At 42.2% G+C, this 118,105-nt stretch overlaps 6 protein-coding genes across 11 annotated transcripts; 3 read left to right on the forward strand and 3 right to left on the reverse strand.

The window, feature by feature from the left end:
- Positions 1-34,408: 34,408 nt before the first annotated feature.
- Positions 34,409-83,804, forward strand: unc5b (unc-5 netrin receptor B). Of its 3 annotated transcripts, none has more exons than XM_044213310.1 (17): positions 34,409-35,192; positions 67,750-67,980; positions 68,260-68,403; positions 68,789-68,892; positions 69,921-70,101; positions 70,628-70,795; positions 71,352-71,516; positions 73,519-73,551; positions 76,251-76,445; positions 76,876-77,244; positions 77,378-77,465; positions 77,802-77,976; positions 78,063-78,302; positions 79,242-79,391; positions 79,941-80,105; positions 80,229-80,407; positions 80,962-83,804. In XM_044213310.1, the coding sequence occupies exons 1-17, from the start codon at positions 35,105-35,107 to the stop codon at positions 81,125-81,127; spliced, it is 2,841 nt and encodes a 946-aa protein (XP_044069245.1). In that variant the 5' UTR covers positions 34,409-35,104; the 3' UTR covers positions 81,128-83,804. The 3 variants fall into 3 exon arrangements, with proteins under 3 accessions (XP_044069245.1, XP_044069246.1, XP_044069247.1); XM_044213311.1 differs by having other exon boundaries at positions 76,903-77,244; XM_044213312.1 differs by lacking the exon at positions 73,519-73,551.
- A 1,917-nt stretch (positions 83,805-85,721) lies between these two features.
- slc29a3 (solute carrier family 29 member 3) lies at positions 85,722-97,172 on the forward strand. Of its 2 annotated transcripts, none has more exons than XM_044213319.1 (7): positions 85,722-85,887; positions 86,983-87,071; positions 87,164-87,582; positions 88,392-88,474; positions 90,119-90,345; positions 91,165-91,327; positions 95,311-97,172. In XM_044213319.1, the coding sequence occupies exons 3-7, from the start codon at positions 87,259-87,261 to the stop codon at positions 95,945-95,947; spliced, it is 1,434 nt and encodes a 477-aa protein (XP_044069254.1). In that variant the 5' UTR covers positions 85,722-85,887; positions 86,983-87,071; positions 87,164-87,258; the 3' UTR covers positions 95,948-97,172. The 2 variants fall into 2 exon arrangements, with proteins under 2 accessions (XP_044069254.1, XP_044069255.1); XM_044213320.1 differs by having other exon boundaries at positions 87,267-87,582.
- LOC122884027 (zinc finger protein 618-like) lies at positions 91,679-94,629 on the reverse strand. The gene is made up of 2 exons (XM_044213315.1): positions 92,770-94,629; positions 91,679-92,423 (listed from the first exon to the last, which is right to left on the reverse strand). Exons 1-2 carry the CDS (start codon positions 94,367-94,369, stop codon positions 92,074-92,076), a joined length of 1,950 nt encoding a protein of 649 aa, XP_044069250.1. The 5' UTR covers positions 94,370-94,629; the 3' UTR covers positions 91,679-92,073.
- LOC122884028 (prosaposin) lies at positions 96,740-106,805 on the reverse strand. Of its 2 annotated transcripts, XM_044213316.1 has the most exons (15): positions 106,643-106,805; positions 102,476-102,609; positions 102,175-102,249; positions 101,916-102,041; positions 100,973-101,173; positions 100,728-100,871; positions 100,556-100,612; positions 100,172-100,177; positions 99,409-99,576; positions 99,216-99,308; positions 98,907-99,090; positions 98,223-98,386; positions 98,055-98,135; positions 97,725-97,832; positions 96,740-97,494 (listed from the first exon to the last, which is right to left on the reverse strand). In XM_044213316.1, the coding sequence occupies exons 1-15, from the start codon at positions 106,674-106,676 to the stop codon at positions 97,459-97,461; spliced, it is 1,611 nt and encodes a 536-aa protein (XP_044069251.1). In that variant the 5' UTR covers positions 106,677-106,805; the 3' UTR covers positions 96,740-97,458. The 2 variants fall into 2 exon arrangements, with proteins under 2 accessions (XP_044069251.1, XP_044069252.1); XM_044213317.1 differs by lacking the exon at positions 100,172-100,177.
- A 784-nt stretch (positions 106,806-107,589) lies between these two features.
- Positions 107,590-109,508, reverse strand: mrps6 (mitochondrial ribosomal protein S6). Its single transcript, XM_044213321.1, has 2 exons — positions 109,020-109,508; positions 107,590-107,708 (listed from the first exon to the last, which is right to left on the reverse strand). Exon 1 carries the CDS (start codon positions 109,356-109,358, stop codon positions 109,026-109,028), a length of 333 nt encoding a protein of 110 aa, XP_044069256.1. The 5' UTR covers positions 109,359-109,508; the 3' UTR covers positions 107,590-107,708; positions 109,020-109,025.
- Positions 109,509-109,882: 374 nt separating this feature from the next.
- Positions 109,883-117,722, forward strand: nolc1 (nucleolar and coiled-body phosphoprotein 1). 2 transcript variants are annotated; one of them, XM_044213314.1, is made up of 14 exons: positions 109,883-110,081; positions 110,427-110,482; positions 111,381-111,541; positions 111,656-111,774; positions 111,885-111,969; positions 112,094-112,218; positions 112,423-112,534; positions 113,125-113,253; positions 113,332-113,421; positions 113,520-113,849; positions 114,517-115,878; positions 116,132-116,259; positions 116,411-116,494; positions 116,601-117,722. In XM_044213314.1, the coding sequence occupies exons 1-14, from the start codon at positions 109,899-109,901 to the stop codon at positions 116,757-116,759; spliced, it is 3,123 nt and encodes a 1,040-aa protein (XP_044069249.1). In that variant the 5' UTR covers positions 109,883-109,898; the 3' UTR covers positions 116,760-117,722. The 2 variants fall into 2 exon arrangements, with proteins under 2 accessions (XP_044069249.1, XP_044069248.1); XM_044213313.1 differs by having other exon boundaries at positions 109,884-110,081; positions 111,653-111,774.
- Positions 117,723-118,105: the final 383 nt, after the last annotated feature.

Here is a 118,105-nt window from a genome sequence, read left to right on the forward strand (position 1 = left end):
TGACTGAGAAAGTCATACATGTGTCTGGTGAATGAGCATGAAAGGTGAACCAATCAAGGGGAACATCACTGTGTTTTCTACTGTAGGTGTGTGTTGAGGTGGCAGATGGGCTGTGCCTGGGACAGCAGGGCAGTGCGTGGGGTGTGGCACAAAGGAAGATGCATGTACTTCCTATTCCTCCTCCTACCGACACACAGCTGCAGTCCATGACAGTGACCCATGGCATGAAACATTAGGCAGATACATCTGCAAGTTCAGTTAATCTGCAATTCAAAAAACATCCAAATCAAATGATTCTGCAAATACTAATGACAAATATTTGTTTGTTTAGTTAGAGATTTTTGCATTTGTCTTTAGGCTGAATGAAAAGAATCATTATTATGTCCCTATTTAGCATTTTCAGCCAGTGCAGTTTTGTTTTTCTGTATTTGCATACCAATATTGTCTTGTCCTGCCTGGGCACAATTTTTGGTAATCAAAGCCAAATATTACTTAATTCCTGAAATAAATGCGTGCAGTCTAATGTATTCCAGCTGACTTCATTTGGATATCAAAACACAGCAGACAAATGCAGCTGAATATAGTGTTAGCTGACAGAAATTTACATAGAGCGCACATGTTTCTTAGATGCAAACATGGAGGTTTGGAACATTTCCAAGCTAATATTACAAGACCAAATCACATAGGTATTCTTTGTTTCTTTCTGCGCCTGCCTTTTTTCCCTCTCTTCCTGTACACACACACACTCTGAATACACCTAAAACACATGCCCTTTTAAACATGCATTAACACATGCAATCACACATTCAAAGTTGCCTCTTCCTCTCTGCCTGTATCTCTCTTTCACACACATGCACACACACTTACCCTTACTTTTCTCCGAGTCACTTTGGTTCAGGACTTTGTTGTTCCATTGATTGAACAAGGCCATCAATAGCTTTCAAATACAGCTACCTGTCTGAAGAGGAGCTATGGAGCATGAACAGCGGCACCTCAAAAGATTCCCTGCTAATGCTCTCCTTCCCAGGGTACCGAAGGCGCCCTGCTATTATTTCCAGCCTTTTGCTTTTGGCGATTTCTCTCTGTGCTGAGGTGAGAGGGCTTTGTCGCCACACGAACACAGAGCCACCAAGACACCTCGCAAAGTCAAGGTAGAAATGTTTCCATGGTACCCAGCTCAAGGTCATCTGGACAACAATATAAAATTAGCCCTCCTGGGACAGAACCTCCTCTGACACCTCTGCTTACGAGTCCCACTTTGCCCCCCCACCACACACACACACACACACACACACACACACACACACACACACACACAGAGGAGGATGGGGTTGACTGGATGGATTTTTTCAGTGTGCTCCAGTGGGATCTGGCTGAGCAGAAGAGTTGGCACCTGCAGGGGGAAGAGAAGAGAAGAGGAGGGGTTGGTGGTGGCTGAGGTGGGCAGAGTAGTCTGAAGCTTGAAGGAGAGCAGCTTGGCAGTGGTGGCTGCACAGGTCTCCCAGGTTTGGTCTAATGGCCCCACTTGGCCCAACCTACTGCTGGTGGTCAGATGGGCTGCTCCACTACGAGGCGACAAGGCCAGGGGCACGCTTTCACATTCACTTCAGCCCGTCTTTGTCAAAGACTCTCAATGACTTTCCAAAAAGAGACAAGTGGGAATTCAACAGAGGGGGAGCAGAGTGTGCAACAGAGGGAAGAAGGGTGAAATAAAAGCCAGTCTGATGTGCAGAGGTGCGAGGGAGCAGCATATGTTGTTTTAATGCTCTCATTACAGACCCTCTTTTCTCTCCCCAATGCCCTCAGAAGGGTCCTTCAATTTACAACAGGCTCCAAAATGACAAAGAGGCCTGCTTTTGTGTGGGCGGCAAAAGGGAGCGTTTACCTACAACACTTTCAACAGCAGCATCAGTGACTGGCGTTGTGGCCAAGGATGCAGAATGAAACAAAAGGAGATAAGCAGCAGGGTATTCTTAAGCTAGTCACATGAAACAAAATAGTCAATGCCATGTCTCAAACTGTGCTTTTTAACAGTGCATTTGAGACATCTGATGTTTTGTAATTCATTTGCCTGGCAGGCACTGTTTATCTCAATGTGACAGACCAGTGTTCAAGATGGAGACATTACCCTCGTGACAACCAATGTCTGGCTGCCCCCTCCTCTGCCTCAGGACTCTGTCCCCCATCCCTGGAGTACAAGGCTGACAATTGTTAGAATTCCCAGCAGGCAATGGTGGTGGTTTAATCTAGTGTGGATGTAATCCTTATGCCCTATCTGGTACAAAAAGGCCCTCACCACACCTGCAGCACCCCAAAGCTTTCGCAAAGAACCTCAGGAGGGAGATGGCTTTCAAGTAAGACGGGAGTGGAAATCCACTTTGTGCGCACATGAGTTTGAGTGACCGAACAAGGGAAAAAGAGAGAAATATGGTGATAAATGTAGTCATAACAGAAAAAGGAGGCGCTGGTGATATGTGGAATTGCTGGAAATGAGGATACATATTTTGCCTAAGGCTATGGGAGATGGGATGTGACCTGTGTTAACTCCATATTCCAGCCGGCTTAGAGCCAAGCCTCCCCAGGCTCTGCCCTAAGGGCTGGATAAATGTTGGCTTTTGTGGGCTCAGTGGATAGAATTATTTTAGGTATCACTAGATAATGAATGACTTGTTAGAAAAGCTGCAATTTTTCTATTTCAAATATTCTGCACTTTTTGTGTGTGTGTTACAGTGCAGGACGCAGCACTGTGTGGATAAATTGACTGCTGGCATGGAAATCACACAGGCTTCACTTGGATATACATGCATACGCAGTCACCTCAATCAGCGTGTCTGTTTCCGTCTGCCGTCACATGTAGTTAGCGTTAACAAGCATGAGGGAACACATTTCCACTCCCCTTAAGCTCCTTCTACAACAGAACAAGATATTCATTTAAATGGCCGGGTTTTCACAGGCCACAATTTGCTATCTGTTACAACCTGTTTTTCTTGTTGACCTTCAAATCTCCTGTGGAGACCCTGCACTATCATTGTGTCTGTGTGGGCAGGCATTAGTTGGACTCTTTCCTGGATCCTGCTTTTCTAATGAGGGATATCAGCACTTTGGCACAGCTTACTGGCAGCATGCATAAAAATGGATAGGGATGGGGTGAAGCGCAACAGAACTGTCCCACAGTCTTGGTCCAAGAAAATGGTGCCCAGAAGGATTGGGTTGCATTATCAAATTTTAAAATATGCCCATTATTTTCACAGTTATATTTAATCCAAAAGCACCTTCGGGATTCTGGCTATTTGTAGATAATGGGGGCCACATTGTTTGCAGAGAGGTATTTTTTTTCAATGTCATGGTATGCTGTAGGTATCATTTTCTGTTAATTTTCTTTCTCCCCCCTGTGTTAGTCGGTACAGCATATTCACAAATAGCCTCTCTTGGTTTTGGACATCCTCATATAAAATAGAGGTGCCTTTAAATTGACATCTGGTGACATTGTTCACAGTGAATCTTAAGAAAGAATACAGTAACACTCCTTCACAGAAAAGATACACAGGAATAATAACCCTTGGGAATATTTTCAGGGGTGCTATAGACTCATTATCTTGTCAAGTATCATAAAAAAGACAGCAAAGGCCGGCATCATTGGGGCCTCTGTGAGTTTTTGTCCATACTCCCCTGGCTCTTCCTCAGCCAGACCCGGCAGCAGCCTCCCTCTACGCGCATAACGAGCGAGGGCTGTAGCCGCACACCTTGGTGAGCAGTATCGATTGTCTCCCCAGCATCTTCTGCTGAGAGGTCTCATTCTGTCTGTCACACTCCCACACAGGTGAGGTGCACACACGCACACAAACAAACTTGCACTTACACAGGCACACATAGTCAAACACACACTTGCACACACATAACTTAGACAACATATGCCACCCTGGAGGGATCTACTGTTTGACATCTCACTCACCGGGCGCTCAATTAAAGTGTGAAAGTGTGGCATTAATGCCTTGAACCATTAACAACACTAGATTCTGTCAGTGAAGGATCACTCTGCAAACCCCCACTCTCTGTCCTGCATGACTTTGTGACTTTCTAGCAGGCCTCTCTGGTGCCCAATCTATGTCAACACTGAGCTGGGAGGCTGTAAAACATTGTGGCTTTACTGGTCTCTGCCACTCAGAGCGAGCACAAAACATACCCCCGTTAAATAGGAAAGAATGGAGATGATGGAAAGTTTACCACCCATTTTCTCTCACTCGCATTTCATTGGTCATGGATCTGTGCATATGCGTAGGGGTGCTCTCAACTAATGACAACTGAATCACTGGGAATATTTTTTTTATTAAATCCTCATTTCACCATTGAGCTTTCTTATAGCTTTCAGTCGGCAACAGTGTAAACTCTCAAATTAAGCTTTCACTGCTTTTGTAGCCTCATTATTCCAAAGCACGTCATATTGAATAAGTATGTAACACACACTGCTCCCCTTGTCTGATATACTAATATTCTGCCATGTGATTTGCATTTCACTGATGTACGCTCACTAAAACATGCAAAAGAAGAAATTAACACCTTTCTGAACCACTATATAAAGGTACAACATAAACATGTACATGCAGATCCAAACACGTGTGGGGGGAAAAAGTGTTAATTGACCAACCTGCCAGGCAATTATTGTCGGTTGACCTCATAACCAAAATGTGTTTCTGATTATCATGCTTCAGAGGGTCTGTTGTCAAGTAAGCCATGTTTTAAACTGTTTAGACAGCACCTTCCACAGTCCACAGGGGACTGTTCTCAATCAGGCGAAAATGTAATCTAAGCTACAAACTAATGAAAAATGAATATTTTTTATGCTTTTTTAGTACTTGAATTTCATTACAGAATTCTAATTATATAAATCTTTGGAAATGAAAAGATGATTTGCATGTAACCACAATTTGCACAGCGGATCGCAGGCCTCTCCAGGATTCAGAGATATCATATCAAGACTCTTATGCAGAACATTTCCCCAACTGTGAACTGATTATTGAATTTTTCACAAGTCTGTGTAAATGTCTAAACAACGGCGTGATAAAAGTGAATGAGATACGACTCAATCAAGAAATGAAACTGATGGCTCTGTCTTTATATTTTCAGAGGTAATTTATTCCCAGTGTGAAGGTTTTTTTGGGGCAGTGGCTCCGCAGCATGAGCAGAAATGTCAGCGGCCAGACAGGCAGGGGTTGAGCTTTGTGAGATGAAGATAGCTCTGGCAGAGTAGGGGGGTGAGGTTACACTGTGTTTGTCCAGGAGATTATTATCCACACACACACACACACTGCCCAGGGATAAACACAGCCGTGACAGCGTTCTAATAATGTTTTACCTTTATCAGGACGCACAAATGTGCACTTTGTGTCAGTTTGCTTTCCGAAGCACAAGTCATACCACAAACGAAGACAAACATCAAGTGGTGCAGTAAATTGGAAATTCTTTTTTTTCCTGTATCTAAATCCTTTGAATTCTCCAGGTCCCCAAAGTAATTAGAGTCTCAGGCGAGTGGGGCTCATAGGGGTGCCAGAAGTCCCTCTACTCAAATAGAGGGAATGCCCTATGCCTGGCCATAAGAAAATGATGTCCCAGCCCTTCTCCATCAATTACCCCCTCACAACTCAAATTTACATTAGGTGCTACTCGCTGCAGCAAAAATTTGCAGTCCTGCCCTTGCTTTTCAACCACCTCAACAAAATGCATGGTTGTATATTTTAAGATTAGCCTCACTTTGCACATAGTTTTTATTTCCAGAAATATTACCGTCTTCTGGGTTCATGCTGATGATAAGCCTCATACAGCTGTAGGCTCAGTGCAGGTGATCTGTCCAGACTGGGAAGACGGTAGCAAAAACCAGGATGCCCGCAGGGTGAGTGTTATCTGCTGGTTGGTAGGCGGGTGTTTAACACGAGCCTGTCCTCACCTGGCCTGAGGCACAGTATCAAACTCCCTGTCAAAGGAAGATGAAGTCAACACAGGCAGTCTGGCTTGGGTTAATAGCACTAAAAGTAAGGGTCAGGACTTCTATTATGGACTAGTGCCTTATCAAACTCAAACTAGTCACCTGTCAATCACCTGACTTACCTGCTATCCATCTGACCGAGTCTTCAATTAAGAATGACACATGTGTACAAAGGAACACTATATCTGTGAAGTGCAGCTGGTAATGTTTCACTTTTTTTGACAATCATACAGATGCAGCGGTGCAGAGCAAAGCTGACAGATGAAATGGACAAATGTCTATCAGGAAGAGAAGTTTGACCAACCTTGTCCAAATGATGAAAATAACAATAAAAGTAAAAATAAAGATTTTGCCCCTTTTTATAGCACCATTTTATGGTGAGTCAATGTTCGCTACTCGGCCCCAGCCACTTCACCCCTCTCTTCAGCCCATTGTTTCTCCATATATCACCCTATTACTAACTTATTGTTACCTTTTGGCCCCTTACACCCTTATTATGTCTCTTATTATCCTCAGCTGCTTTTCTTTCTATAAGAAATAGCTCAATGTGCATTCAAGTGGACCATGAGCATATTTGCTTTCTTCCACCTCTTTCATCCCTCCTCCAGTCTCTACCCACCCCTACCTCCTTTGCCTCTTTGTTCTTGTTTTCAATTCTTCCCTGGCCCCATCCCTCTTTTCCTATTTTTCCTGTCAATGGACTGATTCCTTTTTATCCAGGAGCGCAGCAGATTAACAGATATTGTATCATGGCCAAGACAGGCAAAGCCCCTCTCTGTCCCTGACATCTAATTAATGGTAATCCTTTAATCTGCTGCTTGTAGTGCAGACCCCTTGGTCGCTGTCCCAATTGCAGCAACAGAAGCGAGTCTGAAGAAGGGACAGAGATAGAGTGGGGAGAGAGTGGGTTTGCTCACTCAGCAGGTTGAACTACTGGCTGCTCTGGACAAAGACACATGAAACACAATGAGAGACAATGTCTTTTTCATTTCAAGGGATTACACATATTTCATTTGTACTGTATAATTCACTAACTGGCTGTATCAGTTGCTGTTGTGTGAGAAGAGAGAAATGTTGCATTATATACCATGCTATGTTTGTTTTTGTTGCACCATGTACTGGTGACGTTGATATTTAAACCTGTGCTTGCATATACATATGCATACTAACAAACACATGCAAACACATGCTGATTTTAATCTCTAACATTGGCTGTGCACAAATGACATCTGTATTTACGGCATCAACCTTGCGCTGTAGACACAGATGTAATTAACAACAGGGGAAGCAAATCCTCCCATCTTAATTAACTTAATTAATAGATATAAATAATCACCTTCAGCCTGTCTTCATTTGTTAAGCAATAAAACCAGGTATTAAAACCTCATCTTGGCTCTGTCATAAACAATATGCAGCCTCTCTCTCTGACAGTGACACCACAGATGGTGTTTGGATGTCAACTAACAAATTTGTAGCGTAGCCTTAATGCGGCGGTGCTGTCTTGGACTTCCAAAAAAGATGCTGCAGCTCCTAACAGCCAAGTTCATGTGACAAACTTATGTATAACCAGACTGTAATGAGTAATCGGCTGCAGAAAAGTCTCTTACCAAAATAAATATATATCACTTGTACCATCTGCATTGTATTATTCATTTGCTGAGCAGACAGGGCCCTTCCAAGATGGAGCACAGTTTTCAGTTCTTGGTGTTCGTTCATTATCAGCCAGGTTTGATTAATCAATTACCACCAAAAATGATCAGTAGGAGAACAGCTTCTTGTATTTATGCCAAGTCCAAGCACAGTGTCTTTTACTGGCAGAGCCACAAAGGTGGTGGACCATATCCAAGGGCAAACACAGAAAGGACAGTAGCACCTTCTCCATACACGCTGCAGCCATTTCCCTAACAAATACACACACGTACCCAGATCAGTCTGTAGGTGTGTCTGTGTGCACAAACACACACACATTGAGGCATGCATAAGAGGCATGCTTCCACACATAGTCTGCGGGATAGATCCTGCAGACAGTGGCTGTGATTAATGCATCAGGCACGGGGCCCTGCTGTAGTAGGTGTCGGTGTCTTAATCACTCTCCCAGTGTTTCATTAGCTCCTGATGGTCTCTGATGAATGGACTTGCCCTGGGTGTCCCGGCGTCTCTGGTGGTGCTGTCACCCAACAGGGTCCACTTTGGAGGTGCCGATTGATTTCCACCCACCCCCACCCCCACCCCCACCACCCACAGATTGGCAGGTGTGTCTGTCAGGTTGTTAAAGATATGATGCCCATGAGCACAGCCTGCTCCTGAATTCATTAACCTACATTTGAAGGATAATTCAGGCACCAGTCGCGGGCCATATGTGCTTTGATTGCTGGATTCTTTCCCACTGTTGGGATTTAGTGCAAGACGATGGGCAGTTTAATAACACATGCAGATGGCCTCTGGTGTTTCTTCATTCTTACTACTAGTCTCTTATCTTCATCTCATCTGGGAACGCTGAACTGATATCGCACTCTTAAGTTGCTGCACTTGCATCTTTAATATACTATAAATCCCTATGAACATGGCACCAGTTATTCTAATGAAGCCATGCTTGCAATTATACAGCACATCTTTGAATCCTCCACAGTTCCTGCCCATTATGTTGTTATGTAATAGGAGTAAAACACGATTGCTAATCTGCTTGATGTGCGTAACGTGTAAAGATGATCATTTTGAGGGGAGAAATGCACGTATTTTATAACATTTCATTCCACCTGAGAAGGCTGCATCCTTGTATATTATCTCCTTCCTTTCTCCTTGACTTACTTGACTGTTAACATGGCACCTGAGGGCTGTGGAGGCTGTGTCAGCTAAAACACATATGGACCTGAGGGCAGTACTCTAGCAGCAAAGATCTAGCTGGATCCTTAGCCGCTGAATGACTTAATGTATTTTCAAATCTGGAAAAAGACAGAAAAAGATGTCGATCTGTTGCTGTTTCATTCAAATTTGCCTACATTGTCTGAATAAATGCAGCGTCAGGGTATGTTTTGGGCTATTACCTCCTGTTCTAAAAGCTGTTGCATAGATTGTTGCTGAGGCATGCAGTGCAGTGTCGGGGCTTGGCATTGGCACATGGGCAGCAGAGTATGCCAACTCTTTCTCTTTTACCGCTCTCTCAGTGCATCGTGGGGATGTGAGCAGCCAGAGCAGGGATGGAGGAGAGGGGACGCTGCCAGCTGGGGCTACAGGAGGCTGTCTGGACTCTGATGCTTCCAACATGTTTCAAATTAACCCTGTGCTGCACCCAGCTCCACCCTCACCCCCTCCAACCAGAAAAGAGCACTGCCTTACACACTACCACCCTTCATAACTCTAGGCTGGGACAAAATCACACAAAAGTAAACACACAACTGTAGTGTGGTATGTATTTGCAGTTCTATCAATCCCCACGCCACCCCCCAAAAAATGTTTTCTTGGATGATGACATGAAGGATAGAGTAAACAAATCAATCTATAAGGAGAGACTGTGAATATTTTGTGAAAATTGGTGTCTAGATTTCTTGTTTGTTAACTTGTCATAGCAAGTTAGAAGACAAGGTGTCTGATTCCAGAGTTTTTAGGGTCTTTATGGTCATTATGGAGACCTTGGTCAGGCAGGCACACACCCGATTAATTGCTGTCCACTTGACCTCTGCTGGGACATCCTGGTCATTATCAGATATATTTGTTATATATAGCATATAGCATTCTTGTTGAGTCAGTAGTTAAACAAGCTGATCTAGCAGCAAGAAATCAGGAAGTGTGAGATGCCCACTTGTTGTCTAGTGGGTACCTAACATTACCTGATTGTACTTTTTTGTCTTGATGCTAGTCAGAGTCGTTATTGGAGATCTAAACTGGAACTGGCTACAACCAGTATCTGATGGTTTTAAAACCAATGTACCTCATAAATACACAGCTGCTTCTGTATTCGCAAATTACGTTAGTGACCACTGTGTTGTTGCCACAGTTAGAAAAACAAAAATTCCCAAAACCAAGCCACGCATCATTATAAAGCGTGACATGAAACATTTTATGCAAGGGTTAGGGTTCTGTCATGATCTGTTTTATTTTGACTGGGAGAAAATTATTCTGATTACTGATGTTGAAAATACCTGGAAATTCATTAATGATGCTTTTAATGAAATGACAAGCATGCTCCTCTCAGAAAGCACAGAGTAAAAGGCCGTAACAATGCATGGTTCACTTCAGAATTATCCAACTTACTTCATGAGCGCAATATGGCATGGGCAAAAGCCAGGAGAACAAATCTTGACTCAGACCAGCTGCTCTTCAGGCGACTGCACAATGCTTTCACAGTTGCAATTAGAAAAGCCAAAGCTGATCATTTCATCACTGAAACTTCAAACAATCTGAACAGTCCCTTGCAATTTTGGAAGTCTATTAAATCCTTATCTGGAAATAAAAATAATACAGAGTAATCCACATAGAATCTCTGATAAGGTGAAATGTTTGCTTGTTTTAATGAGCATTTCATTGCCTCTGGTTCCTTGTTTGACTCGTTCAACATTACCCAGGAAAATTCTCCTATTGTTTGTTCTGACGGTCATTCTACGCTAAGTCAATCATTTAGTTTTAATCTGGTTACAGTCTCGGAGGTGCATAAAGCCCTCAAACTTTTAGACACTAAAAGATCGTTAGGTCCTGCTAACTTGGAGCCTTACTTTTTAAAACTAGCAGCTGATTTTATCCCCCCACCTTTGATATACCTCTTTAATCTCTCCCTGGAAACAAGCGAAATTCCCCTTAAATGGAAATCTGCTTTTGTTCTCCCCCTGTTGAAAGGGGGTAACCCTACTGTCCCAAATAATTACAGGCCCATCTCCAAAATTAGAATCCCTTGTGAGTGAACAAATTAATGAGTTCATATCTATTAATAATATTTTCATTTTCAATCAGGCTTTAGGAAAAAGCACAGCACAACTACAGCAGCCTGGCCAAAGGTAGTAATAGATTTTATCGAATCCTTAGACAATAAGCAACATTGTGCAGCCCTCTTCATGGACTTATCTAAGGCTTTTGATACTGTGGACCATGCAATATTGAAGCAAAGACTTAGTATAGTATCAGTATAGTTGGTTTGAAAATGAACTATCAGGCAGATCTCAGTGTGTGCAGGCAGAAGGTATCATTACTAGCTCCCGTGGGTGCATCAAATGGTGTGCCCCAGGGATTGATCCTGGGACCACTACTAGTGATTGTACATATCAACAGTCTCGATCAAAATGTTTCAAATACAAATTTCCACTTTTATGCCAGTACAAGTATCTTGGAATTATAATCGATGATTCTCTCTCTTTTAAGCCTCAAATTCAGCAATTGCGGAAAAAAATGAAGTTGAAACTTAGTTTTTATTTTAGAAAGAAGTCTTGCTTTTCCTTCAAAGCCAAAAGGAGACTTGTTGCAGCCACCTTTATGTCTGTGCTGGACTATGATGATGTTTTATACATGCATGCATCTTCAGAATGCCTACACCTGCTGGACACAGTCTACCATGGAGCACTGAGATTTGTTACAAACCTCAAAGCTCGTGCTCACCATTGCTCTCTGTATGATCGTGTTGGATGGTCTGACTTGGTTACCCGTAGGCTTAATCATTGGCATATTCTTATTTATAAGGCAATTGTTGGACCGCTCCCCTCTTTCCTACAGATCTACATCCTAAAATAAAGTGTGGGAAGTTATTGTCTTTGCTCCCAGGACTTATTTCTACTGACCGTCCGTTATGAAAAGGGGAAAAAGGTGTTTAAAGTATGCTGCTCCCTTGGGTTGGAATCAGTTGCATAATCACTTAAATCTTTGGGAGCTTGTCTCATTAGACATGTTTAAAGCAATTCTAAATGCCTGGGAAGCAGATACATCTGGCTGTAGATGTTTTGAATGTTGAAGATTATTTCTATATCTTGTAATTCTGTCATTTGTTCTTTGTTTTCATTGTAAATTGTTTTTATGTTTGTCTTCTGTCTGAAACCGTGTTTTGCGTTGCTGCCTGTCTTGGCCAGGACACTTTTTAATTTCAGTGAGTTTTTTATTTCTGGTTAAATTAAGGTCAAGGTCAAGACACCAGCAGTCCAGTATCTCTATAAATTGCATTCATATTGGACGATTCTGCACCTAACAATTTACATGCAATGCCAAAGTTCAGTTCCAATGCAGGATGTAGTGTGTCCTTTATTTGGAAGGTGGTGGAGGTTGGTGGTGTGTAGCAGATGACTGCGTAGTGTGTCTAACTTCCATGCAGGAGAGCAGAGTTTGTGTCCCGTCACAGACATGCAATTAATAGCTATTTCTATAATCATAACATAAGGTTAAAATAGCTTAAGTTGTCATGACAGAACCTCAGGAAAACAAAATACAAGGTACTCACACATTCCAATTTTAGAGTAAAGGCACCATACAAGCTAGCAACGACTGACATCAGTAATTGCTGAACAATCAAAAAAGTTGAAAGACAAAGGTTATTTGTTCATGTGAATGATGATCCAGCATCAAAATGTGCTTTAATTTAATTTTCAAACATCCAGAGCTTGAAATCATGGCTGTTTTTGGCTCTGTCCTTCTTTCTGAATACAAGTGAAAACTATCAATTTTGCAACTGACCTAATAATTATTTCAGACTAAAATTTAATGCAATTGATTTCAGTGCCATCAAAATCTAAAATGATTCTTTAATGAAACAACAAATAACCATTAAACAGTAATCTTGTTTATGAGACAGAGCAATAGTAGATAGTAGTGTTTTATATCAGAGCACATCTATACATAGCAAGGGAGGATAGTCATGTAAAATGCTCTAACACCACCACCTCCATGTGTCGCATCCATCTTCTCACCTCTCCCCATGCATTTCATGTTCTCCCCTACTTTTTTTCAGCCCCATCCTCTCTGCTCATTTGCTTTCTCCTTCTCTTCTTCCCCTCCCCTCCCCTTGTGCTCTCTGCTTCTTGGAGTCTTACCAATCCCTCGTGTTGTTTCACACCAAACTGTGTAGAAAAGACTAAAAATATATGTTTGCCATATATATTGGCCCTGGCCGTCCCAAAAGGCAACTTTATAGAGAACAAAGGAGATAGCAGGGCAGCTCAAATAACTCATGAAGAGAGAGAGGATGCTGCTCTTGGGGCTCTGTTGCCCCACTGAAGAACGTTATTACTGGATTATTGATTTACAGCACAAAATGGATGGAACATAAGTAGCATTAAGCTCATTAATCCCTCTCCCGCCTCTTTTATGAAAATGGACTTGTTATTAGTGATTATTTTAATGGATTGTTACGATCGAACACTTACTGTGCTGTATGCCGGCTGTCTTAGCAAAAACACAGAGCACAGGGACAGCAGAGGTGAGGTTTGGGAACGTTCAGATAGGATGAAAGAGGCACGGCTAAGGCAAAGAACAGAGGTATCTGCGAAAATGAATGCAACAAAATAAAAGCTCGAAACACAGATAGTGGAATTGCTGACATTCTGGTGACATTTGGTGCGTCAGTGGCATTTCGCAAGACATACAAGGAGGTAGCTCAGTTCACATCACTCCTAGCATGGGATGGGACCACACACTCTAAAATATTCAAACTGCCACACAGAAGTGCTCATTGACATATCTAAAATGACTTTTTTACTTCATTCATACTGTTTGTACGTCAAAATTATCTTCTTTATGTATTGTTTTGATATGACCTTTTTTCTTATGAAGCTCATCGAGTAGTTTAATTTACAGTAATGAAAACTGTACAACACCCCAACCTCAATCTTTGTCTTCCCGACTCTCCCTGCCTCCCTCTCGCTCACTCTCCTCTCCCGGCTCCATGTACATCCATCAGGGAGTGCTCCAATGGAGCGCGGCGGGCCCGACAATTGTCCTCATAAATTGTGTGTGTGTCGGGGTGCAGAGGGGCTAAGTGAGCAGTAAATAACAAAGGGTCCTGCCGCCATCCGCTCACCATCGCAACGTTTCCGGCCACGCAAGATTACCCAGGATGCCTCTGGAGGAGTGTCTTCTTCCTCTGTGTGATGAATGGACAAGAGGAGGGAGGAACATGCCTTCAACACCCAGCGTCTGACAGAGAAAAGGTGATGTCCAGAAACCCTGCCGATTTAAATTGATGAGTGTCTTTTTTTCGTTGTAAAAAAAAAGAAAGCTGTTTGTCTCCCTCTTTCTGTAATAACAGATCACTTGGCATATATCTTTAACTGCCTCCATTTTTCACTGTCAGCCCCTTTTCTCTCTATCCCACTCACTTTCTCTTGCTCTCTTGTGCCCTTTTCGATTTTTCCTCTCCTTCCTATTCTCTGCCTCTCTATTGACTGTGCCTTCATAACTGCCTCTGGTCACTTATTTCTACTCTGCGTCCCTGTACCTTTCTGCGTACCCACACTATTTTCCATTCCTGCTACCTCCTGTGATGTTCCTCTTAACTGTTCCTCTTTCTGCTATAATGGTCCAAAAGGCTATCAAAAACGCATCAAACCTGAGAGTGCCAATCACGGTTTTCTTATTCATCATTCATGGTTCTATGGATAAAACTCCTCATTTTTCACCTTTGATTGATGCAATTACATCTCAGGTTCCATTTTTGTATATTTTTGTTCTCACCCATTATCATGAAGCAAAATTTTATCCCAAGTAATAACACTTTATTCTGGTACATTTGTAACCACCAGCTGACTTTTTCTGGCACCTGATTCTTGACTTTTTACCTTGCCTTGCATTTTCCATGCGGTACCATTCACCTTGATACTCAATATCACTCCATCCATCTATCTTGGTCACCCTTTCCTCACCCGCTCCCCTTTCTCTTCCACTTGCCAGATTTACACCTGGCAAATTAAAATCTCCATCCTCAACAACACCTGCTTTTGTCTTTTAATTTCCCATATCCCTACTAATGCAGATTGTGACAGGTTTATTGTACATTCTGTGATTTTGGTGCAGCTGCTCTGTTTAGTTGAATGACATGCGGTTGGCATGTGAAAAAAAAGTTAATGTTAGGTTTTGAGATAGTTGGGTTTGATGAGAGAGATGCTGTAGGACTGTCTCAGTCTCTCAGCTAGAGGAGTTTTCTCTCCAAACGTTGACAGCTGTAAGAAAGAAGATGAATAGGTTCAAAATGGGATGTTGAGCCTGTTTTCTGAGATATTCTTAACATAGCTTATGTAAGGGCTGAGTTATAGGTAGCCCCGTTAAATGTTGTCTTCCCTCTATGTTTTTGTATGGGAGAGAACATCATGTCAAACTGCGTGCCGGAAACGTTAAACTGTCAAATTTTGGCATTGAGTTTGACAGGATGTTCTCAAAAGAGAAAACGGCAGTTATCAAGGCATGTGGCCAACTGAATGAGAATTGTTTACCTCTCTCCCACATCTACTTTGCTATGTGATACTGTAAGAAATCAAAATAATGAGAGATATTTCTTACTTCTGTGCCATAGGACAGGAATAACGTATCTGTAGATGTATATATAAGCACTACATATTGCATATGGATCAATAAAGTATTTAATAGTTTGATGTGTAACCTTTTTAAGAATATCGATTTGTGCAGTGTTCTGCAGGAGGGCTCAATTTGGAGTGTATTGACTGTGGAGTTGTTGTGATATGGTGAGGGAGGGCCACAGGCTCCGGGCAGACGCTCTCAACGCCACAGTTATTGACCCTCTTGACCTTCTCCCTACAAAGACAATATAGGTATGTCTATATGGTCCCAGTATATTATATAACACTGCAGTGATATAAACAGAATGAGTTGGTCTACACTTATTAGAACCAAGAATAGTACTTAAAATGTTTCCACTCAAATAGTGTTCCCAATAGAGCTGTGTGTCAAACCACAATACTTTTTGAATTATGATATTCTGTTCCTGTAACCAGGTATCAAAAACTCTCAAGTAAGTACCATTTAACAGAATGTTTGGTCAGTTTCTTCTTTCTTATTGTTTACATATTCTTTGACCAGTACAGCCTGATTTATATGAATCATGGCTTCATTGTCTCAATTAATGTATGCTGTATTTCATTTAGTTAAAGTGCTTGTTGGTTATAAAGGCACAAATCCATAATACAAATGCAAACCAAAGGGTCATTCCACACCCAACACAACACAACAGGTTAAAACTTGCTATCACTTTCTAATTATCACTCAATTATCAGTCACACATTTCTTAACACAGTGACTAACATTACAGACAGCTTTTAAATCTTTAAAAAGGAAGGAAAAAATTGAGAGACAGATTGGATTTCTCATTAGATTTTTGATTTCCATCTCTGAAATTATGAACACCATTTCACCACCTTCATGCAGCAAGAAAAAATATCGATTAGGGTAGTAAAAGAATAGTTTACAGTTTTGGGAAACATGGTTATTCACTTTGTTGCCAAGAGTTAGATGAGAAGATTGTCACCACTCTCATGTCTGTCCGTTAAGAATGAAGCTAGAGGCAGGGGAGACGATTAGCTTAGTTTAGCATTACGACTGGAAGGGGGGACCATTATAACCTGCAAGGGTCACGTGACAGACAGGGGTAACAGAGCTAGCACTACCACTAGCAAGCTAATCTGCTAGCATGTTACCTGTCAGCTGACCAGTATTATTTGTGTGAGCTGTTACTGAATATTCACATCTATAAAATATAAGAAAATGACATGTTTTTTAGTGAGCTTTAAAGGTGTTGGTATGTGGGCTGGTATGATTTTTTAAACTTTGGCCAGAGTCAGGCTAGCTGTTTTCCCCTGCTTCCAGTCTTTATGCTGAGCTAAGATAATCATCGACGTCTCCTGCGACGTTTCTATCTTCACTCTTAAAGGACAGATATGAGAGTGGTATTGATCTTCTAATGTAGCGCTTGGCAAGAAACAAACAATATCCCAAAACATCAAACTGTTCCTTTAAAAACTGATGCATTCAAGTTTTGCTCATGTTGCTGAATATAATAAATGTTTTTGTAGAAAAACATGTTTATACATAGCTAAGTTGTTGAAAAAAGTTTTGGTATCATGTATCTCAGGTATTTAGGCTTATTATATATAGGTCTACCCAACGCCCAGTTCCAAATATTTCCCTTTAATTTCCCCTCAAGAAGCTTTGAAGCTAGATTTAAAGAAAATCCACACTGTCTGATGACATCACATATTGTGTTTCTGCATGTTCCAACACTTCATTGAAGTCGTATTACACTATTGTGCATATTGAGTGAAATTTTCCGACTAAAATTGACATTTTTATTACGCCGCTATTATAGGAAATGGAAAACTGGAGATGTTTTGTATGTTATTAGAGACAGATTTTTCTGTAATTCAACCTGACATTTTTGATATCTTTAGAGACCTCGACTTCTTCCCTACAATTTAAAACAAAGTTCTGTGTGTTTCAATATCGCTTGTCCACACAACTTAAGGTTATAATAATGGACCCACCAAGAGGTCTTTGTGGTTAAAAAGGCATATTTCTACTTTTAGTTCACCAGCATACCCTATTTAAACTGTACAGCTGTGAAACCACATAACAATTACTTTTAAGAGATGACCAGCTGGAAACCCCCCCACCCCTACTGCTGACTTGGGCATCAGTGCAGAGGAAAGCAGCCTCCCTTGGCTAGAGGTGACCCCTGGACCCTATTAACATCACACACTCTGAGTGTCCAGAACACACTCCTTAAATGAACTCTCCTCTCCCTCTCAGCCACCGTCGTTGCCAGAGCCCACCGCTGGGTGAATTAGATTGCAGGCTTTTTAATACGGCTCTTAATGGTTTATAAATTGCTCGTAATGATTCCTCCTTTCCTCTCTCTTGCGGTGCTTTTTATGGCCCCTCGGCTTTCCAAGGGAGTGGGTGGGATTTAATATATGGTGGAGGAGGCAGAATGAGGAGGTGAAACTAGCCCTGCACGGCTTTCTGCCTGCCCTTAACGCTTCCCCTGGCTACGGAGAAGGGAGTCTCGGAAATAATGCTGGACACTGATACTATCTGGGTGTAGCATGTAATGGCTGGGACATGACAGTACTGGATGACAAAATGGTCACCAGAGAAGTGCAAATAATCAGGAGTTGTCTTTGGTGGAAGGCACAGAGTGTGATGAGAGGTGCGATTTGTGGGAGAGGCCACACCTTAGGGATAGACAAAAATATGCACATCCCAACCAGGTGTAGAACCAAACTATGAACAAGGAAGGAGTACCACACTCAGAATATCACCCAAGTGTAAATGTATTTTTACACCTTGCCAGTGCAGCCCAGACATTGCACCTTAAGCCTGAATAAAGTCATCCAGTGGTACAAACTCATCGTTCTTTGTGTACTTTCTTTTCAGTAATGTAACCAGCCAATCTGAACTCCCTCTTGTACTGAGATGGGACAGTGGACGAGCTCCAGCTATTTTCTTTGCTGTTTAATATTTTTCTATTGCAGCATTTGAAAGGTCACTGAGGAATGATGGCATATGCACCTAAAGCTCGTGAAGCTTGAAGAGATAAGAAACATTAAAAACGGCAACACAAAATACAGTGATCACGGCGCACTGTATGAACAGGTTGTGATAAATTTACATTAATCAAATATTGATCACATTAAAATAGACAGCTTCTTCTAATTGTAAATTCAGCCCAACATTTCTTTCCTTCTCTAGCCAACACTGTGACTCCCAAACTGTCTAGAGACTGGTAATTACAGCAGTGTGGGAGGTTTTCAATTCCTAATCGGGCACAATATGAACAGCGGCCAGCATAAATCCAGTGCCTTACTTGATGGTTTGTTGGCACTAAGTGAAATTCCAATTAACTGACCCAAATGTCTGCAGGGAGTGTTTGTCTGAGAGTGTGGTGAAAATTCAATTATGTTTTCCATCCTTTACTTCGTCATAATGACCGGGAGCTTGTAGTGGCTCCACGTGTTGTAAAGGTGGTTTTGTAAAGCTTTACCTTTCACTTCTCCACTCTGCCACTGCAGAAGCATAAAATGTGGCCTATTATGTGTTTCCAGTGGTCCACTGGACAGCGGAAGAGAGGAATCATTTACACTGTGTGCAGTGAAGCCCTTAAGGTAGAATGGCCCAGCTAGACTCCCACAGCCATTGTCATATTGAGGTGTAACGTTGGTAACAATGTATTCTATCCACCTAAGAGTCTCTTAGGAAACAAGACCACACGGGTAGTGATGAAAAAAATACCTGCTACCAAACTCCTCTATCATAACTAAGAACAGGTGGAGAAGCAATACTCTGTAACTGCCCCACGCTGTGCTTTAAAGAACAGTTCAAACAATTTAGTTTGTCAAAGAGGGACTCCTGCCCTACTTTCCCCAGCTTTCTGTGAATCTTCAGCTATTCTAGCTGCCTCCAGACAGTTGCTGAGATGTGAACAGCTCCAGAGACAGAAATCTGTCTATATAAATAAATACCTCTGTGTTTAAATACCCTGTTGGTTCGCTGATGAGGTTAAAAAAGACATGAATTGAATGTGAGTCTCATTCTTTCACTATGGGTACCACTTGTACAGGCATGGCAGAAATGTGAAAAAATCGAAAGGAGGGAGAGGAAGAGGAGACGGATAAAGCAATGGCAAAAGGGGATGTGGTTTCCTAAGGGCAGACAGAGTGGGGAAAGGTTAGGGAAAATAAGAAAGACGTAAACACACACAGGTACACACACACATACACACACACACACACACACACACACAACACAAAGAGATAAGGCGTGGTGAAAGAAAACGCTGATCCTTGGTCCCTGTCTGGGAAGGCAAAAACAGAACATTGATTCTGTAAGATCCACAAATGAAAAATCCATGGGGGTAAGGAGCTCTTTGGCCCTGCGGCAGAGACAGGGCACTGGCGGTCAGGCTTTCGCATCACAACTGACACCGAGCCCGGGCCTCTCACTGGGTGGCAGTGGGCAGTGCTGGATCAGCTGGACGAGGGCCAAAACCAACCTACCCAGCAGGAAGCTCGCTGAGAACAAGATAGAAAGGAGAACATTTTGGCTTAGAAAAAAAACAAGAGCAAGCTTTTTTTTTGGGGGGGGGATACAATTATCACATGATACAGGCAAAATACAACTAAAGCCACAGAAAAGTTTGAGTCTGTTATTTTCTATTCCTGTTTTGGTTGCCTGGCACTTTAATCGCATTAATCCCTAACTGTGCATCTGACCATTGTGCCTAAAATTGAGGAAACATGGTCACTCCCTCTACCTGTGAAGAGCAGATAAAGAGGTCCCGCATCTCTATCTGTGGTTCCATTTGAACTCCCTCTATTAAAACCAGGGGATGGGATTCGGGCTGGGGGAGGGAGGTCCTTTTTTCTCATTACCACCCTCTGTCAGTACATGTACAAACCGCAGTAGCACTAATCTGTACCCCTGATATGCTAATCTCTCTGCACCCCCCCCCCCCCCAACTCCCTTTAGATGGCTGCCACACCTAAATGCAGAGAGGGGAAGGCGAGAGGAAGTCATTAAAGCATGCCCTGCAGGAGCCTGCCTGGGCCTGGGCTGGATGAGATGGGATGGCAGCGGCACTTTGGGTGTGTATACACTGGGGGAACAGAAAAGGGGTGTCTAGGGAGAGGTAGATCGGTTTAGTCACTGGCTCTACTCTGGTCCCCCCTGGGGTAGCCCCGGTCCCCAGCAGACAGGATAGCAATCAGACATGCAGGGTGTGGAGCAGAAAAAATATTGTTGTGCCAGTGGTGGTGGGAGTATTTGTGTGTGTGCATGTGGATTTGGGAGATTAAAGGTGACAGTCATCGCTTTGCTTAGACCTGCTCACCTGCCACAATCTGTCAGTAACCAAAGCTGCTCAGTGAAGCGTACTGCACCTGTCATCAGTGAGTGTGTGTCACGGCGTGCGCGTGCATGTCATTTCATCTGCATTTGTATTGATAGATATATATTCTCAAAAGAGGTACTTGTGGTGTTTCTATGCAGCTTTTGGAAGCACAATCCTCCATCAGGTGTGCTGGTATTACTACAGTAAAAGCCATCATGTGCATGTGTGAATTCCAGCATTATCATTTCAATTGATGTTGTGTTTTGTTGCACTTCAAAACCTACAGATTAACATGCTTTTGAAAAACATGTTCTGACTGGTTATATATGTGTGTGTGTGTGTGTGTGTGTGTGTGTGTGTGTGTGTGTGTGTGTGTGTGTGTGTGTGTGTTTTTTGCACACACACAGACACACAGACATTTGTATTAACATTTATGTGGAGAACAACTGATGATATTGTTTGCCGTTTTCTTTCCTCCCAACTTCAAAAACTGCAGATTAACATAATTCAAAATCTATAAATATATCTATCTTCTGTGTTAATGACAGATTAAGAGAAGAAAAGGAAGGGGAAATAGACAGAAACAGACAGACAGCATTTCTCTGCCTGAAGCACCTTAACTGATCATATATGTCTCCTATCAAAAGCTATGAGCTGTTTAATAGTTTGAATATAACCTCTTCATTTGTCACAGGCAATAATCACATTGTAACTCAGCTTTAATGGCGATGTGGAAAACCATAATGTGAAATCATACTGATTACTGTGTGTGCTTGTGTGCTTGTGTGCTTGGATGCGTGGGTGGGTGGATTTCTGTGAGACAAGGACCTCTGCACATCCCTTATTAAAGTTGGATATTATGACAACTCAGTTTTTTGACGCATATTAAAGACGGTATCTCATCTTTAGAGCCCCCCCGTGTTTTTGGCTGTTTTTTCCTGGAACAAAGCTACTGTTTCTTGCAATCTTAACCTAAAAGAGGATCCTGGGAGGTTCAAAATTGCAGTCATGAAGACAAAAAGAAAAAAAATGCTGAGCTATATGCAATACATTCTAATGAGCTAACAGGAGATGAGCATTGCATTTATATGCCCACTGCATTCACATCCGTACCTCATAACTGCATTCGTTGTAAATAAATATGAGCAATCAGCTAAGAACGGCAATAAAAGGCCCATAAAGAGCTGCAAACAGTGAGATGGCAGGAAATTGCATTTCTACACAGACAGACAGGCAGACAGGGAGAAAGACAGACAAACAGAGAAGAAGGCTAAAAAGATAAAAAAAATACAAAAGATGAGAGCTACCATCTTTTTCTTTGACCTCCATATCTAAAGACTGGGTGGAAGGTCAGGAAAAAAGAAAAAGTTCATGGTATTTAGACCATTTGAGCACAACCCCGGTAACAAAGAGCTAACAGGCAGCAGCAGTGGTCCTGGAAACAGAGAAAAAGCGAGCCAGAGAGAGGTTAAAAAGAAGTGTTGTATCCTCGGCTCCCTCAGCCCCGCGGCGTGGGGTCACCTCGGAGACTGGAGACTGAATTACCCAGCAGCCCCGGCCGCTCGCAGGATCAGGCAGACAAGGGGAGAGGACGAGAGGAGTTAATGAAGGGAAGAGACAGTTCAGGTCCCTGAGGGCCTCTAGGCACCTGGCTCGCGAGCTCCCACCGCCCAACTTGCTCTGATTGGCTAATTATCAACATGGATTTAGCCCAGAGACAAATCACTGATTGATTGGAGTATTTTAAATCTGTCTTTGGTCTCTCGCTGCCTCTCCTCCCTCTCTCGCTCTCTCTTTGTGGAAACTCTTGGTCTCTGGAGTCCTGCTGTGGGGACTCACGCGGCACAGTGACAGCACAGCAGCAGGTGACCGGTCTTTCTGCACAAATGTGGACGCACAGCCTCAACTGTGGTGATTTTGTCTCTCAGCGGACATATAATTTGTTTGTTAAGTGCTCAAAAAGAAATTATTTGAACAGATAATTACTAATTATAGCCTAATAGGAGACAGAACATTTTTCATATAGGAGCAATGGAAGAAAGGTCATATTGGGTCAACATAATTCCAGTAATAGATGTTATTTGTCATGACCATGGAGGCTGTGGAGGTGTGATTAAATAAGTGTTGCTATGTTTGCTTATATTCATTCATCAGTGATTAAGTAGCTCCTGGTCCAGTAGGAATCTCATGCCTGGTTCATTAGACTTTGCATTAAAAGCCAAAGGGAATAAATGCTGTGCAGCTTATGACTGTTAGCATTAGTCATGACTGTTAATATGACTGCTGTTTCTCTGTAAAATCCTTTTTTCTTTCGCACCGATCCAAGGGCACTTGCTGGATTCAGCTCACTCATTCTATAGCTAATATGGCTTACAGCATGTTAGAATTAAAAGTCATTAATTCCTGCAACATAAGCTGACATAGCTGATATCAAAGCAGTCTAGAAAAAGCGCAAAATAGAGTTTTAAATTTGGTTTTGCTGGATATTCAAGGAGTATTTAAATACGGCACTATGTGGGAGTGCATAAGAAAAGCTTCCCTTTTGTTTCGTTATCTGCCTCCAGTTCAAACTGAGTGCATAAGACGTCGTGTTACTCCACTGAAAGAACAGGAGATGAGGAAGCAGCGAAAACAGGCTGAGCACATGTTGCTTGTAAAAGTATGCAAGTAGGTACGTCTCCCTATTTTTCCATGCGTCAGATCAGTCAGAATCCATTCTCTTTGCTGTGGGGGAAACACCAGGGGTGCAGGCGCTGGATGTTTCTCACAGTGGGATGGAAATACTTTGCCTGTACACAACCCCAACTGAGAGCTTTACTGGGAAGTTAGAATCCTGAATCCCAACCTACATTAGTGAAAAGAAGGAGAATGAAGCAAGGTCTCTTAAGAGAGCAGATTTAGCTCCATGGTTACAGTCCGCACAACTGTTCAGGATGTCTCCTTCTATTTTGCTGCAGTGCATCCTGGGACAGGACATCTATAGCAGTCCCGGGAAGCCCCTGGGGAGGCTGGGGGATTAGCACTGGCCTATCTCTTTAGAGCTGGGAATTAATTAAGTAATTATGAAAGCCAGGCAGGGGGGATGAAATATGCATGAGCCCTGATTGGGACGTTTGTGATTGTGTAATCTAATTTCAACCGAGCGGCCCATCACTGTCAGCCAGGTAGAACACACACCACAGAGCCACACACACACGTGCATGTACACACACAACAATAATGCTTTCAGGGTACACAAAACATAACTAAAGATCACACTCACTGTTGGCAGAATGGATATTTTGAGTATCTCATTATGATAATTAAAATGAGGTAATCAGTGTGAATTAATCACCATAGTAATGAGGATTGAACAGCAGATTATGTCTTCTTACCTAATCCATATAATTGTATTTGTAGAAGCATGAGATTAATATGCTAGTATCCAGTTAATGATAAAATGATTGATTAAGTACGTGTCTCACTTTGGAATCCTTTCGGAGTGCGAAAAGTGGATTTTTGCTTGTGTCTCTAACATCGTCTTTGTTGTTGTAGGTGTTTGTGGATTCCACTGGGGTTTTCTGCATCTCTGCTGTTTCTCTACTGGTCTCTCTTCCTGTGTATTGATGGACTTAAAGGCCTGTTTGCAGCTCTTGTTCTCCTCAAAAATACTTCCTGTAGAAGACTCAAACAGAGTTGATACCAGATCAGTAGCCATGAGATATGCCATAAGACAGACATTCTCAGTACACGTGTAGTACATGCAATCTAGGTCTTAAGTGTAACCACAAACACACACATGATGTAAACACACACATGGTGAGGTGAGCAAAAGCCTAAGCATTTTATGTTTCACTATATGCTCTAGTTCACTGGAGCACTGCACTGGGAACCGCCAGAATTTAAACTGGTCCCCAGTGTTTGAACTCTGCTCAGAAAGCAGAACATAAAGCAGAGAGATGAGAGGATAGATACAGAGAGGGGAGCAGAGATGAAAGGCTGCGGTGTGTCCTCCAAAGGGAACGTGGGAGCCCGGGAGCACGCTTACTCACAGTGTCTGATTGTTCCTTTGTCTCTTTTAGTCGCAGAAGGAGCTGTTTTAAAGCCTGAACACAGGAAATGTGACAGGAGAAGGACTGCAACTCTGATGTTTCAAGTTCACATCCTTGCTTCTCTACACATCGTGGGTCTACTTCTTATAGGCATCTTTGAACTTTGTAAGATCGCACTACAAAGGAGGTCAGAATTCATAGAGATGGAGTTTTTGTCCAACTAACACCCACCGCCGTGTGATTCTTCAAATAACAATCGTGCAGTAGATGAGAGGAGCAGGTGTGTTTCCGGCACCAGCTGTGCACCTTTTCAACCCCTGTCTGTTCCCTATAAGCAAGTGCGATACTTGCTCATTAATTCCATCTCAGGTTATGACCCACCTGACAGTAGTGGTGCCCTATTTGTTCTCTTGTCTGTCTCCAACACCATTTATTTTTTTCTTTTAAGGTAGAAAAAAAGACATAAAACTAAAATTTAAAGATCAATATTAATTTTAATGAGATCATCATCATCATCATGCCACACTTATTTTGCTACAGCTTCTTCTTCTGTTTGTGGTGTGAGACGTGGCTCATATTTCATACTTTTGTTTTGATGTTAAATTGTCAGTAAAATGTTGTGCTATCTGCACTGTGTGGTTTTAACCAATTAGTTTAAAAGTCTACTTTGTTGTTCCTTTGTCATTTACATCAGCTACTGTAAAAGAAACATTCTGCGTCCATGTTTTTTTCCCCTCTGGTTGTTTATAACTTATCATCACAACAATATGACCTTATTCCATGCAGCATAAGCTCCGCTTCTTGATTTGAGGCTTCTGTGCATTCAATCTCAACTGACTGCTTTGCATGGATTTGACTGGTAACGAGATTTGCATCCCTTGAAAAGAGAAAGCACCTCAACTGCCAGAGCACAAAGGTTAGAGATGAAAACTTATACATGGAAATAAGATAAACTCATGATTGTTCTTCTAGCCTCGGGTTACTCCAACAACCTGCCAATAATATTGATTTTCCCCATTTACAGATGTCCAATGGAATTAGGCCACTGTGCTCAGATTGCACTATTATTATGGAGAACTTCTATTCAAAGCTATGGAATTTATGTATATTTCATTTCATTTAATAACAAACATGACATGTATTATCATTGTTGAGCGTAATCATATTCATGAGATGTTACACACAGTCATAGTGCTGGAAAAGCTCCCCTCTAAATATTTCCCATCCCTTTCCCTCCTCTGCACTTTACCTCTCTCCCCGTCTCCCCCTCCCCGAAACCTCCAGAAATGAGGTGATATTGGTATGACAGGAGACCATGTCCAGGCAAACAAAGTGCACCCACACCAGAGCTTTTTATAGGCTAATAAGATGGCCGCTGGCTGGCTGTACTGTGGGGTCAGTTCCTGTGTTATCCATTCTTTGTCTGCAGAAAGCCAACCTATTATTATCAACTTGATTGGCCATCTAGTCTGACATCTAATAATAGTGTCCATTCAGCCTGCGTGAGGAATGCGGAAAATTTGTCACTCGGCTCTATTGACTTTTCTGTCTATATTCCTGGAAAGGTAAATTGTAATAATAAAACCTTTTGACTGGCTGATGTTGTGCTGTAAGCCATGGTGCTACCCTGCTGTGCTGTGTGGAATCATGGGATGCCACTGAGTCTTGTCAAAGCTAGCCACACACATGGTGAATCAAATAATTCATCATGCATTTGGTAGAAAAATATTAAGAATTCATTGCTGTGATATTTGAGCAGAGTTTTTGTCACCACGTCTTGCAGTTTATTCAAAAGTGTGAAGCACCACTTTTGTTTTGTTTTGTATAGCTGCTGGGAAACCACTCAAATATTTCATTTTAAATTCACTGTGATAGCTTTATGAATCTGAATGTTACTGAAAGCAGACATATACTGTTAGGCAGTCCTTACTCCTGCTATATTGAAAATGTATTTTCAAATGTATTGATATGTTACACCAGTGTAACATATCAATTAAAAAACTATCATTTTGGAAAATCTCACACCTCTAAATATTGAACAGTTCTTATGTAGCATTCTGCTCTGTCTCAATAACAATAATCTGTTTGTGCAATTATGTTAATCACAAATAACACAAATATCAAGCCTATTTTGTTTTTAGGGGATTGTTTTACCTCAGTCTCCACCCATTCTCTGTGGCAAGCAGAAGTGCAGTGGCGGCAACTCTTGAGTATTATTTCCATCTAGAGCTGTCAGCGTTTCCCACCAGATCAAGGCTGTGATTAATAAAATGGGCCTCCTGGTCCCCTCAAGCCTATTCATACCTTCTCCTTTTACACTACCTTTGCAACACATGCTTGTCTCCTAGTGTCTGCACCTCTGTCAATTTCTCTCCTTCTTCTTATTCTCTCCTTCTGGATTTCACTGTTACTCCCTTTCAGCCTTCCCACCTGCATGTATAGAGAATTTCTTTTCTTTTGCTCCCCTTTCCCTCTTTACTTCTCTCTCTTCCTGCCTCTCTGGAGCTCCTGGTAAATGATGCTTGGTAGACTCACAGCCGCTGAGCAATCATTAGTGAGGTGGCACAGGTGAACGGGAGCGACGGATGATGAAGCGAGGGAGGGATGGAGGGAGTAACAGAGGACAGCAAAAGTCATGTTTCCACCCCGAGGCGTTTCCCTATCGTCACAAAACTAGAAGTTGTTTGTGTAAAACGCTAGTCGGTGACATTTCTTATGCCAGTGGTCATTAATCTAGACACATAAACACACACACACACGAGTACATACAGAAATGAAGCCATAATGTTGCTCTCACAGATGAAACCCTGACTTACAGTGTCCTAAAGCCCTATGCTACCATAAAAAACAAGTCTGGACTGGACTAGCATAGCGAATGTGCTGAGCAGCTAATATTATGAACTGTACATAATGCTTCCCTCATGAAATATCATCACTCAACAATGCCCTGACGCCCCTCATCATAAACAAAATTTGGGTTTATAGTTCATATCAGGACTAATAAACTTGAGACATTACCTGACAAAGGCCCACGGTGGGTAAGAAACTCACATGTGAAGCTTACTGGAGGCAAGATTCAGCATTCAGGATATGTTTTTTCCCCTCCGATCAATCAACTAAATGTATTTTGTCTGATATAAAATGACAGTAACAATGTGGTTTCTAACAGCTGATGGTTTGATTGTCATCTTCATAGCTGCCAGTGTCTCGTCTTCCAACAGATGTTATGTTTAATTAGTGCTCACACCCACTCTTCACTGCAGCTCTGATTCTCACTACCTCATTTATTTACACGCATCTTTCTCTGTTTCTTACAGCTCATACTGTATCAACACTTACAGTATTTCAAACACTTTTTTTTCCTTTTTGCGTGTCTCAAGAGAGTTCAAATGTGAAAAATAACACACACACACACACACACACACACACACACACACAATAGATCTCATCTGTAACTGGTGAGATCATTGGTGGAATGTAACTAAGTACAATTTTGAGGTGCTTGTACTTTGCTTGAGTATTTTCATTTTATGCTACTTTATACTTCTACTCCACTACATTTCAGAGGGAAACATTGTACTTTTTACTCCATTACATTTATTTGACAGCTTTAGTTACTAGTTACTTCAGTTTCAGATTAAAATTCTTCATAAAAACATACAAGCTTATAAATAACAATGCACTGTTAAAAAATGTAAACCTTCTCAACTTTTTTGGCTTGTGAACTCTTGAAAAAAAGCTGCGTGTAATCGGAGCTCCTTGTCACATTTCAAATGCCTATGAGTTGTTCGTAGTTCCACCAAAGAATCATTTCCCCTCTAAACTTCTCACATGGTTTCATTTAAATTGCCATTTGTGGCCCAAAGAGGCAAAACTCTCCAATATTTTACAAAAAATGAAGACTAGAGAAATGTCTGAAAAAATCAATTTAAAGTTGTGTGGCAACTTCTTCTTTCCTTTTCTACCCCATTAATCATTTTACGATCCCCTCAGATTAATCTTGTGACACTTTGGGACACCTCTGGATTAAACTAGCTACAGTAACTGTATATGAACTAGTTAAATTTAGCTCCACCTCAACTTGCTACAACAGTAAAATGCTGCTTACACACTGTTGCATCAGTATCTATATCTAATAATGTAACTTACTGTATAATAATGGAGTATTTTTAGAATGTGGTATTGATACTTTTACTTAGGTAAAGGTTCTAAGTAATTCTTCCACCACTGGGTGAGATAGCTGAGTCTCATGTCCTAATGATCCATGCTTCTCAACATGCATCACTCACTTTCTACTGTAGGATCCCTCAGCTGTGCACATTACAGTTATGGCCGTTATCTTAACAGAGTGGAGATGCGAAACAGCTGTAATCTCCTCGGCGACTAGTCTCTCTTTCTACACTTTTCCCCAAGTATTCAGCACAAACGACCATCATGTTGCTCCTCGGTCTGCTGTTTACTAATGATGTCTTTGTATGGCTGAGAGGAGTTCTCAGTCTGATCATGGCCATTAGAGAATAAGATGAGCATTAAGCTTTCCTTTAAGCAATCTTTCCTGAATATCAACAAATATAATTTGGACTTGAAGGTAAATCCAACAGAGCAATCATATCGACTACGGTATGATGTTTGTGGCTGATGAATTATCTACTCATATGCTTTTATGGTATGCTTTTAAGGATGAGAGAACATTTAAATAAGCCCTCCTAAGTTTAAATAAACTTTGGTAAAAAAAGTTTTGAATTCATTCGGTAGTAAGAGAATTGATCTTTATATGAAAACGATTTTGATTTGGTTGTCAAGGTGCTGTTTCTGTACACTGTGGCAAAGACAGGTGTATATTAAAAGCAGCTTGCGGACAGATTCTCACATTTTCCACATTGTTCTGTCCCCTTTAATTTTATTAACTTTTTTACCCCCAGAAGCAAAGGGAGAGCAGAGTTTCTAGGGCAACAATCAGTGTAATTGTCCAAAGTCTGACACATGCAATCTGCTAAAAGCCCTGAAGCCCAAAGGCCCAGGTGGACCAAGGGATTACAGTGGTGGAGGACAGGTGAAGTCAATGCACACTGACAGGGACACACATACACACACACACACACACACACACACACACACACACACAAACATTCTGTCGTACTCTCAAACAGACACACACTTTAACTTATCATTATGAAGTAAATATGATTATGCATATGCTAAGTTTTAGTTGTATTGAGTATACTACCTGAATAAACTAGTCTTTTGATTTCCAGAGGGCTTTTCTTCCTGTTAGCTATGGTAGCTAACCCAGTTCGCTTTTCTCAACTGTAAATAATATAATTATTTGATTTCATGTCTCCATTATAGACTAAATGAATGAACAAACTCATACTTTTTCTCCTAATGCTTTCTTCCAACGTTACTCGCCCCACCACCCGGACGTCGACCCCTGCTGTAGTTACTTGTTTGTGTGAAGCAATAACGTTACTCAGACTATGTTATTACTATGCAATGCACATCATTACAATAGCATTTGCCTGTTCCCAAATTCAATATAAAAGTGTGACAATTTGAATTTACCTCTTCAGTGAACATGCTTCTTTCTTCTCTCTTATTGAGGATGGTTGAAAAGTTGTCTGTTTCCACTTTAATATAAATATATATTTTCTGAACAGTCAACAGAGAACAGTTCCCTGGGAAATAGTTTTTAAAAGAAAATAGTTCCAGTAAAAACTGGTCGTATTTAGGTCCGTATATTATTCATCTATGGGAAAATACAACAATTACAACTTAAAAGTAATTATAAGTAAAAGTCTTGAATTCAAAAGTATCTAAAATAAAAGTACTCATTATGCAGTAGTGGGTTTATTTTATATTATTATATATTATATTACTGGATTATTGTTACTGATGCATTCATGTGTAAACAGCATAATGTTTCAGATGGTTGAGGTGGAGCAAATTTAATAATTTTACATACTGACGGTGAGTTTAATCCATATCAATGTATAATGTATGTTTTGTGAGTAAAATGTTAATCTGTAAATTAATAAGTAACTACAGCTATCATATAAATGTAGTAGAGTAAAAAGTTTGTGGAAGTAAAGTGGAAGTACAATAAAATGGAATTAATCAAGTACAAGTACAAGTAAAATAATGTACAAAAATTTACTGAAGTACAGTACTTGAGTAAATGTATATAGCAACATTCCACCACTGATCCAGAGTAACAAGGAAGGACATTGCTGCTTGAAACAACATGTTACTGTTGAGTTTCAACTATAATTGTTCAATACTTTCAGCAGCACAAAGGAAATTTCATTCACCTCTATTGCATTGGGGTGGAGGGAGACTTCTCAAACCTCGGCACAAGAAACCAAAACTTTATATGGTGAGAAAATATGTTTTTGTGTGTGTGTGTGTGTGTGTGTGTGTGTGTGTGTGTGTGTGTGTGTGTGTGTGTGTGTGTGTGTGTGTGTGTGTGTGATTTGGATGACCTGAAACTTTGAACGCATCCAAAGAATCTCTCTGACTGAAATACAGCAAGATAAATCTGTGAACATCCCCCAAGCCAAACTCTAATGATGGGTATTATTCATTTTTCCACAGATGATGTTTACTTGGTCAGCAGAAAGCCTGCAGATTGGCTGCTTTATTTTGCTTTATTCACTGTAACCAAAATCTATTAAACAAGTTCTCCTCTGGCCTGCAAGAAATAATTAGTCTACTGGATAGGTCAACTTAATCATTCCTGAAAATAATATTCAATTATCTCCACAGCAACTTCTAGAGCATGTCTCCTATTTTTAGACCCCCTCTGTTTTACAGAGATAGGAAGTTTGATCCTTTTTATGTCAAGCCTGCAACACAAAGCAACAGAGAGCCAGCGGTGCTAAACAGTCCTTGGTGAATAACCTATTATGCCTTAATAATAGCCCTAGCTTTCTCATTGTGGCTTCCTCTGCATGGTGCACCACGTATGAGTTCCATCCCACTCGATTATGGGTCTCCTTTCCTGCAGCTTTCATCCCCAGTTTTCCATTGGGTGCCTTTGACTTATATCTTCAATTAGTCTTAGCAAAGGGCAGAACAACTTATGGCAAGTTCAACATTGTCATCATCTCAGTAATAATTGGGGATACGTATTGGAGAGAAGGAAGAGAGGGTAAATTGTCTAGAGCTTGCTAACATCCTGCATGACCTCATTACGGTAGGAGATGTCATCAAAGTCAGCCACATAAAAACTGTTGAATGAGCTCCTCGCCCCAAAGTGCTCCATATGCACGGCAAGAGTCACTGCTAAATGACGAGATTTGAAAAAAGATTGTGGATAATGTCACATAAGTATACACTCAACATACTCATAACGCAGCGCACAGAGCTATTATATGAAAGAACAGAGCAGTGAAACTGGCACAGAAACACAATCAGAAACTACGGCATGCACAGACATGTAAACAGAAAATGCATTTGCAGCTCCACGAGGCAAATCTGTCTCAAACACAACCTGCGAACTCCATTTCACGCATAACCTCTCTCGCTCTCACCGTCTCTGTCAGTGTCTCTCTCTCTCCGTCCCAGTCTGTCACTCTCCTCCTACCTCTCTCGCTCTCCCTCTCTCACCAGTCATAATAAAGACTTGGAGAATAAATAAATAATCCGGAGTGTATTCTGTGCTCCAGGAAACAGCATAATTGTCATTGGAGGAGGGAGTGCAATGAGAGTTATCACTTGTCCAGACGAATTATAACCTTTGAAGTTGGATTTGAGCAAAGTACAGTAATGCTGTTCTGTTGCCAGATACTGTCACATCTTAGAGAAGGGGCCTCGCTTCAGGCTCAGCAGCATGCATGCATACATACTGGCTCTCTGTCTGCCTCACCCCGTGCCTAAAACTCTGGGCTTCACTCTGTTTTACTCTTAAGTGTCTTATTTAATCTTGAGCATTTCACACAATCTCAATGCTTGGGGTGTCTCAAATTCTTGATATGCTGGATGGAGACTGGATTCTGTTGTTTAGACGAGATAGCTAAGAAAAGCTGTACACGCCTCTATTTGTGACCTTGTTTTCTTGGGTGGAACTAGACTGTTGGAATGATTGTTTGTCAAGCAAACTCCATGCCACCATTGTTGTGGTTAATAGTAATAAATGAATAATAATAGGAATGACAGCTATAGGAATAATAATGACAGTATTAGTAACAGAGCCAATAACAACAACTGTAGTAGCAGTTGTTGAACAGGAACACAGGGGCAGCAAGTGGCCCACAACCAAAAGACAACAGAGACTAATGAGAGTGTTTTTTATTCACCAAAATAGAGATTGACCTGAAAATACAATTTTTATTCATCACATGCTGTTCCAATATCTCCCACAGGTGTTCAACTGGGCTGACACTGGTGACTGTGAAAACCTAAACATATGATTCACATCATTTTCATCTCGATCAAACCATTCCACTGTATGGAAGCATTTATACTTGTTATGTTCCCTTTTATTTATTCAGGTCTTTCATTTAATTTGTTACCCATTTGTACATCATATCTCCCAGCTAATGAAAGCAATTTGACGTTCCAAAATTCAATGTTGCGTAGGCATCTCACAGAAAACCCCCAAGTGCACAGGAAGAGATACATTTAAAGCTTCCAGAAGCATTAACAAGAGTGATTTCTTTATAATAAACTGAAGAGGAAATTAGTAGTTAGCATGAGTAGTGAATGTTGCTGTGGCTCAGCAGGCGAAGAAGAGAGGGCCACCTACAGAAACAGAGGATGCCATTATTATAAGTGACAGGTGAACTCAGAAAAAGTGCAACAACTAAATATGTTTCCATTATTAAAAATATAACACCCCCTCTGTAAATTGTGATGGGAAGCAGAATTTAGTTGTACTTACCACTGCTTTAAAAATAAGCACCATCAAAGCACCCAGCTCCAATGCCAAAGCAATGCTCACCTCTTCATCATGCCCCCTGAGGGGTCCACTCACCAATCAGATGCTATCAGCACCATCCAGTCATACAGGAAAACGACTTTGATAATGCAGAGTTCTGCTGAAGATCCAGCATCCTCATTGGAGATTGCTCATTTATGAAAGGGTGCTCTCTTGTGGCCACCAGGGGTAAAATATGACCCAGGTATGCAGGAAGGATGGATTGACAGGACATAATATACTCTCATAAACCAAGACTGGTGCTGCTGGACTTCTTTTATAGACTCGAGATAGCTATCCACAGACTATTCGTATTAGGTAGGGGGAGGAAAGAAAGGGGATTATCTACTTTAATCCATTGAAAATGATTATTTGAAAATAAACATATAGATAGATAGATAGATAGATAGATAGATAGATAGATAGATAGATAGATAGATAGATAGATAGATAGATAGATAGATAGATAGATAGATAGATAGATAGATAGATAGATTCTCATAAAATAAACTCACAAACTAAACCTCCCCTGTCTGCAGTCAGATCTTGGTGCCTGCTGAATCCAGAGCGGTGCTGTGCGCTCTAGGGTCCGGGTTTTCTATCTCTCCCCTCCCATCTATTTCCTCCTCGCTTGCTACTACTTTACCTTCACTTGTTCAGCCTTCACTCTGAGAGGAGGAGGGGGACGGTATATGATTGGCCAGGCAGGGGCTGATAGTCCGGAGGCTGGCATTGTGCTCCGCGTTGATCCCCGTGTTCTTGTTTACACCTTGCGGACGGGGGACGAGACAAGACACCCAGGGGCCCAGTACAGACTCGGTAGTCCACTCTGCAGTGTACGCGGCTATCTGACAGCATCGCCCCGTGGTACTTATTTTGTATGGTCGCAAACCAAGTTTGTCTTTGCTGGGGGTCGGACGCTCCAGTTTAATTTAATCTCTCCATTCAGAGCAGAAATGCGTCAAACTTTTTGGTGACTTTTGTGGCACCTCTGCGCTTATGGATCCCAGTCAAGCAGGGTACAAGTGCAGTTGGAAATGAAATCTACAAGGAATAGTCCCGACAAATTGTTTCTTTATATTCACAGGGTGTGATATCTACGGACCTCTTTAAACTTTGATTACGGGCGGAAATTACACATTCACAGGCGGCTTCGTAATGGATGTGTTCTGAGCGTTGCAGTCTGTTTGCGTCAGCAGTAAAGGGTGAACTATTTACCAAAACAAGATACGACATCAATTACTGGAATCTTTGGTATTTCACTCTTTCCTGAGAAATCTTTCAGAGATAAAGACTTTGTTGGACAAGAGCCGCTTCTTGTGTCAAAAGCACCGCAGGTCACGCTGTGTGGACGTTTCGCAACGGCGTAGCCGGAAAAGATGCTCTCTGTTCGGATGCAGCGTGACCAAGGTCTCGCTCCTCTGGTTCTTCTCCTCCTGGTCGGGGGTTATGTCGTGTCTGGCGCTGGTAAGTTTTGACGTTAAAGATCAAAGTCGGACTGTCATCATTGTGAAATAGGCTACTGGCGTGACATTTGCAAAACACACGCTCACCCGTGCGCACAGTCAGACACGCACACACACACACGCACATAGAGGAAGAGGGTTGTGTTTTATTTATTTTGAACTGTTTGAACAGTCAAACAACGAGACCATTTTTAGACTTTCTACTTCTTACCTAAAGTGTCCAACCTCAAAGTTTCCTTCACACCCTAACTTTTGGTTCGTGGGAATTTAAAATAGACGCCTTGGATTATATAGTACACCTGTAACAGTGCAGGGGTCTGGGGTCGCCTGCTGACCTGCACTTTTTTTCCCCCACAGCAAAGGCTTCAGCCTTACAGTAGACCTGAGCTCAGAGCTCTCTTTTCTACTTGGAGCGGAAAAATCAAACTCCCCGGTGCGCAGGGAGTAATTAAGGTTTTGCTCCATGCCTTCTTGGCCTCTCCAAAAAGAAAAAGAAAAGCCTTGTGAAGAATAAGATGGAGCACTTAAAGTGCTTCGGGGGAAGAGATTCTTTTTTTCTCATTGTGAGAAACAGCGTCTAAATTTAGTGAGTCTTGTTTCAAGCTTGGGTGTACAAGTAGTTTTTGAAATATTGAATACACTCAGTTGAGTAATCATAATTATTTATGTTAGACATAGTATTTCAGTCTGAACAGAGCAGCCTTTGATCCGGTGGATTGCGCAGACTTAATGCCTCAAAGTGCAGCAGCTCTCATGGAGATGAAATAACTTGGTACACAGGACAGGTCACTGTGGGTGAGCTGATGGGACAGGAAGGTGAAGCTGCCCATCTCCAGTGTTAGATGAATGATTTCACTCAGTGTGGCCTAGTGGTAGGCGAGCCTGGACTTTTCCTCCCCTCCCTGTGCCAGATCAGATTGAAATACAAGGCAGAAATCTGAGGGTTTAGCGGATTGTGGATTAAGCTCGGTTTACAGCAGGAAAAAAAGAACAATGCAGACAACAATAAGTGCAGAATCCACACAAGCTTTGCTAAAAAATCACTCCAAGAAATAAATCTAAGTCTCTGGTGAAGAAGTCATTTTGTGCTGTGACAGCAGTACTCTTTTGGACAACACACTGACTGTCTGTCCAGGTCTGTGGCCATTTCTTTGAAAGCCAATAAGAACCCCCGCCGTACATCCCAAGGTCCTTGTGTGTGTATTATTCCTTGAACAGGCAGAGCAGAAAAGCTGCTTACGTTTATTAAAATTGTGGACCATTCTGAAATCCTTGCATGAGAAATGAGAAAGGTTGATATAAACAGTAGAGGATTGCGGAGAGGTCCTGTCAGGGGAGCAGAGCCGGGAGGAGGGGGACACCAGGGGACAATAGCTCAGTGTGCCCCAGTAAAGTTTCTGTCTGGGAGAGAGGAAGGCACAGATATATTTAGGGAATGCATGATGGGACAGACAGATTGCATTTATCTTCTCTCCCATTGTGTGTAGACCTTTCCTCTGCCGCCTCCTCTTAGATCCCTCCTGTCTCGGTCTCTGCCTGCATTGTGGATGTGCTGAGCTCACATTTCTGCTATGGTGCTCCTCTTTCTGTGTTGACATACACATTAATTACCCAGACTGCCAGGAACACTTGTCTGGAGTAACTACCCTGCTGTCCACTGCCTCTTTCTGTGTGTGTGTCATTATTAATGACTTCATCAGAATTAGAAAACCGACATACGGGAAGTGGGTTTACATGCAGTTTGTGACACATCAGGATTAAATGGAGACAACCAGGTGCCCAGAGGGGGGGGACACACCAGCGTCCAGACTGGGAGGTCAAGACAGGAGAAGAGCGAGGTAGTGAAGGAGCAGTGGAGTGTTCAGAGTTAGGGAGCGTAGCATGTCAGACACTCCCATAGAGGGCTGGATGAATAGTGACACTCTTCTGGGATGTACTGTCTCATTTGTGTTAAGTGTGGAAATCCTCTTGCTCCTGAATAACAGTGCTGCTAGAGGACTCACATTCTTTAATATTATATGTAAGCTAGTAAAAGGCTACTGATTTGTTGCCCTGCTCTACAGTTTGGTCAGAAGAACCGACAGCTAAAGTATGAATTGCATGAAAAGAAAGGAATGTGACAACAAAGTCAGTAGATTTGGCTTCAAAGACGCTCAACAGATTGAGATGTCAGATTAGATTCAAGTGTCTCTGAAACATGTAGTCATAACAAAAGATTTGGACAGGTGGTTGGGCACCGTGATAAATAAACAGACAGACAGCTTTCTTTGGGCCAGGCCACGAGCCAGACTAGTTCTTCAGGCTAGTCCTGCTGGCAGACCAGACCAGGCCACATTCTGTCCCGGAGCAGTGCATTAGTTTTATGGCCGTCAGGCGGCAGGGGATGGGATCGTTGGCCAGCCACTGCCCTCTCTGCTGTATTATTCATATGTGCAAAGTGGTCTTTGTTAATATTTAAAATGTGCTTATGATGCTCGAATTCTTGACATCAGGGACAGCAAAGGAGAAGGAAGTGGGAGGGGAACAGCTGCTTGGTTCTCACTGGCGTAACTGACCCGGATGGCTACAGGGGGTAGTGAAGGATTTTAGGGTACCAATAGGCATTTATAGACTAGATAAAAGAGTGGCATTTCGAGCAAGAGTGCCAATTGCAGCCAGGGGCTGTTGCAGTGGATGTGTGTGAACCAAACAAGGAGAGGGGTTACGCAGGGTAATGCTATCCATCTGAAAGTGAAGAGGAAAAAACAGAAAGATGAGATGGAAGAGAAATGAATCTGTGAGAGACACATTGAGATAGATTGATCTCAGGGCATGGCTTTTAAATTTCCTTTATGAGAAAAGAGCGAAGAAGAAAACTCCATAGCAGTGGCATTCAAGCGTCATTAAACCTCTGGCACAGGCCAGAGAATGAGGCAGTGAGAGGGGGGAGAAATAGGTGGAAAAGAATGAGAGGAAAGGCAAGGGATGTGCAGCAGGACCAGGTTAAAGCTAGCAAAGCAGCAGAAGAAACTGTGGTTAAGAGAGAAGAAAACTGTCGAGGAGGGAGGCAGAGGGTGGAAAGTGAAAAAGAGACACACAAATCCACTAGGGGGATGTTTTTATTAAGGCTCTTATCGATGGAGAGAGCTCACAGTATTAAGAGTAGACATGTTTAATGCTTTGCCAATACCGTGCATGTTAGACCGGACCATAAATCTGCAGCAAGCAGCAAGGGCTCTGAAGGAGGGGAAAACAGCAAGGTAAATGGAAGAGGGAGCTGACTATAAAGAATGGAAAGAGGAATTAGCAGCAGAAGAAAGTTTCGAGCAGGGATTGGCAGACTTGAGATGAATACAGTTTTAAGCACAGGCCATTATTTTCTTCTGCAAAGACAATATGTTCTCACAGTATTTAGAATCTGGGTTAATAATGATTTAATCAATATTGCTAAATCTGCCAACTAATTATGTGTGTTATTTAAAAAGTGTACAAAAATACTATAGATAATTTTCATCAAGTGATATTTCATGTAATTCCTCCTTGGACTGTGGTTACAAATGTCTTGTTTATCTCACACCAGATGGTCTCTCCTACCTGTGTGCCTTCACATAAAACAGTTTTAAAATGCAGGAATGTTTCAATTTAATCCAGACATTTAAAGCCACTGATGTTTGAAATTTAAAAATGTTTTTGACTGAGCTGTTTATCCCAAGCTCAAACTGGTGTTTTCAATAGTAATCACAAAATAAATCAATAACTTTTGAAGGTGACGTTTTCTAAACAAGCTTTTGGCACAGGTCTTCATATAGCCAGCGAGTGGAGAAAAGTTGAGGCTGGAGTGAGAGAGGGGGATGGATGGATGGATGGACCGGGGGTGGAGGAGGGAGAGTTTCAGTGGCAGATGGGAGCTGAGTTGCTGCTCGGCCTGCAGGACAGGGTACCCCCTGCCCCTCTGTCCTGCCCTGTGGGGGGAGATGGGTGGGGCAGACAGGGAAACAGGAAGAAAACCTCTGTGGGGTTCCATTGTGCTTTAGATGAATAGGAGACTCCAGAGCTTTTTATGCCCCTTTGTGTGTGTGTGGGGGGGGGGCACTTGAACACACACACACTCAGAACTCATTCAGAACTTCAAGAGGAGCTATACTTGCATGAGTGTGTGTGTGCGTGTGTGTTCATGCGCCTTTAGAGGTGTGTTACTGTTGCATAACCACTCATGGACAGGTGAAGATCACACCTGCTTGTTTTAACTTTAAAATCTCTGATTCTCTTCATGATTTGTATGCTAAGACTGTGACATCTGACATCAAAATTACAGCACCCACACACACCCACATACACCCACACACATACACCCACATATGCAAAACGGAGCCACTTCCTCTGATGAAGAGGTAGCATTTATGTGTATAATGGCGGAAGACCTGCTGGGTCACTTGGGAGGAGTGAGTGAGTGCAGGAATTTTCATTTAAGATCTCAGCAGCACTCTGAGCATCGTGACCAATAGGATCAGGATTCACTACAGGGGGTCACGCCAGATCCTGGACAACCCCCTTACCCTAAGATAGACACATAAATACACATACACATACACACACACACACACACACACACACACTTGGTAAAAGTGGTTGCACTGAGGTCCATAGATCAGAGGCAGCGTCAGCACTTGATTGGCTGTGCTGTGGTCCAGCGCTCTGCGTGTGTTCTCGTCTTAGAAGGGAGTTTTTTCAGGCCATGTAGATTCCCCCTCATCTTCTTAGCAGAGGCTTTTTTGTCTTCAAAAGGCAGTTGAGCCAAGTCCACTCAGAGCTTAGACCACAGCCAATCTGTTAATGCTTGTGTTTGTGTCTGTTTGTATTTGAGTGTGGCATGTGGGCTTCGGCGAACTGCAGGAAAATTCTGCTTAAAGTGTGTTAATAATACACTTTCCATCAGGAGAGGAAATGTGCTGCATTAGAGAATGTGATGGCAGTTTGTGTTATTATGACTTCCTTTTAAGAATTTGGCATGCAAAGCTACATTCCCCCACATCCACATTAATACATTGCCTCCACTTGTCCCCATTTCTCCTTCCTCTTCCTTCAATCTCTTGATAGTCTCATCAGGCGTATTTATAGCTTTATAGTCTCACATATACCAACCTCTGTCATCCATATCTCACTCACTCCATCATTTTTTTTTCAGCCAGCTTTCTGGCGGAGTTCGGGAATTGCTCTTTAGAAGGCGCTGTGAAGAATCCCATTTCTCTGAGTGTAACGCTTATTAGGGTCCCATCTGCCCTCAGGGTACTTATGAATGTGGGGGGTGTTTGGGTTGTCGTGGGTAGGTAAAGGAGGGGAGTGAGGAGAGCTTTGTCATGCCTGTGTGTAAGTGGATGTGGGTGCCACTGGGGGTTTGTGCGAGGTGGGAAGGGGCTCTTAACACTGCAGAGCACACACCAAGCAGCTGGTGTGTCTAAAGTAGGGGAATGACACACAGACCTCCCCGGAGAGACAGGCGTATTGAGCGTACGTGTGCATATCTCTGGCTCAGAGAGGGAACGGAAATGATCCCGTGTCCTTCTGTCTGCATGGCAGGCAGCTAGGCAACAGCAGGACTTTCAAACAACTTACAATTTATTCCCCCCCCTTGTGTTTAAAATCAAGGCGAATGATGCTTAATGAGTGTGTGTAGAGGGGAGAGGAGGGAGGGCTTGGTGGGTTTTGTGTGATTGGCTGCATGTCAGCAGTGTGCTGTTGTGTTATTTAATGTAGTGACTGACATGGAGTTAAAGCACCATGTTTGTCTCTTACGTTCATTGCCCCTGTCAGTAATGGAGCGGTGATTGGCCACTTAATCAGAGGTCCACAAATGCACATCCTGACCTTTCCTGTCCTTTACTTTCCCTTCCTTTTCCCTTTCCTTTCCTTGTCTTTCTATTCCTTTCCTTTTCTTGTCTCTCCTTCCTTCTCTTTCCTTGCTTTTCCTTTAGTTGTCTTTCTTTTCCTTTCCTTTCCATTTATTTCCTCTCCTTGTCTCTCCTTTCCTTGTCTTTCTGTTTCTCTCCTCTCCTCTCTTCAGTTTGAGCTTTAAAGATTGTGCTAAAGGAAAAGGTCTTCTATGCAGTATCTAGCTCCATCCCCAAAACATATGCAGATACATACAAACACACACAGTTGGGGCAATAATCCCTGTCTCTGCTCAGACACTCTTGGATCACAACCATAGCAAAGAGAAGAGTGAAAGAATGAGATCTGCCCTCATCCACCCTTTAATTCCTCCGCCCGTCTTCAGCTCCAGGACTTAATTCTTACTTCTCCTCCAGAGGCTTTGACTGGGCCTCCAAACACACAGTAAAGATTCTGTTCTCGCCTTGGATGCAGGTCTTAATCAAGGGCTGACAGGCTCCTCTTGGCTCGGTTTGTGTATTTGGCGTGAGTGTGTGTATGTGCAAGGGGTGCACACTGATGGGAAGCAAGCCTTGTTACTTAGATATTACTCCCTTTTCTGCATGGGTCACAGTGGCGTCACAGTCCCAGTCTCAATCAGCACACAGCTCGCGTGCGCACCCATCTCTCTCGCTCTGGCAGCCGTTCTGATTGCACAGGAGGAAACCTGGTTTATCCTCCTGGTTCATTCACCTCGGCAGGTGTACGCGGCGTACACTACAAAACGCCACCAGGCATCAGTCGCTGAAGAGTTAGGCATCGTTTTAAATGAGCGCAATTTGAGAAGTCATGAGACACGGTCTGGTCTAATGTGGCAGATGTACCTGCATGTAATTAAGGTTAGATTTAAGTGTATCATACACGCATAAAGTGTGTCAGCGGGTGTGTGTTTCAAGCCTCTTACCTGCTGCTGACCAGATGGGCTCAGCAGCCGACCTCACACTCACCTCTTCCCGCCACTCCGCTTAGATTAGCTGGTGAGCTGAGCTAAGGCACAGAAGCATTATAATGGACACATCAGCCCCCACCCTCATCTTCCCAGCAACACCCAATCCTGCACACACACACACAAATGCAGCCCTCGTTCTTCACGTAGGATATTTAGGATGACGATATGTTGTTTGTGTGTGTGTGTGTGTGTGTGTGTGTGTGTGTGTGTGTGTAGCCGGTTGGGCAGCGCGCAGCGTGGCCTGCTGTTTATGGGGATTATGAAAGCAGATGGACAGCCATGCTGACTGGCGAGGGTTCATTAACTCTGGGTGTCTCTGCCGCTGCTGTTGCTCAGCTTCACTTGCCTCCAATCCTCTCAGCAACAAGAGGTGGAGTGTGTGTTTGTGTGCGTGTGTGTGTGTGTGTGTGTGTAGGTACAGCATGTAGAGAAAGCACCTCACACAAGCAAAGGATATATAAAGACCATATCGATGTTTATTGATCGGAGATAGATGTGAGCTTGATTGGTTTATGTGGAAGCGGTGCAGCTGCTGCCCTCTCACGTCATTATGTTAAACTGCTTCCAGATTAATTTGTATTGAAGCATTCCTTGTGTCGTTTTGTGTCAAAGGAAGGTTTTCAGACATGTAAAGCAGCAGGTGAAACATGTTTCATGTAATCGTACTAGTGCCGGCTGAAGAGTTATGATTTAGCATGATGCAATATCTTCAGCAGAGGACCATTTCCATGGCAGTTCACTGCTCTGTCGGGCGGAGATGAATAGGTATAGTTATTGTGGGTCATTAAACACTGAGCGGTGTCTCTCTGTCTATAGCTTCAACCTTCACGCTGCTGCCAGCTCCTGCCAGCTCCTGCCCTCCTCTTCTACAGCTTAATAAAAGAAACATGGATCACGCAGGGACAGATAGACATACCTGTGGAGAGCCAGACAGACAGACGGACTGGCAGATTCCTGGGCAGATGGGTTGTTTGGAACCCCTCAGAGGCCTCGGCGCCATCAGACAGACAGACAGACAGAGGCGTAGCCAGTCAACCACTGTCATGCAGACTTGGCAGAGATGTGACCAGGAGTAAGAAAACACAGGGACAAAAGTTCAAAACAGTAAGAATAAAGTAACTAAGCATTATTTTCATCATCAATTAATTTATTGATTATTATTATTATTATTGTAATCTATTAAAGATAGTGAAAAAGTTTCATTACAATTTTCCAGTTGTCTTTAAATTGCTTGTTTTTTCCAACCAACAGTCCAAATCCAAAGATATTCAATGTACAATGACATAAAACAATGAAAAGCAGCAAATTCTCAAATTTGAGAGGCTGGAACGAGCAAATGTTTTTGCAATTTTTACTTGATAAATGACTTAAAGGAATAGTTCAACATTTTAGGAAACGCTTATGGCACTCTCTTGCCAAGAGTTAGATGAGTGCCTGTACAGTAAATATATGAACCTACAGCCAGCAGCCAATTAACTTAGCTTAGCACAAGAAACAGTCCATAACCACCTGTAAAACTACAAAATGTCATTTTTACTTGTAAATTTTTGTACAGATTAAACAAATGAGATATAACATGTAAATTAGTGAGCTTTAGAGGTGCCGTTAGGAGGATTTTGTTACCTTTGGACAGAGCCAGGCTAGCTGTTTCTCCCTTTTTCCAGTCTTTGTGATAAGCTAAGCTAACCAGATGCTGGCTGTAGCTTCATATTTAAGTGGTGGTGTCGATCATCTCATCTAACTCTCTTTAAGAAACAAATAGGTGTATTTCCCAAAATGTTCCTTTAAATTATTAATAAATTATTAAAAGTGTTGTTGCTTAATTTTCTGTAACAGAAGTAACACCCCTTTGGAAAAGAATGGTATGACTCAATAGTTAAGGTACATTCTGTGTAATTGTTATGCCCTTGGTTTGAGTCCTGGCTGATGACTTTTGTCCCTTTTCTCACATCACTCAGTTGTATGATGAACACTTTGCTGTATCCAAATAACAGATGTTGCCAAACTATTAAAGAACAACACACAAGATCCCTCAGATTACCACCTCAACTAAACCTCAGAAGCAAAGGGAGTTAATTAACAGATTACAGGTACTTCTTCAGTGTTTTGCCCCTCGTGCCCTTTAGAGTAAATAGTGCCTGCAGCGGAACAGCAACAGATTGAAACTTGCTGCTGTTCTTAAGCCCTTTGTGATGAGGTGAGGGAGTCTTTTTGTTAGATTTAGGCTGGGAGACTATGAATGGCAGAAGGAAATAGAACATTTACGTGTGCATGTCAACGTCCACCCACGACTCTGCCAGTACCAGTGTGTGTGTGTGTGTGTGTGTGTGTGTGTCTGCTTGCATGCATACGCGCACATGATTCTGGTGAGTGTGTGTGCTGGGATGCTGTCATTTACAGCAGTCCCTCTTTATGCTCTTGTGAGTGTGAGTTTGTGAGTGACGGTTATACAGTGGTGTGGAGTGTGTAAATCTCCTTCCCTATAAAGCTCTCAGCTGTGGGCCTTACATTAGCACAACAATTTACACATCTGTCCTGAGGCAAACAGGCAACTCTGAGAATGATGAAAGCCTGAGTCAAACATACTCTGTGTCTATGTGTGTGTGTGTATGTGAGAGAGAGAGAGAGAGAGAGAGAGAGAGAGAGAGAGAGGCAGGAGAGACTCTGTAAACAAGAGACAGAGGAGGTTTATTAAAACCCCACCACCACCACTCACCATCCTTTTGTCCTTCTATTCTCTGTGTCCCTCACCTTCTCTCCCCCTCTTTCAGTCAGAGGAGCAATTACATGCTCCTGTCTCTCTTGTCTTTCATCTCGCTCTATGAAGAGGAGAGGAATGAAGGTCTTCTGTGGCGTGTAATTACACAGAGGGATCCTGGATGAGGGCGTATGTCTCCACAAACAAAAAAGCAACCCACTCTCCCCCTAAATACCTTTTGATAGGTGGAGATCTAAAAAGAGACATTTAACTGCCTTTGATCCACCACAGGGCCTTTGTCTTTACCTGCCACTTATGGAGGCCTAATAAGTACTATCACAAGTCTATTTATTTCATTAGAAGCACTGACACTAACATATGCGTGGCCCAGCTCCAGCACTGTGGGAATGAAATACACAGCTCTTCCATTCATTTTAAGCACAGTCATAATCGTGACACATTTACAGGCCGGTTTTCCAATCTTACCCATGAGTCATATTGCCTGATGATTATGGAAGGGCGGATTTTTATGCGCTTACATTGGTATTGGCTCAACCTCTAATTGGCCCAAAGCACATTTGCATTCTGGGAAAGTAATAATGGCGCTCTTTGGAGGCACTTTAAACGAGAAAGTCATTGCACTCTGACTTAATTCTACTCATAGAAGTGCTGATGCCTCCAGATGGCTTTTTTACTGAGTGTGATATGGCCATTTTGTGTGCATGATCATACACTTACCCAATACTTGGGGAATAGCTAACTTGCTAGCAATGCCACTGGTCTCTTATTACCCATTTCTGCCTTATAATGTTTTTATTGCTTATTTCAGACTCGCAACAGAAGAGAAATGTAAATAAAGCTGGCTAATATAACATGCTTACAGAAATACAAAGTAGGTGTTGACTCTAATAGGTTGTTTGTCATGAATCTAGTGGAATTAGAGATTTTTCTTTTTTCCCTCGTCCTTTAACACCTCTTCTCTGTTTGTATCTAAATGTATGCGTGTGTTGTGTTGAGGGAAGCAAACATAGGTCATACAGTGTGGTTTGACATTCTGCAAAGGTTGCTAAGGTCAAGCAGCTCTGTGTTTGAGAGCTGGAGTTGGCCTGAATGTGTTTTACGTGTCTTTTTTACTTGTGTAAATCCGCCCCCATTCATTGAGACTTATCTGTTTCTCTGAACTCACTGGGAGATGAAGTGAGCATTCTGGTGCAGCTCAAACAAACTTGGCGTCAGACAATAGACCGGGGTCATCTGTTGCACTTAGCTGAAGCTGCTGTATAGACTCTGAATAGACCTGGAGTGGTACGGCCAAGCAGCTGCTGGACAATAGCCTGCTCAGCAGAAAGGCAGCCAGTGACCCCAAGGTCTACTTCGGCCCTGTCCACTCTGATCCCTGAACCCTCCCTACACAGAGTCAGCACCGGGAAAACCACAGCAGAGACCCTGCAGCAATTTGAGCAAATCAACCAAAATCACAATTTGGAGCCGTAAACGTGTTTACAGCTTAGTTTAATTTCTAGTGGCTGGCATAAAATGAATAGTTAAACATTCTAGGAAATACATTTATTCGCTTTCTTGCTGAGAGTTAGATGAGAAGATCAATACCACTCTTTTAACTGTGCGCTAAATATTTAGCAAGAGCCAGCGTTTGTTTAATCCATATACAGACAGAAATCTAATCGCACATTTTTTTTTATGGTTTTATGGGAGTTACGTGATAGAACTGGAATTTCTTGGCTGGATGTAGTGACTTCCCACAGTCCTCTCATCACCATGAGGTTGTCAGGCACCAAAATGTCGAACTGTTCCTTTAATTTTGACTTAACAAAGTTATGCATCCTCTTCCACAGGCATAAAACCAGTGTGATACTGCTATATGAGCTACATTCTTGCCCTGTACTTCTAGCTATACTGAAATCAGTGATGTTGACTTGTTTTGCATTTGGCTGTGCAATCATAAAATTGTCACTGTGTCCAAGTATAAATAGGTGAACTGATATCGCAGGCATACTGCCTTATTCACTCTCAATTCCTGCCTTTTTTTCACATTTTTATTTTTTCAAGGAGACTGGTGGAAGACAATATGTTTACGCACTGTTTAAACTATGTATTTGCCCCCAAAATGGATAATGGGTTTAATGGGTCTTTGACTAACTGGGTGGTGATATGTTTTAATAAATCTGGATTCCATTTGGAAATGAATGTACTCAATTTGGCTTTGTGACTGAAAATGTTCAGGAATCCATCACACTGCGGGAGGGGATCTCTCTTTGTTTCAGCAGGTAATAGGAAGCATTTTATTTTACTTTAATAATAGCAACTCTCTGAGCCTCAGACATATTCTCATTTCCCAAAATAAACACCATCATCACTTTTACACACAAAATCAAACACAACTTTACACAAATCCTACCATCAGGAACAAAAATGTCCACACACAGGAGATGCAGCACCCTTCCCTGCGTTTGATCACAAGCGGCCTCCCCTCCTCCCCATTTGTGTTTATTCTGGGGATTATTCTGACCTAATCTCTTTAGAGCATAATTCAGATTAGATTTTATGTTATTATTATTGCTATGTCCATTCCCTACTGTCCTGCTGGGATATCCTGCTTGCCGTAGTGCAACTGTGTTTGGAAAATTGATTAAAACTGCTGACCACTGCCCTAGATAGCCCAGGCTCTGGAAAGTGGATGAAAAAATAAAAGCAAACACAAATTACACAGTACTGCATATTCTAAAAACATGTACTCTCTAATAGAATGGTGGGAGTACATGTTCAGCACAGTGGCAACCAATGTAGAAATGCCCCTTTCATGCATTTATCCTGCATTGATCTTATATTAGAACAGCAGGGATATTCTTATTCATAGATGTTAAAAACAAGATTTGCCTCGGCCAACCAATTAGAGATTGCTTTTAACCTGAAACAGCCATAAAGGGAACAAAAAGCCTGAATTCTCTGCTAATTACCTGAAGCAAACGTCTGCATGCGCAGTGAAAGCTGGGTCTCCATCTGCATTGGAGCTGCCATATCTGCCTGAAAGTTGCTCAACAATTTGATATTCAGACATCATGTTTACTCTGCATTTTCAAGATAGTGTTTAAACACCATCTGCCTTGTACCTCTGTCTCTAAGCTCGGGAATCTGAACCAGAGAACTCTTGAATAAATTACAGTATATGCGTAAAAATCACAGTGAGTGCAGGAAATAAAAATACATTCCCTGTCCTTCATTATGTTTGTAGCACAGAGAGTCTAATTTTGAATATTTTTCTCTCCATTTTCTTGCCAAAATCCCTTTATCAAAATGATACGAGAGTACAATATTGCCTCATATCAATAACATATTGTCTCAATTTATTTAGCCATTGTGGCAATTGAGCCATTTGTATATGTTGATATTTCTTGCATGATTTGTCACTGCTTTGTTTTCAACCTCATTAGAGAAAAATACCCTCTAATGAGTAAATTTGCACAAAAAAAGAAAGGTGAATACATTTTTGCAACAGTAAGCATCTACATTCACCTTTCACAGACACAAAACATACACTAAGTCCCAAAGTCCCAGAAATACACAACCTGCACTTTACATCCTTCGAGTGCTCCCCTTTGCTTGCTTGTTTTTCTCAATTAAGATGAATTATAGAATTGCATTGGGGAAAAGGGACAAGGAGCGCTTATTGTGATGTTACCCTGAGGCGCTCAGTCAATGAGTTGAAGAGAGAAACAGAGTGCTGTGGATATTTTGGTCTCTGTGCCTCACACCCCTCAGATTCCTAATGGACCACACGATTTAGCCAAAATTATTAGAGCTCTTGCATGTGCGTAAGAAGGGGAGAAGGAGGGAAGACAAGGTGAAGCTTGGGTTTATTTCTCACATGTGGAGGATATGGAGGAATTGAGACAGGGGGAGGTGTGGGGGCTGTGTTTGTGCTAGCTGTTGGAAACCTGAAGATAGACAAGGCTGCAGTGTACATTTCATTACTCTGTTCTCCTCCAGAGGCCCAGGTGTGTGTCGCAGCTCCTTCTGTGGACTGCAGCGCACCAGATGATTAGATGAGCTGCACCATAGTAAATGGATGCTATTGATTTCCACACCTTGTTATATGGACCACCTCAGAACGTGATGAGTCTAAGACAAGACAGCATGATGAATCTTACGCTGTCCAAAATTGCCTCTTGTGCTCAGTTCTCTCTTTTTCATCTTCACACTCCCAAAGTGCACTGGTAGCTTCACTTTATCCCGTCCACTTTGCTTGCCTGTGTCTTTCTGTCCCTCTTTCCTTCTTTTTTATTTGCTCCACTGATCGCTTTCAGTGTCTCCACAGCCATTAAAATGATTGGAGACTGTGTAATGTATATTAATGTGCTTGTACTTTTAGAGTAGTTGCGCTGTGCATGCTATAATATTTCACTGGGAGAAAACACAGTAGCGAGCCTCTCTGTCGGGTAATTAAATTGAGATTGTGATCTGTTGTTGTTCTACACATGCAGAATAGTCGTGCTCTGTCTGGATCAGGGTGGGGCCGTCTATGAGGAACCCATAACAGGTGGAGGTGAGAGGCCAAGGGTCACACAAAGGTGAGGCCATGGCAAAGGCTGAGAGACCTTTCATAGACATGTGCATTGAGCCCTGATTGTTGTGCTTGTTTTAGCAGTGTAGCATGAGGTCTATTATGAGCAGAACCATAAAAGTATTTTAATATTGAGCAGTGAAGCCTGGGATATGGAGTTAAGAGAGGGCTGTGACCTCTGACCTACGGATTTGCACTGGATAATTTGCAATGTTATTGTCGATGTTATGAGGGCACTAGTGTGAGCAATGATAACAGAAACCTCAACATGATTACTGAATGTTAATAACTAGCTTCAGTATGCTGTAGAGTTAATAAAGCCACGGTGTCTGGCATAAATTTTGTGTATTGGCAGAGAAGCTGCACACACAGTCTCATTTCATTCACATCAATCATTTGCTGTTTGCTTTTTGGTCTGGTGCTAGCGTGTTAACTATTCAAACAGCCCCAGTCTTACTGTTGTGCATATGATGTAGTTCATAATATTAATAGAATAGCATTGTATATCTCACATAGAGTCTGTAATCTGGTCGGTCACCCAAACACCACTCAACTATATGTTCTCCAGCACATCCTCTACACTCACTGCACACACTCACACACACTAAAAGCAGGTTTTCTGTTGTTGTGGAAAATGGAAGCTGTGAAGTCAGTCATGCTGAATAGATTGTAAATTGTGGGAAAGATATAAACACCTTTATGTTTGCAGCCTGCCATTGTGCTTCACAAATGACCCTATAGTGTGAGGGTCAAGCAGTTCTATTCTTACAGTTTCCAGGACAGTGTGGCTATTCAAGGCCTGCGCTGTTGTTGCTCTGTGGGCCGTCAGTATTAGGAAGGCTGAACCAAGAGACATCTCAAGGAAGAAATGAGAAAGTTTAGGTTTGTTACTGTTACAACACCTGCATACTTTGAACTCTATAAGATCGTGAAACTTACTATTTAAAGCTGCTATAGTCAGAAATTTCATATTAACAATGGACCAAATGGCCATCATGTGTAATGGGAAAGGGGTCGCTCATAGCCCAGCACGCTGACATTGATAGAAAGGTAAGCTAATGTAAAATTATCAGTCGCTGTGGATGTGGGTGTTACATTAACATTATTTTCACTAGACTATCTTTCATGCCTCTAAATGTTTGCTATCACTGATATCTGTTCGCCTGTCTATTCAAGCTAAACCCAAGACAACAGTATTTTAATGAACATGTGAGTGAATCCAGCCTCTGAATGAGAATGACTCTGCAGTAGAGAGGAAAGGTAGCTGTGGTAATGCTAGGTGAGCAGGAACGAGAGTGAGCAGCTCTGTTCAAACAGCCAGAGTTTGGAAATGATAACTGGATTTACTGAGGGAAGTCAGTCTGTTGTATTACTGCAGAGCAGAGTGACAATGACACTGTGAGTGTAAACGAGTAAAGAGGGCCTTTTCCACTAACCTCGTGATAGCTGAGAACTACACCTTTAGCCATGGTAATAGCACAACAAAGATGACTACAGCTATTAGCCTTGACATAAAAATTCTAAATGCAGCAAAATAGCTCTTAAAACCCACTGAACGCTACCCACCCACAACCAAACAGCAGACAGACAAAGTTAGCTACTAGCTGGTGAACATAGTGGAGCACTTAGCAGCTAGATAGCCAGATATTTCTCTCAGAAATTGGTGGACACCAAAAGAGAGCTAAAAGGAGAGTGAATATTGGACTTACATTCAACAGGTTGCCAGAAATTTAACTCCAAATCAGTGCTAATGTTGCTCCATATATGCTAAATGTGTAAATAAGCAACTGTTTGCTAACAATACAAACATACAGGAATTGGTGTGGGTCATTATGGTGATTTACTGACTACTTGCACAATGACATGAGATGTGAACTTCTGTCATTAAAAGTTTTTTTAATTTCCCCAAGCAGCTATTGTCTTTGCCGATTTTGAAATGGATAGAAGCATAAGCGCTGGTACTGTAAGGCTCTGTGGATAACAGTGTCTAGCACATATCATAAATAACACATGATTGTTTATATATGTGGAGCTGAGGAGAGCGTACTGTTTGGCAGGAGTGCTACCTGTTTCATTTTATTGTAATATGAGTCTTTGATGGTGCGTCTTTGGGTGGTGTCAGTGAAGCTGTTATGCAAAGTTAATCTATGTGAAGCAAGCAGAGTAATCCAGACTACAAATTGGGAGATGGGCCTCACTGCTGTCTGTATGCACGTGTGTGTGGTTTCAAACCCCCATACATCATCTATACACATTCCATAGATTGCCCCATAAATCCTTAACAGAATAAAATCTAATCAGATCACGTAGTCTCCCATATGCTGCATGTGTGCTCTTGTTAATGCTGTTTGTGTGTGGAGCCAGCCTACACACAAACAGTTTCAGTCCCTGTCTATCATACATTTTTATCCAACATCGCAATGGATTAAGCAGCTGACTTGTGTCCACTTTGTCAGATTTAAGGCAAAGCAGCTACAATAGTTAGATTCTGGGTGTGTATATTTTGTTTGTTACTTTCACCCAGTTCTATCTTTACAGGTCTCTGCGTGTAAGTTCATTTATCTAGTCTCTAAGCAGAGCTCTTTCTTTGGCTTTTCATCCTCAAGTAATCAATACCGGTCCTATGAATCCAGGTCATCTTGGCTCCTGTGGCTTCTCTGTCTCCCATTCTCTCTCCCGCTCTGTCTTTATCAATCTCTGTCTCTCTCACTACCTCTTTTTCTCTCTCGCTTGTACTCTCTCTCCATCTTTGTCTTCTTCCTCTCTATTCCTGTCTCTTTTTTCCTCTTCTGTCCTCACGTTCTGTCTTCTTCCTCCCGCTCTCCCCCTCCTGAAAAATTACTTTGCCCATCTGGACAGAGCCCTGCACGGCCGTTACACTAATAGTCCTCGTGTGGCACTGATTAAAAATAGATCAGAGTACCGACTCAGAATTAGTCAAGACTTTTCTTCCTCTCCAGCCTCTTCTTGTTTCCCCTCCTCGTACACTGAACTCTATTGGCTAATGTTAGAAATGGATATAAGATTGAATGTGAAAAGTTAGCAACAAAATGTCCCATTCTTCCCTTTTTCTGTGTGTGTATTTGTGTGTGTGTGAGAAGCAATGAGTATGTGTACCGCCTGCGGACCTCTTCACTGGGTGCTGTCTCATGTCGAACAGTGTGTTTGAGAGGTTTGTCGAGGTAAAGCTCCTGTCAGTGCCTGGCCGGAGGGAGTGTACTGATGAAAGGCCTCTTCATCATCCTAATGGGATACACAAACCTCTTAACCAGCACTGCTGCCATGGCTTCGGCTGGGTGAAGCTGTAGAGAGAGACGGAGAGAGAGGAAGAAAGATGCACTGAGTGACTAGCTGGGTCACACACACCAAAAACCACACTGAAAACATACACAAGTGCACAGGTCAGAAAAATGTACAGTGTAAACAATGCTGTTGGGAGTCAGTGCAAAGTCATGACTCCTGGCTGCCTCACATCTGTGAGAGGTTCAGTGGGCCAGGTCCATTACGATCTGGGACAGAGAGTTAATGTCCTGCTGTCCACTGGAGCCACGGCCATGTGGCCCCTCTCTCCACTGGCATAAGCCGCGTTTCCACCCAAAGTACCCAGAACTTTTATTCCCAGGAATTACTTTTCAAGAAACTAAAAGGTTCCTTCAGCCCTTTGTTGCTTTTCCACTGCGGTCTAAAGAAGATTTGGCAAATTTCACCCATTAGGTTACACCCATCACACAGCTGCATGACTATTGTTTTAACTCATTTAACACGTTACCTGGAATTCAGCATAAGGACCTTTGCTTATTTTGACCTATGCACTCTCACCTGTTTTAAATACTGAGCTTACCAGTGTAAAATGGTGAAATTGAGAGCCACTACTTCCTCAGAGCGTTGCAAATATTAGAATATGGTAGCACAAGCATAAGCATTACATATCTTGTTACATATATAGCAATATATATTTGTTTTCAGATACAAGAACAGCCACTATACACACATTTGGTTCCACAACAATTTATTTATCTGCAGAAATATAAATATATCGCTTGTGTGCTTCAGCAGGAAGGAGGGCTACTGTTGGTCGCAGGAGTAAACACACTACTGTCTGCAACCTGCAGTTCAGTGTGCCCGCCTGTTTCATCTGAAAAACACGTTGAAAAATTAAACGTTGTATCTCACTGCGTCGACATTAACAAGATATCATTTTGGACAATTAATTTAGCCAACCCTTGCCTTAAAGTACACCACAATTCTACACCATTAGTTGGCATTAGCATGTAGCTAATATTAGCTTTTGACTAGGGTAGCAATAGCATGACAATAGTTAGCATTATAGCATTTAATAAGCATCATGTGGGCCGTATGTGATTTACCTTCAAACTACTGATCATCCGTTTCCATGTCACAAGCTCAAAATATTAATTACCCTTATTTGCTTCCATACAGAAACAGAAAAAAACAAAATCTCTCAAAAAGGTGTCCTTTTATCTATATTTTTCATATTAGTTCAGTTTCAAAAAGCAACTCTTTTTCAGAAAGACCTTCTTCACATCTGCACATGTTCACACCTGCAAACTGCATTAGATCATGAAGCAGTTACAGGTTAAGGGCCTTGCTCAAGGGTAATGAGAGAGGTGTGGGTAAGCCCTGCTCTTTCCCGTTTCCCACCCAGATTTCTCTTGCTAATCCAGGTACTGAAGCCAGCTTTTCGAAAGTGTAGGCCATCTTTGTCCCGATTTTTGTTTTTTTGGGGAGGGGTTTACAAACATTTTTTTTCCACATATATTGGACAGTTTCACAGTGAAGAGGCAGACAGGAATGGGAGGAGAGAGAAGGGGGTATGACATGCAACAAAGGCGCTCCGTTGGAAGGATTTTATGACATTTTGCACAGACATTCGTCTTCCCCAGAGGATGAATCCTACTGACTCCTCTAGTGCCACGGCACATTCACCTGCTTGTTTCTGGCATTCTACTCACTACATAGATGTATCTCGGCCATTTTGCTTCCCAAAAAGCTTCTCCCCAAATTTCTTCAGTTTTTTGTATAACAGTACTTAATAAAAACCTACAGTAACTCACATTTTAGTTTAGCATTTAGTCTTAGTTTAGAGTTTTTTCTGACTTCTGAGGAGTTCCACATGAGTAGGGTTTGGTGAATCACAAGACTTTGCTTGCTGATGTGATTTGACCCAGGCCAGAGGAGGACACACGGTCAGGGTGTGGATCAAAGCACCAGCCCGCTAAAGGGGGTGACAGAGGGAGGAGAGAGGGAGTGTAGAAGAAAAAGCCAGAGAGAGATCGGGAATGAGTCTCTCATCATTATTGTCATAGTGTCACACACTCTGACCACTCAGTGTCACCATCAGTCTGTGTTGGCCCTGGGCGTCTGGCGGGTGACACTCTGCCTCTCCTTCCATCCATCCATCTCTCCCTGTTTCAGCTTATACACACATGTACACGCACGGTTTCTCTCTCATTTCGCAGCCGCCTATTTCATTTGTCTATGCCAAGGGGATTTTCGTCATGCTCTCATCATCACTGCTCTCCATCACCACCATTCCTGCCAGTCCAGTCATACTGGTCCCAGCCCGAAGCTCTGGGATGTCCTCTTTTCCGTTCCAGCCCAGTCATCCTGTCTCCAGGTCAAGGACACGGTCCCGTCGCTGCAGTGAAAAACTTTGACATCAGGCAGGGAACCAAAGCCTCATGAATGATTGATGCGCGAATGCTGACTCATCACACAGGAGAAAGAAACCAATATTTTGACCTAAAACATAACAAGATTTACATTTGTAGAGTAGAGCAGAGATGCACACAGGCCGTCCAGGTTGCAGATAACTTTGCTGAGATGCTACGAGTCCCTTTGTGCAATGCAGCGTTATCCGTTCTCACTGTTTCACAATCTGTTAGCAGCTGAGATTGCCAGATATGGAAAAGTTGGCCTGGCCTAACGTGATAGTCTGTGAGATGCTTGTGCTTTAGTTATTGCTTTTATGTTTTGGTGCTGCACTGCACTGAGATTACATGGCAGTCAAACAGTGTGGTGTGTTTTCCTTTCCTATCTGGAACTGCACATTTCCTTCTGAAGTTTGACTTCCTCTGGGTTTAGATTTAGTTTTTCTTGCTTGCTGTTGGATTGTAAAAACAAAATGTACCAAAATAACTATTAGAAAATTGCCAAATAAACCCCTGGTTTTGTAAATGTAAGGAATAGTGACTTAAAATCAAAACAGGATAACAAACATCCAGAGCAGATCCAGATTTGGTTCACTGAAACAAGAGGTTTGGATGGAAATTGCTTCTTTCTCCTTTGGCCTGATTTGAGGAAGTGTGTCCGAGTTGAGGCAGGGAGGGAAATTTATTTTGAGAGAATGATGAAGCGAGGTATAAAGGGAGTGAAGGAAAAAGATCAAAAGGATAAAACAACCATTAGCTTCTGCACAGGACTACTTTTGCTTACACGACCCCAACATTCTGCAGGGTGAGGAGATTGAATCTCACCTCTATTTTCTGCCTCTCCATTTGTCCTCCTCTGCTATCGCCACATCACCTCTCGTCATCTATCTCCTCCAACATGGATTTTCTGCCTATTAGTGCCCTAATCTTTTTTGTTCCTTGTCTACCTCTCAGTCTCTCCTCGCTATCTATCTACTTCTATCTCTGTCTTTCTGATTTTGATTTTATAATGTCTCATTAAAATCAGACTTGTTTTTAATGTGTCCCTGTTAACAGTGTTATCCAAGCCGTGTTTATTCATTTAACCAGCAATTTGATATCATTGTCAATATTTAATTTTTCCTCAATCCTCAAGTAAATTTTGAAAAATGTTTTTGCTTGTAGCCTGTTTGTGGAATAGTAATACGCTTTCATCATTACAAACATACATTGAACGGTACATTTCACAATTTCTTGGGCCAAATTTACAAAGCTCCCTCTCGCACACATACACAAACACACACAGAGGTTGGCCTACAGCATGTTGCTTGTTGTGTACTGCATATCTAGGGATTTCTCTGATGCAAGGGGACGCAATGAAGGAACAGAGTGACGCCAACCCTGCTGTTTTTGTGTGGGGTGTGATCATGCGTCTGTGCATGCACATGTTTTTGGTTTTTGGTTATCCATGTGTTGTCACCTCTGTCACACTGACTTGGTAACTAGTGATTTGTGAGTGGGGATGTCTGCATCAGTGTGTCGCATTTATGACAGCAAGGTCTGCTCATGTCTTCCTATATACCGCCTAACCCTCTGTTTCCGTGTGTGTGTGTGTGTGTGTGTGTGTGTGTGTGTGTGTGTGTGTGTGTGTGTGTGTGTGTGTGTGTGTGTGTGTGTGTGTGTGTGTGTATAAGAAGTCATGCGCGTGGCCTGTCGATCCGCTGTCAATCCAGCTCATCTCCTCATCTGTTCATTAGCATGACAGAGGAGCTCTCGTGCCAAAGCAGTTAGTCACAAGAATCAGCCCCTGTCACAACACATTACAGCAGCAGCCATCTCTAATAGCACTGGCAATCGTGGCAACCATAGCCAATGCCCACAGTACGCACACACACACACACACACACACACACACACTCCTAGACCAATCAAGAGTTGTACTTGATCTGCACCCAGGGAGTGTTTCTGTGTCTCTCTCCATCTCTTTCTCCTTTGCTCTTCCCATCCACATATTCTCCCTCCTTCCTTCCTTCCCTCTAGCGTGGCTACCCACTTACAGCAAAGCTTACAGCCTTGTCATTAATCTCCTTCTTTCCTCCCTCCTCCTCCCCTCTCCCTCCATCATCACCTTACATTAGCTAGGTTACCTGTACTTACCCCACCATCTCTCCCATTTTCTTGTCCTTTCCCTGAAGTTATCTCCCAAACTAGCTCTATTTCTGTCTCCCTTCCTCCTGCTCTCTGTCTTCATAATGCTCGAAGAGATCAAAACTTTTCATTTTTAATCCATCCGTCCTCTCTCCAGCTCTTTAAAACCCCCAACACTCTCCTCTGTCTTCGTTATCACCTGCTCAGGGTGTCTGATGTGATTTGTACAGGAAGTTTGATACGGCCGTCTTCCTGTCACCGGGGAGCTGACTTGTCATATCAAATAATAAAAAACACATATGTTGTGACGCCCTTTGCCGACTCTTCTCACATCACAGTTCATGCCTCTTGACTTAACACATTGTCACGTGACAGAACCACAAGACAATATCCCCGACAATAACTCAATTTTTTTTAAATAAAGGAGCATCTTGAAATTCTGAGCACTTTAATGGACAAACTGTAAATGAGTTCCATGCTGAATATGTGCTTGAACACAAATGAAACAGTAGCAGGGACTCAGACTGTTGATTGGTGCAACAATTGAGGGTGTTTGGGTGAAGGACATGTAATTTGACTGTCTGTGTGTCTCCAGTCGTACCGGATTCCCTGACTGGAGTGGACTTACTGGTTTTGTTTATGTGTGAGGTCATATGCACAACCCCACCCATTTTGTGTGTGCGTGTGTGTTTTTGAGGGAGACAAAAAGAAGGGTGAAAGTAAGCATGGATTTACCTGTAAGGCAGGGGCTGTCACAATTAAATGCCTCTTAATAAGATATCTTTAGGAAAAAATGAAGGCAGTGTTCACTATGTGCATGGTGCCACATCTGCTGTTTGTTCTCTGAGTGGTCTCTAAGTGTGAGCCTGTGTGTGTGTGTGTGTGTGAGAGAGAGAGAGAGTAGCAATCAGTTCGAGGAGCAATGAGAGAGGACAGAAGAGTGACCTGGTGAGGGGAAGGGGAGGTGGAGTGTTGCAGAAGTTGGGAGAGAGGTGGATCAGAGGACAGGAGGAGGGGGGCCAACTCGCCTGTAGCCCGCCGAGGCAGAGGAGAGCCAATGCAAGTACAGTGGGATGGAGGGTGAGGCACGGGGGTGAGGAGGGGGGGCAGCGTAGAGTGGGTAATTACAGGGGCCCAGAGAGGAGAGGCCTGTAATCAGCCTGCCCTCAGGAAGGAATGCAGCTCATCTTCTCATGTAATTACTGCCATTTAAACGGCCCCAGCTTCCAAACACTCATCCCACTGTACTGCTCACCTATTCACTATATGTATGTGTACACACGCACACACACACACACACACACACACACACACACACACAGCCACAGTGAGACAATCAGTGACAGGGAGGGACAGATTTTCAACAAGACTTCCAAATGGAGGAAGTGAGTTGGCAAAAGAAAGAGTGATGGAGAGACAGACTACAGACAATATGTATGTATGTGTGTGTGTGTGTGTGTGTGTGTGTGTGTGTGTGATGGGGTGTATGTAGCTGCAGTGTATGCACCATAGTTAATGGCTGTGTAGACTGCATTGCCTCTAGAGGAGCCGGCTTCATGTGAATACCCGCCATGGCAACCAGCCACTCTGGGTAGATTTGCGCAACTCCCATCAAGCAGCTGTGCAGTGGTGGAGCAGACAAGCAGTGGCGCCTTACACTCAACACATACAGTTATGTCTACACACACACATGCGCACACACACCCAGGAAGGGGCAGAGTCTCATTCATACCATATGAGTTTGACCTCGAAGTAATAGTTGTGACATTGGTCTGTAATTTCGAGAGGATAATAGGAAAACAACATTGTCTCACCCACTCTGTCTCCTCTCCTTCCCTCCCTCCCTGTCTCCTCACTCCTTTCTTGCCCTCTTCCTCTCCACCTCTGATAGTGATTGATAGTACTGCTTGTGTACGCCTGTGTTCCCATGCAGTAGGTGGTCGTCGGGGCACACACAAACAGCACAGGGCCACTTTTTGATAGGCTATGATTAATGAGCTCTGTGGGGGGTGGCGCCCCCTAGCTGTGACAGAGCACACTTTCAGCCACGATGTACCCCCCCCCCCCTTTTTTCTATTCAAATGCACCAGTAGCAGCAGTGGGCTCACAGCTACAACACAAGCGCAAATCCTCTTAGCACTCCCACTCTCGCAGTCACACTCACCCACACATTCAAAAACACAGTCGCAGAATCTCACTAAGAGTAGGCTGTCCCTTGCATACACAGTGGGTAAATATAATCCATGATCTGTTACAAACAAGCCCGCCCTACCTTTCACACACACAATTTGAATGTAGTGTGGGTCTATGTGAAACAGCCACAAAATTCTGCAATATTCACCCAGTTATCAGTAAAAAAAACACTCTGACTGTCACTCTGTCTTTGGGCCTTATTTACTGGAAACTATATGGTCTGGAACCGTATAATTAGATAACATGTTTACGTATGTGTGTGTATGTGTTTCCTCCCTGGCATTCCCTCCAACCAGGCTGATTAAGTGTCATTATAACACCAAGGGCTTATGGGAAAAAAGAGACAGAAGGAGTCCTTTCAAAAAGGGCAGGTCACACTTAATTTATAATTAGACGATTGCAGGGTAACACACCTTGCAGCTAATAGTGTGAGATAACACTCTATTTACAAGCAGATCTGTAAATAAGTTCTTGCAAGCCCTTGCATTTGCTGTGTGTACGTGTTTTGTGTGTGTGTGTGTGTGTGTGTGTGTGTGTTACCATGTCCTCCGGCTTGCTCTCTCTCCTCCTGCCACCCGGACATGCTGGATGGACAAGCGAAGCATTTCTGTCACTCTGCATCTCCATCACCCACTCGGCCTTCCCCCTCTGCCAATCTGCTTTCCAGCCTCCTGTCACCTCTCTCTCTCTCTCTCTCTCTCTCTCTCTCTCTCTCTCTCTCACACACACACACACACACACACACACACCTTTTATATCCCTCTTTCTGTCTTTCACCAAATGCTTGCTCATAGTGGGATTTGTTGGGTCTCTGTAATTAATATTATAAAGAGTACGGTCTAGACCTCCGCTATAGGAAAAGCGCAATGAGATAACTTCTGTTATGAATTGGCGCTATATAAATAAAATTGAATTGAATTGAATTTCTCTGTTTCACACAGATTCCATGTTTCTTACTCACTTGCACATACTTGCACACGCCTTGCACAATCAATTAGCCTACACTCTCACACTCTGTATCTTCGTGAAACAGGAGAGGCTTCACACTCCACAGAAATAGCCACTCTGCAGGCATCCTCATTGTCATGTTGGAACCAATCAAAGGTGTGACATTTCCACTGTTATGATGAACTTCCAAGAAGTTGCAGCTCACAAGTTACTGTAACAAACATAATTATGCATCTTATGTGATTCTTAGTTAGACAATATTTGGCTAGGATTTTTTGTTTACAAATTTTTTTGGTTATAGGGAAATAATAGAAAAGCTACTCCAAACATTTACATGTGTCCTGTTCTTTCCGTCTAGGATATGTTAGCCTAGCATACTACACACTCAAGAGAAGGATAGCAGCTAGCATAGCACAGTCACAAGTGAAAAAAAGACCTCCGAAAGCTGTTTTATTTTTTATGTTGTATATTTAACACATCAAAAAAATACAAAAGTAAAAATATAACATTGTGGCTTATAAGGAGTTATGCAGATGGAGTATTAACAAACTATTTATTCGTCTGTACAGCACCAGCAGGTGCGCTGGCTAGCTAATCACCTGAGTTTAATAACTGTTAATTACTGTTAATAAGTAATAACTGTTAATTACACAAGATACAATGTGTAAGTTGTTTGAAAGTGGGGTTTTTTTTGTTTCTTTTGATGGAGCTAGCCTAGCTGCTTTCACTTGTTTGTTTTAAGCTAAATTAACACAACTTGGACTGTTGCTGTAGTGGACACACAAAGAGAAAACAGATATTGTTCTTTTTATCTAACTCTGGGCAAAATAGCAAGTAAGTGTGTGTAAGGGGGGGAAAGAACTTGTGCCTGCTTGCATGAGAGATGAAGTCTGTTAGTTATAGAGCCACCAGTACAAAGAAACAGGCTGCAGAGCCATGTGGAGCTGCCGCAGGTGCACATCTGGGTAGTGGTATCAAAATATCCAATCAAGAACTTACAATGCCAACGTGTCAAAGTCTTTACGAGAGAGCACACGGATGGTTCTGTGTCACTTTTAGACTTCAAATTGTGCTTCCTGCCTCCTGTTGCCTCACAGCTACCATGATGAAATGAAAATAATGGCGCTGTCTGTTAGTCACTGGTGAATTAACGACATTTCCTATTAAAAGATGACCAGTTTTCCCCCCCTGGCTGCTTATATTGTAAGTGCTTGTGCGAGTGTGTGTGTGTGTGCGTGTTCAGTCAGATGGGTGAACTGCATGACTCCTCACACCCCGTCTGGCTTTGTTGATGTGTGAAGTGATGCTGTGTCGCTCCATCCTGCACTCATGTTGTTTCTTGCCCTGCCTGATGCCAACACACACATATACACACACACACACGCACACACGCTGAGACTGTCCCACTGACACATTCAGGGATCTTTCCATCAAATCCTTCGTCTAAATCTCAACACTTGCTTTTTTCAGTCTTCACGTCTCTTCACTTCATCTTTTCTCTTCTTGCCGGTTTCTTCTCTCTCCTCCAGTAGCGAGTTGTTTTCAGGCTGATGAGGTCAGTCTCAATATCAATCACTCAATGTAATTGTCCTTTAAGGAAGGCAAGGAGAGACTGTCTCCCGCCATCCATCTCTGTCTCTTTCGACCTGCCTCTGTGTGTGTGTGCTTGAATGTCCTCGCAGGAATGATGATAATGAGGTAGATTGGGTGAGGATGATGGATATGGTCAACGATACATAATGGCTGCTGATCACTCTATTTATTGGTCTTGTTTCCTCTGTCACCAGCAGTGTTGTCATATTTGTCTGTCCTCACAGCTGTTTGTCCTTAGTGGGCTCAGAGAACCAGTTGAGCTTCATAGCTGCAGGCTTTCTCTATGCGTGTGTGTTTGCGTTTAAGGCTGTAGGATGTCATTTGAAGTCTACTGGAGCTGTACATAGTGTTTTGAATCCAGCAGGCAGGAGGGAAAGAGGACTGGAGTCAGGGGATGGCCAGAAGAAAAGCACTACCATGTCAGACACCAAACTGGAAAGCGGAAGGGAAGAGGTGGGATGCTGTACTGTTGCTTTTTTGTTTTTGACCTCATAGGACACCTAAGAAAAAAAAGAGATTCCTCATCTGGCTATACACAACCTGACCCTGTTTCTTTTATAGTGTCTTTCTGTTCTTTGACTGCTTCAAAGTATTCTCCTTCCTATGCTTTATTCTCTCTCACTCTCTTTTCCCCCACTTCTGAGTGCAGTGTTGGGATAGTGAGGGCACTGGAGGGGACAGTAATGACTAACTCTGTAAAGGTAATGATAAAGTACAGACGCTTTAGACTCCACTCTGGCTAGAGGTGCTGGGGCTAAGAAAATTACAGTCGTCCATGTGTGTGTGTGAGAATGAGAGGCAAGAGAAAAGAGAGGGTGGAGAAAGACAGAGGGCAGAAAGAACAACAGAGACAGTTTCACAGTCAGGCTGAGACAAATACAGACATTGCTTTGATTCTTTTCCCTCGACAGTTATTATAGCAATCCAGTATTGTGTGTGTGTGCGTGTGCGCACTTTGTGTGTACTCCATCGTCTCTTTCCTCTCCACTATTGTCTCTTGACCTGTCTTTGGCCAGCCTTCCTGTATTCCCATCTTGTCACCTCTGTCCAGATCCCCTCTATCTCTGTCCCACGCAGTCCTGCCTTCTAGTGTGGCCTCGCTCCACCACTGTCACTCTGACTCTTGGTTACACTGTACTGAAGCTCTGCACTCCGCCACACAGTCACCGAAGGAGGGGACTCCTTCAGTTACACTATTTGAGTTTAGCATACATGAATAAGAGTGGGTGAGAATGTACTGTATAAGCATAGGTTGTCGCTAGTGTCTGGGTCTACGCGCATGTTTTCGTGTGATTGTGTGCTCTAGAAAAGAATACCCAGAAGCCTGTGTTTGCTTTCTAGCTGTCTGCTGTCTGTCATTAGAGTAATAAAAGACTTGCTGTGCTGCACGGCAAGGAGTTATTGTCTTTAAGGTTCCTCCATTCCGCACAAATTGCCAGCTGCTGAGCTCTGATGGATGTTTGTATGCTGGCCCAAAAACACAGGTTCCACTTTAAACCCCCAGCTCCATTATCCCAGAGAGAGACAGGGGGAGAGAAACAAGCTGTCTGTCTGTCTCCTACCACTGTCATCCAAAAGTGTTTTAATTAAACTGTGCCTCTCTGCATGCCCCAGAACACACACACACACAGAGAGAGGTTTATCCAAATACGCCAGGGCTGTTCCTCCCATTCTGTCTCCGTCTCAACCACCGTCTCTCTATTTGTCTGTCTCTGCTGCCATTCTTCCTCTGCCTTCCTCTTTCTCTCACCGTGCCCCCTCTCATCACGCCTGAAGAGTGACAGGCTGTGTTTTTCAGCCGATGTTTGAACACAGAGCGATCAATGCCGGACAAAGGGAAAGAGTGAGGGTGAGGAGGTGGGGAGGGGCAACACAATTGGTTATTGACAGTGAATTCAAAGTCTGAAAGACTGGAGGCGACAGCTTAGTAAGAGGAGAGCAAGAGGATGTTGAGAAGAGAAAACAGACAGAGAGGAGAGGATTGTGAGAGAGGCACGTCAATGAATGTGATTAATGTTTATGGTTAAGCATCACTTTGAGATGTGTTAACTTTCATTATCCGCATTTGTTTGTGTTTACCTGCATGTGTACCTACTTGCAGTATTGTACGTGCCTAAGTGAGTGCACATAAGTGACATAAAGTGTGGACCCCTGCCAGGGAGTAACCTGTGGGAGCACAAACAAGTGTGTGTGCAGGTTTACTTGTTTGTATTGTTCTTCTGTACTACTATAGTTTTACATGTCATGTCTGTCAGTGAGAGCAGTTAACATAGTGTGGTCACTTCATCCACATTTTTCACTGAAGTAAGATTTAGTTCTAAGTTAGGGTGTGACCACACCTATCTGACAGACTTTGCTGTCTAGAGTGTTTCTGTCCATCCATATTTGTTTTGGAATTTCTTTGAAATATGGTAACCAAATCACCTAATTTCTTTTGGCTAAGCAGATGATAAAAACTCTGAAAGGTATTCAACATTTGTAAAAAGTTCAGCCTCTCTAAACTCTTCTGTCGATCAAAACAGACACAAATATGGCAGTGATGGACAGCCAAGTCTTTTACAGTACACAGAAACTCAATGTAAAACAAATGTAATCAGACAGTTCATATGAATGTAGGATTAGGTTTAGTAAGGCCGCACAGTTAAATACAGAAAATTGTATATATCATAATTTTGTGTTTCCACAATTTAAAAGTGTGATTTTGTGATATCAAGTGTTTGAATTCCCCTGGAAGTACCAATGTGGTATATAATGTGCATCCAGTACAATCATGACCTATAAATAAAACCATTCACTGTGTGACCAAAAAGCCAGTTGAGATGGAGAAGCCAGCAGGTCTGGTGGAATTAAAAAGGGTGAATTGTCATACACACCATCATTGGAAAAACAGATGTACAAGTTTAAAAAAAGAGCAGATGAAAATAGTTAAAAGGAGTCAGAACATGAAGACGTTTATATAATTTGTCATTTAGATTGGTTGTTGATGAGAAATTCGTTTGATGAGAATTTGTGATTGCACTTAGCTAACTAATCGCCAGAATAAGCATTTCTGCTTTTGCTGTACAGCAGCACTGGGGTCTAGGTGGGGTAAAGCGTGCAGTGGTGAGGGTTCAGTTAGGGGACACGGGTTAGGGAATAAATGTAGTTGGCGGAAAGGTCTTTGTAGAAGAAGTCACTGGAGAAGAACAAGGATGTGTTTGCGGTACAGACAGGCTGGAGAGAGGCAGAGACAGATTAAGGATGACGGGTCCATGCTGGATGGCTGTTGGGCCTGAAGCAGCTGTTGCCCTCTCTGCCTGTTCTATGGCCACAGCACTGCCAGGCTCAGAGCTGTGGGCAGTGCTGCTTCAGCCTCTTTTGTCCTGACTGGCTCTTTCATGGGGGAGGAGATTTGGGTCAAGAAATGGTACCGTCCCCATACCTAAAGATGGTACAGCTTCTTGAATCCCATGGATCCCTGCTGGCCTTGGTTTGAATCGTGCCACAACTTTCTCTCCCACTGCTTTCATGCTCTGTGTTCCTCTTTGCTTTCCCCTAATGTCTTAGACAGTCTGTCAAGGGGAACAGTGCAGTGGGGGTGGTGAAGTACTCACTTTCCTAAAATAGGAGATGGTATCTTTCTAAGTAGTTTCTCTTGTTCCCTGGTTGTGGAATAACTGATCAGGTTGGGCTCGATACATTTTGACAACTGAACACTGCAAATTTGTCTACTTTAAGTCTCAATGTGGAACAGCGGCTGCCTCTGCCCTCACGCCTCTTTCTTTATCCACTGAATGTAGAGAATGAGATTTAAAAACTGCAGCGTTTTGAGACTGCTCTGTAAGAAAAGCACAATTACCCACGAGCTATGCCTGTGTGTGTGTGTGTGTGTGTGTGTGTGTGTGTGTGCGTGCGTGTGTGTCTGCGTGCGTGTGTGTGTGTATTTGTTCATCTGCATGTTTGTGGGTATGGTAAGGGAAGAAAGTGCACTGAACTGGAAATCCCCATACCTTTTTGGCATCTCCTGACTGGAGCCGACCCTGTCAATCCCCTGCACTCCACTCCAGTCTTCCATTTAATGCTTATTGGATTTAGATCGTTTTCGTAAGAGGAACAAAGTTTTCTATTGGAAGGTCAGACCATTAACAATTTACAAGAACCTGGATTACCTGAAAGGGAAAGTCAGATGGTGATGATAAAGGTTTGATAGTACATGACATTAAGACATTGCATAAAAAGAGAGAGGACATTTCTGCTTATAGTGGCTTTTGAAACAAAGTTTAAACCTTAACAAAGTGTATTTGTGTGCTATATGTGTGCTATATTTGTGCTATATTCGTCAGGTTTACCTGACTGTGGTCAGGTCATTCTTCATGGCAGAGGCTACTTCAATCTTCTTGTTTGCAAGTGTTATGTCACAAGGTCCTCTCCAGTTTGCCTGTGTTTTTCTCAAGTACACACGGATATAATCCAGTTGATGGACACACATGAGCTGTGGCAAGAGTTTTGCTTGCATCATAGTCTGCCACCCTGCAGCCTTGTAAACAGACAAGTCTGACTGATTCAGAATGTTTGAGTCCAATGCCAGCACTAACAGCTGGAGAAAAAGATTCACAATAAGCGATGTGATGTGTTTGACAATTTATGTCATTATATCATTATACATCATTATAACACTCTTGAAACTGTCAAGTCAAGTAAGTTTTATTTATATAGACCAAAATCACAAATTTGCCTCAGAGGGCTTTATAATCTGTACAACAAATGTGCTGACCATTGAAATTTAAAAAAAACAATGTAGAACATAGCAAAGATATCAGTACATATACCTAAATCTGTCTACTGCTGTGAAAACTCGTATAGTCAATAGCCAATAACATTGCAGCACTGATACACTGCCTGGGATCTACCCATCATTATTAAAGTAACAAGTCAGAGTGAAGAGGTCACAAATACCGTGTCCTTCCTGCCAGGAGAAGCTCTTGGCAGCATTGCCAGGAGGGATGTGTCACATTGAAAATGTCAGGGGATAATGTGCGATCAACATGACCTGTCCATGGAAGGTCAGCAGCTCTCCTCCCTAGCTGAGAGGCATGGACTCTCCCAGAGAGACTAGAGCAGGAGGCCTGCATTGACCAGATTACTGGCAATACAAGGAGGCGAAAATGTCATTGTGCCCCTCCATTTACAGCGCAAACTGTCAGCACCTTAAATGTCTTCTTGAAATGCACTAACAGGTTTGCCTTAATGTATATAGTCAAACACTGCTGACAGATTCGTTCACACATGCCCTACGCGAGACAAGCTGTCACACACACATATACTCAAATAAAAAAATAAAAAAACTTTGTCCTTCACCCTCCGCGGGTGGTCTCATCCTTCGAGCTCGGGTCCTCTACCAGAGGCCTGGGAGCTTGAGGGTTCTGCGCAGTATCTTTGCTGTTCCCAGTACTGCACTCTTCTGGACCGAGATGTCTGGTGTTCATCCAGGGATCTGCTGTAGCCACTCCTCCAGTTTGGGGGTCACTGCCCCGAGTGCTCCTATGACCACGGGTACCACTGTTGCCTTCACCTTCCAGGCCTTCTCCAGCTCTTGGTATCGCCACGTCAACCACAACGGCTTTCCTCCGCTGTTTGTCCACCACCACGATGTCAGGCTGGTTCGCCATTACCATTCTGTCAGTCTGGATCTGGAAGTCCCACAGGAAATATATATATATACACACACAAATTTGTCATTTTGCTTATTTCTTACCTCCTCAACCGTTAGGTCAGAGTGCAGTAGAGCAGCCTTCCAAACACTGATGGACTCACTGGACCGCTTGAGTACGCCTCCAGCAGGCAGACACTTTAACTCATGTGTCTCCATTGAAGGACAGTCAACCTAATCACTTCTGTCTTCTGTGTTTTCAGAGAGCAGTGACTACAGCGAGGCCGAGGTTCTCCCTGACTCTTTCCCGTCAGCACCGGCAGAACCTCTCCCAGAATTCCTGCTGGAACCGGAGGACGCTTTCATCGTAAAGAACCGGCCGGTCCAGCTGCGGTGCCGGGCATCACCGGCCACCCAGATCTACTTCAAATGTAACGGAGAATGGGTCAATCAAAATGATCACGTCACCAGAGAGAGCCTGGACCAGATCACAGGTAATACTTACACACATACACACACACACAGACAGAGGCCTGTAAACACAACTACAAACACACACATAGTAATTTCACCTTGTATTTCACAGACATAAACATCATACTCAATTACAAACATCCTTTTCAACTGCATAATCCATTAGCTCCCACATGATTTTATGAGCACGGTAACTGCATTTGGCCTGCAGCCAATGCATTATTTATATGCACTGTGAAAAACATGCCCCTCTTTCTCTCTCTCTCTCTCTCTCTCTCTCTCTCTCTCTCTCTGCACAGGTCTGGTGGTGCGGGAGGTGGACATCTCGGTGTCCAGGACCCAGGTGGAGGAGCTGTTTGGGTTGGAGGACTACTGGTGCCAATGTGTGGCCTGGAGCTCGGCTGGCACCACCAAGAGCAACCGTGCCTATGTTCGCATTGCATGTCAGTACCAAGGCTGTGTGTGTGTGTGTGTGTGTGTGTCTGTGTGTGTGAGGGAGAGAGAGAGAAAGGAAGGAAGAGAGACAGCAGAAGGGCAAATGTTTCCGACTTTTGCTTGTCAAATGTGTCAGCAAGTATATATGCAAATAAATCTGCTGTAGCACTCCATCTTAGTCCCACGTGGTAACTAGTGGCGTGATTGACACTGCATGTTTACGGGGGGTATGGAGTAAAAAAACATGACACAGTGACAGAGGCTTTTGGGAGCTTTGCCTGGCGTGTGTGTGTGTGTGTGTGACAGCCAATGTCACTAAGATAAACAGGGTGTCAATGCTGTCACGGGGCAGCCTTCATTAACTGCTGACTACATTTGTGTCGCCCCCTGTAGACCTGAGGAAGAACTTTGAGCAGGAGCCGCTGGGGCGGGAGGTACGACTCGAGCAGGAGGTGCTGCTGCAGTGTCGCCCCCCGGAGGGCATGCCCGCTGCTGAGGTAGATCTCTCCCTCCTCAACCCCATTCTCATAGCTTTATCTATCACTTTGGGGGTTACATTTGTGTTATTGATACTGAAGGGTAATAGTTGAAGATCATTTATGTTTTTTATACCTCTATATCTCAAGCTGAGATAGCAAGGCTGAGATCTAAATAATCAGTTATAGAACAACATAAACACACAAGGGAGCATAGTAAAGGGCGAGCCTCTGAAGTTTAAGAGATTTAAGTCTATCCAGCTATGTGGCACCATCAAGAAAAAACATATCAGTTGTGCTAAGCTGCTTTAACTGTACAGCACTATATCAAACAGCTTTATTTCTCTCATAAAACATTAGGACAACAGTATATTAAAAAAGAAAACAAACTATGCATAAATGTGGATTTTTATTACTCAAGTTAATATTTATGTTCTGTTATTATATGACATAAAAGTACATAGCATGAGAGTGTAAAAGCTCATCTTATGTGATCTCAAGAGATGATTTAAATGGAATTTCAGAATGATTTTATGATAAATACTAATTGCTTTGCTTGTGGTTGTTCATTATAATATTATGTCCATTAGTAAGTAGGATGTGTCAAAAATAAAAGCTTGGCCATGATATTTTTCCTGAGCAAACTAAAAATGATTAAATATTGACATATTGTGAATACTGTGTTTGATTAATACTACATGTAGCATGTGTCGTGATGGTTTGATACTTTGCAGATTTATTGTGTTTACTGAATGGGTCTGTGTGTGGCGTGCTGACTCATGTTTATGCATACACACCTGCTGATTTGTACAATGATTTATGTGTAGAGTTATCTGCCAAAAGAATTAAAGGAAGTCCACCATTCAAAATTGCTATAATACAGAAATTCGTGAGCATGGATGTTTTTTTTAAGATTTTCAACTAAAATCTTGGCTGCTATTTTTTCCATTTTAATTCATTTCATCACCGTGTGATCATGCTGAAGATTTCTTTCTGTACAACAAAGTTCAGAGTGGTGTGTATTATTGTGTATGTCTGCCTCTCTAAAGGTGGACTGGCTGAAGAACGAGGACGTCATAGATCCATCGCAGGACTCCAACTTCCTGATCACCATTGATCATGATCTGATCATCAAACAGGCCAGACTCTCAGACACCGCTAACTATACCTGTGTGGGTCGTAACGTGGTGGCCAAACGACGCAGCAGCACAGCTACTCTTATTGTTTATGGTAACGCACACATTTTTTCATTCTCTTCCATTCTCACACCTCACATGTGAGGATAAACCTCTTTTTGGGAGGTTGGTTTATGAATCATGACAACATAGTTATCAAAATCATCCATGTGATTGTTGATCAGATTGTTCCTGATCAGATTGGTTGTGTGATAATAGGTGACTTGCAAATGAGAAAATTTGACATTTTAGAAGCTCTATACCTAAACTTTCTATATTTACAAAGCATATCAAAGTGGTAGGCAGTTGGATGAATGGATGAAAAACTGGAGGTTCGTATTGTAAATACACCTGATTACATCACAAATATTTTTGTGCTCAAAAACACTGAATTTATATTACTAAAAGGTCAGTCTTTCTACTTTGAATTATGCTTTTGACATACTATCACCCATCAATGTGTATGCTAGGAGGAGTAGCAGGGTTGCATGGATGTTTTGAGTGTCTATAGTCTCATTACTGTTAAAGTTGACCAGGGTATTAACTGCCAGTCTCACTCACTTTGCCTGTCTCTCTGTCAGTGAGCGGAGGTTGGTCTTCTTGGACCGAATGGTCAGAGTGTAATGCTCGGTGCGGACGGGGCTGGCAGCGACGAACACGCAGCTGCACCAATCCTGCCCCTCTGAATGGAGGAGCCTTCTGTGAGGGCCCACCCTTCCAGAGAGTGACTTGCACCACACTCTGCCCAGGTGAAGATGATATACTCATCTGTATTATTTAATATCTTCAGACAAAGTTGTTACGTGCTGGAATACCAGGACATTTCCCAAATCAAATGGGCCATTTTACAGGAAGTTTCAGGATGAATTTTTTAACTTTTAAAAAACAGTTTGTTGGTTTTCAGCTGTGTTCCTCCACATGAAGTTTAACTTCAGATAAAACCAGGCTGTTCACCCCTTTTAAAATTTTTTCAGCTCAAAAACAACTTCATCCAACCAGGACAGAATGGCATTTGGTCACGTAACTGCTCTGATTTCATCATGAAAAGTCATCTACATCAGGAACATGTTATCTGATTCACTGTCACATTCTGCCACTAACTGCTTTGCCCCGTGTGTCAGACCACCCTGACTCCAAAATCATTCAAACCACAGAATACATTTTGCTAATTGCAAAATTATGCACTTCAAGCCACTACATATGCATCATGCCGCATTATAACATTGTGTCCAATTCCCCTCTACCTGGAGTGATTAGCTGTCAGTTAGCTGTAAAATGACTCACATCTCTGCTGTCTTATTCCAGTGGATGGAGGATGGACAGAGTGGGCAAAGTGGTCCGCCTGTGGGACAGAGTGCACCCACTGGCGCAGTCGCGAGTGCCAAGCCCCCCCACCCAGGAACGGAGGAAAGCACTGCAGCGGCAGCATGATGGAGAGCAAAAACTGCACTGAGGGGCTGTGTGCGCGCAGTAAGTCACCTGGGCAATATGTTTGAACTGGGGTGGTTGTTAAATGTCAAAAGAGAGTCAATATTTGGCTCATATATATTTCTTGATATAATGTAATTCTTCGATTGGCCCTTTAATACAGGTCAACATCTGTTGAATTTAGTTCACAAGTGCACATAGTTCACCTGTCTAATATCTGAAAGAATAGGGTGTTTCTAAGGTATCTATAGAGGTCAATTCCTTAACAGGATATTTGCTGCTTCAGGTGGTTGTTGAATTGATAATAGCAAGTCTTGCAGGCAGCGATTTCCTTCCTCATAGTTCACAGTTTTATGAGGTGTATGGCATTTCAAAGCTATTTGGTACAGAACTGTATTCCTGAGGTGTTTAGCCACTGCAGGTTGGTGAGAGCGCGAATGATGTAGAGAGAGATGAAGGCAAAAATAGCTCAATCGCAGACAGATGTTTCATGAGGCAAAATTTAGGTTCACAAAGAGAGAAGGAAAGTGATCCACATCTAAAGAGCACAGATGGAGATAGAGAGAGAGAAAGGGAGAGAGAGCAAGTGCGGACTAAGGGAGTGCATGGAGTGGAAAGCGAGCATGACACGGCCAAGTTGAAAAATTAGCACAGGGAAGAGCATATGAGAGTGAGTCAGACACACACTGACACCCAATGTGCAGCCCATGATGAGCTGGGAGGAATCCAGCTGACAGCGCATTAGAATCTTAGCGACGCACATCCACAGAGGCAGTGAGATACATTCAAGTACACACTTAACCCCCCCCCAACCACACACACACACGCACACACACACAAACCAACACGTCCAAGCATGCAGACAAACCTTGTCAAATGCACGTGCAACAGGGGGATCATATGCACACTCAGAGCACCACTGTGCTTCAACTCTATCAGACGTACACGCGAGTCCTGACATAAACAGGCCTCCATAGAGCAGCCAGATTAGACAAATACACTGTCTGATTTGGCTGTACAGAGCTGAGCATTCTCAGGGGGCTGTCAAGAAAACATGCACTCAACTGGCTCTGACAGAGGGGGAAGATGGGAAGCACTGTGCTGTAGAAAATCTGTAAATGTGTCACTTGGCAAACTACAGGTTACTGACTGACTTATTTATTTTCCCAGCACGTTAATGTGATTATTCTGTGGTCACAAATTGTCCTGATGACATTATGACTCTTTGCGTTCCTAACATGCTTCAGACAATCAAACAATAGAAGCTTACTAAAATGTCTCACTCATTGTTAATCCCATTGAGGATCAGCTAAATATCCATAAATGTAAAATGCTTGGAGACGCTACAAACCATCATTTTTGCTACCTTCTTGTAGATTCTAATTGCTATTGGATGAATGGGAAAGTTGGGGAATCCATTTTGTGTTTTGATGATGCTTGGGAGAGAAGGTTATTTGGTTTGAGCTATAGTAACTGACACGATCCTGAAAGATGGTTTCGACATTCATCAAACCACTCAGGGATGATTCGCATTGGTGTTATCTTGGAAAAGACTGTTCCCGTCAGGAAAGAGATGTTTATTTCATAGGATGAAGGCGATAACATACCCTGTGGGATGTATAGAAAGACGGTTTCAATCTACATTGCCTCCCTAATACCCACACAACACCAGACTATCTTTGCCACTCTCATCCAAATGATCCTAATCACTTTCACAGTCATTTCTGATAGGCTTTTGTTCTAAGTTTTTTCTTCTACAATATGTAAACTATAATGCCGAACTTCATTCCACAATGCCGCACATTCTCACACCTTTCTTCTTCTTATTATTATTTTTGAGATGTCAAGTATGTTTTCTTGCTTCCAGTATGCCTTTTATGTTTACATTTCTATTTTCATATTGATGAGCTATTGTTTACTTTCCTGTTTCTGCTTTGTATTGTGTTATTGTATCCATTTGCATAACGACTAGTCCATCCATTTTTATGTTGTTGTGTTTTTTTTTTCTTTTCTTCTTCTCTTGTTTTTTCTTCGGTTCAAACAGATAAAAAGATTTCTATTGAACATGCAAGCCATCGTAAGTTCACCTTCCCAAGACCTCACTCTTTCACTGCTTCATACTGTTTGTGTTTGTACTGTGTGTGTGTGTGTCTGTCTGTCTGTCTGTCTGTGTGCTCATACACATTAGGAGCCCTAACATCTGTGTTAGCACGTGGAGCTGCAGCATGCAGCGTTTTGTGTTGAGCCCGTCTGTCCACACTTTGTTGTCATCTCAGATCGAGTTCAGTGAAGACACGCCTCACCTTCTTGTCCAGCCTGCTTATAAGTGTTGTTATCCCGTCTTGTCTAGTATGTTGACTAAGCGTAGGATAGGTTTCTGAGCTGGCTCCATGTTAGCACATTGCATCATTTACATAGCAGCTTGTTGCAACTGTAGATTGAAAAAAAAGAAACAATTACAACAAAGAGATCAATAGATACACTTGAAGTGATGGTAATTCCTCTAGCTGAATGTGACATGGGCTCAGGGGAGAGCAGCCACGGTAATGCACCTAATTTGCTATTGTTCCCTTTGTGGTAATAAGTGCGGACGGCTGTCGGATTCAGTTCCATCGCGCCACGTGAGCACAGGAGCTCTCCACTGCCAGCCCGTTTGCCTCCGGCTTTCCTCTCCTCCACCCTTTCTTCTACTCTCACTGCTGCTCTGTAGTGTCTGTGGTTTCCTCCAACCCCCGCTCTTATAACATGAGCCGCTATCCTTATCTCCTCTCTCCTCCTCACCACACTTATAATCCGTCTGTCCTCTCAACAAATCACAATCTTATCTCACTCCTTCCTATCCCTTTTGCCAAATTGCCTCTCCTCTAGCTCTCTCCTCCTCTGTTTCTCAAGCCTGTCTACTCCTTTTTCTTTTTCTGCTCTTCTATGTCTCCTGCCAACCTCGCTCCTTGTCCTCTCCTCTTTTCTGCTGTGATGTGACTGGCTCACGTGTCTGGGCTGGGTATGGTTCTGCTAGTGTTGGGGAGTCAGGGCTAAGCAGGCTGAGGTGGGCCTGCTGACCAGTCACAACCAATCACCTAGCAGGGGGAAAGAGAGGGAGCCCAAAAGAGAGGGAGCCCAACAGGGAGCAGGTGAAGTTATGGTCACCACCTCACTTCGATCCAGTTTTGTTGTCAGATGCGCCCCATGCAGGCTAGGAGGAGCTGTTTATTAATGTTGCTTTCCTGGATTATCTGTTTTAATCAGAAAACAATGTATCTTTAGCTAGAATGAAATTGAACACAGAGGACATCCTAGCAGGTATACTGCTAGAGTTAAAGAATATGTTCACATTTTTTCAAGTCTACTGTATCTAAAAACAACATATACCCACAAGTACACTGAAAGAGTTATCTGTCATTCTTCCTGTCCAAACTGGCTGTGATCCCCTCTCTAATCAGATTCCAATGTAACAGATGGAGGACAAAATCCACAGTCTTTGTTTTGTGTAAGAATTCAGAATTCAGCTGAAGCTAAAATAAGGTTTCAGCAATCTGAAGTCACATAAAGTGAATATTTTCTCCACCAATCGAACGTTTTCTCCCCTGATACCAATGCCAATACCTCAACTCAGGGTCTCTGCAGAAGCTAACTGACCAGGGCTCTCTTTTTTCCAAATTGTATACCCCGCTCCATGAAACTCCTTGGCATCATTTTTATGTAAGGTAGCATGATTCCAGTATGACTCAGTCAGTGACTCGCCGTGACTAAATTCATGTCACTCATAGCAGGAACAGTGAATTTTATAATGACACTGACAAAAAAATTGAATGTGGATCAGTCACATCATGGCCGATACCTGATCCACCTAATAAGGTCAGCATCGGCGCCATTACCGATCTGGCATATCAGATCAGTGGATCCCTAGTATTTTCTAAAGTTACAGTCTTTTTAGTGCTTGATCACCTCTTTTTATTTCCTGGATAGGGTTTCCTTGCTGAGCCATGATAGTGTGAAAGAGTCAAAGTGTCAAAGAGGGAATAAAGCATTAAAAATACTGTCTGAATGCATTTTTAAACAGGACAAGGACTGTGGATTTTGTCTTCCATCACTTACATTGGAGTCATGTCAGGGAGGGACCTCTTCAAGCCCAGTATGGACAGGAGGAACAATTACAGCGACCAATATACTCTTTCAGTGTACATATGGGCATGTCAGTATTGTTTTTAGATAGACTTGAAAAAATGTGAACCTATCCTTGAAGATTTCAATTTCAGCTGTGGCTGCCCATGTGAAAAAAGGACTGATTATTTTAATTATAGTCAGTTTTAGAATATATATATATATATATATATATATATAGTCAATACTCTTACTATCATCATTTCTTTTGCTTGTTTTGTCCGATCTAAAATCCAAAGTTATTGAATTTACAATGGTATAAAAGAGAGAAAAGCAGCAAATCCTCACATTTGAGATGCATGAACCAGCAAATATTTTGAATCATATATTGATAAATGACTTAAAAAAATAAGTGAGATTAATCAGTTATCAAAATTGTTGATAGAATAGTCTGATGATCGACTAATCACTTTAACGACTAATCGTTTCAGCAGTAACTTAGACTACAATATCTACTTTCTGCTACTTTCTGCTATAGCGGATATGTAGTAAATCAGATGATATCTCTTAAATTGTATTTTCTTCCCTCTTGTGTTTCCCTTGCATTTGTGCCTGTGTGTTTTCACGTGTCTCTTTATCATGTGTTGACTAGCTGCCTTTCTATCCCTCTTTCAGCGCTGGCCCCAGGTATGGGTGTAGCCATCTATGCTGGTCTGGTGGGGGCCCTGCTGCTGTGTGTGATACTGGTGTTGTGCGTGGGAGTGCTCGCATATCGGCGCAGATGCCGCCATCTCCACGGAGACATCACAGATTCTTCGTCTGCTCTCACAGCCGCCTTCCACCCTGGCAACTACAAGCCTCCCAGACAAGGTAGGTTCACACACTCACACACACACTAACTCACACATCTGTCTGTCAGACACACCCATCATTCAGTATACATTCACACACAATTTCTCTTTTTTATCATTGTTTATTTTCACAGACTTTCTTGTTTTTACTCATCTTCATAGGAGTTCTTCACAATTAATTTAATGATCACATTGCTATTTATATCACCCCATAAATTAATTCTTTTTATACCATTATCTCCTCTCACTTAGTCAATTCTCCATTCTTTACAGCATTACATTTTTTACATTTTAAGCATTTGTCATGGTATCCCTTTTCTTGTTCTTGCCATCAAATATTAATTAGCAACATTAATCCATTTCACTCGCGTCACTTTTAGCACTCTTAGCCCTGCCTGTGTCATTTCTGGTGATAAGAGAACAGCTCCTCTCTTCTCCTGTGTCCACAGATAACCCTCACCCTCTGCATCCCTCAGCTCCTCCGGATCTGACAGCCACAGCAGGAGCTTTCCGCGGGCCGCTCTTCTCCCTGCAGCAGGGGGTCAACGACAGCCCCCACAAAATTCCCATGACCACCTCTCCCCTGCTGGACCCCTTGCCCAGTCTCAAAATCAAGGTGTATAACGCCTCCACTCTTTCCTCCCTGGAGCTCCCCGCGGACATGTGCTCAGGTGACGGCGAGATCCTCAGCCTGAAGTCAGTGGGTACTGTGGGCAGAGAGCGAGAGTACCATAGCCACACCCTGTCCAGAGAGCCTGGGCTGAGCACCAGCGCCACCCTGGGTCATCTGGGAGGACGCCTTACCATCCCCAATACAGGTAACATATATCGCATGCAGCTGTCTTTTCACACACAAATAAAACCAGAATTCATATGCACCCACTGTGAACCAATAACATGTTCATTTAATCACACTTAAGACAAGATAAGTCATGACACCTTCTCCCTTAGGTGTGAGTCTGTTGGTCCCCCCTGGCACAATCCCCCAGGGGAAGTTCTATGAGATGTACCTCATTATCAACAAGTGGGACAAAACAACGTGAGTGCCCCTCATCTTTATTCGTCTATTTCAGTAATCTGTTTAGCAACCATGAGGCAGAATAGACCTCATTCTCACCTCAATCAGAAGTTTTCCCATGCAAGGCTCACCTACTGCGAAACACTTAAAGTACATTTGGAAGTTCTATCATTTTTTCTGAGGAAAAAAAATTGATCAACTTGTCTCAACTCCTACACTAAAATTGGAGTGGATTCATTTCTTGCCAATTTTCTGGAAGTTTGATATGTGTGTGCCTCAAATGCGTCAATACCAGCATGTTTTGGCAACTGTTGCAAACACCCGGTGTTTCCCTGTGCGTGTGTGTGACCTTTGCAGGCTACCCTCTGAGGGCAGTCAGACTGTACTAAGTCCTGTGGTGAGCTGTGGCCCATCTGGTATGCTGCTGAATCGCCCTGTGGTTCTTACTTTGCCCCACTGTGCCCAGCTAGACACACCTACACCTGACTGGACCCTCACACTCAAGACACAGACGCACCAGGGGGCATGGGAGGTGAGACATCCTCTGACTGGTACCAAATAACGGATATCTCGTTGGCCGATGTGGCATCATTGGACCCTACTTCGATCTTTTTTCAGGAGGTGCTGACAGTAGGAGAGGAGACTTTGTCATCTCCGTGCTACCTGCAGCTGGAGGAGGAGTGTTGTCATGTTCTCATGGAGCAGCTGGGAACATACGGCCTGGTGGGCCAGTCCTGCCCTCCACAGCCTGCCTGCAAACGCCTGCAGCTGGCTCTGTTCGCCCCTCGAGCACCCTGCCTCTCCCTGGACTACAGCCTCCGTATCTACTGCATCCATGACACCCCACATGCACTCAAGGTACTGCTTGTGTGTTTGTCACTCTGTCAATGTAAACATGTCTGCATATGTCGGTTTACATCTCTTCTTTACCGTTTACATTTCTTCTTCTTGCCTTTCTGTTTCTTCATTTCCTTGATGTGTGAGTCAATCTGGCAATACTGTACTTATAGTGTGAATATTAATAAGTGCCTTACTGGTAATTACTTAAAGCTGCAAAAGACAAGATTTTTTTAAATATAAACACATCCATCATATCAGCTATCTAAAATAGAGCTTGACACACACATACACATAACACACCAAATATTCACAAAACAAAAGACACAGATTCAATCCAACATGGGACCTGGACATAAACAAAAAATATATAACCAACTATAAAAAACATATAACACAAACAAGGTGCATAAAATTGAAGTATGGCACAGGGTAATAACACTAAAAGTTAATATAACTTATTTCCTTTGTAGTCCAGGGCAAATAAAGGAGTCCCATCCCCTCTAAACTGAGGCCCTGCGGATCCAAATCAAATTCTGGTATCACATATTGAATCTTCCTTAAGACTAAAAATAGTACAGCACAATACAAACCCCCTACTAAACAGTGAGTGAGCACTCCATCCAGAAAAAGTTGGACTCACTGACGTTAAATATTTTCCCTCTCTCAGTCCCCTTTGTACAAAGTGTTCACAGACCAGTGGGGTAGTAAACATGAGCATGCTGTGTGCAGTTTACTGGCATCACATTACATGATTTCTGGCTGCTAAGGTTCAAACAGCTTTCAAAATGTTAGCTCTCACACATTTCCATTTGGAGACACCAACTTAGAGAGTGCACAACGCATTTTAATTAAGCATTTTTGAAAGCATGTTGTGAAATGTGTTAAAGGGATAAACCCATAATAAAATTGATAAAATAAATATGTTCCTAAGCCCATCTTCTCTCTGCCTCCGTGCAGGAGGTGCTGGATTTGGAGAGGAGTCTAGGAGGAGTTTTGCTGGAGGATCCCAAGCCGCTGTTCTTTAAAGACAGCTACCACAACCTGCGCCTGTCCATCCACGACATTCCTCACACTCACTGGAGAAGCAAACTACTGGCAAAGTATCAGGTGAAACACTCAAAATGCAGCAGATACTAGCCTGTTAATATGTAAAGTGTTTATAGATGTAGCACAATTCATCAGCAGCTTGAATAAAACTACTGATAAATTGTCAGTAATAATAATAACTAATAACTCCTAAGCAAAAACTATAAACTCTTGATTTCACATCAGTAGAATGGCTATTTTCTCAGAAATTACAGCTAGTAGACTTTATGCTATTCACTGCTGTTGTAAACATCCAAACCCTCTGCTGCATTCTCTTGGCGGCAGCACTGAGATTGCAGTCTGAACCCTCTCTGAATAAACAAACAGGAAATCTGATAGTGGTCCTAATTTATGGACAGTGCGCTTTAGAAATAAATTGTCCTCTGACACACGGAGTCCCAGTTGGTGGAAACACCCAATATCAAAATAAAGCATATTGCACTCTCCTTGAATGGAAACTGTGTTCTAGATCCTTCCTGATTGTGCTGCTCAGGACAAAGCCACTTTAATCACAGTGTAGAGACCATTTTTTTCAGCTTTCAGCTTCTTAACATTTTTCTTTGTTAACAGGAGATCCCATTCTATCACATCTGGAGCGGCAGTCAGAGACCCTTGCACTGCACCTTCAGCCTGGACAGAGGGAGCCTGGCTGTATCACAGCTCACCTGTAAGATCTGTGTCCGACAGGTGGAAGGGGAGGGGCAGATATTCCAGCTGCACACGGATATTCAGGAGGTAATGGTGACAGCTGAAATAATGCTTGTGCAAACACAGATAAAGTTGCTATGAAAGCCACACAGTTATGCCAAACAATACAAAGGTTGATCTCAATGCTTCTCACCCTCTCTGTCAATCCAGACTCTACCACCGCACTCGCCCCTCCCCTCAGGAGGCACCTGCCTGCCTTCCTCTCAAGTGGGACCCTATGCCTTTCGCTTGCCTGACTCCATCCGCCAGAAGATCTGTGCCAGTTTGGATGCGCCCAGCGCTCGAGGATGTGACTGGAGACTACTGGCACGCAGTCTGGGCTTTGACAGGTCAGATCTGCCTCACATGTTCATGTGTGAAAGGCAGCTTGGTCACGCTTTAGCTGTAGAGACCAGTGTTGATACTCAGGTTCCTAGCTGCTAGTGTCAACTGATACCTCAGAACTGTGCAAAAGGTGGCATGTAGATGTTCACTGTCTGAGGTTAGATGTACTGTATGGGGTTATGACTTAAAAAAGGGCTCAGGCTCAGAGTTCAGTTTAGAGTTGGGTTTAGGTTCAGGTTAACATAAGTGTTATATCCTGGTCGCACTGATTTAGACTCTGGAAAACATGACTGGAATATTAGGTTCAGGAATATAATTCAGCCATGCATTTTGTCCATCGCAAGTTTCACCAGATATTTCATCTTGCTAACTAGCTAATCCTGCTTTGTGAAATATAATAGTTACTTGTGCATAAATATTGGACTGTCAAAATAAAGTGGTAGCAGTATTTGCAACATACAGTATTAATGACTTTAAAAAAGTTTGTAATCAATAATGGAGTGCTTCCTTTACTCCGTCCTTTCCTTCTTGCAACTTGCCTTCTCTTTCCCCCCCTCAGGTACTTGAATTACTTTGCAACAAAGCCCAGCCCCACAGGTGTTCTTCTGGACCTATGGGAAGCTTGTCACCAAGCTGACGCAGACCTGGTCTCTCTGGCGACCGCGCTGGAAGAGATGGGCAAAAGTGAGGTGCTAGTTGTCATGACAACAGATGGAGATTGTTGACTGGTCAAGGAACAAGAGAGCAAGCAAGACTTTTTTTTTTCACCACCGTGATGAAAATAAGAATACCTGCCTATGAATATGCACACCCCGGCACAAATCATAAGCCCACAGAGCATTTTGGTTCCTTCATATGTACTGTATTACCTCTGCCTCATCTTCCCACTGCCCCCGATCAGCTACTGTAGCTACATATCCACCATAACCCATTCCCATGCAGGCCATCCTATGATAACTGCTAACCTGATTCAGCTTGAATCTTCCAAAGCAATGTTGCATCTGCAAGATGTGAAACCAATTTGAGGGTACGAAGGCGTAAAATGGGTGTTAAGTCATCTGTCATATGTGGTGTTGACTGTCTTCTTCAAAGATTGAAAATGACACTATTCTTGTATATAAATAACAAAGCTTTGGGACAAACAAAAAAATCCATGTATTCAACACACTAAAGCACCCACAGTAACACAAACACACAAACGCTAACACAGAATTATCCATGTTTCAGTAGCAGCATGAAAGTGCATGATTTCACACTATCTCACCTCATGGCAGGGTTTTTTGTTTTCTCCACTGTCATTCTGTGTGTGCAGTGAATGACAGGAAGCACCAACCTGTCTGCAACCTCCTCAGGCTACAGACACACTCCAACATACACACATGGACAAACTGGTCATTAACCGGCTCTGAATCGGACAGGCTAGGATTTCTTTCCAACTGCTTCGACTGTCCACAAATCATATGAGAACCGAACCCTCAAAGTTTGAGGGCTTGAGCATATCGCTGTGGGCTGAAAATAAAAGCTGCCTCTTCTTTGTGGGAGGAGTGTGAATTGTGAAGTTTGTTTAAGAACTGGCGGATAGCTAGACCGACAGACTCTTTATATTGTACCAACAAATGCCTCAAAACCTCGGCGTATCATTCCGGCTCACAGGGGTGTTTCCCTTTCATCTCTCCTCACGTTCCTCCATCGCTCTGCCACACTCCTCCGATCTGTTGAGAATAAACTGCAGGAGAGCTTTCTGGTCATCCCTTAAAAGTTTCCTTTGGGGAACGCTCTTTAAGTTATTATCCATATTTGTGGATTGTTTGGGTTTTTTTTTCCCTGTGTCACTGCTTTTACGATCGTATATAACCTGTTCTATCATCTGTGCTTGTTTAGGCTACTGAGCTACTGTGTATTATTTTTGATTCTAGTAGAGCAGGCCAAATGGGAGAGTTGGGAGCACAGTGGATGTCTTGGTTGTGAATAACAAAACCATGTTTATTTGTTATTTTTTAATACTGTATCAACTATTCAAAATGTAAAATATAATCTGTAAAACATGATTAGAGGTGGTTAAATGTCCAGGTGAATAAACTGTAGGCATTTTGCTTTGCTGTAACTGAGGGCAGTTTCCACTGTTCAGAGATGGATATTGCAGAATAGATTAGCCTTGCCTTGAATCAACTAGGCAGCAAGGGGCCATAAAATTTACCTCAACACTAACTGCATTAAATTTCAATCTATTCTCTGTCCACCACTTATCTATGTGTCCATCTGTCCATCCATTACCCTCATTATGTCTCCCTTCTAACATATTGTTTACCTTTTTACTAAGCTGCCTGCTTTGTGGTCAGGGTCCTCAAGCTATTTGCATTATCAATATTGTTCTGTCAGTTATTGTTAGACGGGAATTGAAATGCTGTCATCTGTAACTTTGTCTTTACTTAAGTTCTGTGTGTTATTGAGTCCTTTTCCCCCTCAAAGCAAAAAAGAGTGTTCATATCTTTGAAACCACAAAAACCAAAACACAGGCAGTATCCCTCCTCTTCAGCAGTGAGTCATGTCACTGTTTTGTATGAATGAACTGAAAACATAAGTGTGTGTGTGTGTGTGTGTGTGTGTGTGTGTGTGTGTGTGTGTGTGTGTGTGTGTGTGTGTTGAATGAGTGGGCAGGTGGGTGTGCACATACAGTATGTGCACCCTTAAGATCTGTCATTTCTCTTTGTAAGTGCTATGCAAGTACAAAAGAAAAGTAAAGCATTTTGACTTCTTTTGTTTCCTGGAAGAGTAATTCTATTTTTTCAGATCAGGGCATTGACAGGGTTTTGATTTTGTATCCTAAAGTGGTTTGAGAATGGTTTAACACTTTTGGTGATGGTAGTATGTGTGGGAATTCTCCATCTGTATTGAAAGAATTTGATCACTGACCAAGGAAGCTAATACTGAAAAAGCGCATGTGGGAGAACAAAACAAAGTATGGTGTAATGGCAACAAAACAAGTTGTGAATAACATCATGAACTTGTGCCCAGCCGGTCTTTGCCTGTGAGGAAATATCTGAACACGACCAGTTCAGTACTTTGGATCCCTGAACACTGCAGGACTATTTTTCCTTTCCTAAAATCTTGTTACAGAGACTGACTAGCTGTAGACTACAGTGTTTATTCGTCCAGATTTCTTGAGTGTCTGTTGACTCTAGCTCTGGATAATTTATGCTGGAGCAGGACTGGATTCCTCCTTGCTCCCATCAAAGAGAAGAATTTAGCCTTTGTTGGAGAAATCAGACATTTTTACAAAAAACTAAATGTATTCAGTGACATTATTTTATCTCTGTAAAGTACCAATTGTAAATAAACATCTAGCCTTCTTACCTGTAACTAAATATAATTTTTATGCAATAAATTATATTTCTTAGTTTACCAATAGTGTGTGTTTTGTTGTTATTGAATTAAAACTTATTGGCAGGACAAAATCACTGTTAAATGGCATCTGTGTTTTTATCAATTACACCCCATTTTCAAAGAAAATGCAGAGCTACTCATCCTGTCCCTCTTTCCCTCACACCTCATTAGAAAATTCCCTTTAGGTCCATTTAGCTTTAAAAGCTTTTAACTGGCAGGCTGTCCGGCCTTCAAATTAACAAGGTTGTAGAGACACTAAAAGTGGCCTTTAAGGATTGACTCTGGGCGTTTAGATTGAGCATGCTAACCTCAGTTTTTTTATGAGTGCAGGATGTGTGGGAATTCATCAGATTAGGCTCTTATATCGAGAACAAATATCCCAGTGAGTCATCTATGTGAGTCTTAATGGCAGGCAACACTTTGCACCTGTTTCATTAGATGCACTGTTAATTGAGGACTGATATGCCATCTTTCAGTGCATGAGTTAATTGAACCTTTTATAATACATAAATTGGTGGTACAGTATCAAAGCTGACTGAAGCGTCAACCCAACCACTCACCCTCTCTACACAGGTTGTTTTTGTTACTTTATAGTGAACAAATCAGCAGCGAGAATAATATTATTTTGAAAGCACGTGAAAACTAACTACAGTACATGCATACACACACATGTCGTACAGCATTTACAACACATATTCTTCTTCTGCATGAAATGATAATAGCAATTTTTGAGATCCCCTAAGACTGGCTCTGCACAGTTTGATCTGTTGGGGAAACAGCAGTTCAGCAGCAGTAAGTTGGATAGGCTCCACATTTGGACAGTGACTCATCTGATAATGATTAGTCCAGTGGTGTCCACTCATCAAGTGGTCTCACCAAGAGTCTGCAGGTTTTCATTTTTTTTTTTTGGTCTTTTTTCTACTTACAGGTGCTGTAATTGTTTTCATTTTCCAGAGAGGTGCAGTAACACGCTGCTATATGCTGCCCAATGGTGCCCTCTCCTGGTAAATATGATGGGTAACCCACACTTTTCAACAAAAGCCCATGTACAGAATGGTAAAATATAATAAAAAACTGAAAATCTTATTGTGATTACTGAGACATTTCTTACACTACACTAGTTTTATCGTCATTCACTGATTTCAGTACTGGACATTACTCAGAAACATTTGTAATTTATCTCCAAAAGCATAATGTCTTACATTTTTTGGAACTAATGTACATCATATAGTGTTTGACATGGGCATACGTGTATGCTACAAATTTTATGATATGGAAGTTCAACATTGGTGGTTTGTCAGTTATATCATAGGTTTTTTAGGAGTATTTGAAATTCAAGCATTTTTTTAAAAAGCAAAAAGCTTGTTTTGACTTTCAATAAAAAATGTTCATCATTTACATCTGTGCATTTGAAAATGGTAAGTACATTTGCTGAATGTTTGCGTCACATGCAAGTTTTGCTATCCTTCTTCATTTTGAAACAAATTTCCACATTGCAACTATGTTTTTGTGTTATTTGTGTTTGTTTGTTTTTCAAAAAGGACAGCCAAGTGTTGTAAGTTAGTAGCATCTATTAAAGACAGACGCAACAAATAAGAATTTTGTATTATTTGGGAAAGTAAAATCTCTAATTAGATTTTATTAATTCAATTTATTTAATTTATAAATACGTGCTTTTATTTTACAAAAGCTGTACCGGAAAAGAAGTAGGCTGCTGTGTGGGTTCGCCTTTCCGAATAAAAGCGTGGATAAATTTTTACGTTTCAGATTTTATTTAGATTTTCACAATACCTTTTAAATAAAGCTCAGACTTGGGCTAGAAGAAATATTGCGTAAATGTATTATGTTGTTATTGTGCAAAATATACGTTTTGAGTCAGTCTGGTTTAAATTTGTGCAGATAACGCTTTTATTTTGAAGGATTCGTGCCAGAAGTCGTATTGTTGTTGCTGCTGGTGGATCCCTGCCTCTGACCGCGATAAAACTTGAAGAAGAAGAAGAATCGGTTCAAGAATATTGTTTGTCAGCTGACCAGAAATAACGTTTGCTGTGAAATCGATGTCTGTGTCAGTGTAGGCGGTCAGGCAGTCTCCAACAGTGAGGTATGTTTACATTTTTTTAATGAGCCCAACACCTGGCACGGGTCGAGCATGTTAGCTACGTTGTTGGATACTTTGTACAAGGCTGGGATTCCCACTTAGCTAGCCTGTAATGTTAGTTACCGTGTGTTTGACTGTATATAGCGGTGTTCACACTAAACAAGTAACTTGACTTATGTCGCATGAAAACCCTGATAACGAAGACCACGGCAGGAGGAGCAGAATAATTTTGCAATGAATAGTGAAACAACTTTGGAGAAACCAGTCCACAGTGACCACAGGCATACTGCTCAGTCTGCAGTTCGGGAGCGTGCAATTGCTTTTTCTTGGATAAGCATAATACTTGTTCCTCATTAGAGGCACTCATGATGCTTTAGCATGCAAGGTCAGCATTGTAGTGTCACGTCAGTCTTCCCCTAACCTCCTTAAATGGTTAAAGTAATAACCTCTTTGTGCAAGCAACTGGTTCTAGCGAGAGCCTGTTTTTCTGTTTCTGTCAGTGGCAGAAATATCTCATGACTGGTCCTGTTTGCATCATTCACTACTTATTTTTGACATGTGAGGCTGTAGTTTGCAGAACGCTTGCAAATGTGAGATGAAACTGGAGTGCTTGCCGAAACGAGTCAAACAGTCACATGCCATAAAAAAATAGGTGTGGTAAATGCTGAGTTGCTTCTGATGGAGTGTTTAACTTAAAATAAATTCACTTAAGTCAAAGACTGATTCCTGCTGTGAGATAGCAGTGGGGTTACATCCACACACTGCTGCCAAATAGTAATGATCCCAGCGCCCCCATTAATATTGCAGTGGTGGCACAGTGAGAAAAGGACAATGTGTCCGTGTCACATTCCACATCATCTGAATCCTGGTGATGAGTCATTTTTTGATTTTGTACCTTTCTGTCACTGTTGAGGTAGTGGTTTGTCATGTTCAGTATTTTGTGCTGAGTATGAACTGAGTACAGCTTCTCCAGCTTCATTTGGGTCTTAAATTATCTTACATGTGTATCTATAAAGGGATACATTTGGAAAATACCTGTCAATATGCCCAGAATTGACTGATAATTCTCAGGGTTAAATGTGACTTCTTGCACTGCAGCATCACAGGAGCCGGACCATTGGACTGATCTCTATGGCTTCACAACAAACACAGTCTGTCTTTTCCTTTCTGGACAAGCACAAGTAAACGTAAGCATCATCCAAACCCCACTTATTGCAAAAACATTATTATTTCGCAGTGATTTTTTTAACTTGTGCTTTTTTCTCCTTCTGCTTCACAGCTAACACTTCCAGTCTTAGTGTTCTTTTACTACCTCAACCTTCCCTTTTCTCTCTTGTCTTTACTTTGTGAGTATCCTGTATTTTGTATGTGACAATGAATAGCACAGAGCCTGTGCAGCCCAGTCTCAACTCTTCCTATGTTCCGACTGCTCTTGGCAACCACCACGTATCTGAGGATGAGGACTGCGAAGACCAGAGTCCCTCTGCATCACTGCTGCCCAAACAGTCCTCAGTGCCTCTGGCCGTGCGCTACAGTCCAGAGGACTCTTACTGTCTGGTGTACATCATCTTCTTTCTGATGGGCATCGGCTCCCTGCTGCCCTGGAACTTCTTCATAACAGCCAAACAATACTGGCTCTACAAACTGAGTAACAACACGCACCACGGCAGCAATGAGGAGCAACGTTCAGACCTCAGTGTGAGTGACAGAGATACTAAATACAACTGCGCTATGTTCATCGTGCGTGTGTGTACACAGGAAGATGCACATTTGTGCCATTCTGCATGCTTTTCATGGATCCTGTGACAGATGTGAGGACTGAGTGTCCTTTCACACACAACACAATTATACAATTAGAAATGCCAAAAGGCTTGTTGAGGGCAACTAAGATGAAGGTAGAGAAGGGTAGAGTCAGGGCGGTTAAGTTTATCTGCTTCCAAACTATGTGGAAGCCATTACTATTCAGTGGCGGAGGCAGACGCAGCTGAAAGAACCTCACAACATTAGAAAAAAGTAAAAGAAAATCTTCACAGCTGAATAATTAATTCTTTGGATTCTAAGTTATGGTTAACTGTTCTTCCTGTATCTGTGCACAAACATAGGAAAACTTGCCTTTGCAGATGGGATGTAGTAATCATGGTGGCATGCAGTACATTGTGATAGATAACCACCAAAGAATGTCCTTCCGCAGGAGTTTAGTCAAAAAAGGCTTGTTTTTGTGAGAACAGTACAATTAATAGCCAGGTTGTTATTTTAGACAATACAAACAGCTGATAAATTCATGAAACATCTGGATGAATTCTGTAAATCTCTTGTATTCTGAAATTAATCCTTGATTTGATTTGACTTAGAAATGTCAGCAAAGGAGGGAAAACATTTGTTTTATTTTTATATTCCTCCCCCTTCTCACTTCCTCTAATTTTGTGTGAGACACTAAATAAGTGCATGAGTGTGTTCTTATATTCAAGTTAATTCAAATGTTTTGTCTTTTCTGTAACTATTCACAGGACTACTTTGAAAGCTATCTGGCCATTGCCTCCACTGTGCCCTCTGTGCTGTGTCTAACACTCAACTATCTCCTAGTTAACAGGTTAATTCCCCATACACACACACATGTGCACACATGCGCTCATGCACATACAGTGGTGTGAAAAAGTGTTTGCTCCCTTCCTGATTTCTTATTTTTTTGCATGTTTGTCACACTTAAATGTTTCAGATCATCAAACTAATTTAAATATTAGTCAAAGATAACACAAGTAAACACAAAATGCAGTTTTTAAATGAAGGTTGTTATTATTAAGGGGAAAACTGTGATAAACCACAGTTATGTTATGTTTTAACAGGCGGGGCAATCACTATTTCACACAGGGCCATGTAGGTTTGGATTTTGTTTTCCCTTAATCTTAATCTTAAGTCTTAACGCTATTAGGGACCAGAAAAGGTTGCCACCATGATTATGCAGAGTATTGGACCTCTTTCCCCTGCTGCCCACTCCAACCTGCGTAATTTAGGGTTAATATTTGATCAGTCCTCATCATTTGACACCCATGTTAAACAGCTGACCAGATCTTGTTTTTTCTACTTAAGAAATATTAATAAACTGAGATCTGTAGTTTCAACTGCTGAATTAGAGATGCTTGTACACGCCTTTATCTCATCTCACACAGACTATTGTAACACACTTTTTTCCTCACTTAGCATGTCTGCCCTTGATCTCCTGCAGACAAAACAGAATGCGGCCGCAAGATTACTGACTAGATCAAACAGGTCTCCCATTGTGTGGTCACGCTCCTACATATGTGGCTGAACTACTACGCCCTTACTCATCAGCTTGCTCTCTTAGGTCTAATATTTAAAATTTGCTGTCTGTCCCACGCACTCGCCTTATGACCCATGATCGAGCTTTTGAGGCCGTAGCACCTAAACTATGGCATGCTCTGCCCGCACCCTTACGGTCTGCTGATTCTGTGGACTCTTTTAAAAGGCAGCTAAAGACGTACCTTTTTAGACAGGCCCTTAGGTAACCTGTATGCAACAGGCGTGCATCTTATATATTTATTGTGTTTATTTTAACCACGTACTGTATATCTATTGTATTACATAAATGTGTATCTATTGTGTAGTTTTTAGTTGTACTTTTCTACATGTGGCTCGGGTGGTCATCTTATCTATTTCTTTCTTGTATGCTAATGTTTTTGTAAAGCACTTTGTGACTTATGTCTGTGAAAAGCGCTATACAAATAAAGTTTACTTACTTGTTACTAAAGCATTGTAGTACAGTTTCACATGTTCTGTGAACTTGTTGTTTTGTCTCCGGATGTTTGGATGTTACAATGCCACATTTGTCCTCTGTAGGGCCTTATAGATTACAGTGATGTAATTAACCATGTGACCGTAAACGCTGTGTGTCTCTTTACATTCTCTCTGGACTTTGATCAGTCTGTGCTGGTCTGAGATGACATGGAACTAAGGGGATGTTTTGTCATTTTGAACAGAATCTCTGCAGCAGAATACATTTTATATTTATTATTTGTGTGGATAAGTAATAGCTTGCTGTCTCACATTTGTGTGAACACAGTATTGTACGCAAATTGTTCCAACAGCACAAAACATCTTTTTCATTTTCTGTGTTGTTTAACTGATCTTTGATAAACTCCTGCCTAATCCCTGTGTGTGTGTGTGTGTGTGTGTGTGTGTGTGTGTGTGTGTGTGTGTGTGTGATGTGTATTGGTAGGTTTTCGCCAAATGTGCGGATTCTGTCTGCTCTTCTTGTCATCCTGTTGGTGTTTGTGGTGACTACGGTGCTGGTGAAGGTGGACGTGTCAGAGTGCAGGTTGAAGTTCTTCATTGGCACGCTGGCCAGTGTGGCTGTCGTCAGCGGAGCCTCCAGTGTCTTCTCTGGCAGCATGTTCGGGATCAGTGGGCATTTCCCCATGAGGATTTCTCAGGCTCTTATATCAGGTACAGTCTCGTGTTTACACTGTTGTCTTTGTAGCATTTCTACAGCACCACTGTACAAATACTTTTCCTGCTGTCTTCCATACAGTATGCACTATTTAGCAGCTTCATTAAGAGTTTATTGACAAAATAACTTATCGTGACTATTTATGTCTTGCCACCACCATACATGGTGTGTAGGACATAATATTGTCATGTTGCCGTCTGTCTGTGTGGGCTCGCTCTGGTGAACACAACAAGAATACACTATAGAAATGTTGAACTTCGATGACAGCTTCCCCCTACGGAACAGATGGTCCCATTTTAGGACCTCATTTTGGAGCACCTTGTTGCATATATTTGCATATTAATGATGTTTCTAAAATAGTTTAGATCTCTAATGCCTTAAAGATAAGTTCACTGCATTTCCTTCTATATTTGTATTATGCAAGACTAGTATAGTGACATAGATACATTTTTCAATTAATTAATGGGATTAATTATTGACCTTATTAACATAACTGGTTATAATGATACCTCTTGTCCAGTGCAGAACAGAAAGAAGCAGGTACCAAAAAACGGATGAAATTATCATGGTAGGCTAGAAGTTTAGGACGCTGACCATATAATCGTAACATTCCCGGGTCAAGTCTGGGGAAACTTTGTTGCATGTCGTTCCCCTCTCCCTCATTTCCTGTCAGCTCTTCTGTCCTCTCTAAAAAGGCAAAAAAAGATTGTGTATTGTTATATTTAACATGTAGAGGTAATTACGGTCGGACATTTGGCAGTGTCTCTTGTTAACTGACTGCACAATACATAAGCTAAAGTCCTTTTTTGTCTCAGGCCAAGCCATGGGAGGCACGCTGACTGTAGTAGCATCGATAACGGACCTGGCATTGGCGGGGGATGTGACAGACAGCGCTCTGGCCTATTTCCTGACAGCAGACATCTTCATCCTGCTGTGCATCATCACATACCTGCTGCTGCCCAAGCTGGCATATTCAAGGTCAGTAGCAGCCAAGGACATTCTGGTTCCCATACAGATACATACACCTATCAACCTATACCTATCAAACATGTATTTCGATTTACAAATGTAGGTGAGAATAACACATTCCCTTGTCCTGTAAAGTTTACTTTCATCTGAGTCTGGGTACTATAGATTACAGAGAGTTTAGCAGTGTGCAAGTGATGCGCAGATTGGCTCCGACCACACCTGAATCTGCATGTACACATAAATCATCCACCCTCCACCCACCCGAACAAATTATTTTCTCCGATTTAGAGACCCGCAGCCACATGGACATTTCGCCCCTCCTTGTAGGTTATATTGCCTTTTAAATCATGTGGAGCAGCGTGAGCTTTCCAGGTGATTTCTTTATTGTGTGTTGTACTGATGTATGAGTGTGTGTAACACTTTAATGTGCACCAGATCTCACATTACCATTAATTCTCAGTGGGATATATGTAAGTGTAATTAAATGGTAACATAGTATATTGAAGTAGGCTTGTTTTAAATAAATGAACATTTTAGAAAAGTTTTAGAATGAAAATGGCAACAGGTGTTTCCACAATGAACACAGGTTGACATCTTTAATTCTGAATGTCACTGCAACCTCCCCAACACAAACAATTAAGAGCTAATACGTTCAAAGGCAGTTCAAAATTAATGAAAAGGGTTGTAGCTTCTAAAGCCTAGAACCAAAACTGGTGCCAATCCAGCCTAAACGTACAGTATAACGTAATGGTAATCTACTTATACTTTTTCTTCGCACTGTGCAAATATAAAATAGCATCCACTGTGCCAGGATTCAGCCGATTTCGCCTCGCCTCTATAATGCTATTGCACCCTGCTGCGCTCAATGAGCGTTCGCTCACAGCACTTGTTGCAGGAATGCATAAGATTCTCCTTGCAAGGTGCTGCAGCCGTGGGAATGAGCGGTCTTGTTTCTCCCAGAAAGAAAGCAAATTTTCCTCTGACTCCTCAAATAGAAAGTTTGTGGAGCAGTACTCCTCCACTTCATCCATCAGTTTGGGTCTCTCATCTTCCCATTCTGTGAAGTCCACCTTCTGCTTTTTTGCTCGTCCGCTGTCATGTCCACCTACAACAGGAGATATAGGCTTGTTAAAGCACACGGCCGCACACCTATACACAGTGGCAGTTACTAGTTTCGTATTTTTGTTTTTTATTTTTTTCAATTCAGATTAGTTTCAATTAGTTTCCAGAGTGCGTTTGCTCCTTTCACTTAAGTTTTTATTGTTTAAAAATGTTTTGTTTTAGTTAAGTTTTTATTAGTTTTCGTTTTTTTCTATAGTCTAGTTTGTTTGTTTTTTGTTCAGTTAACTAAAATGTTTTAGTTTTAGTTTAACCCTGCACAGTAGTACTAAGTTATCGGCGGTATAACCGCTTAATGCAAAATCAAAAATCAAATTAATTGTTAGGCTAACCTTGTCCTGCCGCTGATGATGCATCGGTTACTGAGGTGCCTGCATTCTGGCTCACACTGGGTTCTTCATTTATAAGAGCCCGCACTTGCCTCATCACCTCCTGTCTGTCCTCAGGAGACAGCATTTTCAGTGATTTAAATCTGGGACAGAGAAACGTGGCGACCTTGTGAGTGGGAGTTAGGACCAAAGTCTCCTCAAGCAGGCTGGATGCGCGAGCACGGAGGAGGACTATGTATGATGGATCTCCAAACTTGGGCTCGCAGTGTTTCTTGAGTTTGAGAAACCAGAGCAACACCGTGTGAATGGTCGGGTATCTCTCTCCTTCCAGCTCGTTAATGGCTAATTTGAAGAGAGTGAGGAACTCGATCAAGTGCATCAGCTTGTCCTGAAAGATGCCCACCATCCGATGCAGCTGATATCTGTCTTCCAGGAGCTTTCTGATGTCACTGTACTGTTTCAGTATAGATTCCAGCATGTGGACTTTGCTGTTCCAGCGAAATTCACATTCTTGAATCACAGTGTGCGCTAAACTCGCAACAGCCCCTGTTCTCTTCAGAAATGTGACAAGGCTTTTGCAGTTATCCAACATTTCCACCACATCTTTGATGCCTTCTGGTGCATTATTCTCACTGAACGTGTCTCTCAGCACCGTGTTCAGTATGTGTGCGGAGCACGGCATCCACTGGTAGGTCTCAAGTGCAGCCTTTATGTAAGGGTCCGGATTACTGACGAAAACTATTTTGTCTGCTAATAGGCCTATTCCATAATTCATCAATACATTGGTTATTTGGTCATGGATACTTTGGCTGGTCTCTTTGAGATGACTGTCACACTCCACTGTAGCCAGAATGCGACTCTCCGGGTGCCACTTCTCACTGATGTAGTGACATGTAAGGACTGTGTATGCCCTCTTGTTGAATTCGTCTGTCCACATATTTGTGGTAACAGCAATTCCACCATCCTCCATCACTTTGTGGATGACTTCAGATAGTTGCTCCTTATCTGCAGCAGCCTGTTGCTTTGCCCTGTCACACACTGTTTGCCGATTGGGCACTATGGCTTCAGCGTCAACAGCACCGTGTTTAGCGCCAATGTTAATTAGTGTCTGGGCCACCTGGAGGAATCCTTTGCCGGTGAAAATGTCGAATGGGCGCATATCCAGGCAACACATGTCCACGCAGTCATCCACTAACTTGGATTTAACGTCCAGTGGTAGCGTTACTCTTTTGCTGTCTCGACGGACGAAGCAGGTGTTTGTCTGACCTGGCTGGCTTCTGGCTTTAGCACACACATGATGTACCATATTTGAGGTACCAGTTATGTGGCTATCGTATACATACAGCGCTTCGCAGCTGTTGCATATGACATACCCAGCGCTTGACTCGTCATGGTTAAGTACTAAACTAAATCGCTCCCACACCGAACTTTTCTGCCCTTGCTTTATTTTTGTTTTTAATTCTCCTTTTTTAATTTTCTCACGGATCTTTTTTGCCTCCATTCTGCTCCCCCTGAACACAAGAGGACCCCGCAGTTGGTGCAATGAATTTAGTCTGCTAATTCGTGCCTGACGAAAAATGAAGCTTAAAATAGGTTCACACATATTTTATATGTAATTAATATTTTCCTAATTAATGATGTATTATGTCACCCACCCGCAACCCATCCGCGGGCAGGGTGTGATGTTAATTAATGTTCTGTGTTCTTCTATGCATCCAAAAGGTCGCACTCACACAGTCCAGGTTCATACAGTGAAATAGTTTGGAGTAAAGCAGCCGTCCTCCTGATAAATCCCGAGCTCCATCAGAGCTGTCTAAAAATGTAGGCTATTTCAGAAGCTGAAAGTTTAATAATTAATCACTCGTTCGGGTGGTGGTGAGTGGATGATTCATGCGCACATGCCATATACAGTCTATGGTACATGCGGATTCGGTTGACGTCAGAGCCGATCCGCGCATCACTACAGTGCATTATCTGCCACAGTGTCATTCTTCATAATACCACCAGATGGTACCAAAGATAGAAATGTTCAAGTCCTACACAGTCCTACATACCTGTTCCAGTTAACTCGTTTGTGCATTTTAAATGTGCAGCTACTGATTCAGGTCAGTAGCAATGCGCATAATAAACAAATCATTATGTTAGTCTTTATTTAATGCTGCATTTAACACAGCTGGACTGATGAAATGAAAAAGTAATTTTAAAGGTTAACCTGGCCTTAAACAGTAAGTAAGTCAGCTTTATTTATGTATAGTACTTTTTAAAACAGCAGTTTCAAAGTGCTTCACAGTTAATTAAAAAAAATGCATAATAGTGCACAACATAAAACTGCAATTTATAAAATGGAAACACAATCTAATGATGGCTACTGCTTAGGGGACAGGTTCAATACATCTTGTGAAAGTGGAGATACGGTTCACTGAGAGCCATCAAAGCTACGTTGCCTGGGTCAGTTCAGACTTGGCAGATAAAATTCAGAAAGCCTCACTGTTCAAAGATTTTAGATGAACTAATTCTAAAACATTCTGCATCTCTTCGTTCTAGGCACTACATGCTGGCAGCAACATGCACCGGTCCAGGAGTGATGAGCGAGGAGGAAGCAGCAGCAGCAGCAGGGACAGGTAGCAGAGTCTCCATCCCACCACTGCGGCCTATCCTCAAGAAGACGTGGGTGCTCGGCCTGAGCGTCTTCTATGTCTTCTGCGTCTCTATCATGGTGTTCCCTGCAGTATCCTCAGGCATCCAGTCTGTCCACAAAGACAGTGGCAGTGCCTGGACAACCACTTACTTTGTGCCCCTCACCAGTTTCCTCCTGTACAATGTAGCAGACTTTTGCGGCAGGCAGGCCACAGCCTGGCTGCAGGTCCCCGGCCCCACCAGCCGAGTCCTGCCTGTACTGGTGCTGTGTCGCTCCGTCATGGTGCCACTTCTCATGTTCTGTAACTACCAGCCGAGGGATCACCTCCACACTGTGTTTTTCACCCATGACGTGTACCCTGTGGTCTTTAACTGCCTGCTAGGCCTCTCTAACGGCTACCTAGGCACTCTACCAATGATATATGGCCCTAAGGTGGTACCTCCGGAGCTGGCAGAGGCCACAGGAGTGGTCATGACCTTCTTCCTCATTCTGGGACTGGCTGTTGGGTCTGCTTTCTCTGTGCTTATTGTGCACTGCATCTGACCAGGCTGTTAAGCAATAACAGTCAGTTACAGTGGTATAGTCGAGCTATACAACACAGACACTAGCTGGACAGTTGGCGGTGTACCCTCTGCTGATGAACAGAACCTCAAAGTGCACCAGTCGTCTGCCATGAGGGAAAAGTGCTGATAAACTTAATTTCCATTCTTCACAAAAAGGCCTCAACTCCTTCATACCTCACATTAATGTGTTATGTTTACATTGTGGCTCATGTGTCCGCTGTGACTAGGTCTCTACATATTATCAGGAAGTGGTTGTCCAGTGCAGTCAATAAGGGACACTCAAACAATTTTTCCATTCATGTTGCAAAAATATACATTCCGTACAAATTTGGTTCAATGTTATGCAGATGGCAAAGAAGCGCCGCATCTTATTGAGGGATTCCCCCCCCTTTTCATAGAAACTACAAATGTACTACAGTACTGCTAACGCCAAAAAAAAAAAAAAAATTCAGTTGTATATTACCTAACAGAAGCAACTTTTTAAAATCCTTCACAAGGTCATTAACCTCCTGTACTGAAATTGATTAAAGCAAATGTATCCTTGGAGAAATTAGTGTATAAATTTATTGTAGGTTATCATTTGGAAAATGGACAGCAGATTACAGGCTTAAAACAGTTGTCATTTAAGTAAGAGTTAAAGAATATCAACTTGTTCTTTAAATGACCTAGACATGACTGAGGTTACACAAAATTGTAGAGATGACCACCATGACAAGCTTGATAAACACTGTGCTAAATTCAATTTACAGCAAAAAAAAACAAAAAAATTGAGTGGATTGGGATCACTTTTAATTGTTAAAAATGTACAGATCAACTGACAGTTGGCTCAGGGTTTGAAGCAGACAAATCGAATTTGAGATGCTTTCTGTATGTTAGAAACGCAGTGATTTACAAACAGTAGGAAGAGTGCAAACACTGGGGAGGTGAGTGGGAGGTACACAAATAATTACCTCCATCAGCTCCTTAAAAACAAGAACAAACTTTCTGTCTACAAAATATAAACTTTATTTTAAGGATCAGACATACTGCTAAAAGTAATGCCAGTCATTCTTAACACACTGAGAAGTCTCCTGTTTGCAATCAGTTTCTCCGGGGCCTGAACCCATCAGAACAACAGCTATCTGATGCTGTGTCAACATTATACAAACATCGGAATTTGTGTTCTAACATACACCACACCCAGCAAGCAATATAATTAAGTACAACCCAAATGATGCAAAACTGCAGAGGAGTGGAGCAGGGACAGGCTGAGCTGCAGGCCACTATACACTGTAATCACTCCACCCTTACCTCCCCCCTGGGGAAAAAACAAAAAAACAAAAACATGTCCAGTCCCTTTCCATCATGACATCAGTTAATTTAAACATAAATTTGCAGTCATTTTAAATTTATTAAAAAGAAAAACAGGACACATTAAAAAGTGGGAAGCAGCACTACAGTATTTTTCTTTTAATTCCCTACAGGTCAGTGTGTGCTGGTCTTCCTCTTCCTTTATACCCACACATGGCGTTTGCAGTGAGCCACAGCCTAAAAGACAGAACCAAGTGGTTAGACAGGCCTCTCAAAGCAAACTTGTATGGGGGGGGGAAGTTTACATTATCAGTTTTAAAGAATCAGTTGTGATATGCAATACAGTTAAAAAAAGGTGAATCATCTATTGGGCAGCATTAGTCACTACAGAGTCATATTCCAAAAAACACTCAAGAATTAAACTCTGGGGACACATCTGGGTCAAAAAATGTGACTTAACTACTCACATTGCACCGAGTTGCTGTCTCCATGTTCTTGCACCAGAATGCAGGTCCCCAGCTGCACTGCTCTGTTCCCAGCAGCCTGCGCACTGCTTCAGGGCAGGCTCCCACTTTCTGTTACACACACACACACACAGCTCAGATACTAAACTGGGCAGCAGGCATGTAGTGCAAGCCAAATATCCCATTTACTGTTTATTACCAACAATTTATGAAAAAAAATTGAAATTAACAGTCAGGAATGACTAATGCTTCACAAATTTCCTGGATTTAGGGAGCCATGTTTTCTGGCACAACCAAAAAAACTTCTTGTTATTTAGTTATAAATAAGTTTACCATGCACACGAAGTCTGGGTCAAGCATCTGGAGCAGCAGCTGAACAAGTATTGGCTCGTACTGTTCAATCATCTGATCACACTGTTGACACATATACATGGGTTAATGCAAGGCAGTCACATGAGGATAAGTCAAAGTTACACAAGGTAAGAAGATGCAACTACTCACCTCGGTCTGGAAAGAGTCGGGCAGGAAGCTGCATACTTTCCTCACAGCCTCCTCAATCTGTGCCTCTGTGGCATTCTTCTCCAGAATGCCATCGATGTACCCAACGGCCATCTTGCACACCTCGCAGTAGCCACCAGCCTTATAGCGAGTCTGGTCAAGTGCAGCTGGAAAGAATTAGAACAGAAATCAGTTATTACCCATATGTGGAAATACACCTTTGTATTTACACCTAACTGAGCATTTTCTGATTTTTAGAAAGTTATATTAGAGATCACACATACGACATGGCCAGCTTTGTATGAGGCCGACTAAACACTTAAAATAAGCAGTTGACATTTCACAGCACCAGACAAAAATGGAGAACATTTATAACTTCAAAACAACCGATTACAGTTAAAAGTAGAAATTATGTTGCAAGATTCTGGTGTGAAAGTGTCTTGAGTAAGAGTTTATATTCTTTACAGAGAAAACATACATATCCTGAGGTTTCTGCACAGTTTGAACCAAACATCTCTACATCATTTTACAGCAAACATTTAATCATTTCCTGTCTAATCTTATTCTTGTACTATTGTCAGTATCAAATTTAAATCATTTAGTAAAATCAATTCATAAACACTTCTAATATGACTCGCACAGTATCGCTAACATTTGCATTAAGCGTGCTTTTAAGAGAGAACTTACGGACATATGCACGGCTAGCACCATTGCAGAGTGCCAACACTGTGCAGACGGTCTTGGGGTCAGCCTGCTGCACCAGCAGCTGAATGATGGCCTCGCCGTAGGTCTCAACCAGGTCCTTACACTGGGCACTCAGAGTGGAGGGCAGAAATGTGCACACCTTCTCCACAGCTTGGATCACCTCCTCCTGAGACAAAGACAGATTGAGCCGCTTGACACCAGAGCTGAGTCTAAACAACATTACGTTGGCAGCCGTTTTGTAGAATTTATTTTTATTGCCATATTGGATACATCTAGTAGCACACATCCCACCTCTGTTGCCTGATCCTCCAACATAGTCTCCAACTGTTTCATCACAAACTCACAGATGGCACACGTTGGGGAATCGCGGACACGCACCATGGGCTGGAATAGAGAGGCAAGTTCTTACATACATGTACAATACTGTGCTATAAAATATCAAGTACTGATGAGAGTCTGCAGTCAGGTGCCCACCATGACTTACCTTAGTAGACTTGTCAGTGGCAGACTCCATCTTGGCAGCAGGGAAAAGTTTGAGCGCAGGTACAGCCTTGGCAGCAGGTACAGTCTTTGCATCCTGCAGCTTCAGCATGGGAACAGACTTCTTCATATCAGTACAGAAGCCAGCATGGACACAGATATCCTTGGGTTGCTGAGGACAGAAACAGACAATTAATTTAGGATACACAACCAAAAAGGTCTATAGAACTTGCCATATTGCATGCTGTTAGCATAAACCATGTGTTCGCAATCTGCATAACATTCCACAGCATTACCACCCATGCAATATGCACACATTTCTATGATACAAAAACAAATCTAACACAGCTTCCTTTTACCAGTACCAAACACACAGCAAAATACACCCATACTGACAAAAAAAAAAAGTTTTTACTTCTACAACTGACTCATCCAACAAGTTCAGCCAGTGTTAAAGAAAGAACAGCCAAACTAAGTCACAAGATCCAAGCATACTTTAAATATGAGAGCACTTGTATGCTCATTTGATGTCAAGAAACAGGATAGAATCTTAAGGTGGTCCTTTGCTGTAGTGTTCCAACAGGCACTAAAGTCATCAGCCAAACAAGCAGAGTGCTCAGGTTAAGTAAAGTATTCTCACTCATAATTAGATTATCATTTACACGAGTCTCTGCAGTGTCAGGTGAATAGCAGTAAGAGTGGACAGCACAAGCAGCAAGAGCTAAAAAAAGGTTAAGAGGCTAAAAGCTGAATACAGAATGACCTACCTGTTCCTGGGGAGCAGCACACAAAACCCAGAGCAGGAGAAAACAGAGCAAGACAACATGAATGGAGGGGAGAAAAGAAACACAGGCGAAACAGAAATTAAGAAAAAATGTTTTAAAAAGACAGAGCGATTTAAAGATATGAATAAATTGAAGTCAGAAGGCCAGGTGATGCTGCAAGACTGGATATGGGCTTAGCACAACCAAAACATACAAATGATCACAGACCCATTAGTTTTGATGACCAGTTCATTAAGCTTATCATTGAATATTAGAATTTAATAACCATTGATGTTATGTGGCTTAAATATGCAAACAAAAAGGTTTTCCTGAACTTCCCTTAAAAATCAGTGAGGCAGATGAAATGGGGAGGGTTAGAGCACTCACCATGGACATGAGCTGCTCAACAACAAGGGTGCCATACTGGCCGACATACTCCTTGCACTGCAATGAGGAAAAACAGTTGATGTACAGCATTTTTGGGAGGAAAAAAAAAAAAAGTTTGACAAAGAAAAATGTGTCTTTAATCAAAAACTTCTCCCTCATATGGGGTTCTCACCATTGCAGACAGGCCTGGCCCCAGCAGGTCACACTGGTTCTCAATATTCTCAATGAGAGAGTCGACAAACGAGGAGTTAGCCTTGGCTTCCGCTTGAGCATCAGTGAGGAACTTGATGCAGTCCTGGCACACATCATCACTTTGCTACAGGACAGGTGAGATTCAGGGCCAAATGAAGACAATATTCATTAACAGGTGGAGAACATATTGCTGTTCATGTGGGTGCAGAGGGGAGTTAAGTGTACCTGCTTTGGAGCCTCTTGTTTGGGGGCCTCCTGAGGATAGAGGAGCTCGGGCACATTGAGGAGGAAGGGAGCCACTCGCTGGGAAAGGTCAACCGGAGGGATTTCATTGGACATAAGCTGCTCCTGGGCCTGAGCCTTAGCCAGGGCTGCCTGCTGAGACTGACACAGTCCCATGGCTCCACACACCACACTAGGATCCTCCTTTTTAAAAAAAAAAAAAAAAAAAAAAAACAACTTTCAGTTACTTCAATAACTGGCACATTTTTATAGTCACGTTATAGTTAAGTTACTTTATTTAGATAGTATACAAGTTAGCTGTAAGCAAAAGTAAATAACCCCTAGCTTTAAAGCCCAGATGACCCACACCAATTTAAAAGAAATTCAACTTTGACAAGATTTGTAGAAAAGTCATGTTTTGTTTTTATAGGATCTTTAAGAACCATCTCTCTTGTTCCCAAAGTTGCTGTAGCAGGTGAGAGTTGCAACAAAACTACACCAAATGCTCCCAGTCACAAGGTTTAGTATTACACAATGACTACTCTGTTCCCATTTAGACTTTGACTCAGTTCCCCGTCAATAGCCCTTATTCAGCTCGCTGCACTTTGCTTACAGCCACTTGTTTTCCCTTTTTTTGGGACACAGCGGGGCAGATAGACCTTTTTCTTAAGAGTCTTAGAAGAAGCCGAACGATAAACTGACAAACCAACCAAACTCAAATAAGCTTTAATAAGAGCTTTGTCAAAACTTGTTTACAGCTTATTTGAAAGCATTTAATAGGATTCTAAATGGAAACCTTGTAATGGCACCATTAAAAAGGCTAACTTGTGGTGTGCCTAAATTGTTAAAATCAGTTAATTGTTACAAACCTGGACCTTCCACCTTTGATATATAGTTAAAACTGAAAACAGGCTAAGACTTGGACCAACAGGTTGACAGTGCTCACCAGTTCTCCAGTGATGATCGCAATGAGGATGGGGTAGTAGCTATCCACCATCTCCTTGCACTCTGCGGTCAAACCTTGATCAGGGATGAGCTGGCAGGCCTTCTCCAGGTACCCGAGGACCTCAGACTGCAATCACAGAAATAACTGGGTATCAGTCTCCCAAAAAAAGGAGGAGTGTTTAAGTCTTGGTAGAGTTGCAGGCAACTCATTTGCTTATCAAAAGGTTCTCAACACAGGGATTTTTTTCCCCTCATCTTACCTCAGTGGCATTGTCCTTCAGTATCTGCTCCACCACTATCAACACCTCTTTACACAAGTCACATGGCACCGTTTTCTTAAAAAAAAAAAAAAACACAAAAAAAAAGAAAACAGTGTGTGTAAGTAAAAATGTATTTCCCACATATTTGAAAGTGTACAGAATATCTAGAACAAATAAAGAAATACATGAAACTTTGAGAACGTGGAGCATGTGCCTTCTGTTAGTCAGACATTTTAAACACAATTCTCAGAATAAGCTAAAAAAATAATTAAATGAATCGCAAAAGAATAGTGCCTCTCACCATCTGGGGCTTGTTCCACACGTTCTGCTGGCAGTGAGTCACAGCTCCACACAGAGATGCAGTCTTTACATTCTGACACCAGTAGGGGGGGCCACGAGCACACTGCTCAGTGCCAAGCAGAGGGGTTGCTACAGCTGGAAAGTAGACAAAGAGTCAAATTTGATACTTTAGGTCAGAAAGCAGACATGACAAACCATATTCCTGGATATGTTATGCCTTAAAGAGGAAAATAAGGCACAAGCAAAAATGGTCTTTATGCGTCCCATTAAATATTCAGTTTCTTCCTTTAAGAGGCCGATAATACCTTTAAAGCATTACCTTTTGTCAGTTTGTATCTCCATCAGTCATGAATGATATGTACATCGATTCCGCCATTTATTTATTTTACAGACGTCTTTATTTCTTCCAGTGTCCAAGTGTCCGCTCACCCCAACGAGCTGGGAACAGGTAGTGCCATTGCTGTAGGTCAGGTTTAGATTTAACCCTTTTTCATAAGTATGATCTGGGGCTTAAATTTAGTTAAAAAATAAAATGCTATATTATAAGCAGTGTTAAATTTTATAATTTCTGACTCCTCACTGCTTCGGTTTGCTGCTTCCACCTGGTGCATAACTGCTGTGGGGAGAGGGGCTGCTCTGCCGTTCAAGCACCTGTCACAGCACAGACATGTTTTCTTGGAGACATCGCGCTGTCTCAATTCGGAACGCCAATGCTCCGACAGCAAAAGCACTGTTTTCAGCCACGCTTTGCAATAAACGCAATGCATAACGTAATACCATTTTTATCATATCTGAGCCACGGACAAGCCATTCTCTGTGAAAGGTATACGTTTTGGCCTTTTGTATGAGGGAGGCTCTGGCTCGGAGTCAGACGAGGCCATCTCCAAAAAGATGTTGGGTCAGGATTAATAATAATCAATATTTCTCTTCATTTTGAATTATGTTTTAAAGTTGTGAAGTCGCTCACGATTTCTCGTTCATTCGCAAGAAATGTAGGAGGAGTACAGGGTGTGGTCTCACACACACACGCAAGATGAACATAAAATCCCAACAACGCTGACAAAAATAATCTACAGAAAGTGTGTTTAGAAATGTATTATTCAAAAGGCAAATGTCTGCACACCCAGTTGGAGTTTGTTTACATTTTTTTTTTTTTTTTAAAAAGTCAGGCCTGCTAAATTTTAGGGGCACCGGTGCCACTAGTGAAAATGTTTAGTCGCACTTGACAGATTTTTGGTCGCACCCTGGAGCCCTGATCTGGATTGTAGATATACAAGCACAGAGTAAGTAACATTTTCTACGAATGAATTTCTGTAAGTCTAGTTTAAGAGTATACACTATTACACCTTTTGATCAATCTGTCTGGTGATACGAATGATGCCCCGATGGGGAAATTCAAGGCTAACAATACTTCCTTAACATGAAAAAAAGGGAAGTTTTACTTTCAACTATGAAAAAAAAAAAAAAAAAAAAAAAAAAAAAAAAGTCAACCTACACCTTGTCAGCTCAGTTTTAAGATGTACCTAAATTTGGCATAGAAGATCTCACAAGTATTAAAACTGACTCAGCATAGTTTGAGTCAAATAGCTGCGGTTAGGGGGGGGGGGATCTGTCTTTGCAGTACGGACGGTTTATTTTGGCATTTCAATAAAGAAGTGCACTTGTCAGTCAGTTATTAAAGACTGATTCAATCATCTGCTATGTCAGTTTGGGCTGATCCAGCCTCTCTAAACAAACCAATTGATATTGACCAATTGCAATTGAGTCCTGTTGTTGAGGGAGCCAAGAAAAAAAAAAAATAAAATAATAAATAAATAAATAAATATCAGTGTGCTTGCTCAGTGAAGCTAGAACTAGTCCAAAAACACTGAGCATTGTGGGTAAATACACCAACTGTTTTATAACTGCAATCAAGGAAAAACACACTAAATCCTATTAGCTCAAATTGCTAAGTAGCATTTGCATATGCCTCTAAAGCTGACACTTCCTACGGCCTAAAACCAGCCTGTCAATACCAGTCAGAAAGCAACAGACCATGAGGAAACACTATGGGGAGTTTATTATTTACATATGCATCACAGTTGTAGATAGGGTGGGTATTAGTGTTATGCATATAATGAAAATATCCTTTGGTAACTGCAAAGAAGGTTACTGTTCACAGTTCTCCATTTTACTGAACTTGAAAAAGTGATGTGGGAAAGCACCCAATAGTTTCACTCTTAAAACCTGCTTGGGGGGGGGCTTAAAAAAAAAAAAAAAAAAACACATTTGGAACTATGACTAAAACACTGCTGTTAAGATGAACATGTCTTTATTAGGAAATAAAATCAAATTTAAAAGACAAAAAAAATTTACAGAATATAGACTGATCAGTATGCAAAGCTGCCCAATTCCAGTGAGTAGGCTTTGGTGATAATAGCCAAGAATTGGTAATGCTGGTCAGGCTGCACAGACAAACCAAAAAAAAAAAAAATTAAATTAAAATATCACCCAGTTACACCACTGTGAAACCCTTCCTGCCCATCATTCATACCAAGGAGGGCACTCCCACCCTCCACTTGAGTCACATGACCAGTGAGACAAAATAACAAGCTGTTCTCAAGCAGACAGACTGTACCAATGAGGAGGACATCTCTGCACAAGACTTTAGCACTTGAGTAAGGCAATTCACAGCAGCTGAAAATACATGTGTATTTTTATTTGCTTTATGTAAATCACGCACAGCAGAAAAACAAGCCATCCATGTAGGCAAAGACAACAAGTCTTATGAGAAACCAGAAAAAAGGCTGACATCTACAGGCTTATGTTTGACTCACTTTCTGTGACCATGATTCTGAAACAGAAAACTCATGTGATGAAGCATCACATGACAGTGAAGCGCAAAAGGCTTTAAATAGGATTCAGATTACATTGTTCAACAACAGCAAGTTGTGAAACAATATGATTGAGCCCTAAGCGTATGACATGTACCAGGAATGTGTGCAGCAAGCACATGCAAGAATGTTAAAGTGAAAAAACGCCATTACATAAAATAAAAAACAACCTTTAACCACAAGTCAGACTGAAGGTAAGCACTAAATACACAATGCACAAATACCAAGACTTGACGAAACCAATATTGCCAGTAGACTGTTAGAAATCACAGCTTGTGCTCTGTTAATAAGTAAAAAAAACAAGACATTTTCAGATACATATTTCAAATGCCACAAGGCCAAGCCAACAATATGTAATTGTATAAATAGCCTTGTTGTCTATAAGTTATGCGTAGCTTCATTGCAGCAACAACTTCAGTTGATTTCACTGACCCAGCTTTGTCTGAACCACAGCTGGAAAAGTGCACATATAGACAAATACAGGTATCATTACAAACAAAAAAAACTCCCAGAGGAACAAAAAACGCACACCACCACAAGTGACATTTGACAAAAAGCTGAAGTGAAAGTTGCTGGTTTACAGGATCCTATCTAAACTTCCTCATAAAACTAAACCGAGGGTCAATGAAGCACCACATACAGTAACGTACATTAGTTGGTCAATGCAGGTAGGGCGGATCAGCCCTGACAGATCTGGTTTAATGACAAAACATCAACCTATAAAAAAAAAAAGAAAAAAAAAGAAAAGAAAACACCTAGCGAATGATCTCTAAAGTGTTAGTTAGCTAGCTGCTCAAGTAACTAGCTTTATAGTGATGTTCCTACATTTCTACAACGACAAATACGGACTTAAGGCTATAAACATTCTAATTGTAGGCTAACGTTGTAGTAATATTTAGCTAGCAGGCTAGTGTTAGCCGAGCCGTTAACGTTACTAACTGAAGCGAGCGGGCCAACAATAACGCCTTTAAACTTCAAAGGCAAACGGTCAAGATTCACTTAACACAGCTTCTTTATAGATTTTGCTAATTCGTAGCAAATTAATAAAATGAGGACAAACGCATGACTTGTGTGTTTAAAACAGTATCTAGTTAGTGCACAGCAGCGTTTACCTTAGCCGATTTGGTCATGACCAAAGCTAACGCTAAGTCACTTGAAACGCTTCCGTGTTTTCATGTTGAAACGCACTTCGTTATACAACCAGAGCCTTTATTATGAATTGACAACTGTCTGAATCGTATACACCAACGATACAGATAACACCATTACTTTGTTTCCTTGCATGCTGACATTACCTGAAGACACGAAAAGCAGAGTTAGGAGCAGCATGACTTCGCTGTTTCCCGGCTCGTCTGTTTGTTCTTCTGCGGTGGGCGAAGCAGACTGGAGAATGGAGAGTACTGCAATGCAGGCGGTGAGGCTTGTTGATGCCTTTATGGCGTCTCACTGTCAGCTGACTACTCAACAAGACATGTGACTGCCTCGGCCACGGTGTCTGATGTGATCATTTACAATCTAAGATCAAGTCTTTCAAAACGTATTTGAAATACATTTTAATTCAAAAACACCTATATCTAATTACCAGGCACGTGAGATTTTTAATAGTTGTACAGTGGCTAGGGATGTTTGGGGAAAACCTGTGGGCTAATTATTCTACAGCTTTATGTTTCTACACTAAACACTGGGGTTATCACTTTGCACAGCAATAGTTCCACTGGTGGAAGTATAGCTTATCACTTATAATATAACTTTTTCTCAGTATCTAAATAGAAAGCCGTTTGAAAGACAACAAGATTCAAGGCTAATTTCTACCCAGTGAGTTTACACTGTTTTAATAAGTTTAAAATTGTCCCTAGTCCATAAATGCAAAGGTGGACTTACACAACATAAATGCCATTCCAGCCAACTAACTAAAATCAACAAGCTTGTGAAAGTCCCTGAAAAATATATGGAACCATGATCTCTTAAAATCTTGGAAGTTGTTTAATTTGATCCAATGAGGACAACTCAGCCAAGTTTTGAAGCTCAGTGGCAGTGTCATAGTTATTTATTACTTACAGTGTTTTCTCAGAGGATAGTGATCAAGTCCAGATGGCTGCTCAACCACTTAAAAATGTCCAAACTGCATAAACCACATCTAGGTTTGGAATGAAAATTAGAGCTGAAATTGCCATCACTTTACTAAACATGTGGAGCACAATGTATAAAATGTTTTAACAAGAAGTCAAGAAAAACTTGCAACTAAGATAGAAAAAAAAGTAGTTTATTATGACATAACATCCAAATATAAGTCGACAACTATGGAAAAGGTCAAAGAGGGAAGCATCACACTGTATATCTTCTGGAAAGGAGCTGTGAACCCTGTAAAACAAAAGGAACAATTGCATAAGGTTAAGTTACAGCAGTCAGCACAGCATGATCTCCGTCAACAGAAGGTGAAGGATATTGATTGCATAAACATGTTTAATGAACAAACAACAAAGACAAACCATTAACATTTTTGACAAAGATCCACTACAGTTGTTTCTTTAAGAATTGTGACAAAGATATGTACTGAGCACGAAATGTTACTGCTGAAAAATAAACAGTACTTTCTGGCGGAAAAACTATGTAATAGAAACATTGTTTCTAAATAAACATATTTTGGGCATTTCTGTACTGCAACTTCTTGTTAATTAGCCTATAGCGACATACTGATATATCTGTGATAAGCCAAATAAGCCAATTATATCTGCCATGCCAAAATATTGGTCTGGCTCTACTACATTTGACGCAAGATCAGACATATTGGCCTTGAAAAAGAAAATATATCTCTAGCATTGGTGGGTGCAGTTAGGATGTATCAGCCAACATCTTTGACATGTCATTTGTGCGGCGTCCATAATGAGTTCACCCCTGTGACCCTGTCGTGGTATGTGCCTTTGGCCTGACTTGTGTTTTTGCTCTGTCTCTCAATCACCAAGTCTGTTCTTTTTTTCAGCAAGACAGGTGTTGCAATAAGATTGTGTCAGGATCTACAGTCTCTTCTTTGTCACTGTGTCAGGATTATAATATTGTAAAACCATGTGTATGTTCTTCATCATTTGTTAAACTCCTGGGCACTTTTAATCATTCACATTTTCTCCTTAAAACCTATAAACAATTATTCACCTTTGTTAACTACAACAAAGCCACCACCTTTAAGTCTTACACTGTTGTGCATGTTCATAAGGGCTATGTACATAAGCAATTTATTTATTGTTGCCTCTTATTAACCCAGGTTGCAATTAGTCTTTGTTTTTATCAATTAAAAACCTTGGACGTCACAGCTTCACAAATGTAATGAGTTGTTGGATCTACTTGGTTTTATACCTTAGATTGAATACTGTAGCTGTTTTACTTTAGGAATCACTTTGAGCTCTATCTTAACCTGTGACAGTAAAATGCCGAACTAAGAAACTGTTAATTGATTGATTCAGCAGATTAATAAATGATTAAAATATTCTTTAGTTGCAGCCCTAAATCCATGGATGGAACAGTTACATAAGTTATGTAGACACATGAATCCCAACATTTTGGCGACTGGTGGACGCACATCACTCCTGCTCATACACCAGTTGTGGGATTCATTTTTAAACAGATGCAGGGTTAGTACTGACGCGCTTGGCTTTATCCACATGAGGTATTCCTTACATTCAATCACTGTTGGGGGCCACAGCAGTTACTGCTGGAAACTTCGGCGTCTTTCTTCAGCACAGTGGGCCTCACCACGTCCACATCACGGTGCAGGTGATCCAGTAAGCCTGTGAGGATGCTGGGAGCTGCGTAGAAATCGACCAGAAAATAAGCCCCTCGGCTGTGTCTCTGATTGTGTTTGGTTATCTTGTAGGGAAGCAGTTTCTCCCCCAGGTTCTCCAGGTCCCTCACCACCGCGCCCCGCTCCATCAAAGTCTCCACTGTCCGCCGGAGAGCAGCCGCTGTCTCCGGCCGCTGCATCGCCTTCAGGATCAGGGCCAGCTCGTAGCGAGGCATGGCTTCGGCGAAGAAATCCTCGATTCACACTTTTAATTCAGCCGGAGCCGGGTTGATGTCATTGCCAGATTACTCAATTCAAAGACGACCATGTTATGACACGAGGAACAGGAAAGGTCTTTGGTGATGACGTATAAAGCATGCGCCTATATTGACCACGACATGGCTAAATATTACAAATAAGAAGAACGGTGTATAAAATGTGCAGTTCAATTACTACAATACTATACTGATTTAATAAACGAATGCTTTTTTTGAACGTAATTTATGTGTAAACCAATAAAATCCCGAGAGGAAAATGAGATAGGAGTATCTTTGCTAACGTTCATGAGGTCCTACCTATGGGTCCTACTGGTCCTACTCTACCACGATTTCCTAGTTTTTGTAATCCAGAGCTATAACTTTTATACATGCATAATATCATTTTTTAGAGAAAATAGTCGGTGCTGTTTATGAATTTATTTAGCAATTAACTGCAGGGCAAATTAACCTATTAAATCTGTTCATAAAGTGTCTGAAGAGTATGTTGACGTCGTCATTATGCGCCTGCGCACATGCCCACAAGTTACGGTTCCGTTCACTTCCTTCTCTTCCAGAAGGAGCGTGTTGAAGATGGCGGCGCAAAATTCGATGCCGAGTGATCTTTACAAATGCGTATATTCGTTTCTTCTGGAGAACAAGTTCACCAAGGCGGCTCAGCAGTTTCTGAAACAGACTAAAGTGGTAAGCGGCTCACCTTGTGTGGTTGACAGCCAGTTGTACGTGCTGTCTGTCTCTAGGTGCTTTGACTTGAAGTTAAGACAGACTGCACGAGGAGTAACGTTAGCTATGTGCAGAGACCGTACGGCCGCCGGTAAAGTTAGCACGTGTAGGGGCACACAGACAAGTTGTGTTTCAGCTGCCCCCCCTTTCTCCTGAACTCATTAGCGTTATCATCTATTAGATTATGAATGAGAATCATACAATGTTTTGCATTGCAGGGAATTGCAACTGATTTGTTCAATTCTACAAACTTTAAAACAGCTGGAAGTGGTTGGCTAAGTCAGTGCTTCACGTGTTTCTCTACAGACTCCACAGGATCAAAATGAAGAAAGCCTCGTCGACATCTACAACTTCTGGGTGAAGTGAGTTGCTTATTGTCTTTTTCGCTCCTCTTTCAATGCTAGCGTTTATTTAGTTTAAACTAATATCAATACACTTTGAAAATATGGCCAAGCCAGCTTTGTGGGTCGTTTCTTTTTCCTATCAAATGGCGTCATGGAAGTTGGATACGTTGTCTAAGTTAACGTTACTGGTAAAACCTCTCAAAGCAGAAATCTACCCCTAAAGCAGACCTAACACCGCGTTTTGGACTGTAAAGCCAATATCTGCAAGGCTCTGTCCTCCTTAGCAGCAGATTAGTGCTTGAACTGGTGACATTATCAGGTCACACTTGATCCGCAAACCCTTGAATTTATGATCGACTCTGTGGGCTTACAGCTGTGAAACAGAAAATATCCCCATATCCACTTAAAATGTACCTAAATAGCCAATTTAACATCTGGCCCATGGGCCATTTGGCGAACATTAGTACATTTGTAGTGACGCAGATCAATATGTATTTCCCTGTAAAACTAAGCTAATTTGTACAATCGTAGAAAAGGTTTCAGTCGTAGTCATCTGGACACTGTTTTCAGAATCAAGATGTTTCGGCTCCCATCTGGAAGTCAATTGAGAATAACTTCTGGACGGGAGCCAAAACGTCTTGATTCTGAAAACAGTGTCCAGATGACTACGACTGAAACCTTTTCTACGATAGAACACTCCTGGACGAATGAGGGACTACACCGTCTTAATTTGTACAATCACTACTGCTGCTGTCCAAATATCCTAGGGCTTATTTTGCTCTCTAAGCAGCAGCTCCAGGATTTGTCTCCAGGTGACAATTTAAAAAATGAAATCTAAGCTGTTTATTTTACAAATGGCCAGTACATTCTATGTTAGGGTAGATTCTCCCTTTAACATCACTATGGGTCTTCCTAGATCTCCTGAAACCAAGAAACGAAAAGCACCTACCAACAAGACTGAAGCTACAAATGGTCCATCCGCCAAGAAAGCAAAAACCAGTACAGAGAGCTCGAGCAGTGAAGAGTCGAGCAGCGAGGATGAAGCTGTTGCAAAACCAACTAAGGCAGCCCCTGCAGGTAATATCAGTATATTTGACACAGCGAACTGAGGCTGGTTGAATTCTGTCAGTAATGTGCCATTTTGAAACCTTCTACAGCATTATCAGATTACATTAATGTTTGTTTTAGCAGCCAAGGTGGTGCCTGCTAAAGCAGTAGCTACTAAAGCTGCATCCAGCAGCAGTGAAGACTCCAGTGACTCGGAGGAGGAGAAGGCCCCTGCAAAGGCCCCTGCAAAGGCTCCTCCAAAGGTAGGAGGGAATATTCTAACTAAAGATTCATCCCAGATCTAGTAATTGCTGAAAATATATGCTATGTTTGTGGGTTTATGCTATTATTAAAATGTATTATGTGCATATAGGCTCCTGTGAGGAAGAAAGACAGCAGCTCTAGCAGTGAAGAATCTGACTCTGAGGATGAGCAGCCCGCCAAAGCCCCTGCACCAAGTGAGTTTATAGCCAGAAGTCATTAATACTGTGTAATGCAACTGTCTTTAATTGTGAACTAAAATTGAGCTGATAATGAAAATTAGTTTTTGTCTAATTTATCTGATTTACCTCTGAATAACAGAACCCAAGGCTGGTGCAGTCACGACACCCAAACCAGCTGTTCCAGCTAAAGGTGTAGCTCAGAAAAAGCAGGAGAGCAGCAGTGAAGACAGTTCCTCAGATTCTGAAGATGAAGAGCCAGCCAAGGTATGCTAAAAAATCTGACCATATCTTAATCTTATTAAATGTTTTTGTTAGAATAATGTAGAGCAAGCTTAATCAAATATTGATTGTAGTAGGTAAACATATACAGCAGACTAATCAATTCAATGGGTTGTATTGGACATGTGTTGCCAAAGCACAATTACGATAGACAATGAATGAAACTGCTTGCTTCACATGTCCTGATAGGCTCCAGTCAAACCCGCCCCAGTGAAGGCTGCGGCAGCTGCTGCTGCTGAATCGAGCAGTGAAGACTCTTCATCTGAAGATGAGGCTCCGCCCAGCAAAAAGCCCAAAGCAGGTGTGTTTTTATACTTTTATTTATTTTTTACCATTGTATGCTCAATGGCTTCTACACACTACACAATAACAGCCCGACAATCTCCAGTTACAAAAGATGTGTGGCGCTGGGAAGAGCGATGAACATCAGGGGAGGTTTGATTGCACTTGAAATTAGTTCAGTGACATTCACCAATCGGAACAGAGCTTCCATTTGTTTTTAACATGTTAATGAGATGCCCGAGTCAAACAGTGCTACATGGAAAAGTAGTTAAATTAACCAAAGATTTCTTTTGCAGTCTATAGTCTGTCCTGTCATCTTTTCCCCATCCAGAAACTTTTCTTTTTCTTTCAAAAATAAGATTGAAACTTGCTAGTGCCTTCTCAGAGGCCACGATTATGATGTTGACACATCATAGTCGCTCCTCCATAACACCTCTCCTTCCTCCCCATGCCCATTTCCATCCTTCCCATCCATGGCTCTGACAGTCCACCATGTGTCCTATCTAAAGGAGCTGATCACCTGGCCCTAAGTGCTTGAAGTACTGTATAAATGTACCACGGCCTTGTGTTGTATGTCATGATGTTGATCAGATTCCTTTGTCTTGGTAGGTGCATACAGCGCAGTACCACCTCCTGCTTCAGTACAGAAAGCTCCAGCAGCCAACAAGGCCAAGGACAGCGACTCGTCAGACAGCAGTGATGACAGCAGTGACGAGGAAGAAGAGAAGAAAGTAGCAGGTAAGAGGTGCCCACCTTTCTCAGCTTGAAGTGTCAGTGTTTTTACTGACAAGTCTAACAGCATTGTAATCCTCACAGCGAAACCTGCACCAGTCAAGGCCACTGCTGCCAAAGCTGGTGTGCCCAAACCCTCTGCAAAGAAGCAGGAGTCCAGCTCTGAGAGCTCAGGTAACGATCAGAATCCCAGTCACTCATTTTCTACTCAGCGTGATCCGATGCCTGTGAACATGTGATAAATATTGTTCTTCATGCCCATGTCTTTCCAGATTCAAGCTCTGATGAGGAGGAGGCAAAGAAACCCGCAGCCAAAGCCACCCCAGCTAAAGCAGCCCCAGTCAAATCTGCCCCAGCTAAAAAAGAAGACTCAGACTCATCAAGTTCAGAGGAGGAAGAAGAGGTGAAGAAACCTGCAGCGAAGGTGACTCCTGCTAAGGCTGCTCCAGCTAAACCTGTTGCAGCTAAAGCCACACCTGCTAAAGAAGACTCCTCAGAGGAAGATTCCAGTTCGGAGGAGGAGGAGACGGCAAAGAAGCCCGGAGCTAAACCTGCACCTGCCAAGAATACCCCAGCTAAAAAAGACGAGTCCTCAAGCTCAGGTAATGTGAGCTTAGCATTTCTGTAAGAGTGAAATATTTCTTGTCATACCTTGAATTTGCTTTCATTTATGTATATCTCTTTGCCTGTTCTACCAGTTTGTGGTGGGATCAAGGCTAGTATTCATCATTTAGTCAATTGTTATTTGTATTCTCACCCCTGCTTTGTTATATACACTTGGGTGCCCATTTATTAGGTACACCTAGCTAACACTAATGCAGTCTAATACAACAGTCCTGCAATAAATCCTACTTTAATGAGGGTATAACTTCCCATTTTTGTAGAGAGTTGTTGATTCATCTTATCATCATTTTGGACCATACAGTTGACTGTTGGTTCTGTTTAACTGTATTGCATTATACTGAGAGGTGTTTTTGTTATTTAGCCTACCCTCATTGATATAAATGAGGTGAACAAAATAATAGAAATATCAGTCAGTTTGACACAATACAATTCAACAGCACCACAAACTCCACAATGATCATTAAGTTGAATCAGTACAGCTCAAAAACAGAAACTGAACATTATAACTTTCATGAAGGTAGGATTTATTTCAGGACTGTTGTGTTAAACTGCATTAGGTTTAAGTTAGGTGTACCTAAAGAACAGGCAACGTGTACATTCATGTGTCTATCTGTGTAATTTTCAAAATATTGTTTGCTGTTTCAGATAGCAGCTCTGAAGATGAGGCTCCTGCAAAACCTGCCACTAAAACTGCAGCCCCACCAACACCTGCTGCTTCTAAACCTGCCGCAGAGAGCAGCTCTGATACAGAGGGCTCCTCTGAGGACGAGGACGAACCAGTGAAAGCCAAGCCAGCGGCTAAACCAGCTACCCCGGCTTCCAAGCCTGCTACCCCTGTTGCAAAGCCTCCTGCAGCAGCAGAGAGCAGCTCAGACTCTGACTCCTCCTCTGAGGATGAAGAACCAGTCAAGGCTAAACCTGCAGCGGCTAAACCAGCTACGCCAGCCTCAAAGCCTGCTACTCCTGCAGCAAAGCCTCCTGCAGCAGCAGAGAGCAGCTCAGACTCTGACTCCTCCTCTGAGGATGAAGAACCAGTCAAGGCTAAACCTGCAGCGGCTAAACCAGCTACGCCAGCCTCAAAGCCTGCTACTCCTGCAGCAAAGCCTCCTGCAGCAGCAGAGAGCAGCTCAGACTCTGACTCCTCTTCTGAGGATGAGGAAGAACCAGTCAAGGCTAAACCTGCAGCGGCTAAACCTGCAGCGGCTAAACCTGCAGCGGCTAAACCTGCAGCGGCTAAACCAGCTACGCCAGCCTCAAAGCCTGCTACTCTTGCAGCAAAGCCTGCTGCTGCAGCAGAGAGCAGCTCAGACTCTGACTCTTCTTCTGAGGATGAGGAAGAACCAGTAAAAGCCAAGCCAACAGCTAAACCAGCTACCCCTGCTACAAAGCCTGCTACAAAGCCTTCTACAAAGCCTGGTGCAGCAGCAGACAGCAGCTCTGACTCTGACAGCTCAGACTCTGAGAATGAGGCAGCCAAACCTGCAGTCAAGAAACAAGCTCCAGCAGCAGCGGCCAAGAAACCTGCCCCTGCTGTCACCAAGGCTCCTGCAGACTCCAGTGATGACAGCTCCAGTGATGAGGAGGAACCCAAGAAGGCAGTGCCAGTACCCAAGCCCGCAGCCACAAAGGCAGCTGCAGCTCCAACAAAGAAGGCTGAGGAGAGCAGCTCTGACTCCTCGGACAGCTCTGATTCTGAGACTGAGACAAAGTCCACCCCTGCTAAGCCTGCAGTCACCATCAGCAAGGCAGCCACACCCAAGGTAGCCACAACCAAGGCAGCCAAGGCCCCAGCAAAGCCAGCAGAGTCCTCCTCCAGTGACAGCAGCTCTGAAGAGGAAGAAGAGGCCGGTAAAAGTACTGTAAAACCTGTTACACCTGCTGTAAAAGCCAAGACGACCCCAGCAGCTAAAGCTAAAGAGAACAGCAGCAGCTCCTCAGACACTTCATCAGATGAGGAGGAAGCTCCACGCAAAGCAGCCACAGCACCCAACACCCCCGCAACAAATGGTAAGTCTCAACCAAATACTGAACGTGATGTGGCCATTTAACAGGGAGATTAAATGTATTAATGGGTAAACTGCACACTGGATCCCTCAAACGGCCATTACTTGAAAGGTTTGGCTTATTGCTTTTTACCCCACCTTTTATTGGTCTAGTGTTGCGTAATTTCATGCATCTTATATTATGGAACACTTAGTGTTGACTGGTACACAGTTCTCCTAATATGAGCACAAGTAACTTTTTCCTCTGATTCATGCAGGTACCAATGGAAAGAGAAAAAGAGATGGTGAATCATCAGAAAGTGAAGAGGAAGAGACTGAAGTCAAGACACCAAAAAACAAGAAAGCAACAACCACACCACAGACTTTTCCTAAAGCCAATAAGAAGGTAAGACCTGCTAGAGACTGGAACTTGGTCCTAAGCCTGAGTTGCCAGTCTTCAGTCAAAACATATACAACCAATAGCTGCTGGATAAAAGTGATTGTTTTCCTGAAGGGAAAAGAGCCATAATTTGATGGAAATAACTTGTTTCTTTCAGTCTTCCAACGTACCGTTTCGTAGAATAATAGAGGAAGAAGTAGATGTGGATCCCCGTCTTACAGACAACTCTTTTGATGCAAAGGTGAGTTCAGTAACGTCTGCGAGCATTCTTACAGCAGCACACTAAGATTGCTGAGGCCAGCCAATAATTTACTATAAAACATGTTCATTTCTCTTTGCTATTCCAGTCTGGAGCCAAAGGGGACTGGGGCCAGAAAGCTAACGATGTGCTCAAGTTCACAAAAGGCAAGTCATTCCGACATGAAAAGACGAAGAAGAAGAGGGGAAGCTACCGTGGCGGAGCCATCTCCACCACAGTCAACTCCATTAAGTTTGACAGTGACTGAGGAACTTCTCCCTCTGGCCCCTCTCACCTGAACTGTACTGTACCTGTGTGACCAGGACTATCAGTTGTCTGTAAACAGTCCCTCTATTATCACAACCCAGCAACAGCAGCACACAACCGAGGAATGTGACCTGTAGAGCTGAGCTGGCACTTTCATAGCTGCCCTTAGTTTGTAATGGAGACCAATAGTTTGATCTCTGCTCTGAAGCTACAGTTAGTCGAGCTGTGGCAGCAGGAGAGAGATGCTCCCAGCTGTGACTTCAGACCAAACTGCTTAAGGTTGACATCCATGTGACATGATTACCACTTATAGCCACTAGGTGGCTGCAGGCCACCTGTTAATGGTAAATTGTGTGCGTTGGGCCCCTTTTTTGCTTGTTTTGACTTTGTTAACCTGTACTTTATTCTCAAATGACATGTCTTATTTCTTTGTAACATACATTTTTCATTTTCATTTATCTATGTATGAATGACAGCCATGCATCCCAACAGGTTCTTTATTATGTATTAAGAAAGGCTGATATTGATTTTTAATGGATCACATGGATTCTTGAAGTTTGTTTGGTTTTATATGGCCACATTTAAATACGGAGAGGGTGTGTGCTCGGGTTTTTTCTCTTTACATTACATGGACATTTAGAGAGTAGAACTGAGTTTTATACTGTGTATTTATTAAGTTTTATTCCATTTAAACCTTTAGGACCTCAAGCCATCTCGAGCTATTCTCAAGCCATTTTGCTTTATTGTTTCTTCTGATGTTAGGATACCCCTGTCAAACCCTCTCTAAAGTGTTCATCAGTGGTATGGAATTTATTCACCAACATAACGGAGAGCCATGTTTGTTTCAATTATTTGAATTTACTCTCTACAAACATTTGTGTACTTTTTTTTATTTTTATTGTCAATTCTTGTAGCGGTAATTAAAGACATAACAGATTAAATGTTGATGTGCTTATAATCCTGATTTTGAGGCTTTGTTGTTTTGGGTTTTTTTTATTCATTGACACTCATTTGTCCTGTTAGACAGGGGCAGTTTCTCATTGTGTTCACTCAGTTGATTAGTTTTACATGCACAGAAATGGGGAAGAAGTCAATATTTTTAGTATGCATCTACAAATTATGAGCTGCTTCGTCCATCTATTGATGATCCAAGCATTTAGCTAGAAAGTTGACTTGAAAGTTTTATTAAAGCCACTAGATGGCAATCAGGTAGCTCTTTGCTCCAGTACTGACCTTCAGTTGTAAATGTGAAACTCGCAGTACAGTACTCTTTCAGGGGATGCTAATTGCACTTCCATTAAAACAAATAACGGGGAGATGTGACAGATTAAAAATCAAATGGTCAAA

Source organism: Siniperca chuatsi, linkage group LG11 (genome assembly GCF_020085105.1).
Source record: "Siniperca chuatsi isolate FFG_IHB_CAS linkage group LG11, ASM2008510v1, whole genome shotgun sequence".
NCBI classification, from domain to species: Eukaryota; Metazoa; Chordata; class Actinopteri; order Centrarchiformes; family Sinipercidae; genus Siniperca; species Siniperca chuatsi.

Excerpts from the sequence above, each read along its gene's own strand:
- LOC122884028 (XM_044213316.1), bottom strand. The coding sequence starts at position 106,676 with ATGCTGCTCCTAACTCTGCTTTTCGTGTCTTCAG. Across the intron at positions 100,872-100,972 it reads AACAAGAGGCTCCAAAGCAG|CAAAGTGATGATGTGTGCCA; the intron begins GTACACTTAACT and ends CCTGTCCTGTAG. Across the intron at positions 98,387-98,906 it reads TGCTAGCCGTGCATATGTCC|CTGCACTTGACCAGACTCGC; the intron begins GTAAGTTCTCTC and ends AATTCTTTCCAG.
- mrps6 (XM_044213321.1), bottom strand. The coding sequence starts at position 109,358 with ATGCCTCGCTACGAGCTGGCCCTGATCCTGAAGGCGATGCAGCGGCCG.
- LOC122884027 (XM_044213315.1), bottom strand. The coding sequence starts at position 94,369 with ATGTGTGAACCTATTTTAAGCTTCATTTTTCGTCAGGCACGAATTAGC. Across the intron at positions 92,424-92,769 it reads ATCATCAGCGGCAGGACAAG|GTGGACATGACAGCGGACGA; the intron begins GTTAGCCTAACA and ends CTCCTGTTGTAG.
- slc29a3 (XM_044213319.1), top strand. The coding sequence starts at position 87,259 with ATGAATAGCACAGAGCCTGTGCAGCCCAGTCTCAACTCTTCCTATGTT. Across the intron at positions 88,475-90,118 it reads AACTATCTCCTAGTTAACAG|GTTTTCGCCAAATGTGCGGA; the intron begins GTTAATTCCCCA and ends GTGTATTGGTAG. Across the intron at positions 90,346-91,164 it reads TTCTCAGGCTCTTATATCAG|GCCAAGCCATGGGAGGCACG; the intron begins GTACAGTCTCGT and ends TTTTTGTCTCAG.
- nolc1 (XM_044213313.1), top strand. The coding sequence starts at position 109,899 with ATGCGCCTGCGCACATGCCCACAAGTTACGGTTCCGTTCACTTCCTTC. Across the intron at positions 113,422-113,519 it reads GTCCAGCTCTGAGAGCTCAG|ATTCAAGCTCTGATGAGGAG; the intron begins GTAACGATCAGA and ends ATGTCTTTCCAG. Across the intron at positions 113,850-114,516 it reads AGACGAGTCCTCAAGCTCAG|ATAGCAGCTCTGAAGATGAG; the intron begins GTAATGTGAGCT and ends TTGCTGTTTCAG.
- unc5b (XM_044213310.1), top strand. The coding sequence starts at position 35,105 with ATGCTCTCTGTTCGGATGCAGCGTGACCAAGGTCTCGCTCCTCTGGTT. Across the intron at positions 77,245-77,377 it reads CCTTACCATCCCCAATACAG|GTGTGAGTCTGTTGGTCCCC; the intron begins GTAACATATATC and ends CTTCTCCCTTAG. Across the intron at positions 79,392-79,940 it reads AACTACTGGCAAAGTATCAG|GAGATCCCATTCTATCACAT; the intron begins GTGAAACACTCA and ends CTTTGTTAACAG.